The sequence below is a fragment of the Quercus robur genome, chromosome 9, assembly GCF_932294415.1.
Source record: "Quercus robur chromosome 9, dhQueRobu3.1, whole genome shotgun sequence".
Taxonomy (NCBI): Eukaryota; Viridiplantae; Streptophyta; class Magnoliopsida; order Fagales; family Fagaceae; genus Quercus; species Quercus robur.
The window spans coordinates 45,385,413-45,508,326 of NC_065542.1; the positions used below are offsets into that span (position 1 = coordinate 45,385,413).

General features: G+C 34.9%; 5 protein-coding genes and 1 pseudogene across 5 annotated transcripts; 5 read left to right on the forward strand and 1 right to left on the reverse strand.

Annotated features, from left to right (window-relative positions):
* Positions 1 to 260: 260 nt before the first annotated feature.
* Positions 261 to 6,846, forward strand: LOC126701092 (myrcene synthase, chloroplastic-like; annotated as a pseudogene).
* Positions 6,847 to 23,484: 16,638 nt separating this feature from the next.
* On the forward strand, positions 23,485 to 28,309 carry LOC126698647 (uncharacterized). The gene is made up of 2 exons (XM_050396024.1): positions 23,485 to 24,541; positions 28,137 to 28,309. The coding sequence occupies exons 1-2, from the start codon at positions 24,080 to 24,082 to the stop codon at positions 28,194 to 28,196; spliced, it is 522 nt and encodes a 173-aa protein (XP_050251981.1). The 5' UTR covers positions 23,485 to 24,079; the 3' UTR covers positions 28,197 to 28,309.
* A 10,985-nt stretch (positions 28,310 to 39,294) lies between these two features.
* On the forward strand, positions 39,295 to 54,954 carry LOC126701093 (receptor-like protein 6). Its single transcript, XM_050399231.1, has 2 exons — positions 39,295 to 41,842; positions 54,611 to 54,954. The coding sequence occupies exons 1-2, from the start codon at positions 39,295 to 39,297 to the stop codon at positions 54,808 to 54,810; spliced, it is 2,748 nt and encodes a 915-aa protein (XP_050255188.1). The 3' UTR covers positions 54,811 to 54,954.
* A 12,598-nt stretch (positions 54,955 to 67,552) lies between these two features.
* Positions 67,553 to 82,425, forward strand: LOC126698648 (receptor-like serine/threonine-protein kinase ALE2). The gene is made up of 9 exons (XM_050396025.1): positions 67,553 to 68,103; positions 72,180 to 72,263; positions 74,317 to 74,430; positions 74,512 to 74,607; positions 75,675 to 76,043; positions 76,167 to 76,427; positions 80,525 to 80,914; positions 81,008 to 81,248; positions 81,458 to 82,425. Exons 1-9 carry the CDS (start codon positions 68,046 to 68,048, stop codon positions 82,167 to 82,169), a joined length of 2,325 nt encoding a protein of 774 aa, XP_050251982.1. The 5' UTR covers positions 67,553 to 68,045; the 3' UTR covers positions 82,170 to 82,425.
* A 4,835-nt stretch (positions 82,426 to 87,260) lies between these two features.
* On the forward strand, positions 87,261 to 98,084 carry LOC126698649 (uncharacterized). Its single transcript, XM_050396026.1, has 13 exons — positions 87,261 to 87,522; positions 87,712 to 87,772; positions 87,875 to 87,964; positions 88,801 to 88,878; positions 89,018 to 89,092; positions 92,086 to 92,138; positions 92,855 to 93,005; positions 94,822 to 94,932; positions 95,544 to 95,670; positions 95,810 to 95,907; positions 96,549 to 96,687; positions 97,485 to 97,537; positions 97,645 to 98,084. Exons 1-13 carry the CDS (start codon positions 87,404 to 87,406, stop codon positions 97,759 to 97,761), a joined length of 1,272 nt encoding a protein of 423 aa, XP_050251983.1. The 5' UTR covers positions 87,261 to 87,403; the 3' UTR covers positions 97,762 to 98,084.
* A 2,854-nt stretch (positions 98,085 to 100,938) lies between these two features.
* On the reverse strand, positions 100,939 to 104,326 carry LOC126698650 (FT-interacting protein 3). Its single transcript, XM_050396027.1, has one exon. It carries the CDS (start codon positions 104,169 to 104,171, stop codon positions 101,130 to 101,132), a length of 3,042 nt encoding a protein of 1,013 aa, XP_050251984.1. The 5' UTR covers positions 104,172 to 104,326; the 3' UTR covers positions 100,939 to 101,129.
* Positions 104,327 to 122,914: the final 18,588 nt, after the last annotated feature.

Genomic DNA, 122,914 nt, shown 5'->3' on the forward strand with positions numbered 1-122,914 from the left:
AAGATAAGTTTCTCAGGCTGTGCTGATGACAGATTTTCTACTTTACTTGTGCTTAACAATCTTAATTCAGCAACTTTTATGATTCATCTTTTAGAGTAGAATTAGTTCTTTCACTCACGCTCTATAAATTCATTGTTTGGGCTTGTTGGGCTTAAACCCAATCTCATACTGGGTCTAATCCAAATACGATCCTTACAATTAGCGCCATCTGTGGGGAGAGCTTGATCTATTCAGAAAGAGATTTGGGTGCGTAGTCTAAGATGGAAGAAGCAGGTCCACAACAGGCAGCGACAGGTCCACACCAGGTGGATGCTAATTTATACCAGGCAAAATCAAGGGGATCCCAACATGGCAATCCGCGTAAGAGCCTCGAACGGAGAGGAGGTCATGAGGGAAGTGTGCACACAACTCATACCAGTAAAAATCAATCTCGAAGGAAGAGCCATGTTTCCCATGCAAAGGATAATAAAGACATGCAACGTGAAATCGATAAATTGAAGAGGGAATTGCGTCACACTTGGCAAAGACATTCGTCGCCCAGCTCCGAACCGTCCTCTAAGGAGACAGATGGTGCTAGTTATAGACGGAGATCCAGAACTCCGCCTAGCGAGACTTTCTCCTATGACGAGGAGTACCACCATAGACGTAGATACAAGAGCCCACCTCGTAAAGGCTTGGGGAACGATGCTATGAACAAGGCGCTAAGTCAAGTTTCTAAATCACCCTTCACATGAAACATAGAAGGTGCGAGTTTTCCTCGGCGATTCCAACAAGGCACGTTCACCATTTATAATGGTCGAACAGATCCAGTAGAACATATCAGCCATTTCAGTCAAAGGATGGCCGTTCACTCCAAAGATGAGGCCTTGATGTGTAAGGTCTTTCCATCTAGCTTGGTCCTAGTGGCAATGAGGTGGTTCAACGGTTTAAAGGCGAACTCTATTGACTTCTTTAAAAAACTCACTCGAGCCTTTAGTGCTTGCTTTATTACTTGTAGTAGGGTTCCTCGGCCTTAGGGATCCTTATTATCTATGTCCATGCGAGAGGGTAAGACTCTAAAGGCTTACTCAGATAGATACTGGAAAATGTTTAACGAAATAGAAGGAGAGTACGATGATGTGGCCATTAGCACTTTTAAGGCTGGTCTTCCAGTCGAGCATGATTTGAGGAAATTTCTAACTGGTAAACCTGTTACCAGCGTACATCAACTGATGGATCAAATTGACAAGTACAGAAGGGTAGAAGAAGACCAACTGCAGGGGAAAGGAAAGGCTAAAGTGATCCCTTAGGAGATGAGGGATTTTAGGTCGGACTGGTACAATAATAACTGACCTCGGAAAGACTTTGTTGGGCAGCCAGGATCTGCCAACACCCAGGTGGTTAATGTTGTGTTTCGAGAGTCAGTGCAGCAGGTGCTGGAGAAGATTAAGAATGAGCCGTTCTTTAAATGGCCAAACAAGATGGCAGGAGATCCTACGAGACGCAACCAGAGCCTTTATTGCCAATATCATCAGGATCATAGGCATACCACCGAAGATTGTAGAAACTTGTGGGACCATTTAGACCAGCTGATCTGAGAAGGGAAATTGAAGCAACTCTTGCATCATTCCAGTTGACGGGGAAGCCAAACGGGTTCAAAATTTCAGGGAGATGCTTCTTCAAGACTTCCTCTCGACACAATAAATGTCATATTTGTTGCCCCAGGGAGAACCGAATCTTGTCCCTCCAGGGTAATGTCGGTATCCCGTTACCCAGCCGAGGAGTCTAGTTCAATGTCGAAAAGAATCAAGATGGGCACCCCATTGGTGTTAGTTTTTTCAGATGAGGATAAACTTAGAACCATACAGCCACATGATGATGCTTTAGTGGTCTCACTTAAGATTGGTGGGTACGATGTGAAAAGAGTGATGATTGACCAAGGCAGCAGAGCTGAGATAATGTATCCCGACCTATATAAGGGGCTAAATCTGAAACCTGAAAACTTGACAGCCTACAGTTTTTCTTTGGTGAGTTTTGAAAGTAAAATAGTCGTTCCGAAAGGTCAGATCAGATTACCTGTGCAAACCGGTCCAGACGTGGTAGAGGTAGACTTCATTGTTATAGATGCTTTCTCTCCCTACACGGCCATTATGGGCAGACCCTGACTTCATACCCTGGAGGCCGTCTCCTCTACTCTTCACTAGAAGATGAAGTACCCATCCGGAGGTCAGGTTTTGGAGATAGTAGGAAATCAGTCTACAGCCAAACAATGCCTGGTAGCGGCCATCCAACATCGGCCTGAGGTTGAAATCTCGACCATTACTGATAATGGCTTATAGCAATCAAAAACTCCGGCATTGCCCATCAATGGACCAGCCGACGAAGCGAAATGTGAAGATCTAGAGAAGGTAGTTGTTGGCGACGATCTGGAGAAGTTCTTTCAGGTTGGAGCTTAACTGCCCATGCAAGAGAGGGATCAGCTGGTTGAATTCCTTAGGAAAAATGTTGATGTGTTCGCATGGAGTGCGTATGAAGCCCCGGGTGTAGATCCAAGTTTCATTTGTCATCATCTGAATGTTAACCCTTCTATTACCCCAAAGATACAGCCATCTCGACGTCCGTCAAAAGAGCACACTAAGGTTGTCAGAAATGAAGTAACCAAGCTCAAACAGGCAAGGGCTATCAAGGAAGTTTTCTATCCTCAATGGTTAGCTACACAGTGGTGGTGAAAAAGAAAACTGGGAAATGGCGTGTGTGTGTGGATTTCACGGATCTCAATAAGGCCTGTCTCAAAGATCCTTTCCCTATGCCTTGGATAGATCAGTTGGTGGATGCGACAGTAGATCATCCTCGAATGAGCTTTTTGGACGCCTTTCAAGGATATCACCAAATACCATTAGCGTTGAATGATCAGGAAAAGACAGTTTTTGTCACTCCCATTGGAAACTATCACTACAAAGTGATGCCCTTTAGTTTGAAAAATGCAGGGTCTACTTATCAGCGGATGATGACTAAAATGTTCGAACCACAGCTAGGTAGGAGCATCGAAGTCTATATCTATGATATGGTTGTAAAGAGCAAGGTAGCGTCAGGGCATGTGGAAGACCTCACAAATGTCTTTGAAGTTCTGAGGTAGCATAAGTTGCACCTAAATGCATCCAAGTGTTCGTTTGGTGTAGGTTTGGGAAAGTTTTTGGGTTACATGGTGACTCACAGAGGAATTGAAGTAAATCCAGATCAGATTAAGCCATTAATGGCTTATGAGCACCTTGGAATCCCAAGGAGGTCCAGAAATTGACCAGGATGACTGCTACTTTGAACCGATTTATATCCAGGTCAGCAGATAGGTGCAGACCATTTTTCCTTTTACTACATAAGTGGAGAGGATTTGAATGGACCGAGGAGTGTGCTCTAGCCTTTCAACAGCTTAAAGAGTACCTATCTCGGCCACCCATCATGTCCAGTCCCGAGGTGGACGAGGTTTTGTTTGCTTACCTGACGGTAGCCTTTCATGCGGTAAGTTTTGTTTTGATACGAGTAGAAGGTGGTATTCAAAGACCAGTCTATTACGTAAGTAAGTCGCTTCACGAAGCCAAGGTTCGGTATTTATCACTGGAGAAGGCCATTTTGGCAGTAGTGCATGCTACACGGAAACTCCCCCACTATTTTCAAGCGCACACCGTGGTTGTTCTAACTCAATTACCGCTCAAATCAATACTTCAGAGCACAGATTATACTGGAAGGATTGCTAAATAGGGCACGATTCTAGGAGCTTTTGACATCAAATACATGCCTCGTACCTCTGTAAAAGGATTGCTAAATAGGGCACGATTCCAATAACAAGTACACATTGTTTTGATCATGGTTTGCCAACATTACACATTAGAGTTCTAAATACATAAAATCCTAAACTTTGGAACCTAACATTATCACTTTGAGTGTGAAATGAAGAGAATGTTGGAAGTTCTATACAACAATGATCATGGTGATGAGTGGAAGATGGAGAATTTATATGCAATAGCTCTTAAATTTCGACTGCTTAGACAACATGGATATAGGGTGTCCGAAGGTAATTAAGAAAATATTTGATTTCACAAATGGATATTTATTATTGACCAATGTTTTTGAACTACAGGGCACTTTTTGCCTCCTTATTTTTTAGATTGTTTTCATTTTTACATTTTATGTCTCAAAATTTTCATTATTTTTTTTGTTTTTTTTAATATTTTATTTCGTTTTCATATTGGCCATATCTATTTCTGTTAGTAATATAATTGTTATTCTGTTAAGTTGTGATACCCCAAATTGTGCAAATATAATTGGATTGGATTATTTGAGTGTGTTATGCGGGCGTGTGCTGATTCTCACATTGAGAGTTTATTATGTGGATCTTGTATATATAACTAATTATGAGGAGTTTCAATTGCAACTTGACTAGTCATTTTAGAGTGTAATTAAGCATAGACGTGGTTAGCATTTTAATCAGGTTGCGATATAATGGTCAATGTAAAAATAAAAGCAGACACAAAAGGTGAAAATCAAAAGTGTATTTTAGTCATGTTTTTAATAGATACCCCAAAAGTGCACAAATTAAGGCAAATTTAATAATTATTTGTTAGGAACTAAGCAAAAAGTCAAAAACAATAACCTAGTCCTAAAGTTTTTAGGGTCAACTATAGATCCTCAACAAATTAGTTAAGGTCGACCACATATATTCTTTTTTGTCTATTTATTCTTTATGAAGCTATAGTTTATGTCACTTCTTTAATTGATAAATATATTTTTTATTATTTCTACTAATGACAAAAGTGCACAAATTACATAACTATAATTTTTTATGTAAAAAATAGAGTCCATTACAGATTATAATTATATATTCAATATTTGATTTGATAACATGCTTCTTGAGCCCCTAGAACACCCATTATAACTGCTGGGTTGCTAAGCGCAGAAGTTTTTGATAGTTTCATGGAGGAAGAGAGTTTCAAGGGATATCTTTGTGATGATACCAAGGGAATTCTATCCTTGTATGAATCCTCATTCCTTTCGTTAGAAGGTGAAAATATCTTAGAGGAAGCAAGAGAATTCTCAGAAAAACATCTCCAAGAATTTATCAACCAGAATAAAGATCAAAATCTTTCTATCATAGTGAGCCATGCCTTGGAGCTTCCACTACACTGGAGGATATCAAGGGTGGAAGGGAGGTGGTTCATTGATGTCTATAGAAGCAGAGAAGACATGAACTCTATCTTGCTTGAGCTTGCAAAACTGGATTTCAACATGGTGCAAGCAACCCACCAAGAAGATATCAAACAAGTGTCAAGGTCAAAAGCTTGTTAATTCTCATTCTATAAATTGAGCTACATTTGATATATAATTCCTGGTTGGTAACATATTTATTGACGACCCTTGGAACTTCCAAGTTAGAAGGACGACAATATAGAATTTAAAGCAAACACTAAAAAATACTAAAATTAAAATCAAATCTCATGGCAACATGAACAAATAATTAAATCAATTAATTTTAAACTTAAAGCTAGTGTTCAACTTAACTATTTTGAAAGGTAAGAAAATGCATTGATATAAAAATAAAATTGACATTCTCTTGTTTGGTTCAAATAAAGGTGGTGGAGGAGCATTGGCCTTGTAGAAAAGCTGAGCTTTGTGAGGAATAGGCTAACAGAGAGTTTCTTCTGGACAGTGGGGTGTACATTTCATCCTCGATTTAGCTATTCTCGAAGAATCTCAACAAAGGTCAATCTACTCATTACGGTAATAGATGATATCTATATATGATGTGTATGGCACTTCGGATGAACTTGAGCTCTTCACGAATGCTGTTTAGAGGTTAGTTTTAGCAGTAATATGCCTTAAATGCTTCAAAGCTATATTTGACATAATGACTTAAGTGCATTCTTTGTGATTTCAGTTGGAATATCAATGCAATGGATGGGCTCCCAGATTACACGAAGCTATATTTCCTTGCTCTACACAATTCAGTTAATGAAATGGCGCTTGATACACTTAAGGAACAAGGATTCCACATCATTCAATATTTTAAAAAAGCAGTATGACATTGACTTATAAATTCATCTATGTTAATCCTTTAGTATTTTCTTCTTGAACGCATGATTGACTACCTCTATTTCATTGTTCCATCATAAATTTTTCAGTGGGTAGATATATGTTGAGCTTATTTGTTGGAAGCAAAGTGGTACTATAATGGATATACACCGAGCCTTCAAGAGTACCTTGAGAATGCATGTTTTTCAATAGCAGCGCCAATTATACTATTGAATGCTTATTTTCCAGTCACAGATCCAATAACAAAGGAAGCCTTAGATTTCTTGGAAGAATGCCCCAACATAGTCCGTTACTCATCAATAATTGTACGACTTGCAGATGATCTTGGAACATCTACAGTATGTAGAACATACTATCCTATGATTTTCATCAACCAGAATTTCATATAGTCATTAAACCCTTATGATCATTTTTTTTTTTTTTTTGGTGGATCAGGATGAGTTAGAAAGAGGTGATGTCCCTAAATCAATCCAGTGTTACATGAATGAAACTGGTGCTAGTGAAGAAGATGCCCGTGAATACATTAGATATTTGATTAGTGAAACATGGAAGAAGATGAATGAAGAACGAGATGCAACTTCTCCCTTGGCTGAAACATTTATTGAAATTGTATTCAACCTTAGAAGGATGGCTCACTGCATGTACCAGTATGGACATGGTCATGGAGCTGGAAACCATGAAACTAAGGATCGATTATCATCATTATTTGTTCTGCCCATTCCAATATATAAAGATCAATATGATGAATTATTGACATATAAGGATGCAGATTTGAAGTTTTAACTCATCAATTGTATTACATTTTATTATGGAGATTTGTGAGTTAGTTTGTTTCTGTGGGAGTTTTGTTATGTTTGTGAGTTTTGGGAATGTTGTTTATGTGAGATTTGAGAGTTTGTGAGTACGTTTAGTTTGTCAAGTTTGATTGAGTGTGGTTGTAATCCATGTGGACCATGTCATTGATTGTGAACTTTGGTTGGCATTATACATGGACGTAGGCTTGGATTTGACCAAACCACGTTAAATATTTTTCATTTGTTTGATCACTTTATTTTCTTATTTGTGTGAAGGCACTTCCACTAGTCCTAAATCACAACAAATTAGTATCAAATCTCAAAGTCTGGTCTTGGTCAAGTTCAAGATAAGATTATGTTAGTGCATTTTCAGTAGCTTATTTGCATGGTATTTATCAAAATATACACTTGTTTGGTAATTTTTATGTTAAATATGTGACAAAAAGTTAAAAACTAGTTTATTTTCAAATAAACAAAAAGTTAGAGAATTTGTAAAAAGGTTGAGATAAAAGGCAAAAGGCAATTGTTTTTTTTTTTTTTTTTTTTTTTTGCTTTTTCACAAAGACTCTCTTAATTACACGCTAATTTCTTGAAACTTAGATAATATTATGGTTTTAATTGGAGTAAACTCTTGGTACTTACTGCTAGAATTTAACTCATCTTAATGTTATCAACAAAAATAAATCATCTTAATAATTAATGAGAGTGTAGACACTTATCACATAGAGAAAAAAGTCTCTTAACTCAACCATGTATTTTAAAGCCCAACGTTTCTTATATAGTAGTATAAGTATATAATATTGGACAAACAAATTATGCCACTAACTAGTATTTTCATTTTCTGAGATGATTTCACTCACTAATTTTTTGTGAGGTGATTTCTAAATCTTAATTCTTTGTAATCTCCATCAAAATTATTCTTTAAATAAATTTGAAACTGTCACCAAAGATTTTTATTGTTTTTTTATTTTTAAATCCTCAACAGTACTGTCATGAAAAACAATGAATATATTTCATAAGAAAAGTGAAGTAAAAGAAAAAGAATTACCAAAATCATTAAATTTAATAAGAAAATGTTTATGATTTTTTAAGCATTACCTTGTAGGAAATATGGAATAACAATTTTTTTTTTTTTGAGTTTATCTAAAAAATTGATAAAGCAAAAAAGAAAAGTTAAGCTATTTTTTCTGTCTAAAAAATTCTAGAATTTGGTGCAACCACCTGGGAATTAAATAGAATATCCACTTGGTACAACCACGATTTCTATAAGAGTCCACACCCCCAACACCCAAGCCTTCCCAAGAAAAAAAGGAAGAGGTTTTTGGCATAACATACATGAATGGGTGGAGTCATGTTGAGGTTCTATTGATTTACAATGGAGTTGCCACTTATTTTAGTTGAGAAAATAAGAAACTAAAAGAATTGAAAAGATACGTCACTTTTATTGATGAATTGAAATATGTACATCTTTTGATAATAACCACAAAATTACATGGTTTTGGTTCTAGATACAATATTCTAAGAAAGATACAAGACTTTGATTCCTAGTTAATTACAATCTAGAAATTGAAAAGTACAAGGAACGGGTTACTAGGGGGTTAGGGATAAGCCTCTAACCAATGTGGGACTTAGGAAAATTATGTTTTCTAAAGATAAAATATCGAGATAAAAGTCAAATTGAGTGAGGAGCAAGCCGGATCCAAAAAGGAAGGAAACCTAGGTGTTCTAATCTAAGTGATAATCAGCACTTGGTCCTAGACCCTCCCAAATCTTTTCCTTTTTTGTTTCACTAGTTTCTATTTCAGTTTTGATCTAATTAATTTCAAATTGTGACTTATTTTATGATTTTCTTTGTCTTGAAGCTTATAAAATTAATTCCAAATATGGTCAATTAATTAATTAATCAATTTTTACCAATATGTCAGGAATCATTAATGCGTTGTCTCCAGATTAAATCGGGTGTACGCAACCTTAGCATGAACTATATACTCAACTAATAGCATTATGAGAAATCATTAAATTTAAATTAGATTAAAAATAGACCAATTATAATTAAGAGATCATAATCACATATTGAAGGGACTTGATTCATGCAAATGCACTTTACTGTTAAAATTTGTTTCTTTGATATCTTTCAATTTGGTTGTCCAATTAAGGCTCATAAATTGTTGTTTTGATCGTTATGATTTCAAGATTTATATTATGGAATGAAATTACAAATCATGTGATCAAAATTACAGTTATTCCCGTGATGTGATATGCAATGGGATGCAAGGTGCAATGCAAGTGAAGTTAAACAAGAGTTAAAAAATGGGGTGTCTACAACTTCTAAATTCAACTTTTATTATATAGTATACGAAGCTTACAAAATAACATGATAGTAATTAATTATAATTGGTATCACATCAATCATATATTAAACAAATTTTGTAATTACCTTTTTTTTTCCTGATATGTTTTGAAAGGGTCGGATTTGTGCTAAAAACACACGAGCTTGTTTAGACCCCAAATTTTAAATTACGACTAGATTGTTTTTACTCTTACTTAATCAAAATGCGGAACAAGAGTAAATGTGCATAATGAAGCAATACTACTCTGGTACATAAACATGAACAATAAATAATAAATGTAAAGCACAAGAATAAGGGAAGAGAGATGCAAATACAAGATAACACTAAAACATGTTATTGAAGAGGAAACCGAAGAACTTGGCGAACAATCTCTCCGCAACCCTCAAGTCAAAATCGATCCGCTAGAGAATAAAGTTGAAGTACACGAATAACAAAAGACCCTCCAAGCCTAGTTTACCCCATGTACTTGAGCCTCCAAGCTCCTACTATCAATAGACTTCTCATAGTCATGTCTTCTCTAACTTTTTGGATCCCGCAATACGCCTGATTGCATCCGCCAAACCTCATCGGCTTCTTTTGTTTGGCAAATCCCCAAAGCTTCCCAAGTTCCAAAACACTTTCTACACTCTGAAAATGTGTGGGTTATGTTTAGATACAAATCTCCTCTTAAGGTATGACAATGGGAGAGGGAATGAGAAGAAACTACAATGATTTCTCACTAAGGATGAGTAACTCTTTCTCTAAAAGATAGGTGTGTTGTGTTGTAGAAAATCTATTTAGGGTTTTTCTCTTTGAATAGCCTCTAATACTTTTGTAAGTAATGAGAGTATATATAGTATGGGTGAAGGGTAAGAAAGTCACACTTAAAATCCTCTAGGCAAAATGTTTCATGGGTACCTCACGGGTTGGCCCTTCTCATGAGACACTCGCGAAATTGACAACTTGGCATGACTCTTTAGCTTCCAACATATGATCCTTACGTGCCCTTTTCGCGAAAAACTTGACTCACGAGCTTCTTGCGAATTAGTTGCGAAATTGCACTAATTCTTCATTTCATGCTCGATTTTTCACCAACTTAATATTAAATCCAATACAATAAAATCCCACAAAATACAAGGAACAAAATTAATGCAATTACAACACTTTTTGTCATGGAATAAAGTCAACATAAAATATAGTTGTAAATCACAACTTTACATGTTTAAAAATAAATATAAATTTATAAGACTAATAATATAATACAATTATTAGTTACCTTAGCAACACTCATATCCTACAAATGTGGAGAGACTAAGGAGAGAGGACAGGTGGACGTCTCTTAGGTCAACATCAGTGGATTTGGATTAGTTGGATTGTTTAGTAAGAGTTGGGTATAAGATTTGTTGAAGTCACTGTCAGGCAAATAGGACAATAAGTTTAAACTTTAAAGACACAATTAATTAATTAATTAATTATTTTATCTATAGAAGAATGCCAATTCTGTGTCAAGATGAAAGTAATATTACTTGAATAAAGTTAAAAGTTAACTGATGTGAAATCTATGAATAGTATTAAAAGGTGTAGTGGAATTTATGAATAATAGTAAAAATAAGCTAAATAGTAAAATAAACTAACCTTTTAATTTGAAGCCAAAAGCACACTTAGGGTCCGTTTGGATACAGCTTATTTTACTGTAAATTGAAAATTGAAAATTGAAAATTGAAAACTGAAAACACTATAGCAAAATGATTTTTAAATGTATGAATAGTGTCGTAGGACTCATTTTTAATGAAAAAGTTACTAAAAAATGAGCTTTGTGGATCTCGTAAACAGTGCACGAGACCCACTGGTGTGGACAAAAATGTCAAAAATCACAACTCAACCGTGCGTGAATAGTACATTTATTTATGAGTCATACTGTACTTTTTAGTACTATTCATAAGTTTCACTATACTATTTCAATTAACTTTTATATTTATTTACAATACTTTTACCAAATGTTTTCAGTTTCAGCAAAATAAGTGGATTCTAAAAAGATACTTAGAAAACTTTTTATTTTTTATTTTTTATTTTTTATTTTTTATTTTTTATTTATTTTTTAAGTTAGCCAACTCATCAGCTATTAAAATTCAAACCAAATACATTTCTGAACTTCCATAAAGACTAACCAATAACCATTACAAACTTCTTGAATAATATAGAGAAATTAGAATTTAACGACTGACCAACTGAATGTGGATTTTGATGGATTTCTTGTCATTTACATTTTCTGCTGCTGAGTCGTAGGCGTCATTAGGTGAGTGTAGCCCATGACAACAATATCTTAGAAAATGGTACAAAAATAATAGAAAAATATGGGCAAAAAGTCTTGTAACCCATTTTCATAAATAAAACCATTTCAAGAATAAGATAGGCTACTGTGTTTTTCCATGTCTGATGCCACAACTGTTATGGTCAATTCGTGCATGGGAGGAGAACTTGTTTCACCAATCAATGTATATTTGTGATTATATATATATTTATATATGACATTCTTTCTTGGTCTGCTCTCTCTTAAACAAGGAACAATAATGTATTTCACAACATTATTTGTTCGTAGGAAAATCAGCATGCTCATGAAAAAACTAGGTTCAAATCATTTCAAGAACTTGTACATTCGAATTGGCTCTACTAAAAGCCCCAAGACCCGTAAAGTTCCAAAAGGTTATATAGGTCTCTACGTGGGAGAAGAGAGGAAGAGATATGAAGTTCCAGTGAAGTATCTATCATTACCAGCATTCCAAGAATTGATTGTGCAGTCACAAGCAGATGAGCTTGAAGCAAAAATAGAAGGCCCCATCATGCTTGCATGCAAAACTGAGGAATTTGATCAGTTATTAAAGCTAGCTAAAGTATTATCTTATGGTAAACCCACAATCCTAGAACTCTCTTCTCATGCATGCATGTAGATTGTTGAGACTTGAGAATATATAATTTGGATTCGTCAGTTGCTTTCATGTATTAAAAAACAAAGTCCTTTAACTCATGAAAAGCTTAGCTTTCTTTTCTTTTTTTTCTTTTTTATGAACGGAAGAACTTTCTATTTTGTTTCTTGATTTATGTTTGCACTTTTTTTCTTTTTCTCTCTTCCTTTTTTTCTTTTCTGTTCATTATTAAACCATCTAATTAAGCATAGGACCCTACGATTATAACTATGCGTTTGGATAAATATATAGTCATCAACTTTTTTAACATATTTTATTTATAATACAAATAAAAGTGACGTAAAAGAAATATGATACTTTAAAGTTTATGCGTTCTCCCACGATCAAGTAAAAATAAGCTCATCAATACAAAGTTTTAGTCTCGTTCATGTGAGAGTATGATATTACAAAACTATATTTCAATCATATTTCTTTCTTACAACAAAGTGGGGATATGGAGGATTTCAAACCAAATTCTTCCATGAAAAAAGTTGAACAATTACAGTAAAGTATAGAAGACTCTTTTCATTTCAATTATATAATTGTTTTATTTAAGTCACATTAATTATATAATTGATTTTTTTTTTTCCATTTTCATTTGTAGATTTCCTTTATGCATATTATGGTTGGTATACTTCTTTTATAACATGACTATTGAACTATTATACTTGTATTACTTCAAACTCTATTGGGGGAAAAAATCTTTTGTATTTATCTTATTTAAGGTTCAAAATAAATAAATAAAACAAAGATAAGATAAGATAAAAAGAAAATACAAATGCAAGAGTAATACCAATTGTTAAGCACAAGTTGTTATTCTTGAACACACTTGTAATGAAGACTTAAATATATGTAAAGTGTGTTTTGACTCAAATATGCCAACATACAAAAACAAAACGAAAAAAAAGAAAGAAAGAACCCTTATAGGTTCATTATGTATTTATGACTACTATATTGTAGTAGTAATTTCTATAATTCCTTCAAAAAATTCATGACACACAAATTCGTGTTGGGTTGTTTGACTTGGCCAAAAAAAACCACATAAATGGCATGCGTCTCTTAAGATGTTCCTAATAATTCCTGTAAACTTACTCACAATCACAAGTTAATTCCTGTAAACTCATAGCGCATTGTCTTTCCTCCCTCAAATTCCATATCTTCTTGATGCGCAAAACCACCATTCTGTTTCTCTCTTTTAGATTTACTTTCTCTTTCTTCTTTCTTCGTTCCATACAACTTAAGACCAGCAGCCTGAATTTCAACTTCTTTAAACACCCAATAAATTTGACAGCTTGCAAAGTTATGTTTAAAGTCAAAAGCAACTTTCATATATCAATTTTTTTTCATTTTTTTATTATTCCCTAAAAACTGTCAAAAGTCCTCTCAAATGTCAGTTGTTCTATTATTTTTTTTTATTTTTTATTTAAAGCCCTCAGTTAGTTCATGTGTGAAAGGTAAGCTTAGTGTTTTAATATTTGTACTAATTTAATATAATTATTTATATTCTAAATAATTATTAAATTAATTATGACATCATCACTTTTCGATCTCGGTTCGACCTCAAAAACCTTGAACCTCTCCCTTTTACGGTTCAATGAACGGTCCGAGTTTCAAAACCATGCTCTTGATCAAATAAAAACAAGCTCATCCATACAAAGTTGAAAGAGAAATTAGCGGCCCCTCAAGTCTCAATTCTCACAAAAGGACTATTCAAGTCTATCTTAAGCTTTATCCAAGTCCATTTTTACAGGAAAAATTTCCTATATTGCCCTTACTTATTCTTTAACATGTGGATCATTTCCTAAGCAACAATTCTGAAGACATTTCCTAACCAACAATTCTGTAGCCCTACCTTCAAGTACAAATCATGATTGACATGGGTGAATAATATCATCCAAAAAAAAAAAAATTTAACCAGTTCCCAAGTAATTTAGGAAAAAAAAAAAAAAAAAAAACCTTTGTACAATGCATTGCAAAGGATGGTAGGTCAGAAATTGCGAAATAATTTCAAGGTTATTGACTTGGGTATTAGTACCATTTTAATCCTATTAAGATAAGAAGGAAGTCTACAAATCATGAAAAAGGTGTTGATGAATTTAACAACTAGATTACCACCCAGAACATGCCCAATGGTGGAGAAGGGAAACGAGCCTTTAAACTCCAACCTGTGAGAGAAAAGACAAAAACTCAACTAATGAAACAGGGCAATATGTCATGTCTAGCCCAACAATTTACGTAGATGGCATGAACTATAGTAAGACACGCTCATAATTAGGGGTGACAATTTTTTCCAAACTCATTAATCCATCCATGACCCACTTAATTTGGATAAGTCTTCCAATTAATTATTTGGGTTAAATGGGTAAATATCCATTGGGTAGTCAAGTTAAATGAGTGTTAATGGGTAAACCCACTAGTTAACCACGGTATGCATCTAACATCTAAATTTTAAAATCAGAACATTAAAAAAAAAAAAAAAAATCCAATGTTTTCTCAATAGCTAGAGAGAGAGAGAGAACCAAGATTCTGCTGGGAAGAGAGTAAGCTGATAAAGATGGAGAAGCAAGGAATTGACTGATTCAATCACCAAACCATTACCACCACCATCGACACCAGCGAAGACTTGTCGAAACCCTAACTGCTCTTCAACGCATCCCTTTACCTCCTAAAAAATCACCACTAGTTGCTCCCTATCATGGAAGCTATCTCCTGCAAAAAGAACACAAATTCATATTAGAACAATCAAATCCTTTAGATTTGAAAAATCAAATGCCTCAAATTTGAGCAAAAATTTTAAAGGGACCAAGGGTAATTTTTGGTCATTTAAAGTTGTGGGGCATTTTGGTAATTTTACATGTTTTTTACTCTTTTTAAGTATGTGTATGTGTATGTGTGTGTGTGTGTGTGTGTAATAATTCGTTAAATAGGTAAATTGGGTACCCATAAGATTAAATGGGTTTGGTGGGGTAATGAGTATTTACTTTACACACACACATATATATATATATTGAATGGATAATAAATAGGTTAATAGGTAAATAACCCATTTATGACTAAACCAAAAATTGCCCCAACTCACCCAATTGCCACCGCTCGCTTAAGGCTTGCTAATTAATGCCTAAAGACATTTCCGCATAACATTGCATAAGAAGATCTGTCTGACGATGTATAAAATCTTGGCTCAATCATTTCCAAGAGTTTTAAACATAAAAGTCACTATGAGGCTAGGATCATCTTCATGTTTTTGAGCTCACTTTTCCTATTCTCGCTTTTTTCATCTCACTGAACCCTTGTCTAAGTTGTCTTCTATTCGTCCATTTTGTCACAATGATGAGAGGTCTGCCATCTATTCGGCTATTTTTCATCTACTCCACCTGTGGAGGTCCTGATGATTATCCTAAGGTTGCATCTTGGATGCTTAAAGGCAAAAATAGCAGTTGTTGCTCATAGGATTGGCCTTGAGCTTAGCAGTTGTTCCATCAACTCTAGCAGTAGCCTTTCCCACCTTGTTCTCCTCTGAGTACTTGACCTCAGCTACAAATACAATCACTTCAATTACTGAACAAATACATAAAACGTTTGATGATTAAGAAGTGCATTTTCACATTAAGACAACAAAATATAATTAAATATGTTAAAATTTTCTTCTAAAAAAAAAGTTAAAATTTAAAAATAAAAATGAGAATCTTAAAAAAATAAAAAATAAAAATTCAAACATATAATATAACATAAAAGTTACTATTAAGCTATTAACAACACGCAACGCAAGTCACAAATTTTTTACCTTCTCCATCCGATGGTCACACTCACCCCAAAAAAAGGAGGTATTGTGCATAACAGATGTCTTCAACCATTCAAAATAGTAAGTTAGGCAACGTTTGAAATAATAAAGGAAAGTAGCATCTCGAGTTTTAGAAACTCGAGATCCATATTAGAACTCGAGTCTAAAAGACTCGTATTGTGAGTGTGAAAATGCCACATAGATCTCGAGTCTTTAAAACTCGAGTTTCATGCAAAAAAAATTTAACCTATAGTGGCGTTTTTAAGTCTTACAGTGACGTTTTAAATCCCTATAGCGGCGTTTTCCTGCAAAAATTTTATTAGTATAGGTTTAAGGAGTCCTATAGTGGCGTTTTTAATCCCTATAGTGACGTTTTATAGACCTATAGCAGCGTTTTTATACAATTTATGGAAATCGAGTCTTTGAAACTCGATTTTCAGCTTTATTTTTTTTACAAATCGAGACTTAAAAACTCGAGTTTTATCTTGAAACTCGAGTTTTAGACACTCGAGATACTAGTTTTTAACATTGTTTTGAAACGTGACAATTAACTAAATTTTTTAATATTTATTGTTATTTAGAAAAAAAATTCCAAAAAAAGCCCAAACCACAAGAAGAAGAATAAAAAAAACACCATTTAAGTCTTTGCCCAAATTTTCAATTCAGAGTTGGCTGCGTCTGATCCAATTCCCAATTCCCTATATCCTAATTCCCTTCACCGCCTTCATTTACATTACAGATTTACAGTTACTTCCATATTTCTCTCTCTGTATTTTTAAGTGTTTAATGTTAATGTTTTGTCATATAAGATTTGTGCTTTTCCAAAACCCAAACTGTATGTGTCTTTAATTAAAAAACCAATGACCGACCATACTCTCTCACATTGTTCTCGTCTGATAGGCTAGAGGAATTCAGAATTCAGACCCAATGAATCACCACCGCCTCTCTCTTTTGATTTTAGGCGGTTCTAATCACCCACCACTCCTAAAACCTTATATATACATTATTCTCTATTACTCTTACACTAATAAGAGTTTTGAAATCATTCTCAAAAAATAAATAAATAATAAGAGTTTGAAAAGCGACTCAGTAGTAGCTATTAAAGTGTTGGGTAACAATGGTGAGGGAAAGTAAGTGCTCTGCTAATAATAACACTAACACTAATGCAGCCGGGGCATCAAACTTTTTGGTTTGCTGGTAACGTCGAGAAGAACAATAATGTTCAACGCAACGATGTTAATCAGAAAAAGAAAGGTATATATTATGTCAAAAAATTGCTTTTCGTTTTAGTTTATAGAAAATAAAAAAATAAAAATTGTGTTTTCTTTTTTATGCAAGTAAAAACATTCTGTCACTATGTTGTTCGCTGAAAGGAAGTTAGCATTGGACATACGAATTGTTAATTAGCACTCTGTAAATTACTTAATTAATTTGTTGTTTGTTTCAGGGAAGCGATGGACTGAGGAAGAGCAAGTTTGTGACCACCAAAACCCCAGCCCAGATTGGTAATCATGCACAGAAATATTTCCTGAGACAGGCTGAAACTAATAAGATGAAACGTAGACTGAGTGTGTTTAACTTGAATCTGCAGAATGAAGCGGAAATCTCTCCATCTGCTCCTAGGGATTGCCAAGTTTCACAAACTAAGAAAAGTGACGCAGAAAAGTCATTAGAGGTATGTCCATCCGTGCTCTAGTTTCTTCAAATAAAGTGTAAAAATAGCATATTAAATATAGTTGTTAACTTGTTGTGGCTTGCTCTCCTATAGGCTAGCAGCTCTCAAGCTTTGGCGTTGGATATTCCACCAGTTGCTCAAATTTCAGCACCGAATTATTGTCAGATTCCTTCCATGGTAATTAAAAATTTGATTTTTGCCACTTCTTTTAATTGCTGTAATTGTAGGGATCTTCTATGTTGTAAACTTGTACTTTATTAGGAATAAATGTCAGGTGATTGGAAATTTGTAATCTTACTTTATGCTCCATAGGCTGGTGGTATCTGCGTTTTTAATAAATCGCTGCTAAATTGATTAAAATTGCATTACAGTTCTCTAAAGTTCCACAGATAGCATGTTGAATTATATATTTATATGGTGAACAGGACTATATATCCTTGATTCTAATCAAGATTGCAGCCTCAAATAGTCAGATGTTTTTAATAGCTGGCCATATATAGCTTGTTACAAAGTACCACATTTCTTTAAGCATGGAATTTCAATATGTTTCTTTTCATTCATCACTAAATGAAGATACTTCCATCTCCAAGGATAGACATAGTATGAATTTCCTTTTGTTTCCCTGATCTTTTAAATTCTCTCTTATGAATCTTTCTTCTAGCCAAAGCATCAAACCAGTTTTTTATGATGATTTTGTTTGTCTTAACAGGTGGGAATGCCTGGCCGTGCACTGCTCCTAGCAATAGTGAATTATGTGAGCCAAACTTGTCCATCCCGGTTGCTTGGAACCCAGCAGAATTTTGGCACTTGTGCTTCTGATATTACTCATCCATCTGGAATTCCCTCACGGCCTCACCACAGTGTTTCCCTCACAGTCTATCTCATTTCAGCCTTGGGCTTTCATCAATTGCAAGAGATGTTGTAGAGCTTACAATTGGACGTCTGAAGCAAACTTATCAACTCAGACGTCTGAAGCCATTAGAGTGAAATGAAAAATTTTGGTGAGTTGAAGCTTAGTTTTGGGTTTTGATTTAAAAAGAAGGCTAAAATTAGAACAATGTATAAGGCAATTTATTTTTTACGATTTAGGGTATGCTTAAAGATATATTACACTATCTAGCTTCACAGTACCTTTTTCCTTTTAACTAATCATTAAACCTATTACAAAACCACCAGTTTTTATCTATTGCTGATATATCCGTGTGCAAGGTCACTGCAAATATGTATTCTCTCTCTACTTTACCTTAAAGGCAGGAAAAAGATAAAATAAAAGGTTCAAATATATTTTATAAACTAGATTCATTTTAGATTTTCATTTGTATGGTTCATGGGCTTATGCTACTACCCACTAAATAGAGATGGAAGCTAAGAGTTACAAATCAAAACCAAAACCTGCAAAAATTATTATTGTTTCTTTCTTGATTTTTATTTTTAATAACATGAAATAGTGTATTTTGAAGAATTTTAAGAGAACGAATGGGAAGAAAAAAAAAACATAAGTAATGCTTTAATTTTTAAGTGAGATTTTTTTCTTATATCTAACTACTAGTAAATAATATTTAAACTAAAATCCATATTACACCCCTTAAGTTTAATTGAATTGTCATTTTTCTTCAAAAGTTTATGTTTTTTCATTTTTATGTTTTTTTTATTAATTTTATGTAGTCCTTAAAATTTCATATTTCTATTAAATTTGTTCATTTCATATATTTTGATCTATAAAATTAACATTAAGTTTAGTAAAACTCACGAGTTTAATAAAGAAATCAAATGTGGGTTTTAGTTAGCTTGTCTTGTAGAATTTGTTATTATCAAATAAGGACATGGATTAGAATCCAATTTATGCCAAATCCTAATTGAAATATTGACCTAATGGTAAAAACCAAGCATCATAAAATAAATGGTATAAGTTCAATCTTATGGTATTCTATAAGACTAACTAAATAAATAAAAGATATCCTATTTTCATTAAATATTAAGAGAGAGAGAGAGAGAGAGAGAGAGAGAGGGGGGGAGGAAAACTTCATTTTAAACATTTCATTTAAAGGGTATAACAAATTAAACTTTTTTTTAGAAACAATCACACACACACACAAGAAAGATGAAAAGAAGTTTTAATCCAAAAGCACACCACAAACTCCATTCAAAAGTCAAGATAACTTTTAAGAGAGGGTAGGGCAACAAATTAAATCGTAAGGTTTTAAAAATTAATAAATTAAACATTATAGTTTCAAGAAGTTACAATTTAAATTCTTAACACATATATATTCTGTAGGGACACAATTATTTAACAGCCCAAGAATGACGTTGGGCTCGTAAGTAAAGGGCCCTAACAATATGATTTGTAGAGAGTGGGCTTGAAAGGCAGGACCTTAGTCACGGGTTAGCGGTTTGATCGGGGTTTCTATGGAAGCTTATCTCTGGTTGGATTTGGCTTGACTAGCTAAGCCTTCCATTAGTGCGGGCTGCAGGATTTGGGTCCTCGGACAGAGTCCGAGGAGCATTGCATCCTTCCTTTTCTCCCTTTTGCGGGATTTTTCCTCCTCCTCGAGGGATCCCTTTCTCCTTCACTTTCTCTCCCTTTTATACTAGTGTTCATTTCCCTTTTTAGTATCCACGTGTAAGTTTTGCTTTCCGGGGTGCAGATCTGTCCTGTCAATCCATACTTAGAGTGGTTGGGGGTCGCTGGAAAAGTTAAATGGCATGGTTTGGGGCATGGGCTTGTCAGATGCAGGATTCTGTATTACGATATTGGCAGTTTTTTCCCTTGCCCTGCCCCCGTACTGAGTCTGCCCTTTTCTTCAGGCGTTTTGTGAGGTACTGAGCATAAGATCGTCCTCGGCCATGTCCTTGTGCCTTTCTTGGGCTTTCATTACGCGTCCTCGGCAATAGCTCTCCTCGGCTTAGGCCTTGGGCCCTAATGTAGAATGGGCCTGGGCCACGAATTCTCTGGCCCCACATATTCAATGATGAAACTTTTTCTCAAAAAAAAAAAAAAATCAATTATGAAACTACACCGAGACTAGGGGGCTATGCCCCCTAGACTTTTAATTTTAAAAAAAATATATGCATACATAAAAGTTTAAATTTCAAAACTCACTCTAAATTTCACTACTTTTTATTTCAGCTCTCTAAGTATGTGTTCTTTCATTTCAGTCTTCTAAGTTTCAAAACTTCTCAATTCAATCCTCCATTAACCTGTCATCCATGGCTGCCATTAAATCCCCAAAGCTCTTTTGCTCTTTATTTAATATTTAATATTTATTTTTTAATTTTTTTAAAAAATGTTAATTAAAAAATCCAAAAATTTGAAAAGTAAATCCTCAATCTAAACATAAAAAATAAAAATCCTCAAAAAAAGAACCCCACCCCCCAAAAACTACCTTGAAGCCTCTTAAATCAACAATGAATGAATTCATGGGCAACCAGGGACAAACCCAGGTGGGGACCTGGGCCTCCCTAGCCCAAATTTTTCTTTTTACTTATTATATATTTTATTTTTGTAATTGGACAATGAATGAATTCATGGGCAACCAGGGACAAACCCAGGTGGGGACCCGAGCCTCCCTAGCCCAAATTTTTCTTTTTACATATTATATATTTTATTTTTGTAATTGGACAATGAATGAATTCATGGGCAACCAAGGACAAACCTAGGTGGGGACCTGAGCCTCCCCGGCCCAAAATTTTTTTTTTTTTTTTACTTATTATATACTTTATTTTTGTAATTGGACCCTCCTTCCAAAACCTTAGGCCCCCCCTCTTCCCTAATCAGCCTAGCTATCCTAGCCCAATTAGCAACTATCCAACCCAAAAACTTAACAAAAAACAATAAAAACATTCACAACAATGATTGTATTTTAGCCAAAAAAAAAAAACCATGTGCTATTGGAGAAGCTAAAACTAATTTTTTTTGCAAATACAGTAAACTGGTATGCATACAAGTTAACTGTAGCAAGTTGTTAAAAATAAAATACAATATTTTCTTAAGATTGTCTCTCTTCCTTTAATTAAAAAACTCAAACTCTCTCTCTTCCTTTATTATTTTAATGAGTTGTTTATACTTTATAATATTTTAAATGAATTGGTAAAAAAAATAGAACATTTAATGTTGAGTGTATTGTAAAGTAGGGTGGTAAAATAGATAAAATAGCATTTTGAAGTGCTAAAAACTAAATTTTTTAGCACCACTACTGTGAATGCTCAACTGATAGTTGATTTGCCAAGCTCTATTTTACACATTAAATAGACGAAGTACTGATTTATCAATTTCAACCCATAGCTGTTGACTGTTGTATCGATATCATCATCTTTTTCATGTTAAGTTTTGCCTTTTCTGTTTCTATTTAATTTTCTTCTTTCTTTTCTTTCATAGAAGATTTTATCATTTTTTTTCTTTTTTAACGTAAATGAAGTGAAGTAATTAGAAAAATTAGAAACGGAAGAATGATCTCTCCTCGCTCTCACTCTAGGGATGAACAAGCAGAACTTGCACACAGCAAGAAAAAAGTGAAAGATGTAAACCATGTTGTGTTTTGTGAAGGGTAGACCTCGGGCCCTCCATCTCCAAACCATGGTGCTGGACCATGGAGTCTGAATATGTCTTTCAGAGATAAACTGGTTGGAGAGATCCCAGGTGCATACACGCAAGCTTTTAACTTTGGGGACTTTATGGAGGATGATGCTGAGTCAGATGAGGAAGTTGAGGTACTCTGGCAAGGCGTTGCTGTGGTTAAGTTCTCCAAGGAGTTTAAGTAGCACATTCAAAGTCCCTGGGCAAGAGGTCTTATTGTTAAGGTGTATGGTAAGTCAGTGGGATTTAATTTCCTACAACCGAAACTTTTGTCATTGTGGAAACCAGCTGGACGTCTGGACTGTGTGCCTCTTGGCCATGGATTTTTTCTTGCTCGGCTTTCATTGAAAGAAGATTTCAAAAATGTCTTGAAGAAAGGACCGTGGTTCATAGGTGAGCACTTCCTTTCCTTAAGGCCTTGGGAACCTAATTTCAAACCTGCAGCAGCCAATGTCACATCTGTGGGTTCGATTGAATGAGCTTCCTATTGAGTATTACCATGCAGAAGCCCTTCATCATATTGGTAGTTCCATTGGCAAATTTCTAAGAGTGGATACCTTTACAGCCACTAAGTCAAGTGGCAGATTTGCAAGACTTTGTATCTAGGTAGATGTGGAGAAGCCACTGATAACTACTGTTCTCATCGAGAAACTTAAGCAACCGATGGTGTACAATGGCATACATAAACTTTGCTTTCGGGTGTGGTAGAATGGGCCACTGTAAGGAAACATGTCCATACACTATATGCCAGGATACATCGACTGTGGAGGCAGGGAAGGAGGGGACAACGGAGACGGGTACGAACTCATACAATTTGCATGCATAGGATAGTCTAAGATTAGATGCGGGCCCCAAGAAGGACGTGCAAGTGGACATACAGGGAGACATGCATGGAGGGGCATATGGACCATGGGTAGTGGTGACTTGAAGGAAGAAGACGACAAAATCACAGAGAAGTGGTGGGGCCACTACAGGTCAGGTGAATTCTCACATTTCGAGGGGCAAGGGGGTAAATTGGCAAGAAGGTAAGGAGAGCAATTTGTCGAGTAGGGTTGGCTCTCCTAATGGGCCTACCTGAGAGGCCAAACGTAAGTTATCTCCCTTAAGAATTATGGACAGAGCCCAGGTTTCAAATGCCATACAGCCTTTTTGTGAAAAGCCCATTAGACGGGCCCAGCCCCCTTCAATCATACACCTAATCCTGAAGTTCCAACTCACAATGAGGTCTGGGCTGAGGAAGAACTTAGGCCTTTAAGGCAGAGTCTAAAGGCTTCGGTGAAGGGTAAAAAGGTCCTTGCGCGGCATAGGGCTCCTCAAGTTAATACTATGTGCGCCGTTGGTATATCTCAGTCAGAGTGTTTAAACTTGTCTCCACCAAATACTTCTGCCAAACCTTTGCTAGAAACTCCGAGCCTTAGTCATGGAGAGCCAAACCAGAGAGCTCCTTTTGAGCTTCAACACTCAACCCCCAATTGGCCAACGATGGGCTATCAATTTTGAGGGGGTAGTAACAGAGATCCCGAAAGTAGTCTTAGTAGAAATCCGAGCAAATCCAACGAGAGTTATGGGATGGTTCAACATGAACTTAAGGAAAGCGTGGAAGTTCATTTTTTTTCTGACCAAAGTGAGTGCAAAGGAAGGGTGGCTGCCGTTGACATATCCAGCATGGGGAGAAGCAAAGAATCCATGGTGGAAATTCCTAGCAGATGTACCAACTCCAATGGAGGATCACACTCTGGTGTGGGAAACACTACCACAAGTATCGCCAATTCTCTTACTTTGCAATGTGAACCCGAAAGAGTGTCTCTCGAAACGAAGATTGCTAAAGAGACAACTGATATGCACCATCATCACAAGAAGCAGGCCCATCACGAAACTGATTTAAGTCTTCCAACCCACGATGATTTTCAATATTCATGTATTGTTGAAGGAGCTAGAGATGGGAGTGCTTCAACACATTCTGATGATGTCACCCGAGGAAGGACAAACGATGGAGGTGCTCAAGAGGACCGAATGGAATTTGATGAAGGAGGCGAAGTTGATACCTCCTATTAATGAGTGCCCCACCCCTGATTTATTTTTTCTGACGAATGTCAGTGTGTGGAATTGTAGGGGGTCACTGAAGCACTCATTTCAGAATCATGTGAAGGAGTTGGTGCAGAATCACAATCCTACAGTTGTGATGGAGATGCGGATTGGGGGTGAGAGAGAAAGGGAGATAACTAATAGGCTGCCTTTTGATGGAGCAATACACACAAACACCATTGGTTATGCTGGTAGGCTTTGGGTACTTTGGGATTCAAATAGGGTGGCCCTATCACCTCTGGCCAAAACGGAGCAGGAGGTCCATCTTGAAGTGAAGGTACGAGCTTCTAATTCTAGCTGGTTATTTACTGCTGTCTATGCTAGTCCTAGGAATGCCGAAAGGCAAAATTTTATGGAACAATCTAATGAAAGTTGCAGATCTTCAAAATATGTCGTGGGTGATAGTTGGGGACTTCAATGAACCCCTTTTGGGGGAGGATAAATTTGGGGGAAGAGCAGTTAGTGTGAGTAGGTCACTGTTGTTCAAGGATTGTCTTAACAAATGTAATATGATTGATATTAGCTTTTCAGGGGCCCGCTTCACGTGGACAAACAGAAGGGAAGTGCAAGCATTGATTTAAGAGAAAATTGATAGATTTTTTGTCAACCCCAGTTGGTGCCTAATTTATCCGAATGCTAGAGTAGTTCATCTCACAAGGTGTCACTTGGATCATTGTCGAGTTCTCCTGGAGTTGCAACCGAGGAAAAGTATTAATGGGAAGAGGCCATTCAAATTTCAAAAACTGTGGCTCAAGCGTGGGGATCAAACTCCCGTCTCGAAGATGCCATTGGAAAGTTTGAAAAGGATGCTACTACTTGGAATAGGATGCAATTTGGTAACATTTTTGCTCGAAAGAAGAACATCATGGCGAGGCTTAATGGTATCCAACGAGCAGTCTCTATTAAACCCTCGGCCTTTCTTCTAAATTTAGAAAATGAGCTACTTAAGGATCTAAACATATTTTTGAATCAGGAGGAAAAGCTTTGGGCATTGAAATCTAGGGTTAATTGGATGGTTCAAGGAGATCGTAATACAGCCTTTTACCATCTCTTAACTCTAGTTAGAAGGAAGAGAAATCATATCCTGTCTATTAATGATTCTATTGGGGAGTGGATAGGTGAGGAAAATGCTATAAAGGATTTCTTTATGAAAGGTTTTAAGGCTATTTATACGACCTCATTATCTAGTGCCCGTTTCCCAAAGGCCACGGATTCCCAGTGGCAGCCAAGGCTAATGGAGGAGGAAAAAGATAGTATCAGTAGGGATGTGACTGAGGAGGAAATTAAAGCAACTTTATGGCCCCTAAAACCTTTTAAAGCGCTGGGTCCGGATGGTTTGCACACTGGATTCTTCCAAAGATTTTGGCTTACTGTGAGGAAGTCGGTGATGGAAGAAAGTAAAAAGATTTTTAGTGAAAGGAGAGTGCCTGAGTACTTAAATAAGACCCATTTTGCCCTTATTCCGAAGATACAAGGACAAGAGACTCTAGGCAATTATAGGCCCATCAGTTTATGTAATTTGGTGTACAAAGTGGTAACGAAGATTATTGTTGCTAGATTGCTTCCGTTTATAGAGAATCTGATTTCTCCACTCCAAATGGCGTTTGTTCCAGGAAGAAAGGGAGCGGATAATGCCATTATTGCTTAAGAGATTATCCATTCCCTAGGCAAAAAGAGAGGCAAAGTATGGTATATGGCCATGAAAATAGATTTGGAGAAGGCTTATGATAAGATTGAATGGAGCTTTATAAAGGAAATGATGGTGAGGATAAATCTTCCAACCAGTCTAATAGACATTATTATAAGCTATGTGTTTATTGTATCAATCTCTATTTTGATTAATGGGGAAACAACTGATCCGATTTTCCCTTCCAGAGAGACTCCCTTTCCCCTTATTTGTTTATTCTCTGTATGGAATACCTTAGTCAACTTATAGAGGAAAAATGCGAGGCAAAACATTGGCATCTAGTAAAGGCCTCACAAAATGGTCCAGCTTTTTCCCATCTTTTGTTTGCAGACGACCTTCTATTTTTTTCTTAAAGCTGACATTCAAAATAGCTTGGCAAAAAGAGAGGTGTTAGATGATTTTTGCAGTATTTCGGGGTAGTCCATCAGTGAAGCTAAGTCAAGAGTAGATTTCTCACCTAATGTGAGTAGAGAATTGAGGGAAGAATTAGGGGATATCATCAGGTTTGCCTCCACTCCTGCCATAGGAAAGTATTTGGGGTTTTCTTTGAAGCAAGGTGGCACATCTTCTCATGATTTCAACTTCATCCTTGATATAGTTAAACAGAAGCTTTCCGATTGGAAAGCAAATGTACTATCAATGGCTGGTCAGTCAGTTCTTATTCAAGCCTCCTTGACAGCAATTCCAGCTCATGTGATGCAATGTTCTTACCTGCCTAGCAAAATTCTGGAAGGGATTGATAGAGTTAATCGAAACTTCCTTTAGGGGTCCTCAGAGTCAACTAGGAAGATTCACTAGGTAGGATGGAAAAAAGTTGTCAAATCAAGGGAGGAAAGGGGTCTTGGTTTGCATTCTTCTAGGGAAAGGAATATAGCCCTCCTTGCCAAGTTGAATTGGCACTTTCACATTGAAGAAGGAGCATTATGGGCATGAGTTCTGAAAATGAAGTATTGTTTTGCAAGAAGAGTAAGGGCCATTAAACTGAATAAGCTTCCTTGTTACTCCATCTGGGCAGCAATGAAAAAAGGAAGGGATGTATTTCTGAAAGGCAGCAGATGGGTGGTTGGTAGAGACAGTGATTTAAGTTTGTGGTATAGCAATTGGTTGGAAAATGGCCCTCTCCGTAGCCTAGTTCAGGGTCCTCGAGAGTGAGAGGCAAGCAACATGAAAGTGAAGGAATTCATGCTTGATACAGGTTGGAATTGGGATGCTATCTCCTGTGAGCTTCTAGAAGATATCAGATTGATGATACGAGCTACGCCCCTTTCTATTACCAGTAGGGGCAGAGATGAACTAGTCTAGAATGGTACTCCCCAAGGTGTGTTTGATTTGAAAAGTGCTTACAAATTGTCATTGGACAGTGAAGAGAGCCAACCTTACTCGGACTCTTGGGTATGGAAAGCTGATACACTACCTAGAATCAAATATTTCTTGTGGATGTGTGGCCATAACAGCATTGGGGTCAAATTTGGTCTTGTAAAGAGAGGTGTGTTGGAAGATGATTGTTGCCCCCATTTTTCATGAGGAATCAGAGACAGTCTTGCACGTGCTTCGGGATTGCCTTTAGATGAAGCTTGTTTGGTCACAGTTAGGAATCTAGGTGGTAGATTAGAGGTTTTGGGGAAGTGATCTTCAAGATTGGCTTAACTGGAATGGCAGACAAAGTGGCAAGTCAACCATGGATAATCTTCCTTGGTGCACCCTTTTTTCCTTTTGTTGTCTGGAGTATATGGAAAAGAAGGAATTCAATTGTTTTTCGAAACAATTCATGTAATCCAAATCTGCCTAGGGAGATAGTTAATCAGGCAATAGAGTATATTCACTGTGCCTCAGTCCCAAGATTGTCGAAGCAACGGGTTGTCAAGAGAATTCGAAGGGAAAACCCTCCTGAAGGGTGGATGAAGTTGAATTTGGATGGCTCAGCCATAGTAAACCCGAGTCCAACTGGGTGCGGAGGTGTCATAAGGGATAACAATGGTCATTGGATAGCAGGTTTTACCAGATGAATCGAGGTTACTACTAGCTTCACAGCGGAATTGTGGGGCCTTAGAAATGGTCTTAATATGCCTTGAAGCCTTAATATCTCTTCACTTATTGTTGAACTTGATGCAAAATGTATTGTGGATGCTTTAGGAAATCTTGACTATATGAATAATGTTGTTTCTCCTATTTTGGATGATTGTAGGTTGCTGGTTACCCGCATCCCTCGGATCCTGTTCAAGCATTGCTATCACCAAGTGAATAGGTGTGCGGATAGTCTTGCAAGGATAAGCTGCTGCTTAGAAGCAGACTTTAGCTTTCTTAGTAGTCCACATGTGGACATTTTAAGTGTGTTTAAGGATGATTGTAATAGGGTGTTTGGTATGCTATCTCCCTGTTGTTCCTTCTTAGTTGTTTTTAATGAATCGTTTATTCATCAAAAAAAAAAAAACTTCAAAAGAAAAAAATCTTAGCCAGTCTAGTATTAAAAAAAAAAAAAAAAAAAAAAAAACCATTATTTTGTAGGTAAACTATGTTAATGGTCCTTATCCTTTACACCATATGTCAATTTGGTCCCCAACCTTTTAATTGTGTCAATTTGGTCCCCAACCTTTTAATTGTGTCAATTTGATCCCTACCATTATCCCTTAGATGGAAAAGTTTGATGTGTCAAACAGAATAATAAAAAATTAATTTATTTGTCACATCAACTGCCAAGTGTACCACTAAGTCATATTAAAATAAAATATAAAAAATTAAAATTTTGTTCTCACGTGATATTGGGATTGGGAAAAAATTAAAATCCCTCTCTCTCAGTCTCACGATCATCTCCATCCCTAATTGAAGCTTTCCCACAAAGAGATTCCCGAATTTCCATTTCTGAGTACAGGATTTCTAAAGTCTAAGAGCTGCAATAAAGGATTATTGGCTTGTATTTGTGTTCCTAACCCTGTGGACCAAACAATACTCTTATTGTTACTCATAAGCTCAAGACTGCTTTTGTTGTTTATCATTAACCAGCCAAAAGAGTCATTGATTGGGTTGAGTCTGTTTGCAACCCAAAAAATAGTTTTAACTGGGATATTCTTGTACCATATTCCCAAGTAGCGATTCTTGGATTAGGGATTAGGGATTAAGGACGAAGATGACTGTGAGATTGAGATTGAGGGATTTTAATTTTTTCCCTATCCCAATATCATGTGAGAACAACAATTTAGTTTTTTTTATGGACAAAATTTAGCAACAAAATTGGTTGTAGCCTATGGCTACAACCTTACTTAATATATTTTTATTAGATATGAATTCTAACAAATCTACCGTTAGATTACTTCTTCTTCTTATATCCTTCATGCTTGCAAAATTTCTAAAAAATTATTAAAAATCAATAGCTATGTCATCAATAAGTTGTTTAAATTACAAGTTTTGTGGTTTAAAATTATGCATAAAATATAAGGTTATAAATCATATAATAAATAATATTCGATTAACACAAAAGTTGACATGTGTACTAAGGATGTAAAGAACATGCAACTCAATTGTTATATTTTCAAAATATGCAGTAATGTTTATTTTATTGAGTAAGGTTTCAATCTTATGCTACAACCATTTTTGTAACTAAATTTTGTCCTTTTTTAATTTAATTTTACTATGATGTGGTTGTATAATTGGCAGTTGATGTGGCAAATAAATTAATTTTTAATTATTCCGTTTGAGATGTCAAACTTTCCCATCCAAGGGATAATGGCAATGATCAAAATGACATGACATTGAAAGGTTAGAGATCAAATTAACACAATTAAAAGGTTGTGAAGCAAATTGACATATGGTGTAAAGGATAGGGACCATTAATGTAGTTTACCCTTTTTCTTTTTTTTGGTAGATGATTGCATCTTACTATATTTAGAAACAACGATTTTGAGTATTTATAATTTATTAATACTATATGGATAACTATTTAAAGTTTTTTTTTTTCCTATACTCCGGCTTTCTCTAACTTGAAATCCTAAGCCCGTCCATATGGGCAACCATTCCATCAACACCATGACACCACGGAAAAGAATGGAGTAATGGTTCTGCAAAAAGGCAAAGGTAAAATACGGAAACAATAAAGAATACCAGGGCAATCATCACTAAGACTTTAGCTTCAAAGGGAGAAATAAGTATAAATAACTCAAAACCTCAAAGTTTTTTTTTTTTTTTTTAATTTAATTTTGCTGAATACTTAAAAACCTCATGGTTGGTTAGCCAGGAAAACCACATGTGAGTGCAATGTACAGGTCAAACTTCTTATTCAAGTGCAAACATGTACCCACAAGGAAAAACAATGAAGTCCATATTATTCTTCTTTTGTCTTCGTGTTTTTGGAGCCGCTGATAATCTCTCTCTCTCTCTCTCTCTCTCTCTCTCTCTCTCTCTCTCAGTTTTCGGGTTAGGTATGGATTTTGGGAGAAATTATAAGGTCCCCTTGTTGAACCACTAAAAAAAAAAAATCTCATGTTTTCTCAATCTATGACTTCCTCTTGCTATACTTAAAAGAAGAGTAATACTAGAGACACAAACAATTTTACAACTTTTTTTACAAAGCATTGATGTGGCATGGTCCACATTAGGTTTTAAAAACAACTAGTAAGTTACTGGTACAATGCATGGATAATGTTGTAACATTTTATATAAGATGGTTTTAGAGAATGTTGTATATGTATTATAGCATAATCTTTATAGAACTTTATTAGTAATGAGTTCATCATAAAATGCAACAATTATAAATTGAACATACATATCCATTATAATTATTTAAATAAAGTAATGAGAAATAATAAATAAATTAAATAAATAAATAAAACAACTTTGGAGGAATATTGTAGAATAAAAGTTGATATAGAATGTGTCTTTGTATTTGTCTTTCTCCTTAATTCTAAAACAAAATACGCATCTCAAACACCCACAGTCAATTACATCATTTACAAAACCCACAAATATACAACGTTTGACCTTAACATCAAAATCCTAATTGTCGTTGTTACTCAATATAAAAATGCAAGCCCCCTTCCTTGATTGTAGCCAACTCATTCAAGTTAGGATTAGATGAGATAATAATGTTAGAGCTAGATAGGTGTCGTCAAAATATTGAAGGTAAATGACATCGTTTTTGGTCTGTGTATTTGACATGGGATGGCATAAAGGGCTATGAGTAGGTATATGTAAAGGGGTAGAAGTGCAAGAGGTGAAAATGGTGAATTAAAATTCAAAGAGTTTTGTGTGTATGTGTGAGGGATGAAAAGTCTTACAACATTGAATCAAAGGATACAAAGAATACTTATTTTTTAATTAGAAAAGTTTTGAAACATTGAAACAAATGAAACAAAAATTCAATATTTAATTTGTTCTTATCTTTGATGTGACACTTGAGCATATTTCAATTTTCTTTATATAAAATGGGTCACTTAGCAAAACCTCATACTTTCTCACTTAAGGTCTCTGCTTATATATATATATATTGATTGATTATTAAAGGATATTTTTATTTTTATTTACCAAAATGATATTTTCATTTTTTTCAGTAGGCATGAAACATGCTTATCTATATCAGTCACAATATCATGCAATTTTCAAATTTGTAAACACATATAGTATGATCAAATAATACAGCACTCTTATTGTCTTTCTGATTTGTTTATAAAATAGAATGCTTAATATTACAATTTTTTAGAAGTAAAATCATTGAAATATTGGAGGAAACTAACAAAATTGACTACACATAATGCCAGAACTCAACTAGTTGTAATAATATTGAAAAACCTAAATGGTATGTGCTGGGTCCAGTTTTAATTGAAATCAAAAACCACAAATGACCGACCATACTCACATAGTCCTTGTCCAATAGGCAAGAGGAATTTAAACCCAATGAATCACCGCCTATCTCTTCTAATTTTAGGCAATACTACTTACTTTACTAGTCTGTTTGCTACTAGGAAATCAAAATCCTTATATATACAAGCGTCCCACTATGTACGCACATTTTCTATTACAACCACACATTGTCTATGCCTCTTACACTAAGAGACTGAAAGAGCGTTGCAATAGTTATTGTTTATTACTCATTACACTAAGAGAATGAAAGAGAGAGTTGTAGTAGTTATTAAAGGGTAGGCTTGTTCTTTGCAAGATAGAACAATGGTGAGGCAAGATAGAACAATGGTGAGGGAAAGTAAGTACCAATGTGGCCTCAGTAGCCACAACTTTAGTATTTGCAACAACTCTATTAATAGCAATACTGCCAATAATAACACTAATGCAGCAGGATGTATCAAAAATTTTGGTGTTTATTTACATAATAATGTTAATGAAGTTGTTGGCAACGTCAAGAACAACAATAATGTTCAACGCAACGCAGTTGATCAGAAAAAGAAAGGTATATATAATGTCAAAAAACTGCTTTTCGTTTTAGTTTATAGAAAGTAAAAAAACAAAAAAATGTTTGTGTTTTCTTTTTTATGCAACTAAAAACATTGTGTCAGTATGTTGTTTTCTGAAAAGAAGTTAGCATTGGTTATATGAATTATTAGAGCATTTGCAACAGTGGAGCTAAAAAGCTATAATGCTATTTTAGCTCCACCAATATACCAAAAAAGCCTTGCAGCAGTGGAGGCAAAGGTATAATTTTTAGCTGATTTGCTACAGTGTGCACTGTAGCAAACATCTAAAAAAAAAAAAAAATTTATTCAACTTCCGATTAAAATAATCCTTAACTTACTTTATTTTTTTTTCATTTATTTTATTCTATCTCACCGTGCTCTCTCTCATCATCTCCCTCAAACTCAGTTCTCTCATCAAACTCTCATCTCTCTCATCTCCCAACCCACGCCGTCACCGTTGCCGTCCCAGCCCACACCTTCTGTCAAGCTCTCATCTCTCTCATCTCTCAAGCCCCCGCCCAACGCCGACCCAAGCCTCGCCCAGCGCCGACAACCCAAGCCCCCTCCCAGTGCCGACCCAAGCCCCTGCCCAGCGCCGACGACCCAAGCCCCGCCCAGCGCCAACGACCCAAGCCCCTGCCCAGCGCAGACCCAAGCCCCTGCCCAGCGCCGAGTGATCTCTTCGTTCTCCGCCCCTATCTCTCTGCTATCTCTCTGATTGGGTTTTATGTTGATGGGTTCTATTTTTATTTTGATGAATGGGTTTTGATTTTGTTGATGGTTGATGAATGGGGTTTGTTGATGGTGGCTGGGTTTCTCTAGTTTCGTGGTGGCTTTTGGCTAATTTGATTGTTGATGATGGGTTCTATTTCTATTTGGATGAATGGGTTTTGATTTTGTTGATGGTTGATGAATGGTGACTAGGTTTCTCTGGTTGATGAATGGTGGTGGCGGTGGTGGTGGTGGAGTTGTGGTGGTGGTTGTGGGTGTGGTCGTGGCTATGGCTGATGGTAGAGGTGGTTGTGGTTGGTGCTGTGTATGTTTTTTGGGTAGTGGGTTATATTATTTTATTGTATAGGATATATTATTTTATTGTGAGGTTTATATTATTTTATTGTGTTGAAAGCTAAAATAGATCACCTGCTGCAGCATGTGTGCATGTAAAATAGATAAAGGAACTTTTGGTGGAGCTAAAAAGCTAAATTTTTAGCTCCACTGCTGTGAATGCTCTTAATTAGCTGTTTGTAATGTACAAATTATTTTTAATTGGTTTGAAGCAACTTGAAAAACACAATTGAAAAAGAAATTTTATAGAAATTTGTGCCTACCAAAACCTAGATTGGTAGTCATGCACAAAAGTATTTTCTGAGACAATGTGCAATTAATAAAATGTAACGTAGACCGAATATGTTTAACATGACTCTACAAAATGAAGCTTTTGTATTGGATATTCCACCACTTGCTCAAATTCCACCCACAGTGTGTGATGCTCTGAATTATTGTCAAAATTCCTTCCATTTGGTAATTGAAAATTTGATTACCATGGATTGAATCTAATATTTGTAGTTTATTTCTATTTGTTGACATTTATGGGTTGTGTTAGGGTCATATTTTTTATGTAATTGACTAATCCTTCAACAAAACGTACTTTACTTGTAATTGGGTAGGTCTAATAATACGTACTTTACTTGTAATTGGGTAGGTCTAAGTTGGGTTTAATGTATCAAAAAATATGTTATTCATACATATCAAGTGGTATCATTAAAGACATGAAATTTGATCCAAGAAACAAGTGAAGAAAAGTCATTTCATTAAAGCTCGACACAAGCTCGATCTGTCAAGAACTACGATTTCAGAATTCTTAAATTTGAAATTCGGCCCATGATGACTTAAATTATTAGGGTTTCTCTCTCTACAACCTTAGTCATATATAAAACTTATTTTAAAAGTCATATACTCTATGTGAAGCTACTACGTTTGTACTCCTTAGGGTTTTGTAACGAAGTGCTTCCTAATCTTCATTATTTATGAAGTGAAGAATTTTGTAGCCAACAACAATCATTCACATTGCTGGAGTTAGTCACGTACTAAGATCCGTGCAAAGGATTTAGTCACAGATTGGAGATTTGTGCAAAGCAAAGAAGTCTACTACAAGATCAAATTCCATTGGGTATTGAAGCGAAGGTTCAATTGTAGGTTAGTATTTTGGGATAATCCAGGGTAGTGGTAAGATTCCTCATACTTGTAAACGCTTGATTATTGATTAGTGGATTCTTGGGAGTGATGACCTTAAATTCACCCAGTAGAATTTTTGTCTTGCAAGAGATTTTCCCCATTCGTCAACAAATCACCGACTTATTTATTTTCCACTACATATTAGTTATTTGGTTATTTGTTGGTACCTCCACGATTTGCATGTAATCTAACCTAATTAATCAACTTGGATAATTGAGAGCTTATTACTTTGGAGCTTTTGACTTTTGCAAGATTCAAGATTGATAAGTTAATCATGCCTCTAAATTCATATTTTATAGATTTTGGTTGTGAAGTTTGTACTTGCTTGGAGTCAAACTTTTTCCTATTTTGAACTGTTATTTTTATAATATTTTGATCAATTATGCACTTTATTTTTAAGAGAATGTAAGATAACCGTATCATTCTCTAATATTTTAAGGCTCTGCTTCAATTATATTGTTCAATAAAGAGCTCTAAAAATTCAACATAGAAGGCAATGTGTCAATGACAATTACTATTCAAAGTCGAATGCACATAGAAGGTTGTTAATATTAGTTGCTTGTATTAGGCCATTTGTGTACTTACTTTCTATTTGTTGTGACAAGCTACTTAGAGATTTAAATCTACGTATTTGTGCTTGCTACTTCTAGTTTTCTTTCAATTATTTCTCTACTCTTTCTTAGAGATCATTTTCACATATCACAACTCAGAAAATTACCATGGTTTCGCTTCCATTGCAAGGTCATTATCCCGTCAACCTACACAGAAACTGCTTTCAATAGTTTCAATTTGTAAAGCAGCATTTCAATTTTTTATAAGTGCTGCACTATAGCGTAAAAGAGCCTACAAGATGAAACAGAGTCCTCTATTGAGGCTTTCTGAAAAATTATCTTAATCTCCTTTATTAATTAATAATTAATTATCTTAAACCGCCTAAATGATTACAATATAAATTAGTTAATCATAGCCATAATAAACAGAAATTTCAATAAACAAACACAAGAACCAGGTGAAAGTAAAAGTAAACGTTTTTCTTTAATCTTCTTGCGCTAACCAACAGCCAATTATTTCGTTGGATGACCATCTTCTTCTTTTTGCGTGAAGTTCCTACTTCCTAGTACCAATTGTTTTCTTTGTTTTTGTTAATTATTTTCAACTACAATATGACAATATTCTACAATATCACAGTGCACCATGCCACCCTGCATACTTGACGGAGACAGTTACCTGAAAAGTATAACCCAGAATTCTGAGTCAAAGGACTCTACAAAGAGGGCTACTTTGTCCACCACTCAATCTTGTGTATTCTTGTAAACTTTAGTATGCACCATGAGATGTCTTAGACTCATAGTTCGTCTGTTGGTGTGTTGCCATTGATGACATTTTTCAAAAAACTGGTCTCGTGCAGGCAACAACAATTTACTAGTCACCAATTTATTAGTATTTTATAGCGATTGGATACAGGATGTTATTTCAAAAAAAAAAAAAATTATCTCATTCTTAGTGTTCACTTAATGTTATACCACTTCTCAAAAAAAAAAAAAAAACTTAATGTTATACCAATTATATATATATATATATATATATATATGCAGACTAGTCGCAGATCCACGCAATGAGTAGAAAAAATTTGACTATTTGTTTTTTTGTTAATTGAAAAATGACAATAATAGATAAAACTTATAAATATTAGTCTCAAATCCTTCTAAAATGATGTGATTAGTTTTTAATAAATAATAATTGATATAATATATTAGATTTTTAAATTAAGTTATCTACATTTGTTATTTGAAAGTTTTTAAAATTTTGTAAGTTTTTTCTTTAAGGAAACATATATAATGCATTTTACTTTCAATTATTATATATACGACAAGATATTTTATCAATAATGTAATGTATACTTGAAATTTGTTTCTAGTGCTCCGTACAAATGATGCATCATCTATAAATGGCTTGAATAGAAAGCAAATATAAGTAAATACATCACTCATATTAGGGGAAAAAATACAAGACTTTAATAACATAAGAAAATGTAATTTTATTGAAAACCTACTAACATTATAATGAGAATGTGACATAATTGTTAATGAAGCAACTCCTCTTTCTACACAAATCTCTCCTCCCAAAACATCATCTAAGTGGACCAAATAGACCGAAATACTATATTGATGTGGCTCAATAGAAGCGTAGTAATAATAAATATTACATTTTAGCTTTTAGATATTATATTATATAAATATAAATGTGTTTGTGTGTTATTTTGACTAGAGATAGTAGCATATGTTGTGGAGCAATTTAAGCAGGGAAAAGTTCTTTGTTATCTGTAAGAGAAATTTCTTTGGGTATGTTTGAGGCTTGAACTTTGTGAAAGTGAATTTATATTACCAATGTAATCTCAATGTTTGTTGATGAATGTTCTCCCATCTCCGTGTTTGTATTCTCTATATTTGTTAGTTTTCTCATCATCACCGCCCATTAAAATAGATTAAATGTTGAACCACAAAAATTCTTAAGGGTCTGTTTGGTTGGTGGAGTGGAAAAGTTGGAAAATAGAAAATATTTAATTTTCTCTCATTTGTGTTTGGTTGGGAGGATAGAAGAGTGGAGAGATAAAAAACTTATTTGTTTGGTTAAGAAGAAAAATGAAAGGATAGAAAAGTGAAGTTGGTATAAATTTGCAATTATATTTCCAATAAATAAAACAAAAAGCAACACATTTTTTTAGAGAAAAAATGTGTATGTGCAAACAAAAAAATAACATATTTTTTTTAGCAAAAATAATTGTGTATGTGCAAGTGGGAAAAAAAAAAGAGAGAGAGGCAACTAGGCGTCTTTTTGGTGAGGCTTCAAAAATGTTTTCCTTCCTCCCCACCTCACCAAACACGCTTCAAAAATGTTTTCCCTCCCATTTTCACTCCAAAAATTTCCATCCTCCCTAAAATCTACTCTACCAAACACACCCTTAATGTCTCTCTTTGCGTGATTGTGACTATTTTTCTTTGTTCTTTTTTTTTTTTTCTTTTGGGGTAAACACTTTCCCAATTTTATAATAATTTTCACAACGATCTTGTGCAAGAGTGAAAGCCCTATCCCACAACAAAGGACAAAGTTTAGCTACAAAATTTATTGTAGTTTAAGGCTACAATCTTACTCTATCATTTTAATGGAGGTGAATTTTGACAAATCCACCATTAGATTACTTCTTCTTATATCTTTCATGCTTGTAAAATTTCTAAAAAATTAAAGATCAAAAGCTATGTAATCAATAAATTGTTTAAATTACAAATTTTTGTAGTTTAAAATTATACATAAAATATAAAAGTATAGATCTTATAGTAAATAATATCTGATTGACACAAAATTTGACATGTGTATTGAAAGCGTAAAAAACATACAATTCAACAGTCATATTTTAAAAATATGTAATAATGTTTATTTTATTGAGTAAAATTGTAGCCCTAAATTACACTGCTACAACTAATTTTATAGCTAAATTTTGTCCCACAACAAAATAGTTGTGTTGTGTCTCCACTGTTAGGTTCTAAGAAATTAGGAACTAATGTATTAGAACTTTAATTTGTATTATGTTGGCAAACCATGATCAAAACATAGAGTCTAGGTTTAGGCTTGCTCAAAGAATGTTTATTTGTGAAATTGGAATCGAGTGATTGCAGAATTTATTGGACTAAATCTGCAAGGTTCGATCGATCGAAAATTAGACTCAATCGATCGAACCACGTGCAGATTTATTTTTCTGCAGAGTTCCAGTTCAGCCCAAACTCTACTTAAACGTATTAGGGTTCAAGTAAAACTCTCCTATATATAAGGGAAACCCTAGAACGTTTTTTGGAGTTGTTTTTAGAGAGATTAGAGTGCCTCTTGTGCCTCTTTTTATTTTTAGGGTTTTGTACCCAAAGGCTCTCTAAAGATTGCTCATATTGCGGTTTGTGTAAATCTCTTGTAAGATCTAGAGGAGTTTTCCTTTACACAAACTTAGGGTTTTCAAGGAGGAGATATTCTCTACACCTTGATGATCAAAACAGTTGCTGCTATTAAAGCTTAAAGAATACACAAGCGGGGGTGCTTGTAGCTGGTGGGAATCCAAGAAAGAAGGAGTCCGTGGATTCGGAGCTTGCACGTGGTCGTGTCAGTAAGTTCTACTGGTTGGTAGCATTAGGAAGTCAAGCGGGGGTGCTTGTAAGTCCTTTTGTATGAACTTCGATTCTTTCTGATAGTGGATTCAAGTTTACCTTGAGGATAGCTAGGTCAAATCCTCTCCAGGTTTTTACCGGTTTGGTTTCCTGGGTGATCATATCGTGTGTTATTTAGTTTCCGTTGCTTTGCATGATTTGATCTTTATTATTGTGATAACCTAGACTTGTTTAATTGGACTAAGTAACAACTTGGCTAATTACCTAGGTTTAATCAATTGTTTAAGGGGTCTAAAAACTATCATCCGCTATAAAAGCACCACCATTCCATTTTCTTATTGCAAAACCTAAACATAAACAACCAAAACATTATGGGGCCAGCACTATATTCGTTCATGCTCTTGAGCTCACCTTTCCTACTCTTATTTTTTCATCTCACACACTCTTCAATGCAACTATGTCACTATGATGAGAGCTCTGCCTTGTTGCAGTTTAAGGAAAGCTTTATCATCAACAAGTCCGCCTCTATTAAGTCACCTTGTATTTATCCCAAGGTTGAATCATGGCAGCTCGAAACACAAAGCAGTTGTTGCTCATGGGCTGGCGTCAGTGTGACCATGATAGTGGTCATGTGATTGGCCTTGATCTTAGTACTAGTTGTCTTTATGGTTCCATCAACTCAAGCAGCAGCCTTTTTCGCCTTGTTCATCTTCGAATGCTAAACCTTGCCAACAATCATTTCAATTACTCTCAAATACCATCTAGAATAGGCAATCTTTCAAGTCTAATATATCTCAACCTCTCCAATTCTTTCTTCTCTGGTCAAATCCCATTTGAAATCTCACAACTATCCCAGTTGTCTTCCCTGGATCTGTCTAACAATTCTTATTCACCTTTTAAACAATTGTTGGAACTCAAAAAGCCCAACTTCAACAGCCTAGTACAACTTGATCTCACCATGGTAATCATATCTTCCCCACTTCCCAACGTTTTGGCAAATATGTCTTCCTTGACATTTCTAAGTCTCCCTTTTTGCGGGTTGCTTGGGAATTTTCCAACAGGTATATTCCAGCTACCAAACTTACAGCTTCTTAAATTATCATACAATCCGGATCTCATTGGTTATTTGCCAAACTTTTACTGGAGCAGTCCCCTTAAGTATTTTAGTGTCTTGAACACGGGATTTTTTGGAGAGATACCTACCTCAATAGGAAACCTTGAGTCCTTGGAATATTTGAATCTCAGAGATTGCAATTTCTCAGGTTTGATACCACCATCTCTAGGTAATCTTTCCAAGCTCACTATTCTAGATCTTTCGGACAATCCTTTTAGGGGACAATTACCATCTTCCTTTGCAAACCTCAACCATTTGACTACTCTTGGGCTTTCCTTCATCAATTTGAGTAGTGAAACCTTTCCTTGGCTCAATAAGAATTTAAAAATTACTCATTTGTATCTTCGAAGCAACAATTTAAGAGGAGAAATCCCACCTTCTTTGTCCAATTGGACCCAACTGTCCATTTTAGAGCTAAGCTCTAATCAATTGACTGGCTCAATCCCACTCTGGCTTATGAACCTCACCAAATTAACTCAATTGAGCCTTGCATCAAATAATTTGCAAGGTCCAATTCCAAACTCAATATCTGCACTCAAGAATCTTGAATTTCTTGATCTTTATTCAAATAATTTAAGTGGCACAGTGGAGATAAACACGTTATTTATGCTCAAAAATTTAACTGTGCTACGCTTGTCATTCAACAAATTATCAGCGTCAACAAAAACCAATTCCAGTGCTAGTCCACCAAAATCGATCTCTTTGTGGTTGGCTTCATGCAATCTAGGACAGTTCCCAAAATTCTTGCAGGGTCTAGATGGATTGATGTACTTGGATCTAGCCTTCAACAATATTCATGGACAGATACCCCAATGGTTTTGGAAAATAAGTACTCAAACACTACTGTATTTGGATCTTTCTCACAATTTTCTAACTGGTTTTGACCAACCTCCTAGCGTTCTTCCATGGTCTAGTTTACTCGCTTTAAACATGAGTTCCAACAGGCTCAGTGGATCACTTCCAGTTCCACCATTCTCTACTCTACTCTATACAATCTCAGATAATTCACTGAGTGGAGAAATCCCATCATTGATTTGCAATCTAAGCTTGCTTCAGGTTCTTGATTTGTCTGGGAACAATTTAGGTGGCATGATTCCAAGATGTTTGAGTAACTTCAGCAGCTCTTTGTCAATACTAAAGTTAGGAAGAAACAATTTTCATGGCACCATTCCTCAAACATGGACAAGTACAAGCAAATTAAGGATGATTGACTTGGGCCAAAATAAATTGCATGGTCAAGTGCCAAGATCGATGGCGAGGTGTGCACTACTAGAGAGTCTTGATCTTGGAAACAATCAAATCGTTGATGCTTTTCCCTCTTGGTTGGGAGCTCTTCCTGAATTGAAGATTCTCATTTTACGATCTAATAGATTTTATGGTGAAATCAGGAGTCCTAAATTCAATTTTACGTTCCCCAAGTTGCGCATTATTGACATGTCCTTCAATGGCTTTACAGGTAGTCTACCTTCAGAATTCTTCCAGAGATTGAATGCCATGAAAACTATTGAAACAGAACGCTTATTATACATGGAAGCGCAAATGAGTTATTATATTAGGGGATTCGAGTATATGGATAATTTTGAGTACTCAATGACCATGACAAACAAAGGCTTGAGAACACAATACACTAAGATCATAGAATTCTTCATAGCCATTGATTTGTCATGCAACAGATTCGAAGGAGAGATTCCAGACTCCCTTGGGACTCTAAAGGCTCTACATATGCTCAACCTTTCCAACAACATTCTCAACGGTCATATCCCGTTATCCATTGGAAACCTAACTGAGCTTGAATCTTTGGACCTTTCTCAAAACAAGCTCTCAGGAGAGATTCCACAGCAACTAGTACAACTCACTTTCCTTGAATTCTTGAATGTGTCTTATAACAACTTCACAGGATTTATACCGCAAGGAAATCAATTTGATACATTTCCAAGAAGTTCATTTGAAGGGAATCCAGGATTATGCGGAAACCAGTTGTCAAGAAAATGTAAAGGTCCTACAACCTCATTACCACTACCTACACCCTCTAACGATGATCAAAACTCTGCGTCTTCAATTGAATTTGGATGGAAAACTGTTGTAATGGGGTATGGATGTGGTACACTAATTGGAGTTGTTATTGGACACATTGTGTACACCAAGAAACATGATTGGTTTGTAAAGAATTTTGGCATGAGGCATCAAAGAGGGTAAAGCATAAAAGGAGTAGGGGACGCAAAGATTCAATCTTCATTTCACAATGTTCTTTTAGTAATATTAAATTTTATTTCCCCTTTTTTTGTATTTTCTTAAGGTTTTGTAAAAATTACATTTTTAAGGTTATGTTAGGAAAGGGGTACGAGGCATGTATAAGTACTGTATTAATTACTTTTTTTATTGAATTAAAATAGCTTGTATTTTATCATCAGTATATTCATTTGGTTTCATAGAAGATGCAAAAGAAGCAAGCACTCCATGGAAGCTATGCACTTATGCTGTTGTGCTGTGTCCATAGATTATTAATGACTAAGTCTAAGTCCTTCCTTTTGACATTCCACATGTTGGAAGGTGGCAATGTCGATCGTTGCTGTTGATTTAGGTCTTTGCACTAAGCCAAGTTTACTTTACTCTCGGGTCTCACACGCAACGCATTCAATGATCATTGGAAGATATTATCAGAAAAAAATTGTCGTGTGGGCTTTGCAAATCACCATTTTGTCAAAGATGTAATTGGTAATTCTTCTTGGGCGGTTACTTAAATTCTTGTCTAAAGTTAGGTATCTGCCCAAGCTCAGAAAATAGATCGCAGCAAAGGTGAAAATAAGCTGGACACAGAACACACGTTTTTTCTTATTAAAATTAAAAAAATTAAGAGTTTGGTTTTCCAAAGAAATAAAATGGCCCCCAAGGGCCCCAACAAAAATAAATAAATCTAAAAGAACTTTAAAAAATTGTAATATCTTGCAAAAAATAATTATAATGTTACAGATAAATAATTATACAAATTTTATAAAAGACTCTTGTTGATACTTGATGCCCACTTTTGCAACAAATTTCCTAAATGTCCAATTCAACCAAGCCCAGCTTCCTTGTAGGCCCGATTCATATATTTAAATCTATTTTATTTTTTTTCAAGCACAGCCCAAACTCATGCAACATAAGAGAAATTTGAGAGAGTGTAGTTTGAAGAGTATGAGTAGACTCTTTCTGAACCTAGCCCAAACCATGCATGTTGCAAAGTGGGTACGGGACACTTGCAACACCTAAGACTCATGGAAAAGGTTTATTACCCAAACAGAAAATAGTAATTTTCACTCATCTTTTTAAGCAAAGTAGAAATTGAATACAGAATTTCAAATGATCTTGTGTGTGATATATACTTGTGATTTGAGTTCATGTAATTTCATTTGTCCTAAGGTTGGTCCCTCACCCCCCAAACAAATTTAGAGGTCCGTCACCGCCCTAACTCCTAACTAGAAGTCATTATCTATTGACACATTACCTAATTACTAGAAGTCATTAGCTATTGACACATTACCTAATTACTAGAAGTCATTATCTATTGACACCTTATTAGATATGCATGAAGAAGAAAAATCAATTTGATAGACGACCACATTGAGGATTAAAGTAATGATTTTAATTTTGCTAAAGACCGAAAGCAATCAATTTAAACTTCAGTGATTAAAATTGTTTATGAGTTAAATTTTAGGAGCCAACAATATTTTCTTTTTCTTTTTATTTTTAATTAAATAAAAAATGGTAAGGAAAGACATCTAGTCATGACGTTCGTAACAAGGCATGACAATAATAGGCCTTTTACTTAATACAAATATTTTGTACCACTTTTTATGTTCCATTTTATACTCTACTAATTGTGATATACCATGTATTTAATTTCTATTTTAAACTTTAATTATTTTATAATAAAAGTAACAAAAATACATAGTAAGTTATAATTTGTAAAATATAAATTGGAACATAAAAAACGGTATAGGAGATCTGTAGTCGTTTTCGTGAGCAATCAATATCTAATGGACATGTATGGTGAACTGAGGAGGCCGTGAACAAATTGTAACTTTAAGCGACCGAAAGCAATATATAATACATGAGCTGAATCGATCAACATCATTAAGCTTCTTGCGCTATGCAACAAGCCAACAACCAATTTTTCCGTTGGATGACTAACGTCACTAACACATACCTACAGGCCGGCTACAGTGAAATCACTGAATTCTATTCCAGATCACCTATCTACCTACTAACAATAAACGTGAAAGTCTTTTGTTTTATTTGCTTTTGATTTGATCATTATTTTCAACTAGTAAGAGATACATAAAGATCACAATTTTCTATAGTGCCACATGGCACCATGACACCATGCATACTTGACAGAGTACAGTAGAGATATTTAGTATCAAATGATATTACGTCAGTGATATCAAAATTTAATAAATAAGGGAGAAAATTGGCCTCTGCCCTTTTTTTTAAAAAAGAAAATCTAGCATTTACTCCATTTCCAAAACTAATTAGGGAAATGTCCCTATTATAAATTGATTTTTCAAAACGTCACTATAGGGTCCTTAAAACGTTACTATAGGTATGGGGCAATTAAACTTAAAAAAAAAAATAAAAAAAAAAAAAAACACTTGCATGGAACTCGAATTCCAAAACGCCACTATAAGGTCTTAAAACGTCACTATAAGGCTCCTTAAAACGCTACTATAGGGCTCTAAATTTTTTTTTTTTTTTCAATTTGTTATAACTCGATTGTCCAAAAATCGAGTTTTAAACTAAAACTCAATTTTTAGAAAATTGAGTTTCAAAACGGACATTTCCCTAATTAGTTTGGAAAATTGGGCAAAATGCTGGTATGGGGACCAGTTAATTGGGAAGTATTGTTAAAACAGTATTAATTGGGCCTATGGCCCAATCCGAGGATATTAGACCATCCGAGGAGACCCAAATAAGGTCATAAGGGGAATGAAATGGGAGGAGTAGAGACAATATGAGATAGGGCCCAATAACCGTCCGAGGACAAAAACCTTCTCGGCAACATGCATCCGAGGTGAATCTGAATACCTTATCATCGCAAACTTACTTCAGGGTTACATCACAACTAAGGGTAGGACATTGGACTAGGGATAAGAATAAAAAGGTAGATAAATATCTTTAAAGGCTATTACCTCCGCATTAATTCCCTCTCAACCAACTCTCTGGCCATATTAATGTGGAAGTGATGCCTGAACAGTGATAAAGCAGCCTTACAGCTACTGGTTAATGGTTCAAGGAAGTGTTGGATGGGACAGGAAGGAATCCCCCGAATCTAACCTACACGTGTGTGGTAAGGATGACACCAAGATTGCAGTATATAACATGGAAGAATGCACTGAGAGAGGGGATTGGAAAACTCTTGTACAATTTTATTTTGAAGAAAACCATATGAAACAAACAATTTAAGCTATGGCAAAGATAGATTGCTGATGGTACTTGCGTCAAACCGTCTTGAAACGTTAAATCTAATCATTTTCCTTCTAGGATAGATCTAGTTCTTCTGCCAACTCTCTACAAATTTATTGTTTGAGCCGTTAGCATTTGAGCCCAACCCCGTTTTGGGACCAATACATTTTCAGTCCTTACAGCTGGATTTTTTAAAAAAAAAAAGGGCAAAAGCCCATTTTCTCCATAAATAAGAGATATGTTTACAAAAAAATAACTACCCCACTAACAAATAAAAGATGTGTTCGTGGGTAATTATATTTACACACGTTCAGGGACGAACCCAGGGAGCTTGACCCAACCCAAAAAAAATTGTTTTTATTGGTATATTTTGAGTTTTTTTAGTTGGGCCCCTCTTAAAATATTTAAGCCCCTTTCCCTAAGATATTAGCCTATATAGCCCAATCCAACCCAAAAAACCTAAAACACATTACCCATTTCAAGTTTATAACATACGGTTCAAAAAAAAAAATTGTGAGATGCATGTGAGCTGTGATTTGTGAATAAAGTTATAATATTGGCATATTGGGTAATAGGTAAGTGACAGAGATAAAGAGACAAAAAGATGGAGATAAAAAGATAAAGACAAATACATAATAAAATAAAAATATCACTTGCCCATGTTGCTAACTCATACTATAACTAACAATTTTAAATTAGATAAATTTATAATTGAAAACTAGTAAATTTATAAATTGAAAAATATTAAATTTATAATTAATACAATTAGTCTTTTTGCGAGTGATAATATATGTAATTCTTATTTGATTTGTAGATCTTGGGGAAATCAACTACTCTAGTAACCAGAATTTTTTCCGCTTATACTTCGGCCCCCTACTAGCGGCTCCACATGCAATCTAGGGTGGTCATAGGACCACCCTGACTTGCAAAAATATATATATATATATATATATATATACACTTGCCTAAAAATAATTATATGTTAAAATAACCTATTGTGACCACCCTAATAAAAATGTTAAATATCCTGACTTGAAAATTACAAAAATTTAGGTCAATAAAAATAAGAGTAATGTTACATTCACAACATTTTTCACAATAATTTCACAACAAATCCAATATAGTAAGCTGTTATTGATTTTAATTTAGTCCTAATATTGAAATTATTTTTTTATCCACCAATAATAGCTTTTTGCATAAGATTTATTGTAAAAATGTTGTGTACGTATCACTCCAAAATTAATTTCCCCCCCCCCCCCCAAAACATAATCCTTAATCCTTTTTTTAAAAGGCTTAAATTACAACAATAAATATTTGCCCAAATAACAACAAACATAAGCCAAATAAAAACAAGACAAGATCAAACAACAACAAGTGAACAAATTATTTAACAAAAAGCTTACTATAAAACAAAAATATAAAAATTGCTAATCATTTAAATTTGTAACTCATTTAACCTATTCAATAAAAATAGTTCATAATTTCATTTTTCCTTAAAAAAATGGTACAATGAAAAATATTGTGGTTGTGAGTTTCTCCTTAATGGCAATGACAGTTATACTTTTTTTGGCTTTGCAGTCGCAACAATTTTGCTCTCCTTACTCCTTAACAACTCAACTCATAGTTGTAGCTCTCTCTCTCTCTCTCTCTCTCTCTCTCTCTCTCTCTCTCTCTCTTATCATTATAGAATTTTTCACTTAATTTATTACTCTCACTTTAGCATTATCAGTAACCACTTTATCTATTATCAATCCTTTCTTTTTTCTTTTTCTCTTTGTTAGCAGAAAGAAATTTAATAGTCCGTGTATTTATGCGTTTTTTTTTTTTTTTTACGTTGATATATTCAAGTTATCATTTTATTATATTTTGTAGAATTGAAATTTCTTAGTGACCACTATAAAAGAAATTCTTAGAGCCGTCACTACGGCCCCTCTAACTTAAAATCCTAAATTCGTCCCTGCACAAATCTCTCATTTATTGGATTTTGAAGTAGAGTGACCTGGAAGGTATACCCCTGAATTTTGAGTCAAAGGACACAACAAAGATGGCTCATTAATTTGTCCACCATTCTTGCATGCATGTAAACTTAAGTATGCACAGTTCTATATTGGGTGCAAATTAAAAATATAGCCTGTCCCCATGTTTATTGGTTCTGCAGTTTTAAAAACAAAACTTTACCACCAAAAAAAAAAAAAGGTCATTGGTACTTTTTTGCCACAGCCCATGCGACCCTCTAATTCAAATTATGTAATTGGTACATTTTCTTCATTTCTCTTATATTCTTATCACTCTGTCAACGGTAATTTGGCACCACTGGCTTACTTCAAACAATTCAGATGTTGGGCCATGGCATAGTCTTTCAAGATGCAATGCTTAATATTAAAAATAAGATTTTTGTTCTTAGCTTAGTATCAAGATGCAATGCTTAATATTATAACTATGACTTTATTCTTAGCTTAGTACGCATTAATTGTATATTTGATGGAGAAGAAATTAAGGGATACAGAATAACATAACACTTACAGACTTCCCAGGAAGCTCAAAGACGGTTGAGATGCTGGTAAAGGTTTAAGTTATTGTTTCAACTTTTGTTGAAACAATCAAATTAGGCTTTGATGCATGTTCCATGTAAAAACTGAATTTGCTTTTTTTTTTTAATTAAATTAAATTAATTGAATTATGGAGTTTCTATATTTGCTTTTGATTTTAGTTATCCAATCTCTCATTCTCTCCTTGAGATATAGTTTGTAGTTGACTTGCCTAAGTAATTCACCAAACCAAAGTTCTCAGTCTCACTGAGTGTTTGGATCCGGATGAAATACACGTTTTGCGTTTTACATTCTTTTCTTTTTTTTTTTTTTCCTGCACGCATTTAGCACTGTTCATGCACTGTTTAATACTATTCATGCACTGTTTAGCACTGTTCACGGGTTAAAAAATATTAAAAATGGATCCCACGATACTATTTACACATTTAAAAATTATTTTGCTATAGTGTTTTCAGTTTTCAGTTTTCAATTTCAACAAAAATAAGTTGTATCCAAACGGTACCTCCAAACCTTTGAACCGCAACTGAAGAATGTTCTTAGGCAACTCCCTCCCAATATAATAAGAAAGGGTACTGCAAACAAAAGAAGCATATGTGGAAAATAAATGGCTATGCAAGCTCCTACATAAAAATCTCAATGAATATTCTGAAATTTAATGAAACCAGTATTTTACAAAGATATACGTACTTGCCTATAATGATGTGTATTTAAAAACCATAGTTATAAGTTGCAAGATAAATACTATGGAATGATTTCACTGTATTGGTGTATATCTTGGTTTTTGAATAGTGTTCATGATGTTAAGTACTTTTGTAGTATATTTCTTTTCTTTTGATCTATTTTATTTATGTTAACACGTATAGGCTTATGGGGCTTTAAGCCCATTTTCTTTGTCCCGCATAGCACACATACTTGTTTAGTTTAAGGGCTTTAATTTATTATTTTTTCTAACTAAGGAAGAGGTACTTTTGTAGTATATTTCTTTTCATTCAATCTGTCTTATTTATGTTAACATAGTTGTACAGCTTTAAAGGGCTTTAATTTATTATTTTTTCTAACTAACGAAAGGGGTAATCACCTGATCAATCAGGTAAGGTCTCATTTATTTATTTATTTTCAATATTGCAGATTGTATTTGATCTAAATGTATTTTTTTTTTTTTTCCTCCTTTAATTTAGTGAAAACCAAGGAGAGCTCCAAACAATTCCCTCCATGTATATTTTTTATTAGGTTTTAAGACTTTAGGAACTAAATGTATTAGAACTTCACTTTATATATGTTGGCAAACCATGATCAAAACAATGAGTCTAGGTTTTGGCTTGCTCAAAGTTTTTTTGTTATAGTTTGAATCTAGCTGAATGCAGAAACTTACTATGCAAAATAGCAAAGCTCGATCGATTGAAACTAAGACTTGATCGATCGAAAATCGTATCTGCAGAATTTGATTTAGGCCCAAACAGCAGTTCAAGCCCATTAAGAATTAGGGTTTCAGATCTACTTCTCCTAGTATATAAAGGAAACCCTAAGCACGTTTTTATAGAGAGTTTTTTAAAGAGATTAAAGTGCATCTTATGTCTCTTTTGTAGATCTAGGGTTTTCTATCAAAAAGCTCTCTAAGGTCTTTGGAGAGTTGTGTGTTGAATCTTTTGTGAGATCTAAAGGTGTTTATCTTCATACACACACTTAGTGTTGGGTTCTAAGACTTTAGTTTTAAATGTATTAGAACTTCAATTTGTAATGCTGACAAATCATGATCAAAACGTTTAGTCTTGTTTTAGACTTACTCAAAGTATGTGTTTATTGTAAAGTTGGAATCGAATATACTGCAAGATTTACTGTGTAAATCTACCTAACTCGATCGATCGAGAATTAGACTCAATCGATCGAAACTTGTGCAGATTGTTTTTTCTACAGAATTTTCGAACTCATCCCAAACCCGTTTGGCATGTAGAGTTTTATGTTTTTCCTTAAATATAAAAGGGGAAACCCTAGCCACGTTTTGAGGTTGCTCTTTATGCTGTGTGTGTGAATCTCTTGTGAGATCTAGAGGTGTTTGCTTTCATACACACTTAGGGTTTCCAATCTCAAGATTGATGTCGAGAGCTTGGTGATCAATTCAGTTGCTGATTCAGGAGCTTAAAGATATACAAGCAGGAGTGCTTATGCTTGCTGTGAATCCAAGAAAGAAGTAGTTCGTGGACTCAGAGCTGTCATGTAGTCGTGATAGTAAGTTTCCTACTTGAGGTAGTAATAGGATGTTAGTGATCTAAGTCGCTATTGTGTAAACTTCAATTCTTTCATAGTGGATTTGTTTTACCTTGAGGATAGTTGAGTTAAATCCTCCTCAAGTTTTTTACTAGTTTAGTTTTCCTGGATTATCATATCGTGTGTTCTTTATATTTTCGCTACTTTACATTATATGATTATTATTGTTTTAACCTAGATTTGAATGATAAACCTAAGTATTCACTTGGTTAATTAATTAGGTTAAACAATCTAGTTTACAGGGGTCTAAAAACGTACACTTAGGGTTATCAAGATCAAGATTTATGTCAAGAACTTGATGATCTCTTCAGTTGCTGCATAAGGAACTTTAAAAAAGATCTGAAACCTTTGAGTGGAGTCTCAAAGTCACAAGTAGGAGAACTTGTGGTTGCAGTAGATCAAAGAAAAAAGTAGTCCGTGGACTCGGAGCTGTCACGTGGTCATGGTAGTAAGTTTTCTACTCGAGGTAGCAATAGGATGTTAGTGGTCTAAGTTCTATTGTAAAAACTTCAATTCTTTCATAGTGGATCTGTTTTACCTTGAGGATAGCTAGGTTAAATCCTCCACAGGTTTTTTACTGGTTAGGTTTTCCTGGGTTATCATATCGTTGTATTCTTTATATTTCCGCATTATTTACATGATATGATTTTATTGTGTTAACCTAGAACTAAATAATTTATTTAAGTAATCACTTGGCTAAATAACTAGGTTAATTAACTTGTGTTAAGGGGTCTAAAAACGTACATTTTTTGTTTACTATCTTTTAATTCTCTTCTAATAAAGGAGGTCAAATGCATAGCAAATGTTGCAAGAATGACTTGAATTGTTAACACCTAATCGTTTTTTTAATAAATTACAATTTGTCTAAGTATCATTTCATTCATAAAAGATGGTTTTCTTTTGTTTTATATAATCAATTATAGTAAAAATGTAATTTTGTATCAAATGAGATTGAATAACTAATGCATTATATATTAATGATTTTCTTTATATATGTTACATCTATCAGGTATGTTTATGTCATGTACATACATACATATATATATTATGAAAGAGTTTTACTCACATGGCAAGAAATTTTTGGAATAAAACGTGTCAAGAATATTGGATTGAATTGTTCTTCTCAAAAAAAGAATATTGAATTGTATTTTATTTGGTGTAATTGATTTTTTTTATGTATTCATTAGAAAGAATATATGTGTTTGTGAATAATTACAATAACTCAATAAGGTCTTAAAAGTGGTGTAGAAAATTTTGAGTATAACTTTTTGTTTTTTGGTTGATGAATTTAGTTGAAAAAAAATTTAATGAATGCAGCCGTAGAAGTACACGCAGGCTAATGTAATACCTAGTATACTGGTAAAAAACAAACCGATAATATCGTGTTGACTAATCAGTTGTTGTTGCCTGCACGAAAACAGTTTTCATAAATGCCATTAATGGCCGCACCAACTAACTAACACATCTCCTGTTGTAGCCATCTTTGTATGCATGGCATGGTGGCACTATAGAATATTGTGATCTTTATTACCCTATCTCTCTAGTTCAAAATAATGATCAAATCAAAAACAAAGAAAACAAAAAGACTTTAATGTTTCTTAGTAGTAGCTGGCAAGGTGCCATGGAATAATTTTCACACAACAAAATGGTTCCACAAGAGTTGCGTCTCCTCTATGAAAGCTCCACCATTCCATTTTCTTTGTTATACACAGAGTGCTAAACATAGATAACTCGGACATTATGGGGCCAGCAGCACTATATTCCTTAATGTTCTTGAGCTCACCTTTCCTACTCTTATTTTTCCATCTCACTCACTCCTCTTCTATGCAACCATGTCACTATGATAAGAGCTCTGCCTTGTTGCAGTTCAAGGAAAGCTTTATCATCAACAAGTCCGCCTCTATTATATATCCTTGTATTTATCCTAAGACTGAATCATGGCAGCTCGAAGGACGAAGCAGTTGTTGCTCATGGGCTGGCGTAGAGTGTGACCATGATAGTGGTCATGTGATTGGCCTTGATCTTAGTACTAGTTGTCTTTATGGTTCCATCAACTCTAGCAGCAGCCTTTTTCGCCTTGTTCATCTTCGAATGCTAAACCTTGCCAACAATCATTTCAATTACTCTCAAATACCATCTAGAATAGGCAATCTTTCAAGTCTATTATATCTCAACCTCTCCAATTCTTTCTTCTCTGGTCAAATCCCATTTGAAATCTCAAAATTATCCCAGTTGTCTTCCCTTGATCTGTCTTACAATTCTTATTCACCTTTTAAACAATTGTTGGAACTCAAAAAGCCCAACTTCAACAGCCTAGTACAAAACTTAACCAACCTAATACAACTTGATCTCACCATGATAATCATATCTTCCCCATTTCCTAATGTTTTGGCAAATATGTCTTCCTTGACATTTCTCAGGCTTTCTTGTTGTGGGTTGCTTGGAAATTTTCCAACAGGTATGTTCCAGCTACCAAAATTACAGCTTCTTGAATTATCATACAATCCGGATCTCATTGGTTATTTGCCAAACTTTTACTGGAGCGGTCCCATTAAGCATTTTGGAGTCTTGAACACAGGATTTTTTGGAGAAATTCCTACCTCAATAGGAAACCTTGAGTCCTTGGAATATTTGAATCTCAGAGATTGCAATTTCTCAGGTTTGATACCACCATCTCTGGGTAATCTTTCCGAGCTTACTACTCTAGATCTTTCAGATAATTCTCTTATTAAGGGACAGTTACCATCTTCTTTTGCAAACCTCACCCAACTGACTAGGCTAGCACTTTCCTTCATCAATTTGAGTAGTGAGACCTTTCCTTGTCTCAATAAGAATTCAAAAATTACTCATTTGTATCTTAGAAGCAATAATTTAAGGGGAGAAATCCCTCCTTCTTTGGCCAATTGGACCCAACTGTCTGCCTTAGAGCTAAGCTCTAATCAATTGACTGGTTCAATCCCACTCTGGCTTATGAACCTCTCCAAATTAACTCAATTGGGCCTAGCATCAAATAAGTTGCAAGGTCCAATTCCAAGCTCAATATCAAAACTCAAGAATCTTCAATATCTTGATCTTTATTCAAATAATTTGAGTGGCAAAGTGGATCTAAACACGTTATTTATGCTCAAAAATTTAATCTATCTACGCTTGTCATTCAACAAATTATCAGTGTTAACAAAAACCAATTCCAGTACTAGTCCACCAAAATTGATCTCTTTGTGGTTGGCTTCATGCAATCTTGGACAGTTCCCAAAATTCTTGCAGGATCAAGATGCATTGATGTACTTGGATCTAGCCTTCAACAATATTCATGGACAGATACCCCAGTGGTTTTGGAAAGTAAGTACTCAAACACTACTGTATTTGGATCTTGCTCACAATTTTCTAACTGGTTTTGACCAACCTCCTAGCATTCTTCCTTGGTCTAGTTTACTCGCTTTAAACATGAGTTCCAACAGGCTCAGTGGATCACTTCCAGTTCCACCATTCTCTACTCTTCTCTATACAATCTCAGATAATTCACTGAGTGGAGTAATCCCATCATTGATTTGCAATCTAAGTTTGCTTCAGGTTCTTGATTTGTCTGGGAACAATTTAGGTGGCATGATTCCAAGATGTTTGAGTAACTTCAGCAGCTCTTTGTCAATACTAAAGTTAGGAAGAAACAATTTTCATGGCACCATTCCTCAAACATGGACAAGTGCAAGCAAATTAAGGATGATTGACTTGGGCCAAAATAAATTGCATGGTCAACTGCCAAGATCGATGGCAAGGTGTGCACTACTAGAGAGTCTTGATCTTGGAAACAATCAAATCGTTGATACGTTTCCCTCTTGGTTGGGAGCCCTTCCTGAATTGAAAATTCTCATTTTACGATCAAATAGATTCTATGGTGCAATCAGGAATCCTAAATTCAATTTTATGTTCCCCAAGTTGCGCATTATTGACATGTCCTTCAATGGCTTTACAGGCAGTCTACCTTCAGAATTCTTCCAGAGATTGAATGCAATGAAAATTGTTGAAACAGAACGCTTATTATACATGGAAGCGCACGAGTTATTATTTGAGGGGATTCGAGTACATGGATAATTTTGAGTACTCAATGACCATGACAAACAAAGGCTTGAGAACACAATACACTAAGATCATAGAATTCTTCATAGCCATTGATTTGTCGTGCAACACATTCGAAGGAGAGATTCCGGACTCCATTGGGACTCTAAAGGCTCTTCATATGCTCAACCTTTCCAACAACAGTCTTACCAGTCATATCCCATTATCCATTGGAAACCTAACTGAGCTTGAATCTTTGGACCTTTCTCAAAACAAGCTCTCAGAAGAGATTCCACAGCAATTAGCACAACTCACTTTCCTTGCATTCTTTAATGTGTCTTATAATAACTTCACGGGATCAATACCACAAGGAAACCAATTTGAAACATTTCTAAGAAGTTCATTTGAAGGAAATCCAGGATTGTGCGGAAACCAGTTGTCAAGAAAATGTAAAGGTCCTACAACCTCATTACCACTACCTGCACCCTCTAACGATGATCAAAACTCTGCATCTTTAATTGAATTTGGATGGAAAACTGTTGTAATGGGGTATGGATGTGGTACACTAATTGGAGTTGTTATTGGACACATTGTGTACACCAAGAAACATGATTGGTTTGTAAAGAATTTTGGCATGAGGCAACAGAGAAGGTAAAGCATAAAAGGAGCATTAGTACATTTTCTTTCCCCTTTTGTGTATTTTCTTTCCACTTTTTATATAGAAGGTTTTGTAAAATTTACATTTTTAAGGTTTATGTTGGGAAAGGGGTACGAGGCATATAAGTATTCCACTAATTAATTTTTTAAGAATTAAAATACTGTGTGTTTGTCATCGGTATATTCATTTGGTTTCATAGAAGATGCAAAAGAAGCAAGAATTCCATGAAAGCTATGCACTAATGCTGTGTTCATAGATTATTAATTACAAAGTAGCTTGCATGCAGCAAGGAGAAAATAAGCTGGACACTTCTGTTTTTTCAGTTCTTATCAAAATTTAAGAGTTTGGTCTCCCAAAGAAATAAAATGGCCCCCTAAAAAATATCTAAAGGAACTTTAAATATTTTTAATATCTTGCAAAAGAAAATAATAAGATTACAAATAGATTATAGAAATTTTATAAAAGGCTCTCAATCTCAAATGAGTCAAATTGTTTATTGATAAGAAAATAATACATGATAATTCTTTAGTGCTTCTAATATAAATTCTATATAAGTAATGTGGCTAAAGAAAATTAATTATCAAATCCAAAATTAAATACCTATTTAGGAGTTTTAGACTTTAGTTCTTGTCAAAGTTTCAAGAATGCACTTTTCAAATTATAGGTTCAATATTCTTAATTTTCATACCTACTTTTAGAGTTTTAATTTGTTGATCTAGGAGACAAAGTAGTGCCTGGTCAAATGATATGTCCATTTAAAAGAAAATCAATTTAAGAGATCAATTGGAATGATACTTTTTTTTAAATGATTCTTAAGAATACATTAGGTTAATAAAATTATTTTTTTTGAAATACAAATTTAAATATTAAGAGGTTAAAAGTTTCAATAAAGTTAAAATTATCTCATGGCATATGAATAAGCTACAAAAAAATCGGATATTATAAAAGGGCAAAACTTAGGTACAGTACTTAGATGTTGTTCCGTAGGTTCCCCTCTTAAGATTTTGCCATGTGAATTTTTTCTTATGGATGGAAGTATATTTTTTTAGTTAAGTAGCCACATGGCTGGATCTTAAGATGAGAATTTAAATAACAGCACCTAAAATAATGTACCTAAGTTTTGTCCATTATAGAAATACTTAATCTAACTTAATCATTTATATTATATAAAACTTATAGATATTCAATTATTCAATAACTTATAATTTATTCATATTTATATGAAAGATAGTATCTAAACAAAATTTATGATGTTAAAAAAAAAAATTAGATAAATCATATTAGGAAATTTTCCGCAATTTTAGTTTAGTTATTTATTTCCAACAAAATATAAAAACTACAGCTCACTTTTTCAAGTAAAATAGCAAATAAATACATAACTACATATACGGTTCGTTGGACAAGAGAATATGTTTGATAAGGAAAGATTATAAAGTCACTAATGCCATTGCCAACGTTCAAATCATAATTGATATCAGAAAGAATATTGAATTTGAATTTCTTTTTTCTTTTTTCTTTTTGATATCTTGTTGGGGATTTTCTTTTAAGCAATTGGAAATCTACCAAATAGTTCAACACCCATGTAGATATATTTGGAGGAATAGATTCACTTTCATTGACCACCCATTGCTGCTTTCCCATACTATTCGAGCTGTCAGGCATTTCCAAATAGCATGGTCTAAATTTTATTTTTCCTTATTGCAGCGAGCACTCACCTCATCTATCAAAGTCCCACAACGATGAAGATCGAGTGGGGATTGTATTTGTTACAGCTCTCCACAGAAAATGCTTAACTTTAGCTAGCTGGGACATAAATTTATCTTCCACATGATCTTCCAAATTGCATTAGACGCATTCCGGTTGGAACTACTGGACTGACAAGAGTCTGTTTGCATCAACCTCCATACTTGCTTGGCCAATAGAACCTCATTAATTTCCTAAGATCTCCAAAACCCGTTCGACCACAGCTACAGTGCAATCCACGTCCAGCGTTTCACGCTTTTTTTTTTTTTTTTTTTTCCATTAAGAAGCTCATTTCTGTGCTTTCTAGTGGGTCTCATGCACTGTTTATGAGACCCACAAATCTCTCTTTTCAACAAAATTTTTATTAAAAATGGGTCTCACGGCACTATTCACACATTTAAAAATTATTTTGCTACAATGTTTTCAGTTTTCAACAAAATAAACGGTATTCAAACGGACCTTTATATTCCTAAGATATTTTTCTTAAAAAAATTATATCTAATATAGATTTTCTTTTGAACTTATAATGTTTCTTCAATTCTTTGCCATCAATAACTATTTAAAAAAAAAAATTCTTAATGAAAACCTTTTTGAAAATTAAAGTTTCCTTATGAGTTATGTCTTCCTCAATTAATCTTTAATTCCAAATTTGAATCCCATTTTGAATATAGTCATCCATGACAAATTAGGAATTTTGCTAAACTAGATTACCAACATGCAAGTCAAACCTTTTTTTTTTTTTTTTGAAATTAAAAAAATAGTTTTTTGAAGAAAAAAAATAGAAAATACTAAAATATGTTGTTACTAGGATTTGAATACTAATGCTAACTATGTGGGTTCCAGTTATCTCAACTGGTAAAATTTCTGATAGTTGAATAAAATATCTAGGGTTCAATCCCCACCTACACCAAATACCGATTGATGTTTTGGTCTGATGATAAGAGCGGACGTCATAGGTTGAATCTCTTTCTCAAAAAAAAAAAAAAAAAAAAAAAAAAAAAAAAAAAAAAACCCTCTAATGCTAACTCATTAAATGAGACAGATTCATTAAATTAAATACGTATTTTCATTGACTTTTGAAAATTATAAACTAAAAACAGCCTTTTGCATGTTTTCAGTTTCCTTCACAAATTGAGTTTTGAGAACGGTTTTTATTTTCTATTCATTTTGGGTTGCCAAACAAATCTTTTAGTCTCAAAAATAGAAAATTGTTTTGAAAACAGAAAATGTGGGGAAAAAACAGTTATCAAACATACCCTAAGTATTTTAACACACACACACGGGGAGAGGGGAGAATGTTTTTTAAAGAAACTTACAGTGGTGTATATCCAAAAGAGCCTCATGCAAGTCAAACCTAAATTCATTACTTGATGAGAAAATTAAGCAATCTAAATATATTATAAGAATTTAAACTTATCCTAAACAAAGATGTAATTGTATATATTTATTTTATTTTTTAAATAGAAATTGAAGCTTTAATTAGTTCAATTGCTTTTTTTGGATAACTTTAACTCTTTAGCAAAATGAATTGGTGATAATATAAATTATTTTAAAATCTCATCCATAATCTTGCAGTATACTTAAATGTTTTGAAATTTCAATATTTCATAGTGTACTTTTTCAATTAAGGCTAATTCCACCTCACATGGATTTGCAAATTCAAAGAGGCAAAGTCTAATTAAAATGTGCTAAATTAGGAAGTTAACAAAATGTGAGAGGAGAAAACATCATTCTTCGTACTTCAGGAATATCTAAGAATTTTCCCAATTGAGGGTCTTTGAATTTGAAATTTGATTGCTAATTTGGAGGAAAATATATTAAGAAGATAATAAATTTTCCTAATGCAAATTTTAGTGCATCCTTAAGGCAATAGTGGGCTGCCAACTTGCCCTATTTGGAAGAGAGAGAAAAAAAATAATGACATCATGGGTGACATCTACAATGAGGTCAGCCTAGAGAGTAAGAATATATGCATATGGCACAACTTGAGAGTGCCACTTGGCATAATTTGGACTTGCTACATAGCTTAACAGAGTCCAATAATTTACCTTGTGAACGGATTAAAACATGAAGTACAATGCACTTAAAATTATAGGCTAGAATTAAAATCATCAATTAAGTCGATACCTTTCTAAAAAAAAGTTTAATTTGGCACATTCTCTAATTAAGTGAATTAACTAGACTTCCAAATAAATTATGTGTATAATTTGATAAAAATAATGGGACTAGTATAATAAACCATGAAAGTATTATGACAATTGGGCCCAATAAAAACAGTGACATATAATTTATGAAAAATAAAATTAATTCCCCAATTAATAGCATTAATTTTTAAAATTTTAAGGGCCATCAATGTTTATTTGAAACTTCAAAGATTAATAGTATTTGTTTCTATAAAAAATATTTAAAAAAAAAGACTACTAGTGTTTCCTTTTGAAACTCTAGGGAGCAAAAACACTATTAGGTAATCAACGTATATTTTCATAAAATCATAAAAATTAATATAAAAAAAGTACTTTAAAAACAAAGTAAATTATTATTATATTATTTCAATTTTCTATCTCCAATATATTTGAATTTTCAATATTGCAATAACGGCAGGAAAAATGGCCCTACGATTGTCATCTCGGCAGCCCGTTAAATCCACACGCCAAGAGCACGCGTGCAACGGACAACCATCATCAATTGTCCTTCCAAAAAGCATATTACACTGGACCAAAACACCGATACAAGCAACGTATATGTTTCTACCCAAAAAAAAAGAAAAAAAAAATCTAAACGCAATTCCAATTCCATTTTTCTAAGGTTTCTCCTGGCAGTGAGAGTTCTTCTCTGAAAACCTCTCCCTGCCTCGTAGCACTACCGTTTCCTTCTTAGAGGAGTTACCGTCCCTGCAAATAACACTGTTATTCACAGGCTAGCTGGGTTTTTTTTACTAGGATTACAGGGAAACACTTTTTTCTCCTCCCCTAACACTTTCAATCTTATTACGAACTCATTATGGAAGATCTGTCGAACCGGTGGAAATCTCTCTCCCTATCGGAGAAGGAAGGCCCTGGTTTGGCTCTGAAACCTGACCAAGCCACCACAAAAGTTTCGATGGTGGCACGATTCCTAACAAAGCGCCCTCTTAACCTGGACGCCATCGCACATACTTTCAACCCCTTGTGGAGAACAAAGACGGGGTTTAGAATGAAATTTATTGGTGACCACCTTATTCTATTTTCTTTTGACTCTAAGGAAGATGTAAACAGGATCCTGGCAGCAGCGCCATGGAGCTTTGATAAGCATATCATGGTTGTATCGAGATATGAGAATATGACAGTTGTTAGCAGCACGGACATGACCACTGTGCCGTTTTGGGTTCAGGTACACGATATTCCATTACGATTCAGAAACAGAGAAGTGGCTGAACAGATATGTGAGGCTATGGGTATTGTGATAAAGCCGGAAAACCCAAACTACTGCGACGGAGGTAGTTTTATTCGTGTTCGAGTGGCCTTAAACATCACCCTCCCACTGTGTCGTGGTAGGCTCCTCACCCTTGAAAACGACGAGGCTCATTGGGTCTCCTTCAGGTTTGAACGCCTCCCCAACGTGTGTTACTGGTGTGGGTGTCTCACCCACCCTGACAAAGACTGTGAAAAATGGATCGAAAGTGAGGGATCACTCAGAAAGGAGGACCAACATTTCGGCCCTTGGTTAAGAGCTGCACCTTTCACGGCCTCTAGAAAGGGATTTCTATCGGTCCTAGGCTTTTATGCCCACAAGAAAGCTGAAAAATTCAATCCGAACCAAACCAGAGCACAGCACCAAGGTCGGAGTACTCCATCAGCAATGGCGTGTGAACCTCCACAAAATTTGCCGCCAAAACTCATGGAGGAAAACGCAAACCACGCCTCTGACAAATCTGGAGAAGTGACAGCTCCAAATCTGATCTTTTCTGAGACCTCCTTTTTGGTTTCCCCACTGCAACCTACCCAACCTACTTCTTTTGAACAAGTGATTGCTGAAATTGACAGAGATATCTACTGTTTTGACAGGGTGGCTCCTGAGCAAGTTGCTTCTCATGGCTTTCCAACCACGGAAAATCCGGATCAGTGTCAACATGGTGGTACTGCTTTGGTTGCCCCTCAGACTAACTACGGTGATATCAAGAAAGGTGACGGCAAAAAGCATGGAGGCTTTACAGAGGTGTTAGAGAGGTCAAATCAAGTTCCTTTATGTGGTAGTGCTCAAACTAAAAAAGGAGAGGGGGTTTGGGAAATGGACCGGGCAAGGAAAATCCTGTTGGGCTGAATGCTGTTGGGCCCAAATTAACCACTAACAATTCTCCTTGTGCTGGTTTAGAAGTGAAGAGGCCCAGATCGCCCCTTAAGGACTTAACCAACGGAACTGGGCCGATACAAACTCAACAGAGCAGCCTAGGGAGCAAGTGGACTAGGCTGATTCGCCCAACCAATGAGCCAAAACTCAAGGAAGCTATTTATGATAAGTTAAGAGAACGTCCAGCGGTTGACCCCTCAGACTCCCATGCACTAAAACGCAGAGCAGTGAGTATTAATGAAGTCGATCAACTCTCGTTGGTGGTGGCTGTCTCCCAGCCCCACCGTCAGCCATGAATTGCTTAAGCTGGAACTGCCGGGGGCTTGGGAACCACCGGCGAGTTCGCGAGCTTTCAAAATTAGTGAAGGCGAAAGGTCCCAGGGTGATCTTCTTGATGGAAACCAAGAAGAAAAAGTCATATTTGGAGAGGTTGAGATGTCGATTGAAGTACGATAATATGTTCATCGTCCCAAGGAGGAATTTGGGGGGTGGGCTGGCTTTGCTATGGAACAATGATCTTAACTTGCATATTAGGACGTTCTCGCCGCAACATATCGATGATGTGGTAAATCCAGGAATTGATGACGCCTGGCGCTTCACAAGGTTCTACAGAGCTCCTGAAGCGGCCAACCGGGAAGATTCTTGGTCAGTGTTGCGACACCTCGGATCCCAGTTTGTCTTGCCTTGGGTGTGTATCGGGGATTTTAATGAAATCACAAGAGTGGATGAGAAATTGAGAGGGGCTATCCGTCCAGAGAAATAAATGCAAGACTTCAGAGATTGTTTGGATGTTTGTGGTTTTAAGGACCTAGGTTTTTCGGGCCTGCCTTTTACTTGGTGTAATAGAAGATATAATGAAGCTTTAGTTTGGGTTCGCCTAGATAGAGCGGTGGCTATGGCAGATTGGATTCTCAAATTCCCCATGGCTCGTCTTCATCATTTGCCAGGTTCGTCCTCGGATCACAAGCCTTTATGGCTGGTTTCAGATGACCTCCAAACCCGGTTTAACCGAGCTCAAAAACCGTTTAGGTTTGAGGCCATGTGGCTCAAAGACGAGCGTTGCGAGGGTGTGGTCCACTCAGTTTGGGATAGGAATACAGGCGGAGACCCAGTGAGTAAGGTAATGAGTAAGGTTGGCGAGTGTCAAGCCCAACTTAAACTTTGGGACAAAAACGTTTTTGGGAATGTTCGCAAGGCTTTGGCTAGAAATAGAAAGCTTCTGGTTATAGCAGAAGGTGATTCCATGGCTGGCAAGAATCATGCTCGGGTAAAACTCCTCTCTGAGGAAATATCTAGGCTAATGGACTGCGAAGAATGAATGTGGAGCCAGAGGTCTAAAACAGAGTGGCTAAGATACGAAGACCAAAATACAAAGTATTTCCACTGTCGAGCAACTGAGAGAAATAAAAAGAATTTTATCTCAAGGCTGGAAAACACTCATGGGGAGTGGATTGAGGGGGAGGAGCAGATTGGGGAGATGTTGACTAGATACTACTCAAATCTTTTTTCCACAGTTAACCCAACTGAGTTGGATTCAGTGCTCAGAGGAGTGCAACCAAGGGTGTCCGAAGCGATGAATTCGGAACTGCTCAAACCTTTCAGAATGGAGGAGGTTCACATTGCTCTCAAGCAAATGAAACCGGATACTGCCCCTGGTCCAGATGGTCTCCCGCCTTTATTCTATAAGAATTTCTGGGAGAAGGTGGGAGCAGAGGTGTCGGAAGCAGTCCTTTCAGTGCTAAATTCTAGTACCCTTCCTCCTCATCTAAACCACACTTTCATTTCTTTGATCCCAAAAATCAAAAGCCCCAGGAAAGTTACTAAATTCCAGCCGATCAGCTTGTGTAATGTGTTATATAAATTGATTGCAAAAGTTTTGGCAAACCGGTTAAAACCCATGCTGCCTATTCTGATCTCTGAGTCTTAAAGCGCCTTTATGTCCGAGAGGCTTATTACGGACAATATTCTCATAGCACATGAGACACTGCATTACTTGAAGACTAAAAGAACAGGTAAGATGGGTTATATGTCCATGAAGCTTGACATGTCCAAAGCTTACGACCGAGTTGAATGGGTCTATTTAGAAAAGATCATGGAGAAAATGGGATTTAACTGCAAATGGATCAACCTAATTGCTATGTGTATCCGGTCAATGACGTACTCAATTATGCTTAACAGTTAACCCCACGGCTTGATTACTCCAACCAGGGGGCTGCGTCAAGGCGATCCATTATCGCCTTACCTTTTCCTGCTGGTGATGGAAGGATTACATGCTCTGTTTGAAGAAGCAAAGGATAGTGGAGAAATTAGGGGAGTCTCTCTATGCCCAACGGGTCCGCGTATTTCTCATCTACTGTTTACGGACGATAGTTTAGTCTTTTGTAGAGCCACAGTTGCAGAAAGTGTAAAGGTTCAATCCATTCTCTACAGATATGAGCATGCTTCTGGACAGAGCATTAACAGAGGCAAGACAAATCTTTTTTTCAGTTCAAATACACACCCGGAGGTTCAAGTAGCCATAAAAGCTTTTCTGGGTTTACAGGTAACTTCGAGGTATGAACAATATTTGGGATTGCCGTCCTTGGTGGGTAGAGCAAAGAAGAAGTCTTTTAGTCTCATCAAAGAAAGGATTTGGAAGAAGTTGAAGGGGTGGAAAGAGAGGCTCTTATCACAGGCTGGCCGCGAAATTCTTATCAAGGCCGTCATCCAAGCGATCCCTACTTTCACTATGTCTTGTTTTAAGCTGCCAAAAGGTCTGATCAAAGAAATTGAGACCCTAATAAGAAAATTCTGGTGGGGTTATAGAGGGGACCAAAAGAAGATACATTGGATTAGTTGGGAAAAATTATGTCAACCCAAAAAGGAGGGAGGGATGGGGTTCAAAGAGTTAATCAAGTTCAATGATTCTATGCTTGCAAAATAGATTTGGAGACTCGGGAATAATGAGGGGTGTCTTTTCCATAGAGTGTTCAAGGCCAAGTTTTTTCCCAATTGTTCGGTCTATGACTGTGAGGCTTCTACGAAGGGTTCATACGCTTGGAAAAGCATTATATAGGCTATGCACGTTATGGATTTGGGCTCGGTTTGGAGGATAGGAGATGGGCAATCAGTTAAGATTAGGGGAGATAGGTGGCTCCCCCAAAATACAGCCCCAAAAATAGTGTCCCCAACCTCGGTCTTGCCTCCTGAGTCAATGGTTTGTGACCTCATTAATCAGGACGAGCATCAGTGGAAATCTGAATTGTTCGCACGATAATTTTTACCCCATGAAGCCAACATAATAAAAGGTATCCCTCTAAGTGACCGAAATATCCCAGATAAACAGGTGTGGCATGCCTCAACACATGGAGTCTATACAACTCGGTCTGCTTACAAGTTGCTGGCTTTGGTAGAGAGGAATAATATCCCAACATGCTCTACAAACAGAAGATCCAGTAAAATTTGGCAGGACATATGGAGTTTGTAGGTACCGTACAAGGTTCGACACTTAATTTGGCGGGCAGCAAATGAAGCACTTCCAACCTTGTACAATCTGCAGAGAAGGAGGGTGGTTCAAACCGCTTACTGCCAAAATTGTAAGGCTGCTTGTGAGGATACAGTACATGCATTATGGGGCTGTCACAGGCTAGTGGTTGTTTGGGAGAAGGATGTGGAGCTAATGAAGTGTTCAAGATATAAGTTCTCTGTTTTTGCTGATTTGCTGGAGTCGTTATTCTCTCTAAGGGACCGAACTGATGCCAACTGCTTGCACTAGTGCAGTTAGGTGGAGGCCCCCCAACCCCCACTCTTCAAAATTAATTTTGATGGAGCGCTTTTCAGTGATCTCCGGGCTGCTGGCTTAGGCGTGGTGATTCGTGACTCGCGCGGGCTGGTGGTAGGAGCATTGGCTGAACGCATCCCAATTCCAATGTTTGCTGCTACGGTGGAAGCTCTTACGTGTCGCCGTGCCCTTCACTTTGCAAAAGAGTTCTGTATTAGTGAGTTCGTTTGTGAAGGTGACGCGGAAGTTATCATTAGAGCTTTACTAACTAAGAAGGTGGTTCATCCTGAATATGGACATGTGTTGCAGGACGCTCTTGTATTAGCAGATAGTTTTCGAGCTTGTAATTTTTCTCACATTAAACGTGTAGGTAACTCGGTTGCCCATTTTCTTGCTAGACATGCTAAGTTTGGCAATGAGCTACAGGTTTGGCGTGAGGCCATTCCTGAGGATATAGCTCCCCTTGTAACAAGAGACTCTTTGTAATTTCCTGTTTTTTCCTTTTTTCTTTCTTAATATATTTTGGCCTTCGGGTCTGGTTTCTCAAAAAAAAAAGAAAAAAAAAAAAGCAATGTATGCAAAAATATTATTGAAATGAGAGTTGGTTTGTGGTCTTAGTAAAATGGGTATAAAAGTTTTTTTTTTTTTTTTTTTTTTTTTTTTTTGAAACTAGACGAAAATTTCATTCATGAAAACAATGAGTTATGATACAAGGCTTTCATTGTTGGAAGGGGAGATTCCTCCGATCAAATGATATTCTAAGGCTGCGTTTGTTTCGCTTGAAAATGATTTCAAGAAATTATTTTACACCAATCTATGTGTTTGGTACCTACAGAAAATTGGGTTAAACGGAAATTATTTTCCCCGTTGATCGTAAAATATGCCCTCTCACCCGTAAAACCATTTCAGGTTTTATTTTACCTTCAAATGATTTCCACCCTAGGAAAATAGAAAGGAGAGAGAGAAATAGCAAGAAGAGATTGCACCAAAAGCAACCCTAGATCGCACCAGCGCCCCCAACCCTAGATCACATCGGTCTCGTCGCACCCCAAGACCAGCAAGATCGCATCGCCTGAAGCACCGCAGAGATTGCGCTGCCTGTAGCACCACCGAGATCGCACCCCAGCACCAACGAGATCGCACCTATGACCCACCCATGCCCGATCTCTCTCTTTCTCGATCTACCTCTCCCTTTCCCTCAATTGTCGATCACTCTCTCTTCCTCCCTTTCTCCATTTGACCGAATTTTTGAGTTATCACGAATGTTTTGTTTTGATTTTTGTTTCTTTTAAGTTTATATATTGAAATTTTCTGTTATAAAATTTATTTAGGAGCTGAAAAAAATGGTTGAGAAAATGTGAAAATTTTGTAAGAAAATAGCACTTTCAGAATGTTACCAAAAACCAGAAATTATTTTTTGGACTATTTTCCATTGTAGAACCAAACACCCGGATTTCATTTTCTTTATGGGAATTCACTTTCCCCTACATTCATTTTACACTTGGAATTTGACTTACATTGAACCAAATGCAGCCTAAGATACATTCTTTCTCTTTGCATGATGAGCTAAGATGTAGGTCATAAAATCTGCATTCCGTTTAACATAACTAACATTTGTCTATTTTAAACCATAAATAAGATATTAGACATCCAAATGGGGATAAGAGATTTGAAACTTAGATCTCGTAATAAAGAGACTAGACTATGCCATTTAATTATAAATTTCCTAACTAAAACTTTCTTTTATATTAGTATGTAGCTCCGTGCATATACACGAGTACAATTAAAAATAATCATTATTATAAGGTTCAAATTATAAATTTTTTGTAGAAGAGGTTCAAATTATACATGGCATTAAGTTACATTTTTATAAATTTTGCACTCAATAATTCACTTGCCACAAAAATTAAAAACTTAGATGGACATGTGACGAAAAATTGGACTTCAATTGCAATCTAATTTAAAATTTAATTGGATTTAGGCTCTTCAATTTTTACAACCAATAATTTACTTGGAACAAAATTAAAAATTAAATGAGATACGTGTCGCAAAATTAAAAATTTAATTAAAATCTAATTGAATTTTCTCTAAGTTTTGCCTATTAAGATATATATATATATAGATAATGATCTATTTGGAAATAATGCTTTGCTTGTTGTCCTTGATGATGATGATGATGATGATGATGATGATGATGATGATGATAATAATAATAATAATAATACTACTACTACTACTACTACGTATTCTATTCGAAACTTAGTTTTCTTTAATAAAATTCCATTTATTAATTTCTAAATTGCTAAAAGTATGGATTAGCTTTTGTTGAAATTTTATTTACGTAATTGCTAAAAGTCATAAAAGTATAATTATTATAAGAAAATTGAAGTTTAGAAAAGTAATCCTTGTATTAATAAGTTTCTTTAAAAAAAAAAAAAAAAAAAGGAAAATTACAAAACTTCGAAATGTCATATCGATTTGAATTTCATGATTGAGATGTGGGGAGATATCTCATATCCACATTAAATAACTTATAACATATATAACATGTCTAACAAAGTTATGAGTTACATTATTATCCTAAAGTCTCTTGCGCAAAAAAAAAGGGTGAAAGAATTATTATCATCCACAAGAGAGTTTATAAAAAATCATTATCATTCACAAGAATCATTGTCTCCATGGTTTTTAGAGTCGACCTTAACATGACACGTATTTTATAAAATATATAAGTATTTTCATAAAATTAACAAAATTAAAAAATTAAAAAAAAAAAACACATTTTTCAATCAATTTTAAAAAAGAAGTAACGGCAAGACCACGCGACAAGCCACGCGCGAAGCAGACAGCCATCATCATCAATTGACAAAAAAGCAGTGTTGTATACACACTGAAGCAAAGCAACACACTGTTACAAGCAATAAATTCTCTCTCTCTCTCTCTCTCTCTCTCTCTCGCTCTGCTACACCATCCAACTCTTCCAACTTCTTCTTCTTCTTGAAGATCTCTCTCTCTGTTTTGTTTGGCCCTTCACTTTCTCTCTCTCTAGGTCTGTATACTTACATACAAAGCGTAAGTCTAGGTGGGGTTGTGTTTGTACATGGCTCTATGCTAGATCTTCAACCGCATTTGGTGGATCTACATCCACTACAACCCCTCCCACCCACATTGTCTTCTTCTCTCTCCTAGGGTTTTTTCTTCTTTCTCTTCATTCTTCTCTGTTAAAAAAAAAAAAAAAGCTTTAGCTTTTAGAGCAAAAAAGCGATGCACTCTTTCATGGCCGCACAGCTTCGCCGCCGGCGAGTTCTTCACCGGAAACCTTGCAACTCTTCGAGACTCTCCGGCGAGGCTACTGGGCTTGGTTACTGACCATGGTTTTTGTGGAGTTTTGGTTCCGCCAGAGAAAATGCCAGCTCTGATTCTGATTCTGCTTCCTCTACTCCACTTCGTTTTCTCTTGCTCAGGTTTTTTACCATTATTGTTTTTTTTTTTTTTTTTAAAGTTTGCTTCTTCTTCTTCTTTTTTATAATCTTTTTGGGTTTTTTTCGGTGTATTGTCACTGTTTGGTTGCTCAGAAAAGATAGAGAAAAGTTGTGGATACTACTTTTGTTGTGTTGTTTGGTTTTTTTCAATTATTAATAGTGACTAGTGAGTAAGCTCAAGTAAGTCAAAATTGTCTTTATTAGGGTCTACTTAGTGGACTACTTTCTTTTTGTTTTTTTTGTACATTTTCTTTTCTGGGTTGATCTGCTTTGCCCAATTATGAATAGGATATGGTAAAAAAGTAGTATCTTTTAACGATTTTGTGGGATGCTTTTGTTGATTTTAATAGAAAAACTTGCACTTGGTAAAGCTGTTAAAACAAACATGTGGCCCTTAAAAGTATACAAGGGTTACATCATATGGTGTTGTCTCTTTTGGGTAGTATTTTTTGAAAGGGTCATATTTGGGGCTGTTGATGTTGAACAAATTGAGAAGGAGCTGGAATGGTAGCTCTGTTTGGCTTACATGAGAACAATTTCCTTCTTGTAGTGTTTACTTTTTAGCTCAAAAGATACCCATATGCTCTGGAAGTGGAAATTTTCATTTCGAATGCAAGGTGTTTGTTACATGTGTCATTGTGGTCTTTGAAGTTTTCAATCCTTATCCAGGTTGATTCTAGCATTTAGGAAGTAGTTGCCTCATAATGTGCTTCTTGCTTTAAGTCTTAAAGTCCAAGTTTGTTTCTTATCCCTATTTTCCGGTTGACACGTTGACATGATCCTTGTTTTTTGCATGTGAATTTGGAAGAATTTGTATAAATAAAGAAAGAAGCTCAATAAAAAGAAAGACATCATTTACTTGATTGATCTTTAACACCTTGGTGTTTGGAGGCCGGATTCCCTCAAAGAAATCCATCAGTAAATAAATGTTTCCTTCTAAAGATGCCCTCATTAAACCATTCCAAAATGAATAAAACTACTACCTTGTTAATATCAAGTAGTATCAGCGCTTGGGAATGGACCAGCAAGTGGAGCAGTTGGAGCAAAAAGTTATGTCCCTCATCTCGGGTTAGCAACAAATCATGGAAAAAATCACTGAGCTATTCAAAATGCTAAGCATGTCTCCATCGTATTGTCATACAGAGAAGAAGGAAAGCTTGCAAGCTTATGGGCCAACCATGAAAAGCACAGTGGCAATGGAGGGTCACAAAATGCTGACACTCATTGATCATATGGTTCTAAATTGATTTGAGTTGGATTTTTCCGTTCTAATGGCATGGAAGACACTACCCGTTGTTGTGTAGGGCTGATATTTTTTCCAAACTTCATGAAATGACCATGTAGCCTTGGCATTGTTTTATCTTGAGGGAGACACATCCTCCCACTGATCAAGTTTCCAAAAATTGGAATGTGCAGCTGTCTTTAGAATGGTTTGTTGATGTATTTGCAGAGCACAAGGGTCTACCACCTCCTTAGGAACATGATCATAAAATTCCACTTATACCAGGAAATAATCCTGTGTATGTGAAGCTGTATCGATATACTTATTATCAAAATAGTAACTAAAATGCTATCTTCATATGTAATACATCCAACCAACATCCCGTACTTATCTTTGTTCATCTTGGTCAAGAAGCTACTTTGGAGGACTTGGAACAAATGCAACGATAAATCCTGTAGTAGACCCTTGAGGACAAGGATTGACTTCAAGGCAGAAGGAATGTTGTTTTTCATTCTTGTCTTTGAAGTTGTCAGTCCTTATTTGGCTTTGTTCTAGTTTTTAAGAAGTAGTTGCCTCGTACGAAGTCTCTTGTTTAAGTCTTTGAGTCCAAGTTTGTTACTTATCCATATTTTCTTGTTGACACATTGAAGTGGTCCTTGTTTTAAGCATGTGTATGTTGCAAGCATGTGTATAAATAAAGAAGGAAATTCAATATAAAAGGCATGATTTCCTTGATTGATCTTTTAACACCTTGGTGTTTGGAGGTTGGGTTCCCTCAAATATATCCATCAATTTATATATATATATATATATATATATATATCTTTCCTTCTAAAAATGCTCTCATTAACCCATTCTAAAATAGATAAGGATGCTACTGTGTACATATCAAGTGGTATCAATGCCTGGGCATGGACCATTGAGTGGAGCAGTCAGAGTAAAAAGTTACCTCTCATCTCTGGTTAGCCGAAAATTATGGAAAGAATCATTGAGCTGTTCAACAAGCTCAACAGGTCTCCATCATATTGTCATACGGAGAAGAAAGAGTTTGCAAAGCTTATGCAAGGGCTAACAATGAAAGGCATGGTGGCAATGGATGGTCACAAAATTACTAACACTCATCCATCATACGCTTCTAAATTTGCTGAGTTGGATTTTCCTTTTTTAATGGCAAGGAAGACCCTACCTATTGAATGTGTAGTGCTGAAAATTTTTTCCAACTCCATGAAGCACCCATGGAAGACTATGTACCCTTGGCATCGCTCCATCTTGATAAAGACACTCTCCTTCCAACTGCTACTAAAGTTTCAACAAACTGGAGCACACAGCAGCCCTTGGAACAATTTTGATGACATATTTGGAAAGCCTAAGGGTCTAGCACATCCTCAAGCACATGGTCACAACTTTCCATATCAGGAAATGGTCTTGTGTATGTGAAGCCGTATTGATATCCTCATTATAAAAAATAAAAAAAAAAAAACACACACAGCCTGAACGTTTAGTGACTACAAATCTTCATATGTAGTCCATCCAACCAAAAACCCATACTTATCTTCAATCATCTTGGTCAAGAAGCTACTTGGAAGGAATTGAAGCAAATGAAATGTAGTGAGCATACACTCGAGGACAAGGGCCAACTTTAAGAGGGGAGGAATGTTACATGTGTTATTGTTGTCTTTTGAAGTTGTCTATCCTTATCCAAGTCATCTATCCTAGTTTCTACGAAGTAGTTGCTAACCTCAAGGGATTGGCCTAGTGGTTCCTTAGGCCTCTTGAGATCCTAAGTCCAAAACCTGTAGCCAACACCTTGGGCCACCCATATGGTTTTCTCCCTATAATTATACACCTGGGACAATGGTTAAGTGCTTGAAAAGGACACGCTTGTTGAAGTGGTCCTTGTTTTTAGCATGTGAACATTGCAAACATTTGTATACATTAAGGAAGGAAACCCAATAAAAAGGGCATGATTTCCTTGATTGATCTTTAACTCCTTGGTGTTTAAAGGACGGATTCCCGCAATATATATATATATATATATATATATATCCATCAATTCACATTTTTTTCCCTCTAAAGCTGCTCTCATTAAACCATTCCAAAATAAATAAAGATATACCTTGTACGTATTGGTTTAAGTGAACTGACTTAGTTGCTGATATGAAAAAACATATTTAGGTGTAATTTGTAAATGTAGTTGTTTACTTTAACTGAACCAGTAAATGATCTTTGATAGGAGAAACTTGTTAAACATTAATATCCACTATCACATTAGAGCATGAGACTTTCCATAATTATCGTTATCTGATATGTGTAGAATAATTTTCACTTAACATGTGATACTGTTCTGAAACAAAATTTTTATTTAAATAATAAACCTATGTCATGTATCAAAGTTTAAAACTAAATTGGATCTCAGCCTAGATTGATACATGTAGAGTGATATGTGTAGGTACAGGCTTATAAATGGATCAAAATATTTAGGTGAGGCATTTGGAATACAATGTTTTGTTCCAAGTAAGAATTATTAGTTATCTATTCACTAGACCTTTGCCTGGAAATGAGTCATCCAGAACATATTTTGACCGACCACTTGAATAATCTACAAACTATGCTTAGATACATTTATGATGTGATAAAATTCCTTTTATGAAATGAAAAGAAATTTAAAATAATCTATTTTCTAGCAAATGTCAATAAAAGTTTTGTTGTTTATAGATGCTTGACAAGATAAATTTATGATGTGTGAATACAATTTATATGAATTGACTTTCAAGTATGAAAAGCAATAAATTATGGTTCTTGAATAGAAGATTAACACATTTGTTTTATATTTCAGGCCATCCTTTGTTGCACATATTTTTGTCTCCTTCTCTTCTACCAACCCGGCCGTTCTCTATGAAAGAAATCTTAGTGGAACATGGTAAGGGTGCAAATTTTTATAAGTCAATGCAGATAATTTTTTTTCCTTAATCCAAGCCAAGTAACTTGTATGTGAAGTGAATTCTGGATATGATTATGAACCCTTGATAAGCATATTGACATCTATTTGAGGCTTTTGATATTTGATCCTGATAAAACCTGTAACAGTATGTTATTATGGCAGCACTAGTGTCAAATATATTTTGAAATTAGAAAAAAAATTGCCAATTTATCCTGTGCTTTCTGCATCTAATATCAGTATCTCCAATGTGTTATTTTTAAAAGAGAACCATAGCCAGTGTAGTGAAAGGCAAAAGGCAATCTTAAGGCACCAGGGTCTTGTATCGCCTTAGGCAAGGCATGAGGCACCAAAAAAGTGCTTGCCTGTGTGAAACAAGACACTAAATTCTAAAATTCTTATTATACATATAGAACTAAAATCATTGTATCTAGTTCATTGGAATATTATAATGAAGCTTTCATAAATAAAATGAATCAAAATTCAAAAGAGACAAAATAAATCTACCAAATGTGTGGTGCATGAAGAAATTAGGCCCTAATTAAAGAGGACTTATGTTATTTATCCCAAAAAAAAATGAAAAGAAGATAAAACAGAAAACAAATACCTAAGTTTAAAAGATTATGTGATTGAATTTCTTATGGTCTATTTCTAAATTGATGAGGAAGGAAAGAGAGAGAGAGGGAGCACTTTGTTTGTGCTGATGCATTGAATAAGATGTTTATGGTGATACAAGAAAGAGAGCTGAGATTTTATGAAAAAGAATAAAAAGAAAGGGAAAGAGGGCTGCCCAAGGGGTGAGACAATGAACGAAAAATTAGAGAGAGCTGAATTTTTTTTTTTTTAAATGAATAAGTGACTTTACAACATTCTTATCCCAAGAAAAAGGAGAGCAACTGTCAAAAATAAAATATTATTTGATTAAAAAAAAAAAAAAGATACAGGAAAGTGAGAGAGCTGCCGAAGAGGTGAGACAGAGAAGGGGAGGAAATAAGAGAGCTGAAATTAGGTGGTGGGGGGGGGGAACAGAGAGAGCTTAGAGTGGGAAATAATAATAATAATAATAATAATAATAAGAAAGAAAGAAAGAAAGAGAAAGGGAGCTGCCCAAGAGTTGACAAAGAGAAAGAAAAAACGAGTGCTGCCTGAGAAGTGAGAGAATTATAGAATAATGAGAGGGGGGAAAAAAACCCCACATGCCTGACTTGTAGATGTGTTCCCCCCCCCCCCCCCCCCCCCTCTCTCTCACCTGTTTTGTCTTTAATATGTTTGTGGTGGCTAGCTCAACCCCCACTTTAATAAAATTAAAATAAAGACTGCTGCTTTTGCCAAATTGCAGAATATTTATATATGTGTGTGTGCGTGTAGAATTGTTTTTAGGCGTCGCCTCATGCGCCTTAAACATTGCTTGAGGCACTCGCCCAGGCACTAAAGGTGCGTAGGTATATGTGTGTGTGTGTATTTGGAATTTGTTTTAGGAATTGCCTCATGCGCCTTAAAGGGCACCTAGGTGCTTAGGCATTAGGTGAACATCTCACTAAAGATGCCTTGCATAGACTCTGAAGGTGAGCACCTCACTAAAGCCTCCTAGCTTCAGAGCTTTTGGAGGTGACCTTAGTGGCAGCTCATCTCACCCGAGCACATAGCTTACTTTGGACCACACTGACTTTAGCTATCAAATCAAGTTATATTGCCCAAGGCCAACATAATACACCAATTAGAAGACATTTCTTGCTCAGTTGCTTATCCTGATACAAAGAAACACTTTATAAGCATTTTTTTTTTCATCTGCTTATCAGCTGTATGCCTTACATATCTCCTTTTGTTAACATATTTTGAGAACATATAATTCAAATTTGTTTACCCTCTTTCTTTCCTTGAGTGCCTCACTAGTGCATTCAATGTAAAATTTATGTGGCCACTTAATGCAATGCATCATTTAGTAATAGTTTAGATCCATTCCAGCTTTTATTGATAACTGTCTATGAATATCTTCATATGTGCTCAACATATGATGTTCCTTTACTTCTTGCAGAAAGGTCAATTTCGATGGGTGTGTCATTTGCCGCATCAAAACCACCCAAAACATGGGTGGTTAAGCCTTCTTTGGGACCGTCCACTGCCCCTGCACCTTCTCCACATTACCAAGGTATTACTGTGCTAATAATTTTAACAGCTTGAGATTACGTTGTTGTTAATAGTTTCCTCTATCTTTACTTATATATGTCAGGTTCTAGCAGTAATCCCTCACCAATACGCAGTCATCATCGTCATCATCAGCATGTTAAACCTGATGCAATTGCTCCATCTCCTTCAAAAAACCATGGTAATATCCATCTGTCAAATTGAATTTGTCTACTTGAGAGTCTCTGTTGCTCACATGCACATTTTTATTATAAAAAAAAAGATACTGAGAAATCTACAATGAAATAGGGCCATACCATTGTTTATAGTGCTTCACAACTTTACAAGTGAGAATGCATACCTAATTTAAGAATCAAGACATTTCAATTTTGGACATGATATGTTCAGTGGTAACTAGGAGAAGTAGATGATTTTTTATACTGATCAATAGTATTAACTTGTGGTATGTGTGACTCTTTTGTGTGCCCAAATGTCTGTAAAGAACCCTTATGCAAAAAGCATAAGTATCAAGATATCAAGAACACTTAAAATATGTATGACATATATTTGACAAGTAATCCGTGAATAACCTTGTTTTTAATTTCTTAGTGTCTGCTGTCAAAATTTTTGCTTGTTGGTGAGGCAAATATCAATTTTTTTGCCTTGAAATTTGCTAGATTAAAAAGTTACCATCCTAAAAGTTTAAGCAGGCACTCATGCCCTTTCTATTTTTTTTCAGATGTTATAATAGGTTTTTTTTTTTTTTAATTTATAAATTCAAATAAAGCCAGTGCATATTAGGAAAGTCAATCAGTGGCCTTTATCTTTTAAAGAGGAGCATATTTTGGGTGGAATACAGGATCAACAAAATGTTAGAGAAAAAAGTCTTTAAATGTTGAAGTCAAAGTGTTCTTATGATAAAATAGAAACTATCACTTAACAAAATTTGTAATTGTACCATCACTCTCTCTCTCTCTCTCTCTCTCTCTCTTAATACCTTAAGTGTGTGCTTATGCTAGGGAAAATGGTTTGATTTTTTTTTTTTTTGCTTGGTAAAGTGACTCACATACCCTATGGAATAGAAATCGTGTAACATTAATGCCTTAAGGCTAAATAAAGTTGGTAGTTTGAAATTTTGAACATTAGTTGAAAGATCGATCATAATATCTTGTTCATCTCAATAACTACAGTGAAAGTTAAAGGTCTTTTCCTGTTGCTTATTTTGAGTTTTTTAACCACTCATGTACTTGTTAATGGGTTTTTTGGCAGCTTGTGATCAAATTTGTATAGAGCCACTCACTGCAACTCCCATTGGTTCACCTTGTGGTTGTGTGTTTCCCATGAAAGTCAGACTTCTTCTGGATGTAGCCACTTTATCTGTTTTTCCAGTAATGAGGGAGCTAGAGATTGAGATCGCGGAAGGCACCTATTTAGAGCAAAGCCAAGTTAAAATTATGGGTGTTATTGCTGATAGTCAAAATCGGGAAAGCACAGTTGTGGATATTAACTTGGTTCCACTGGGAGAGAAGTTTGATAATACTACTGCAGTACTGACATCTGACAGATTTTGGCATAAGAAAGTGCCTCTAAATACAACTCTTTTCGGTAACTATGAAGTGGTATACATTAGTTATCCAGGTACCTACCCCGATTACCTTTAAATTTCTAGCGGAAGGGGAAAAAGAACAAAAAGGAGTCCTTTAAGTATCCTTCTTTGTTGTTTTATTATCATGTTTTGGTCACTGAAACAGTTTTCATCAGGGATTCCTTCTTCACCACCTTATGGGAGTTACATTGGCAATGGACCAACAGGAAGTGTTGGAGACCTCCCAATCACAGCAAATTTTATCAACAAGAACCAGCGGATGAACCTCAAAACTATTGCCATAATATCTTTGTCTGCATTTGTGCTCCTATTAGTTTTCATTGGAGCAGTCTCTATCTTTTTGAAGTGGAGGAAGGTTAGAAGACCATCAAATGCTGTTGGTCCAGCATTTACACCCTCTGCAAACAAAAGATCTGGTAAGTTTATGAATTATTATGTAGATGCTTCTACTCAAATGCAATGTCGTCAAATGTTTTTAAACTTTTTATGTTGAACAATGCTCCATCATGACTGTATATGTGTTGGTCCTCCCTAGCTTGAAAAGTTTTGTCCTTTGCAGCCACCATTTATTTTATATTACTGCCTAGTGCCTAATTATTATATATAAATAAAATATCATGAATGTTCTGTCATAATTCGTCACTTTTGGTTGCGCAAAATCTAGTCATGCCTGGTGAATTATTACTCAAAAGTATGGATGTTGGTCTTGTGGCTTGTGGTCATGATTTAATTCCACATTTGCATCATATTTCCTAGATATTCCATTTGTTTTGAGTCATCCTTCTGCTAAAAAATTTGATAATAATGTTCTTTTTTTTTTTTTTTTTTGTTAATAATATCTGAAGTAAAGAGCAAAACTCTTTCAAACACTAATAATTTACCAGATCAGTAATATGAACTTTGATGTGGTGAGGAGAACTTAGGTCTAGTGTAGTAGAAGGATTTAAGAAGAAAATCCAATAAGAACAAGGCAAAGAAAAAGGATAATAGGATTGAGGTTGGATCTGAATTGCTTTTTCTAAGTAAAGAAATCGTTGCAAAAAATAAAATAAAAAACGAAGCAAAGGGCAGCAACCCAAGTATTGGAGCAAAGAACAAAAATGGGAGGGGTAAAAAAAGTCTTCAAAAGCCTGCTATAGAAGAGATAGGAGATGTCAAAGTCCATTCATATAAGGTCTTCAAATGCAAAGCATAATCTCAAGGGAGTTCATGCACTTTGGCACTTTGGCCCCTCAAAGTAACATGCATTCCTTTTTCTCAAAAGACACCACATTAGACACGGAGGAACCACTTTCCAAATCCTCCCATTACTTCTCTTGCCAACGAGCCTCGTACAACATGATAAACCCCCCATCGCATAATAAAGCATTACCTAGGAGACACCAAAGAAGCATAATATCATAAACAACTCCCAAGTCACCGCAAAATGTGGGAAGAGATCAAATCTGAAGTTTCTTGAAGGCTATACAAAAAGTATGCCCACGATTTGAAAAATTCTATGTATAATAGCCTTTAGCAACTCTAGAATTCTAATATTTCATCTTGTATATAACAATTAAATCTCTTCTTCTTCACTCTCTTCTGGATTGGAGTGCTGCTTCTAACTCTTTTCCCTGTTCTAATTTATTAGATATGTTAGAGCTTTGTAATTTGAGTGTTTGATGTACTGCTGCTCAAATACACCACCAGTGTACCTGGGTTTTCTTTTCTTTTTTTAGTCAATAAAGTTTTGTTACTTATCAATGAATAAATAAATCTTAACCTACCAACTTCATTAAAAGTCACATGCTAGTCAAATGACCTTTTAAATACTTGAGAGACGTAATAATAAATGAAACGTGAAATATAGAAATAAAAGACAATGGACTGATGGGCCTTTCTTGGGGGGGCTTAAATTTTCCTACATCAGTTCTCCTTGGGTTGGAGAAAATTCGTCCACAGTTGGGCTTCAATTCTCCACAATTTATCGGAGTCCCAAATAATATTTTCTATCTTTTCATTCTTTGTCTTCTTAAATGCATCAAGAAATAGTACTTATCAAAAAAAAAAAAAACAAAAGCATCAAGAAATAGCTACTTAGCCTTAATATGCCAATAAGAACTTCTGCATAACAAGGTTTGGGACATTTCTTCAATTTGTAACATGAACAAGTCACATAGAACAAAGTACCATCATCTGACACCATACAACTTTGTTCTAAAATTGGCTTAACCCCATCCGTGTATCTCTTGGAGCTTGTTGAATTGTGTTTAGCAGCTCTTGCTCCATAAATTCTTCCTAAATACAATCAAATCTTGTATCTTTAGCTTTTGGCTTTTTTCAGTGGCTCTCTGTTTGACTGGTCTAGGGCTTGGGGACTCACCTCTAGTGATTCTCTCCCTATGTTCCTTAGCTCTCTCCTGCGTATTTAGTATCTTTTCCTTTCTTTTCCCTTTGTATTTTTCTCTCTGCCTTATGTTTTTCTGCATAAGGTAGTTTTCTTCAATATATATCTTTTTATTTATCAAAAAAAAAAAAAAAAAAAAAGATTATCATGATTCAGCATTATGCCAATAGAAAAATTATTAAACATCACATCATTCCAAGTAAAAGTATCCATCTTCACTAAAATTTTTCAATTTTGAATTCCATGAAGCAGTACTAGGTTTTTCAAATCATGTGTATGCAAATCTTCCGTGTCCAAAAGAACACTCTTAGGACTTGCATAGAACTCTTGATGTTCATTACTTTAATAAAGTAATTTCTTGAATTTGTATTAAGTACTCACCCCTAAACCATCATATAGAGAATCCCAGTTTGTGGCGCAAATTCTTTCAAAATTTTCATTCTTCAATTCAACTACACGCACCAACTGATCTTCCAACCTACCTCATGCCACATGCTCTACCTGGTATCATGAAAGGAGTTTTCGTCTTCTATATCATCATTCTGATCCTCATGACCACTTTCCAATATGTCCAAGGGGTTGTAGTTTCCTTCCACAATCTTCATGTGAGTCTCCCACTGGTTCCCATTGCTGAAAAGAACAGCTAGCAATAAATCTTCAATAATACGCCTCATCTCATTATTTTTTTTCTACTAGCCTTGATTTCCTCTACCCTCATGATCTCTACCACGGCCAGCCATAGTTACTACTTTTGACTCGGATATGAATTTTTGGGCTTAGAATTAGGATCTTTTGCACTAATACAACTTGATGTGGTGAGGACTTACGTTTAGTGCAGAAAAAGAAATTCCAGCAATAAGATTAAAAAAAGAGAAGAAAAATAGAGAGAATAAGATTGAAATTGGAACAATTAGATATTAATTTCTAGGCTAGAAGCTCAAGAAATATTCAAATATGAAATTTCATAAAATGGTTAAGAAAAGGTTACCCGCAACAATTCAAAAAAAATGCTATTTATAATTAGTGACTCGCCAAGAGCCTTGCAGCTCAACTAGCACCATCTAGTGTTTCCAACGGAGATGTTTAGGGTTCAAATCCCTCCATCCCCCCAGTTATCGATTTATTAGGAAAAAAAAAAGCATTTGGTGACTCTAGAAATCTCACTCTTCATCTTACATATAATTAATTAAATCCTAGTGATCCAACTTCATTAAAAGTCACATGATCTATTAAAATACAGACTAGTGGGCCTTTTTTTTTCTTTGGGCTTAAAATTTCCTACATGAGACTTTCACCACTGATGGATCCCATGAAAAGCACACATACCATGCTTTGATTCTGAAAACTTATTTTTAATCTTTTTTTTTCACACATACAATGTTGAAAATATTCATTTCTTTGCAAACTGCCCAGTAATTGACAAAAGGGAAGAAATTATGAGTCTCTTTCTTATGGCCCAAAAAAATGGAAATTGTGCTATCAAAGAGGCAATTTTGTGAAAGGGGGAAGCTAGTCCCATTTGTTTTATTTTATTGTACCTTTTTAAATAATTTGTGCATTATAAGAAAATGCTCTTTCAAACCCTAGTAATGTATCACCACTACCCAGTTGGGGAAATTGGTACCTCCCCAAGGGGTGTGGGTTCAAGCTGATGGGGTCATGGCATCTATATTATGCGAGTGTTTCTAACCTTTTAAAAAAAAAAAAAAAAAAAATCTAGTAATGTATGACATCAGTAAATAGTTCTGGACATTCACTGCTGATGGATGATGAATATCCTGTAAGGTCTAAGTTGTGCCGTGTCAAATGCTAGCAAGAGAACCATGTTACAAAATTTAGTGAAATAAATAAATATTTAATATCAATCACAATACCTTTAATAACTTTGTCATTAAGTCTTGCAGAGTTATCTTTTAAAACTGATACTGCATCTTCTTAATCCATGCTGGCCAGTCTTTTAAAGCTGGGTTATTAACTTTTGATGTATCACCACACTGGCCAATCATGGAAGATTCCTCTTGCATGAACAATTGAATAATAAGCTGATCAATTTGAGTGTTACCTAATGAGCTGCATCAACACACTTTATTCTTAGTCAAAATAATTAGTCATCCGCATTTAACGCAGGCATAGGGTCTGTATTATCAAGTAGTATTGCAAGCTCAACATCAGTATCCCTCATGTCCACCATGGCTACCTGTGTTCTCTCTGCTAAAACATTTACACTTGCTGAGCTTGAGAAGGCAACAGATAGGTTCAGTTCAAAGAGGATTTTGGGTGAAGGAGGATTTGGACGTGTTTACTGTGGGATTATGGAAGATGAAACTGAAGTTGCAGTTAAATTGCTTACAAGGGATAATCAAAATGGGGACCGTGAATTTATTGCAGAAGTTGAGATGCTAAGTCGATTGCATCACCGTAATCTTGTGAAACTGATTGGTATATGCATTGAAGGGCGGACACGGTGCTTGGTGTATGAGCTTGTTCGCAATGGCAGTGTTGAGTCCCATTTACATGGTATATTTTCTGCATTGCCTTTTATTTTGTTTATAATTATTTAATGGAATATAAGTTGCAAACTTCCACATTGCCCCTGTATTGGTGTTTTAGGTGTTGACAAGAACAAGGGCCCTCTAGACTGGGATGCACGGATGAAGATTGCCCTTGGAGCAGCAAGAGGATTGGCCTATCTTCATGAAGATTCTAATCCTCGTGTAATACACCGTGATTTCAAGGCTAGTAATATTTTACTAGAAGAGGACTTCACCCCCAAGGTTTCAGATTTTGGGTTGGCCAGGGAAGCAACCGAAGGAAGTCATCATATTTCTACTCGGGTCATGGGAACTTTTGGGTAATCATACTATTTTAAAGTCATAGTCTTACAATTCTAAAAATTCAAGTAGGTTCTTGATTGGACATGCTCTCTCTCTCTCTCTCTCTCTCTCTCTCTCTCTCTGTGACATACTTTGGATTAAGATGAATTCATTTGTATATATACTACCATATTTCCAGTTAGCAATTCCAAATATTGAAGAACTTTGAATATAATGGGTTTTGCAGTTATGTTGCCCCAGAATATGCAATGACAGGGCATCTACTTGTCAAGAGTGATGTCTACAGTTATGGGGTTGTGCTCCTTGAGCTTCTCACTGGAAGAAAACCTGTGGACATGTGCCAATCTCCAGGACAGGAGAATCTGGTAACTTGGGCACGGCCACTACTGACCAGTAGAGAAGGTTTGGAGCAGTTGGTTGATCCTTCTTTGGCTGGAAGTTATGACTTCGATGACATGGCTAAGGTAGCAGCCATTGCTTCCATGTGTGTTCACCCGGAGGTGACTCACAGACCTTTTATGGGTGAAGTTGTGCAAGCTCTGAAACTAATATACAATGACACAGATGAGACTTGTGGAGATTGCTGTAGTCGAAAGGAGTCTTCTGCTCAAGAATCTGACTTTAAAGGAGACTTTGCCCCTTCTGATAGCAGTTGGTGGAATGCAGGTGGGATCACCCCTCGGTTAACTTATGGGCATGCCTCTTCCTTCATCACAATGGAGAACAGTTCTGGTCCACTTGAAGAGATGGAAAACAGACCGTTTTCAGCTTCAAGTTTGTTTGGGGATGAGATGTCTTTACCGATTAGGCATGGGAACAGATCAGGTCCCTTGAGAACAGTCCGAAGCAAGGCGGCCTTGTATAGATTTACAGGAAGTAGGAGTGAGCATGGGGGCCTCCTTCCAAGGCGTGCTTGGAATGATGGGTATTGGGTATAAGATTTATTTCTTGTGTTTCAAATTGTACAGTTCCAAAGAATCAGAGCTTTTATTGAGAGGATGATTGTAGTTTAGGTATCTGGGATTTGTGCAGTTACCGAGTTTGGAGAGAGAGAGATTGATTGACTTCTAATTTTGGAAATCTTTCATTCGTTAACAAATTAAAAGTTGGAGATACAAGTTGAACACTCCCTGTATCATATATGTTATAATATATTTTTGTGGTTCAATCTTCTATTGAATCTTTTGCCATTTATCTCCCATTTGTTAAGCTGGAAATGATCTCCACTGGCAGTTAATGCTTTTCAAATATATTTTTTTTACTGAGATCATGTTTCTGCGTTTATCTACTTCAGATTTTTCCAAATTTGAAGATCTTTTTTTCATTGAGACTGAAGTGGAGGATATTTGTTTGTGTTATGCTTGTATTATCTTGAAATTTTCAAGTTGTCTTGATTAGTTAAATGTCTAATACATAAAGTAAGAATTCAAATCTTTTGTCTCTCTCTTTTCTACTTTGTGCTCCACCAATCAAAATTTACCATATGTCAGCTATTTAATTTATTCATCCTTTAATGCCTTTTCATTGTCACTAACCTAAAATAACAATAAAAAATTTCCACGCATCTCAGCACCACCACTGACTTCTACCAGCAATAGTCACTACACTACCAATGCCAATCACTGCCGTACCGCTGCGCCACCAACCTCTTCACCAGCCCCACAACCTCAAAATGACCCGCCCAAGTCATTTTTCAAACTTATATTTTGAGCTAAAATGTTGTTGAAAGAAATGGGTTTTGTTTTAATTTGAGAATGTCCGAATGAGTTATGACTTGGATAAACTTATATTTTTTTGTTAAATCTCCCGATCATGTACCTGTACTATACTGATATGAGTGCTTATGCCCAAAATGCCACAGCAAGCTCTACTAGAGAGGCCAAACTAGATCTAGATCTCTCTCTCTCTCGCTCTCTCTCTCTCTCTCTCTCTCCTAGTTTATCTTTGTTTAATTTACTTGGATTTGTTCGTTCCAATTCCATCATAGCTTAGGGAATTTTTAAATAAAAAAACGATTTCTTAAAATGACTGGTGTTAGTTTTTCAAGGTTGTGGGGTGGTGACCAAATTTGTGGCAGCCGCGTTGTTGGTGCCAGTACTGGTGCTGGTGGAGGTCAGTGGTGGTACTGGGATGTGTGGAATTTTTATTTTTATTTTAGGTAAGTGAAATATGATAAAGGCATTAAACAAGGAATAATTTAAGTAAGTGAACAAATGGCAGATTTTAATTAGTGGAGTATAAAGTGATGTAAAGACAATAAGAGAGAAGATTTGGACTCATAAATATGGACTATATTTACCGTATCGTCACCTAAACCGGTACAAAAATAGGACTGAAACATATTGCTTTGGATACCAAATGTACATACTGATACCTAGATTGGTACAAAAATAGGACTAAAACATATTGCTTTGGATACTAGACTCTACTGGATCATTTCAGCCATATTTTGAATTTTGGCTAGTAATTCAAAACCAAGTTAGTACAAAACTGAGGGTAATAACACAAGTGTCATGTGTTCTATTTTGTATCCTGGTCCTCATTGTTCTTGACTTGGCCATGTGTTCTATTTGCCATGATGTCAATTCTGTGGCTCATGCTTTAGCCCGTTATGTTAAATATATTTCTTCTTATATTTTTTGAATAGAGGACTCTCCTCCCTCTCTATTATGGAGACTTTGTATGTCAATTTGGCTCATTTACGGTTATAAATGATAATTTGGTTAGGTTTCAGGGGAAAAAAAAAAAAAAAAAACCAATTCAGTACAAAACTGAGATTGCTAAATGCGGAGAGTAACTTTTTCTTCTTGCACAGCACCAGCAACTCATGAACCCATTTATTTTCTTTCTTTTTTTATTGTATTTGTCTTTTCCTCTTCTCTCAGTTTGACCCCAAGTGTAGTTTACTCTTTTTACCCTTGTCCTAATCCTACCTAACATTACTCCCCCAATTCTTATCTCACCGTCTATCCTTCCACATGGGCACGGACTTGACAAATTGAAATGAAAATGGGCTGACAACTGATGACAAACGGGCTTTAATGTGTATATATATATATATATATATATTTGTGTGTATGTTTTTTTTGGGGGGGGGGGGGGGGGGGGGGGGGGGGGGGTTGTTTGACACATGCAAAGTTAAACCAAATTTTGAATTTTATCACGTGAGAAAGTATATATAAGAATAACAAAATCTTACGATATTTTCACAATATCATTTGTTTTAAGTTGGGGTGAGTTTCGTATTATTATTTTATTTTAACTTATAGTGAGCTAACACTTTAATTTGTTTTGAAAATATTGTGAGATTTTGTTCTGGATATAAAAGAACTCTTAGTAAAATGTAGTTGTATAAGATGTCTAGTCATATAAGGTGTCTAGCATGTAGTGTTGTTCTAGGGTTGATACGTTGTTTTTTTTTTTTTTTCTTACCAACTATTAAAAAATTTAAATATAATAGGGGTAAGAGAAGAAAGTAAATTTTTACAAAATACATTTTTTATCTTCTCATTTTTTATTCTCAACTAAACAAAAAGGGCTTCCCTTCTCTCCACTTTTCTATCATTTTCAAAAAAGAAAAGAAAAAGAATCAACGTGGAACAGAGGAGGTGGGCAAATCAACAAACTCTCATCTAAGCTCCTCTTTCTCCCTTATTTTCTCTCCATATCGAGGGAGACTCCTAAATCACCCCTAATGGTGGGCCCAAGGAGAAAACTCGTGAGCAACCACCGAAATTTCTATCATTTTCCCCCTCAACCAAACACCCTCTTTTATTATTTTCTCCTCACTTTTCTTTCCCTCATTTTCCATCCCCGAATTTTTGCCCCAACCAAGCACACTCTAGACTAGGTCAATTAAACTATCACCCTATGAGAGAAAGGCACCAAAATTTTAGTGAGATAGTTAATTTTATTTATTAAAAAAAAAAAAATTATAGATAGATGGTTTGTTCAATTTCTCACCACAATAAAGTTCTCAATTTTTTACCTTAATAAAAATGTCTAATTGAAATTCTAACATGTTCTAGAAAAATTGTTGTGTCAAATCATCATTGATGATTAATTTTTCATAACAATTTAAGGCTTCAATTTTTTTTTTTTTTTTTTTTGGTAAACAAATCTTATAGACAGTAGATTATCAATTTTAGTCATCCATGATATGATGATATTGGAAAATGTTTGCTGTCCAAGTCAAGTCAAGTCAAAAAAATAGCTGGAGAGTGTGAAAAGGAAGGATTTGAAACTTTGAATCTAAGTATTGAACAACCTTGTCCCCAATAAATCAGAGTGTGAAAAGGAAACATTTTAGAAAAGTCATCCTTCAAACAAACAAGAAAAGGGGGTTCCTTTTCCAAAAAGTGTATTGTGCCCTTTGAAATTCAAGACAATTTAGTTATTTTTGGGTTCCACTAGTTCTTTTGTCATTAATAGATAAGAACATAAAGGAGAAAAACCCCATTACAAAGGGATCATGAGAGAATCTAAGTAAAAATCACTGTACACTCAAGAACTCTGAGAGAAATATATAAGAACAAATCATCCTCGGACTTGACCGAGGAGAGCTTTTCTTGCTTAAATTGTTTGTTGTATTCTTTCCAACCATAACTAACCTTTTGTGACTACTATCCACTTATCTCATTGAAAGTTCATCTTTAAGCCCATTCTCTAACAAATTTATTGTTTTAGGCTCTTTGAGCCGTTGACCCTTCATTTGGGTTTTAGGAGTAAATCGCGCCCTTACATATATATATATATATATATATATATATATATATATATGCTAGTTCTTTTCTCATTAATAGAAGACTATTAGTTGTTGGCTCATTCCTCTGCTAATAATACTAGAATCACAATTTTTTCACTATACAATTGTGGAAAAATTGTGATTCTAGTATTTTTAATATTAGATCAATGTAAAAATAATAATAAACTATTTACAATCTGCCACGTCAAAGTTGTGTCAAAAAAAAATTATGTTCCTAAAATGGTTAATAGTGATAGGTTGGTTATACTTATATGAGACCTATATATAATAGTATAAATCTTACATGGTAAGGGAGAGAAAAGGATAATGCTTTTTGAGATACAGACATCATCCGTAATCTTCTTTTGACTCTACTTTTATATTTATGTTTTTTTTTTTTTTGGGTCATAATTACTGAGGAAAAAATAATAATGAATCTTTGTGAAAGTGGTATTAAAGTTGGGAGGAAATTTCGATTAAACAAGTTGTGTGGTCAAAAGAAGTAAAGAATATACTTGTATTGGAGAACAGGGAATCGGACTCCTCATCTCAAACACATACATACATTTTTCATATAACCATAAACAGGGCTGGCCCTAGGCCTAGGCCACTTAGGCCATCGCCTAGGCCCCCTACTAGAGAAAGGCCCCTAATTTTGGGGTAAAAATTAATATATATTTTTGGAGATATAGATTTTTTTTTTTTTTTGTACTTTTAAGAAGTCTCAAATAATTAAGTAATGCTAGAGATAATACAACTTTAAATACATGAGTCCTATAAATATATATGTCATTAATCACAAGAAATAATTTAGATAGGAAAATGAAAGAAATATATACTATAAGTTTTACTTCAAATACCTTTACAAATTGATTTGACAATTAATATGATTTGTGAACGTTAACAACTTATTAAATGCATTTTTGAAATACTTTTTGTGATTTGTGATACATCTTTGTAAGCCTCATATTGTAAAATTTATAATATGTTTATTATCTTCTTGAAGTGTCACTAATCATATTCATTACTATATCGTTTCTAAGTATTTTTTTAGTAAAATTTGTTATACCTTTAGCATTTTTTCAAAAAAATAAAAAGCATATTACAAAATAAAAAGAATATAGTTTTGTTATAAAAAAAAATAATAATGATGTTAAACATTAGTTTTTTTTTTTTTTTTTGACAGAGATGTTAAACATTAGTTAAATATTATTTAAGTGATAACAAAAAAGTCTTATTTAAATATCTCACCTAATGCCTCCGAATTTGTTGTGTCACCCTTGACCATATACTACTTCATCTTCTTCTTGTTGCTCCTGTTTCACACCCAACTAACCAAACCGAGCTTTTTGTCTTCGGGTCCTAATAAAATTCAAATCTTTCTGTCTCTTCATTTACACGCGCCTAGGCCTCTCAACTTTTGCAAAGATGCTGGGATTCTTTTCACTCTCCACATTTCCCAATAATGCTATAAAGGTAGTGAACTCTCAGAGCTTTGTATCAACATCAGCCACAGCAACAAAGCCCACCACCATCAGCTTCACCAGGTCTCGTATTCTTTTCTGTCTCTTACTATTTTCACTCTCATGTAAACGCTTGCCAGTTGCCACCTCTTTTCTTTCACCTTTTCCTTTCTTTCTTTTCAATGACTATTGAATGAATTATCGCAATATTTCTCATTTTTTTCTCTCTATATATGTAACATACACACCTGTTGTGTGTATGTATCATTGCAGAAATTTGAGGGTGAAAATGTCGTCTGATACTCTTCCTCCTCCTCCTGAAAAGGGCATTGTTGTAAGCTCTCTCTCTCTCTCTCTCTCTCTCTCTCTCTCTCTCTATATGTATATATAATGAAATGGAGATTGTTTTTTATTAATGTGAATGTGAGAGGTGCAGGTGGGGTGTGGTGGGGCGTCCGTGGATTTCTTGGCGGCAGTAGCAACCTATCCTAAGCCTGATGACAAGATCAGAAGCACCAGCTTGAAGGTTCTCTTCTTCTTCTACTACTTTTTATTCTAGTATGTTATATGACTGATGAAATGTTCAACGTTATTTGATAGATTATCAATTGTCCCAGAAGTTTAAGCAGTTAGGAAATTGCGAATTAATAATTTAACCAACGTTTTAACACTCTCTCTTAATAAGTGGAACCCAATTACCCAACACAGTACATTTTTAACTTTAAGTGAAGGTTTAAGCAGGGACAAGGTTCAAACTCATGATCACCTTGTTTGTTACTATGATAAATTATCGATTTTTAAAAAGATTGAATGGTTTGAAAATAGTAAATTTAATAATTTAATCAATATTTCAACATAATTATTAATGTTTTTAACTGTGCCTAGATCCTTTTCAGTTCCTTTTTTTTTTTTTCTGTAAATTATCTTTATTAGTGCCTTGCTTTGTTACCCACTATTGTTATTGACTTCTGCTCACTCGTAAATAACTCAATTTACTACTCCAGATTAACTCACTTGTGTGAATGAACTTGATTGATATCACTTCAACAACTAATAAATACTTATCTAACTTACCTTTCTATGATAATTGACATCAGTTTGTAAGACATATTGTTGAAATAGAGATCTTAATAAACTCATTAAATGGCAGCAGAATATGTTATTTTATTATATTGTTCAATGAACACTAGAATCAATTTTGATGACACACCAGATTGGGTATCCAATTAAAGAATGCCCATCTATGATCAGTATCAGTAGCATAGTTAATATCAAGTATTAGCAAATGATAGATAGATACCATGGCAACAATATTGCAATATAAAGGTGTTATAATTATGTTTGGATGCATTGATTCGTTAGGTTCAAGGAGGTGGAAATGCAGGGAATGCTCTAACCTGTGCTGCTCGTTTGGGCTTAAAGCCCAGGCTAATTTCCAAGGTATCACCCTTGCATGTCTCTTGTTCCACATGTCCATTTTCCAAACTTGTGGGGAGATTGAGAAAGTTCAAAATTATTTTATGACTGATTATTTAAAGTAATAATTTTTTTAACATGTTTGTCATTTTATAACCACTAGATTGCAGATGACACTCAAGGCAGGGATATATTGGATGAGTTCGTTGCTGATGGTGTGGATACTTCTTTTCTTGTGGTAAGCTTCAGATGATAAACCTACTTCTTAATCATTTTTCCGTTTTAATGATTTTCAATGCTGAAATTTCTCTGCATTAAGTATTGATGCATTATGTTGATTTCTTTACATAAAAAAGTTATCTGTAAATATTTTTATGAAGCTTTGTGATTCGAATAATCACACTTATGGTTAATACCAAATATATATATATATATATATATATATATATCAAGACTTAGCCCCAAAATTTTGGGGTCAACCACCAGATTCTCAACAAACTAATTGGGGTTGGCCAAATATATTCTTTTCAGTCATTATATTCCATCTGAAGTTGTGCTTTATGTTGCATCCCTAATTGACTTGTCATTTTTTTTACTACCATTAATGTTATTTTTTGGTCTTCCTCTTATCTTTTTTTCGTTCGCTTTACTTAAATCAACTCACTTAGCCCCAAAATTTTGTGGTCAACCACCAGATTTTCAACAAACTAGTTAGGGTTGGCCAAATATATTCTTTGCAGTCATTATATTCTATTTGAAGTTGTGCTCTATGTTGCATCCTTAATTGACGTGTCATTTTTTTTAACTACTATTAATGTTATTTTTTGGTCTTCCTCTTATCTTTTTTTTTCATTCACCTTACTTAAATTAACTCACACTTTCTATCTAGTTAATTAATTACTCTTCTCTAAACACAACCTGACCATCCCAAGTGACTTTCCGTAATCTTTTCATCAATAAGGGTCACCCCTATCTTGAAGTGAATTTCCTCATTTTGGATCCAATCTTTCTCTGTATTTCTACTTATAAATATCTTGCTTCTTTAACAATTCAATATTCAATACCATAGAGCATAGCTAATTTTATAGCAATCTTCTAATATTTGCCCTTTAACTTAATAGGTATTCTACAATCACACAATACTCCTAATGCGATTCTCCACTTTATCCACCATGTTCTTATCTTATGATTCACATCCTTTTCAGTATCTCCATTCTTATAAATTATTGATCAAAGATATTGAAAGTTCACACTCTTTAGTATCTCCTGACCATCAAGTCTTACAACCCCTTACTTTGTTTCTACTTTTACTAAATGTATATTCTATGTAAGTCCTACTTAACTGAAAACCTTTAGATTCTAAAGTGTCTCACCAAATTTCTAACTTGACATTCACTTCTAATTTCACCTACCAAAACTATACCATTTGCATAAAGTATACACCAAGGGACATCCTCTTGAATCAATTTAGCGAGCACATCCATCACTTGTGCAAACAGATATGGACTAAATGTTGATCCTTGAAGCAAACTTATAGTGATAAAGTTTTCATTGCACTTGTGTGCTTGTTTATGGATAGTGAGGTAGTGTAGTTTTATGCTTTTGTGCCATCAAGACTCAAACTAAGGTTTCTAGTGCTGTTAGCATCTTTACATGATACAAACCCTTTATGCAGGGCCCAAATTGAAATGAAAAGGATGCAATTAGTTGCATGAGGTTCAGAAATCAATGAACACTAAAAACTAGTCACCACTAGATTTTAAGTAGTGACCAAAGGGGTGAAGAAATTGAAATATATGTTGTTCATAGAATCATTAAACTATCTTTTACAAAATGGATATGAGAGCAATAATAATTAAGAACAGCAACAAGGGATGAATTCATTCGTGAGAAGTTAGATGTAGCAGTGATTGAGGGCAGGATAAAATGTGATGTTCGTCAGACACATTTTTCTCTAAATCATAATTGAAGAATCATTAGTTAAAGTGAAACTCAATCATACTTTTGCCATGAGATATTAAAATTAGAGTAGCTGCAATCTGCATACTTAAAAGTCCACATAACGCAAAAGAGATCTGGTTCATGGTGAAAGTGCTACAAGGACAAGGAAGAAGACAAACAGAACTTAAATTGATTTTAATAATGAATATGATATGTGTGTCTTAACAGAAAACCTTAGGGGCTCAAGTCAAACTTTAATGGCAGACAATTTTATACGTCTGGGAGTGAGTTGATTTGACTTTGGCAACGGATTAATGCAACAACAAGATGCATTGTCTGGTTGTTATGGGGTCACATTGACTTGACAAAATTTTCTTCTCAGCAGTAAAACATTTCTAAATATTATGTTTGTTTTCCTTCAGTACTCCATTATATTAACTTCTCTGTGTAGTTTTGCACTTCTAGTTTTATTCTCCTTTTCTTTTTGCATTGATAGTAAAAGGCAGGGAATGAAGAAGTCGTCACATTTTCAAGGTCATAATTATTTAAAGGAATTGATACAGGATTCAAACATTCAGTATTGTAATCTGTGGGAGATTAATGCTATTCTTGGTCATTGCTCACTCTCTCTCTCTTCTTTGCATGCTTAAATATCTGTACAATTTAGGGAGTTCAATTGGATTTGAATGTGTTTAGAGTTAAATGTACCCTTCCCAAACCAGATGAATGTCGCATGGAAAAGTGGAGTTTAGCATATTTGAAGTCTAATTGTCCATACTTGTGTTAAGATTGAAGATACAAAATATTAAATAACAATCTAACACAAATTTTGATGCTGAAACAACCAAGAATAATCAAAAAATAAAAAAGTAAAAAATTTAAATCATTAGAGGTAGGTTGCATTCACATGCTTTCAAATACTGATAACTCAGCTTCCACCTGCATAGTTTCTTCTAAATGTAGATTCTCAACCTGTCAGCCTCTGATTGGTAATTTTACAAATCTATCCCAGTTTTTTCATTGCAGAATTTCATGCTTGTATCTTATAGGTACACTCAATATTCAAGTACAATATACACGTACAATATATATATATATATATATATAAAATAAAAAAGGAATTAAGAAAACTTATTTCCATTTTCACTCTAGTATTTGCCAAAAGTGTTGCTCCTGTAGCTATATTGCAATTCTATGGATTTTTTTGTTGGAATTTGGCTTTGACAACTAAGGTTGAACTGCTATGTGATCTTGCATATTTATGTTATGCTCAATTTGCCTTTTTTCCAGGTTTCAGAACAGGGCAATTCACCATTTACCTATGTCATTGTTGACAACCAAACGTGAGGGCCTTTTCTTTTACTCCCTCCTCTCTCTCTCTCTCTCTCTCTCACAGCACAATTGACCTCCTTTCTTTGTTAACAATATGAAGAAGGGGGAATCTTTAATGCCTTTTTTTTTAAGGTTCAAGGATGGCCTGAAGAAAATTTCTTGTTTACAACATGATCTTGGTGTTTATCTTTCATCTTTAAGTGCTTTAAATTTGATGTAATGTGAACAGATTTGACAATAACATCTGCGCAAGTTTCTTTGTAGGGATTAATTTAAGAAAAAAAAATTTATGGTTGTACTTGTTTTGAGAGATGTCCACCCTACCTCTTCTCTCTATTCCCTGACTTTCACCCTATTCAAGGCATTCTCCATTGGGGAAGAATCCTGCTAAAGACCTTATTGTGTTAGTACATTTACTGTTTATGAGAAGATTCTTTTAGTAAATCATGTTTATGAAACATGACTCTCTTTCTCTTCTAGTTAGGTGACCACTTCACACACCACTGTTACAGTGAAGACTTTGGGAATGCCAAACAGTACAATTTTTCCATTGGCAGCACTACATCAAAACACATTTGTTATCTTATAAATGATTTGCTCTTCATTGGCTGAAATCATATATCATGATAAAAAATTTATGCTTTGAATCAATATAAATAGTGAACATTTAGAGTCTGTTGGGATTTTTTTTAATTTCCAGTTAATTAATCTTAAATGATATATTCAGGAAAACCCGTACTTGTATTCACACCGCAGGAAATCCTCCCATGGTACCAGATGACCTTTCTCGAGAAAATTTATTGTCTGCATTAGATGGTGCAAGAATTGCCTATTTTGATGGAAGATTGCCTGAAACTGCTTTAGTTATTGCACAAGAGGTGATTTTCATTTGTATTTCTTCTAGTTTCCTTGATACTTCTAGTATTGAGCCAATATTGATTCTGCCGTTTGAATTAGTATGACTAAGAAAGCAATTCCACATTGTAAGTTATAAAATCTTTTTTTTTTTTTACTATCTCACCTTGATGATCTAAATGTTTCTTAATAATGTGTCCTTTTGGTTATCCTCCAATTTGGCTAAAGGCATCCATAGATTTCTGTGTGTTCTGCTTTAGAAACTCTATTGATAACATTGATTGCTAATTTCTTCCTCTTCTACTAACTATATTTTGCAATTAATGAAGATTCTGAGTATGAAATTCAAAATTACTTCAAGTCAGGCATACTGAATCATTCTCCAATATTTTTTTAAGTCTTCATCTAGGGATTCACCCCCCCCCCCCCCAAAACCCCTTCTATTCACTGCAAAATTAGCTTGGGTGACCATTATTTGACATCTTGAAATCTTAAATAATTTTGTAAGTCAAATACTAACACCACATGTAATAACTGGAATTCCTTATCTGAGTTGTAAACTTTTGTTTTGATTTGATCTGAAAACTCAATAGCTCCAAGAACACCAACAGACCATGGGTACACTGGCAGCAGAGGGAGTGGAGTAAAAAGGAGGGAGGTGGCGGTTTGCACTAGATTTCATTGGAAAACTGACAATCACCAATTAAAGATATCATAGCATTCTATCCTTGAATTCTAACACATATTTCCCATAACCAACATCAAGTTGAAATATAATAACCTGGATTATATGGTTTGTGTGTGGATTTGAATTGTGAAGGTGTTGAGCTGGTATGTGACATTGAGCATTTATAAGGATCCCCAATTGTGACTAAATTTTAAGGTATAGTGTAGATGTGACTTACACTTTTCTCAGATCATGATAAATGGTATTGGAGCCAACCTAGTAATTCCACGTGGCTTGAGTGCAATGAAGGGCAATGCAAGCCTTGACAAAATTTCAGGAATTTAAGTGAAGGAGATTGTGATATCCTAGATTATATGAATTGTGTGGTTTTGTTTTTTTTTTTTTCTTTTTTTTCTTTTTGATAAATTGATTGTGTGGATTTAGATTGTGAAAGTGTTGCTTGTGCATACGTTGAGTCCTACATCAAGAAATTTCTAGGTCGATCTTGGGGCTATATAAACAATTACAAAGGGTCTCTTTTGTGACTAATCTTTTTAAGATATAGTGCAGGTGTAACTAACACTTTTCTTCGATCATGACCCAAACTTACACTTCTCACATTCCTTATATCAATCGAAGCATTTAACTCAAAAAAGGGAGAAAAGAAAAAGACATTTCTTTCTCAAATCTTAATAATTAGTAATTCCCAAAGCTCGATCATTGAGGCTCACATTCGCACCACAAGTCATCAACATCAACAAGCTTGGATATGAGGTTGACTGTAGATGTGGTCAAGGTTGATCAGGTTGACAAGCTCATGATTGAGAGAGGCCAAGCAGCACTAGAGCCCAAATTGGACGGAGGTTTGAAGCTTTGAGATGTAGGATTCAACCTAATGGGTAGAGGAAGAGGGAGGGTCGAACCAGAGAAGACGGGCATCAAATACAACCTGAATACATTTCCTACTATGTTGTTGCTGTTATTTTTTATTTTTCTCTCTTTGACAGCTCTTGGCATTAAGTAATGCAGTGTGCTTCTCTTCACATATCATTTCATGAATTAGATGTGCATAAATATTAGAAATACAATTTTTCATCATGCAAATACTCCCACTGTTTATAATATTAACTAACAAAGAAGTAATCAATATTTATTGGATCTTTCCAGTACAGGCAGTGCACAAAAGTATACCTATTTTAATTGATGCAGAAAGAAAGAGGGAAGGGTTGGATGATCTCCTGAAATTAGCTGATTATCTCATATGCTCAGCAAAATTTCCAAAGGCAAGTTGACTATTCTTCAGAATTATCATTGATCGGAGGAACTTATGAATGGGGAGTCTTTTCATCGGCCAATTCATTGGCGTGCACAGATTTTAAGTTATACTAGCATTGCATCTTTGTTCCATTTACTGTTTTCTCAAATTTGAAAATCCACTCAGTTTCATGGCCACAGATTTTCGAATAACAATTAAAGTCAACACAGATTTCTTGCCACATACTTACCTTCTTTTTTTATATACACATACATACTTACACTCTATTTACAAAACATCCCCAATTATGGATCTGTTTTATTTTTTAAATTGTACCTAATGCATTTTTCTGTAACTTCTAATACCATATGTATGTATTATCAAATCTATCCATCTGTGGGGAAATATTTTTTGTTCAAGTTTCATCTTGATGTGATTATTATAATTTTGTTACATTTGATCAAATTCAACATGTTTGTTCATCATATCAGATTTAGACATTATCAGATCCTTTGGCCCATAAGGATGAACTGTTTTGTTTAAGAGGCATAATACACACACACACACACACACACTAATTGCTGCTCTAGTATCCTTGGTAAAATATATGGAACAACATTGAGGCTGCTTGTGTGACAGGCATGGACAGAGGCACCATCTCTTCCAAGTGCACTTGTTTCCATTCTGTTGAGATTGCCAAACATCAATTTTGTGATTGTGACCTTGGGTGAAGATGGATGCATGATGCTTGAGAGAAGCGTAAATGGTGAGTATGCAATTGCACATTTTTCTTGTCAAGGAGAATGAAAAGCAAGCAGAGTCAGATGCTGTGTCTTAAAAATTCAAACCCTTTTTCTGTTTGATTTGCTTTATATATGCTTTTCGTTGAAGTATTTCTATGGCAGAGAGTTCTGGGACAGAAGAGATTGACGTAGATGTCTTATTGGAATCATTAAAGCAGCAGCAAAAGGATGAAAGCACCAGCCCAACATGTATTTCATCGGTAAAATATTTTCTATTGAACCTCAAAACTTTATTTTTCTCTTATTATTAAGGCCTTGTTTATTGTTTACCTCTATGTCTTAGCCATAGTTCATTGTAAGAGAGAGGTACAGTTGTGCAGCGTGAACTTTAACCAATTAATTTTTGTTTTGGTTTTGAAAAACTAATCCAGTATATGGAAGCCTTTGCTCAATTTAAAAAATGCTTGCGCATGTTGTTGAGCAAGCAATGATATGGACTGAGGGCTTTCACCAGCCCTTTCTTGTTGTCCACCATGCCACCAGCAAACTCAATCAAAGTGCCATAGCTGTTACTTTCAGCCTATTGAGACCATAGAACTATAAAGTTCTATGAATGATACTGTAATCTGGACTTGAAGGATCTACCTGTAGTAAGTCTGTAATGTACCCATTGGATGCGTGTGTAACTCACCAAGAAAATAGAAGTAAAAAATAATAATAATAATAAAAGCATGGTTATAATTATATATGTGATTTCTTATTTAATCACCTTCAGAAATTCTGATAGTATTGAATATAGAGAAGCATTAGTCAGATAGAATTCTAGCAGGGTATAGTGGAGGTAATGTGTATACTTATGATACATCTTTACTGTTACATATTTTTCCTTTCAATTTTCCAGTCAGTGACAAGATTGAGAGCAAAAGGGATAGGGACACTATGTGGGAGGTTATTTCTGGGAACGGCTGAGAAGATACCGCCATCAGAACTTATCGACACAACTGGTGCTGGGGATGCATTTATTGGAGCTGTTATTTATGGTATGTGTAACCATTCAATCCATATGTTTTTTCGCTGTAGCCTGTCTCTGTATCCATACATTTGTTTGTATGCATGCTCTGTAATTTTTCCTGTAATTTCTCTTGCTTTTCAAGATGGATTTTCCCAGATCATTTGTCCTGAAGGTTATTATCATTTTACATTCAATATCATCCAACAAGTCACATTTGCCATGTCAAATCTGCTATCTTTTCAGATTTAAGACCACATATCTTAGAGTAAACTATACTAGGACTACTCCATATAGGCAGCATCAATTTGATTTAGTTTACAGTCGCACCAGGATAAGAGCAAGACTTAGTTGATGATTATGATTACAAGTGTAGAAAGAATTTTTATGCCAATGTGGGTTAACTTCTGTTCCATGGGATAAGGTGTCCATCTCCTGGACTTTTAGCCGTCAACTCTGCTGACAATTCAGGCTACATTTTACCTTACTCAAAATAACTAGTCCTGACTTGTTTGGCTGAATAAAAATTATTAGTTGATGCCTCAGCACTATTCAATGGTAAATATAAAAATAAATAAATAAAAAAGAGAAGCAGGATTCGATGTTTTCTTGACATCTCACCACTTAAGGACTATAGGCCTGCAATTTTCTAGCAACTTTGCCATAGTATCTCAATTACTAGATTAGTTTATTCACCTAATAATAAGTCATCACTTTACAAAATTCGTTGCCAGTTTGTCTTGCAAAGCTTCATGCCTGCTGTCTTTCGCATATTTTTTTGTTGGAGGAAACATTGATGAGATTCGTAATTATTCAATTTCCTTGTAGCTATATGTGCTGACATGCCACCAGAACAAATGTTGCCATTTGCAGCTCACGTGGTAAGTGGACCTTTTTCCAAGGGCCAAATTAGCTTAACTGTGTTTATCTAGATGAAATGTGAAATTGAAAGAAAATTTGTTTGTGAATTTTGATGTGGTGATTGCAGGCAGCAGCAAACTGTAGAGCTTTGGGAGCTCGAACTGGTCTCCCATACCGCACAGATCCACGCCTGGCTTCTTTTTTACAACAAAGTTCCCAAGTGATCACATCTTTGGCAAAGTAAATAAGAAGCATGAGAATGAGCATGCAAGATGGGCTCTTTCATCCCAGCTGCTAAAAGGGCTTTGATGCGGGAGCAAGAAGATTTTTATTTAGTATTATTTATGTTTGCAAGTCAATTGTATTTTTTATGTTTTAGGTCCTAAAAGTTTATTAGGCTATTAATATTTTAATTTGGAAATAAAGTTATTTTCGTAATAAGACAATTAAGGTTTCCTAGCCAATTAGAACTAGGATTTAGTAATCCTTTATAAGCAACTTATTGTACTCCTTGAGGAGATAGTTGATATTTTGATGAATGAAAAAATGATCATTTGGTTTTTCTTTGGTTTGGTGCTCAGTCTACTCTAGGTGTTGACTCCTAGTGGTTTCCTCGCTTGGTGCTGACTCCAAGGAAGGCCTAGGTGCTGACTCCTAGGTCATATCTTTTATTTTTCCATTATTTCAGTTTTGTTCTGATTGTCCTGCGTCAGTTTTGGTATCAGAGCAAACACTGATCTATTACAAGTATTATCATAGTCACGAACCAAAAGAGTATTTAAAAAATAAAAAATAAAATAAAAAATCACCAGCCGCGTCCCCATCACACTGGCAACTTCCAATTTTGTTGTCCAACGCCACCACGACGATGATCCAGCCTTCAAACCGCCATCTACTCACCTGCTCCAATCGACGCCAGACCATCTCCGTCGACCCGCAAGCCCGATCCTGATCCTTGTCAGTGTTGCACTGCCAGAAGCCCTTCATCTCATGCGCCATTGCCGACTCCGCTGGTTCTGAAGCTCTCCATATTGCCTGGTGTTGTTGTCAAACCACTGCACTTACTGGGACTGAAGCTTCGTTTTGTTGTTACCCATCCACACGGTGTATCTGGCTTTTTGGTCATTCAAAGAAAAATTTTGGGGGGGGGGGGGGGGGTGTTCAAGTCCTTTGGCCCGTGCACTAGAGAAGTTCCAAGTCCGTGAACAACCAACTCCACATAAGGCCCAATACACTTAACCGCCATCACAAGGGTTAGATTCTCTTACTATCTTTAGTGGACTCAACTTTTCATTTAAGATTCTTCTTTAGTTTCTTTACATGCATACCAAAAAAAAAAAAAAAAAAAAGAGCACAAAATCCAAACCTGTCAACAAGCCCAATCCCAACAACTGTTTGGGAGAACAATCTTAGAAGCCCATTCCAACGCAACTATTTGTTAAGGCACTATTTTAGAGAATCATGGTAATATTAGAAGCACCTTATTTTGATGGTTGTGAAACTTATCCACGAGATTTTGTCAACTAGATGAATGGGATAGAGCAATTTTTTAAGCAAGAAAATTTTGCAGATAACAAAAAGGTTAGGTATGCCAAGTTGAAGTTAAGAGGTAAAGCACAAAGGTTTTGAGAGAATCTTGAATATTTCCGCTATATAAAGTATGAACTTGCCATTAGTGTGTGGGAAGATATGAAAGAAAAGTTTTGTGATGAGTATTTGTCACCATACTATCGAGCTAAGTATCTACCCCAATCTTAGTGTGGTACTTTTCAAGTTGAAGCAAATACGATGAATCCTCATTCTCATCCCATTTCATGTCCTCAGCGCACTTTTGAACAATCTACCAAGGAATTAAAGGAATTATCTGTAAAGCTCATGAAAGATGTTCAAGACAGGATTGCTCAAATGAAGCAAACGAAGACTCAAACCGATTCAATTGGGAAACCAAGGATACTTGATCACAATGAACTTATTGCTGCCCCAACATAAGACAACATTAATGATGATATCTTGGTCATGGAGAATCCTCCAGCAATACCAAAGCCTAATGTTAACATAGACGTACATGCCTCGACAAGTGTTGCTTTAACATGCGTGTAAGGAAATGAATCTATTGAAGAGCAGCAAGGTGAAAAGATGGTGCCTAAAGAGAGTATTATGTTAGAGAGTGCAAATGATGTGAAAGTTGAAGTTGTTGAACGTACTTCTGATCAACCCTCCACAGTCCTTGAAGATCAACATCTTGGTGAAGTTGAAGAGGTTAAAACCACAGTACTTCCTATGGTTTATAAGGTTCAAGACGAGATTATACTGATTCCACACATTGATTTTGTTATTCCAACTGAGTTTGATGTGGTGGAATTCAAGGTTTTTCTTTTCCCTGTGCTCCCTAAGGTGATTCCAAACTTGAAGCAAGTGTTACTTGTCGGCATCATAATCCTTCAATGCTTTAAAACTCAAGGTCGAGTTTTCTCCAACCAAAGGAGAATGATGTTAGAGACGCAATAAGATTTTTATTTAGTATTATTTATGTTTGCAAGTCAATTGTATTTTTTATGTTTTAGGTCCTAGTAGTTTATTAGGCTATTAATATTTTAATTTGGAAGCAAGGTTATTTTCGTAATAAGACAATTAGGTTTCCTAACCAATTAGAATTAGGGTTTAGTAATCCTTTATAAGCAACCTATTGCACTCTTTGAGGAGATAGTTGATATTTCAATGAATGAAAAAATGACTGTTTGATTTTTCTTTGGTCTGGTACTAACTCCAGGTCTACCCTAGGTGCTGACTCCTAGTGATGGTGTTGACTCCAAGCAAGGCCTATGTACTGACTCCTAGATCATATCTTTTATTTTTCCGTTATTTAAATTTTGTTCTGATTGTCCTACGTCAGGCTTCTATACGGTCCCTTGTTCAATATAGATACATCTTATAAAGTGATAAGTCACAACAAATTTTACAACTATTTGAAGTGACAACTTTATTTGAAGTGACAACTTTTGTGTCTATAACCATACTCTTTATAGAGTAGTGAGGAAGTGCCACTTTTAGTTAGAGAGCAGCAGATTTGATTAATTGATTGCTTGTCACTGTGTTTGTTGATATTTAGTGATTACCTGCACTTTCTTAGTAATGATGACTCAATTACGGTCTTAAGAAGTGAAGTCCCGAAATTCATCTGTTTTTAGGTCTCGTGTTTAGGATATATTGGTAGGGTACTTTGGATTTAAAATGGGTAATAGAGCTGGAGTCATAAAAATTTTGTTAGGAACATACAACCCTACTGGTTGTCTAGGCCTCATAAGGTCTTGGGTTTGGAACTCCTAGCCAACCCTTAGCTATAATCTATTGTCTGATATGGTAAGCTGAATTTTCGTTTAGGCAAGTACCAAAATAACCATGTTAATGAACACATGGGTAGTAGTCAATAAGCATGATTACTTGCACATTACACAAATTTGCTTCTTGAATGGGCAGAGAGGCACCTTACACGCAAGATTACTAAACACAAAAGGAAGGCTACCCAAAATACAAAAGAAAAGGCCTTCCACTATGATCACATGTCCATTCCAAATAAACCTAAACAAGAACTTATGCATCAATTCCTACAGCCTACAACAAACTATCAGCCCTTGTGGGCAGCCTCCTGAAGAAACTCAAAGCTGGAGAAGGCATCTTGCTCCTAAACCTTGGAGGCCTAAGGACATAGAGCCCCCACAAAGCCACCACAACCCGAATTGGTACTGCATAGAATCCAGCAGCAGCAATCAAGCAAGAGATCACAAATAAGAATGTTGCCCTTGGGTCTCGCCAACTTAGCAAGTGTTGAAGACGTTCACCTTGTGTTGCCATATCACCAACAACGGTTTGAATCCTTCCTGCCACACTTCTTAGCCTATCATACCTCAACCGAACAACCTCAGCGCTTCGACTCGTTGGGAATGAATCGAATTCCTCATCCAATTCATCAGGAAAAACACTCTCAGCATGAGAGAGCCTAGTATCCATGTGGGGTGGGTGACGAGGTCGGGACCTATATCGCCAAAGTCCCAAAAAGGCCATGTAGAGCAATACGCTAGGGATAATAAGCTCCGGGAACATGACAAGCAGTAGAAACAACACCAGAAACAGGGTTGAGTACACAGGCCTGTGCCAATTGCGCATTGCCTCCACCCAACGGCCCATGGCAACAATGCCAGACACAACATTCATCAGCCTGAAAAAGTTAGCCTTGCTCCTCCTCATGCTCCACATGTGGGAGTCATGATCAAGCATATACTCTACCACCTCTCGTCCCAGTGGTGGCTCTGACCGGCTAAGCCGGGATGACACTACATTCATAGCCTGGTACCTCAAACTCTCCAATTGATTCACACCCAGTGGCTGCACATAATGCATCTTTGGCAGCAATGGCATTGTGTACATGTGCAGCATATTGGCCGTGTTAGCACACGAAAATCTCACTGCCAAATGCAGTTCCCCCATTTTCTTGACACCAGAAGGGTGCAGCATCAGGAGAGGGTACGAATGAGTGTAAACTCTATCCGATTCTAGTGTTGACAATCGAATTCTAACTTTCCCAATACGGTTATCACGAATTCCAGCAATGTTGCTTGTGTTCTTGTCGACCCGGGAATTATCAAACACCCCAATTGTGATCACGGTGCAAGGATCAAACACTTCCCATGTGTACTGCTCATTCCATTTGGGTGACAAGCTATCAACCACAGTGCGTGTCCTCACCCATTTCTGCCCATACTTTGCAACACAGTAAGAATCCGTAGATCCTCCTTTCCCTTCCTTGATTTTGGTTGGCATAAGTCCAGTTGCACCCAAAATTCCTATTTCAAGCACACCAATGTGAGGCTTCCAAAGCTGCTTAGCCGTAGGCTTAACATCACTACTATACAATGTGGCCTCATCTAGCACATGGTAACCCCCATCAAGCGAAACCCGAAGATGAATCCTAGACCCAAATCTAGTCACCATCTTAGACTCCCCTGCATTACCAAGGTGGCTATCAAGATTAAACCACCTTGAAGTCACAAGCTTTTCATCATTTCTCCTTTCAATCGCCATTACAGGAAAAAGAACTCTGCCAACAACCTCATCCCGCCCCGGCGCAACACGATCCTCTACTGAAACCAACAAGTAATCCTCAAAAGGCTCAGCCACCACAAATATCATCTCATCATTCCAGTAAGGATTTGACAAGCTCCTATTTGGGCTAGCAGCCGCGATCCTAGTCCTCAAAACCTGATTTCCCACTTGGACTTTGGAAGAAAGCTCAGGAAACCTCATCACTGAAGACCCTTTCTCCCCTAAAACAATGTCTTGTGCTTCAATAACTGATACCCTCAAATACCAAAGCTTTGGGGAGAGATAAACCTTGGATTTAATAGAACACAAGCCATCAAGATGCACATTGGCTGCCTTAGAGTGCCACGCCTCTGCAAAAGCCTCATCTGCCTGAGTCCCAAACCATATTGAAAGCATGACCTCTCCAGCCTTAGCCTTTTCACCTTTCTTGTCTTCCATTCTATACCACTGTGGAGCCAATGGACTATCTGGTGGAACCCGCCGAGGAACCTCATTCAAATCAAACCAAACACGGCCCAAGTAGTCATCTTTATTGCTCTCCTTCACTAAAATCTCTGCCATTGATGACTGAATACTATCTTTGGAAAAAGCAAACACTTGGTCCCATTCAACATTATTCAAACTCACCCTCTTCGTGATTCCTCTATAGTTTCCAAGCTTCACTTCAGCCACCAACTCAGCCCCACCAAAAGGCACTGAAATTTCTCTGCCTTTCACTACTCTCACATACAGATACTGCACCTGCTCAACAAGATCATAGGTAGAGCTGGTTTTGTCTTTTTGTAAAGACTCACCTCCAAGTTGTGGCCGAGTCTCCTTGAGAGAAAACTCGCTTAACCCATTTGAGAATAGACTCACTCCACCACTGGAAACACTAGGAATTGTTGGACCAGGCCCTGTAGTGACCACCACAGGTTTCATCTCAGGGTTTTGCTCCAATGACTTTGAATGTTGTGTCTGACTCTGCTGCGTTGGCTTGTACTCTTGAACCTGACCAAGTTGTTGCTGTGCCGCCATGGCTGAACCTGAACTCAGTCCCTGAAGTTTCTTAGCTTTCTTTGAAAACCCAGAAGAAGTAGCAGAAGAAGCCGTAACATTTTCTACTATTCCATTAGTAGCACCTAAATCTTTAACCTCTTCTTTGACAGAAAGATAAAGTTTCAAGCTTATTTCACCTCTGATATGTGAAAACAAGCTTCTTTTGTCAAGGGTATAGAGTTGTGCAACCTCTTCACCTTGTTTGGAAATGCTGGAGCCAGAGACTCTGACTTTCCCAAGAAAATTTCTGCTGTTGCTGGAGCTTCTCTCGTTGAAGACATTGATCTCTACAGTTCTGTAAGGAAGGTCAGCTACATCTTTGACATGAAACACAAGCTTTTCGTTCCAAATGGGATTTAAGTCTTTGTATTTGACTTGGGTTCGGAGCCTTTGGTTTTCAAACTCAACCTCTACAAATGGGGATGATGAACCTTCCCCATCTTTTGGCATTAGGTTGTGAGCTGCTACTACTTCAACTACTAGCTTTTCTTTGCTGTAGTGGGTGCTGTTATTCATGGCTGTTTTGGCAACAAGAATCTGAGAAATACAGAGAGAGAGAGAGAGAGAGTGGACAGAGTGAGAGGCTCAAGGAGGGAAAGCTTCAAAAGACAGTGAAAACAGAGAAGCGTGTAGCAGAGTTTTATTGTACAGAGAAAGTTTTATAAGAGAGGATGTGAGTGAGAGAGTAGACAGTCAAACAATCTCAATTCTCGAGAATATGTGTGAAGAGCTTGGTGTGCAGTGCACGCACCAATAACTACGTGAGAAATCTCTTTCACTGTTTGGATATGCTGGGACCCACAACATTCTTTAACGTTAACTTACCTTGTAAAAACCAGGTTTAAAATTAACTAATTTGGTTGTAGATTGGTTCAAGAAGAGGGGTCAACTCAGATTGCTTGACTTATTCTTTTTTTTTTTCCTTAATGTCCGTTTATGTCACATTCTCAATGATATATCACACACAATAAAGTATAGATTAGAAACCAAACAATTATGGTGTACAGTTAAAAAATGGTACTGGGAATTCTATTTCATTCTCTCTCTTTCTCTTCAATTCATTCATTGTTGATGACGATAGAGTTGTTTGAGTGCACAGTTTTACTGCTGCTTCTTCTTGCGACTCTCATTGTCCTCTTATACTATTAAGTATTAATTACTGTGCTGCCACCGTTATTATTAGTTACTCTTTCACAAAAATGTCCAACTTCTTCATTTGTCTGTGCTCAACTTCAGCATACTTACTTACAACCAATAAATATATACATACGACTGCATTAATTAAAAGATGGCTTCCATAACTGTTTGGGAGTACTTTTTTTTCTCAACGCCTGTGATTGTCAATACTTATTTATCTAATCGGGAGAAGGACAGTAATATTCAAGTTATTCATTATTAAAATTATTAAAAAAAAAAAAAAAAAAAACACCCAAAAAAAAAATTATTCAAAAAAAAAAAAGTTATTCATTATTAAATTGAATTCCTTTTTTATATTTTATATGTTTCTCCCAACTTTAAATTTAAATGTAATGGCCTCTCTTGCTCATACCGTTGCACCTGTTATGCAGCCCATTGAGATTGAAGTAGTAGTAGCTGCTCGGGCTCTAGAGTTTGGAGAGGAAATAGGCATAACAGAGGCTGTACTTGAAGGTGACTCAGAGTTGATTATTAACTCACTTAAAGGAGGAGGACACTCAATAGCTTCAGTGGAGCCTTTACTTCATGATGCCATGGTTTTCTCTAGTTGTTAAGCAAAATTGCTATACTCTTATTGTAGTAGAGATGGCAATAGATTAGCACATAGTCTAGCAAGATATTCGATTAATGTCTCAAGCTATGTAGTTTGGATGGAGGGAGTCCCCGATCCATTATTCACAGTTGTTCAACAAGATGTAGCCAATTTGGCAAGCTAATTTCAATAAAGTATCAATCTGTTTTCTCAAAAAAAAAAAAAATTAAATGTAATGAATTACCATAAATATGTACTTTTAGTCATATAACTTAACGAATTATTTAATTTATTTAAATAATATACATAAATAATTGTATACATTACTATGTAATGTTTACAAGATAATATTGCTAGACAAGATTTACAAGATTCCTGATAACACAATCAAGATGGTTAAGAATATAACTATAAAGTGAGTCTTTAGAAATTATTAAAAAATTCATATGTTTTTATTTAGATTAACAATCGTAATAAAAGTAATGGTTGTTGTCTTACTCGTGACCCCAGACCAGAAAACAAACAAAAAAGAAGCTAGCTAGTGTTGTTGCCACACAACTACTATACATATAGCTTACAAGATAGTGTTGCCATGGTCTGTCTACTTCATGACATCTCTATCTTTGTGCTTACTATAATGTTTGAGGTTTTTTTTTTTTTTTTAATGAAACTATAATGTTTGAGGTCGATCTCTAATAACATTATCTAATAAAAAAATAGTATTATAATGATGATCATAAAATTAAGTTATAATGTAATATTATCACCCAATTTCTTCATTGCTTGTTCACTTGGTTTTTTGAAGGAGGTTACTAACAAAGGTATGTTTGGATTTTTTTTTTTTATTATTATGAATGGTTAACAAATTTCTATATTTTTTTGTAATAATACATATTACTAAAAATGAAATCCCCAAGAAAATTATAGAGGAATGAATCCACTTAAGAAAGTTTGAAGCCAAAATTAGGGATGGAGAAGATTAGGATGTTTTACTCTTATTACACAAAAGGACCCATTTAATAATATTGCATACAGAAAAATTAGTTTTTTCTATCATTATGAATATCAAACCACTCAATTAATTAGTTTAAAACTTTGTTTAGTACTTTAGTCTTAGCAATTAACTCTTCAATAGTCTACCACTGCATACTTTTAATACGTTGGTCATTCTACAAGTATAAATACTTGTGAGATGTGGGGGACAAGAATTGGGGTTTAAGTCTCCAAGATGAAACTTCACACATATATACACTTAGTTTAAATTATAGTAGAATTTCTATCTTGTATAAAAATAAAAAAATTAAAAAAAAAAACTCTTCAATAGCCGGTGCAAGGAGGTTGAGGGTCTCTAAAGTTGTGATATCATACTTAGTGTCACAATCACAAATTACAAATTTATTTTAAGTTGTTAAGAAAGTTTGATTATGAATAATTATATGTTTGTGGCCTTCAACCCCTATTTATGAAGGTTTAAATTTGAATTCCCTAAATTTTCATTTTCACTCGAGGAAGAGAGAGATGTACTAAAGGAATCATGTTTGGATAGCAATTGTTTAGAAGAGCTTATTTACATTAAAATATGGGTTAAAAAATAAGCTAAATAAAAATAGAACTATACCTAAAAAATTACACATAAACCATAATTGAAATAATCTCTCACAGGTCATACTCACACCCTATAGCAAGCTTCACTGAAGACTGAAGTGATGTATTTGAAGTATTTCAATGGAGAGACAGTACTCGTTGAAAAGAAGGTGAAAAGATGGTAAATAAATAAAGGAATGAGCAGTAAAATAAATCATAAATGTAAGCAGAATTTCAGTTCTTTTTGGTTGCTCCAGTTCTTCTGGGAGCTTGTGACTGATTAGTTGGTGATGCGATGGGTCTTGTGCCTCTTCTCTTCTTCCATTGTATTTTGGAAAATCGAGGTGATGCAATACAAAGATATTTCCAACTAGTTGGACTAGAGGGAACTAGTAGATAAAAGGGGAAAAAAAAAGAGTTTGCAAGGAAAGTTTGACACATGGGAAAGAATTTAAAAATAAAATAAAAAAGTAAAATGTTGGTTTTTTTAGATAAGTAAAAGTGGTTTTAAGTAAAAAATGTATGGCTTTAATGTTTATACTGCTCTCAGCACTCCTATTTAGTTTTAGTGTTTCTTTCAAAAATCAAGTCGCTAATTATAAAGGAAAATACTAATGAATGTTCTTAAGGCACTGATTAAGAATTCAATTAAAGAAATTTTTTATGGAAAAAAAAATAATTAATATTTTGACAGTTTTTTTCATCTTTCATAAAAGCGATGTCAAAACTTTCTTTAACTAGATTCTTAATCAGTACCATAAGGACACTCGTTAGTATGGTCTAATTATAAATCAAAACAAACTCCAAGTCCATAAAAATCAATGATTTTAGGAACACACAATCTTTTATAACTTTTATCACAACTTGTGGAAAAATAGTTGATTGTATGATGAACAATCACTTCATATATATCCATTACTTTTTCTTTACAATTCATAATCAATTACGTCATAATTGTAACAAAAGTTGTAAACCTATTTTTTCTCCCTAATTAATGACACTGGGCATGACAAAGATAATCATTAACTCATAAGCCAAAAAAAAAAACCTTCATAAGTTCATCTGAGCGATCAATAAATCTTTAGGTTACTTTAACAAGCATTGAATTGGACATTTAAGGAGAGTCATGTAATATCTCCCCCTAGTCCCAATAGAGTTTTTTTTTTTTCCTTGATAAATTTAAACTTTTAAGAGTTTGACCTTCTACAAAAGTGAATTGGACTGCTTAAAAAGTATTTTAAATGAATTTTTAAAAAATGTAATATCTCCTGAAAATAAATAAGCTTATAAATAGAATTTAAAAAGTTTATAAAAGCCCTACTCAAGTTCGTTAATTTTATGAAAATACTACATGACAATCTTTAGTGGTTTTAACACAATTCTATTTAAGGCATGTGATAAAGAAAATAGCAAAATAAAAAACCTGTTTAGCATGAATAATAAAATATTATCTAAGGAATTGTAGGTTTTGTCAACCCAATTTCAACAATGCACTCTCAGATTATGCGGTTAATATCTTTAGTTTTCATAATTTTCTTTGAGTAATCATTTTTTTCTCTAATATAGTGCCCTCTTTTTTAATATTTAATATGTTGATCTTTTACTCAGTAAATAATGCAAAGTCACATAAAATGTCAACTAAAAACGATATCGAGGTTTTCTGAGAGATTGATGGAAATGATAGGTTTTTGAAATATTATTGATTGGTGTATTGGTTGTTGCTTTATTATTATGGGTCAAATAGCTGTTATATGTGCTAGGCATTTAGTGTATTCCACAAGTATGCAGTATTATGAGTGATATATAAATTAAAATATCTTTTAATATAAAATTTGTAATATATGACTTACTTAATCACTGAATAATATATGAATTATTTAATTTTATAAGAAAATGGTACCTAAACAAAATCTGTGATGTTAAAAATATTTTAAGAATAATAATAAATTAAGTTTTTTTTTTTTAATTTTAGTTTAGTTATCTCTAACAAAATACAAATTGGGGGGGGGGGAAGTATATTTAAAAAAATAAATAAAAAAAATTAAAAAAAAAACCTATTGTTTTACTCCTATGACATATTAAACCCCCCCAAATTCTAATTTTTTAAATGGAACAACTTAAACGTTAAGCCCATATTTCACTAATATACCTAAAAAAAGCCTGAATATGGAGTTTAAAGTGGCTTACTTATGAAAATGTTGGGTTTGAAGTGTCCCATTAAAAATGTGGGCACGTACTAAGTATTTTAGGATTTTTGTCATGCTTTCTCCAAAATTTTCGTTCGCCTTATTGAGAGTAATGTTAGTACCATTGAAATTGACACAATTTTATATTATAACTCGCTATATGACAAGTTGTAATTAGTGAAAATATATTTATATGACAAATTGTGACATAAAATTGTGTCAATTTTGATGGTAATTACATAATTTTAAAAAAAGGCACAAAATTTTAATAAATTTTTTTTATTTTCTCATAATTAAAAAAATAGTTGATACAAACTTTAATTACTTTTTTCATTATTAAAAAAAAAAAAAAAAATCACAATGGTTGGATGATTTGGGTCACAAGGCGCGTGATGGACACGCATTGTTACTCAAACCCCAAACATGAGGCAATAGCAACAGGTCAGTAAGAGCATGCCACAGAATCTACAGAAGAATCCGAATTTTTTTTCTTTGATCTGTTAAGAAGAGAGAGAATAGAACCACAACCTCGAAGTCCGAGGTTTTTCGGAACGACTTTTTATTTTATTCTGTTCTATTCTATTTTATTATAGTTTTTTTTTCTGTTTTTAAGAATGTTTTGTCGTTGCCATATCGAGGTGCGTGTAACACGGTACCCGTAATAGTGTAACTGTGTAATCGGCATGGCTGTCATGTGGGACCCACTCTCGCTGTAACTTGAAATTTGCACCTATCAATTTTGACGTTAGGGTCCCACTAGATTTTTTCTCGACTCCCCCAGCCTTTTACACTACTTCACACGCGTGCACAAATATTGTTACATGTTGCTTTTTTCTTGTTGCTACAAAAAAGGAAGAGCAGTCTGTAAAGGTTTGATTCGTTTGAATGAATATAGTGCCAAGGATTGGTGGCTTAGAGCATTTGCAGCAGTGGAGCTAAAAAGCTATAATGCTATTTTAGCTTCACCAATATAGCAAAATAAGCCCACAGCAGTGGAGCTAAAGCCATAAAATTTGGCTGATTTGCTACAGTGTACATCTAAAGATAGATGTGCACTGTAGCGCTGATCTAAAAAAAAAAAAAAATTTTTAATCCTCAGCCGATTAAAATAATCACCGTCTCCTTTTATTTTTCATTCTTTTATTTTATATCTCACCGTCTCCTTCTCCCTCACTCTCCAGATCACTCATCACCGTCCCTCACTCTCAACTCCCAGATCACTCATCACCGTCGCCGCCACAGACCACCCAGCCCACGCCGTCCCTCGCCGTCCCAGCCCAGCCCAGCCACGCCGTCCCAGCCGCATCTCCCTCACTCATCACCGTCGCCGCCACAGACCAGCCCAGCCCACGCCGTCCCTCGCCGTCCCAGCCCAACCCAGCCCACGCCGTCGCCGCATCTCCCTCACTCATCTCCCTCGCTCATCGCCGTCGCCGTCCGTTGCCGTCGCAAGCTCGGTTCTCACTCATCAAGCTCTCCACGCCGTCGCCGTCCCAGCCCAGCCCACGCCGTCGCCGTCCCAGCCGATCCACTTCAGGTCAGTGCTCTCTCTTTTCTTTTGTAGTGAATTTTTTCTGTTATTTGGTCTCTGTGCACATGATTTTTTCTGTTTTTTCTGTTCTGGGTTTAGTGTGATTTTGTGGTTGGAAATTTTGTGTGGATTATGTGTGGATTATGCAGGAATTGGTTGTGTGGATTATGTGTCTCTGTATTGGAAATTTTGTGTTTGGAAATTTTGTGTTATTTTGTTGAGTGGATTCTGTGCACTCTGTATTGGGAATTTTCTGTTTGCAGGAATTGGTTGTTTGGATTATGTGGTCTCTTTGTGTGAATTTGTGGTCTGTGTCCTTGGAATTGGTTGTGTGAATTTGTGCGGGAAAGCTATGTTTTGTTGTTAGTGTAAATTGTGTGCACAAAACCACGTTCCTGTGTTGCATAAAACCAAAATTGACTCATGGCTCATATAAATGTCTCTGTAATATAACCTATCAAAAAATATAAATCTATGGACTACATTATAAAGTTCCTTCATTTCATAGTTCACATTATTTCAAGGTTGCTTCCGGATAATTGAGACGATAATACGTTATCATGATAATTGAAAAATTGTTTTACTAAGAAAAAAATGTATTAGTATAATTTGGGGTTAAAAAAAAATATAACACTAGACGATTATTTGCTATCACGCGGCGGCGGCGGCGGCGGAAAAAGAGTCGTCGGTGGCGGTGGCGGCGGCGACGGCGACGGCGACGACAGCGGTGGAAAAAAAGTCGTCGGCGATGGCGGCGGCGGCGGCGGCGGCGGCGATGGTGGTGGCAGCGGTGGCGTTGGCGGTTGAAGGTGGTTGTGGTTGTTGTTTATTGTATAAGATATATTATTTTATTGTAGTGGATATATTATTTTATTGTAATGGATATATTATTTTATTGTGATGTTTATATTATTTTATTGTGTTAAAAGCTAAAATAGATCCACTGCTGCAGCATGTATGTAGGTAAAATAGATAAAGTAACTTTTGGTGGAGCTAAAAAGCTAAATTTTTAGCTCCACTGCTGTGGATGCTCTTAGTGGTAAAGTAAAGAACTAGATTTTGGTTCAAAAAACATGTAGGGTGTTATTTGCTGTTAACAGTATGAAAGAAAATAATTTCAGTATTAGAGTCAAATTAAAAACTTGTAACAACTTGTGAATATGTTATAGATATAATACTTTTCTTTTAGTTGTGAGTTGGACTTATGCATTAACAATTTGTAAAAAAGATTGATTCGAATGAATAATGAAATGGAAGCCCAAGAAGTATTTGAATCTTATAGCTAGAATTCATTATGCAACATGTCACATGGAGAATGCCTAAGGACCTTGATTTGGAGTAAGTGATTAGTGTGCATGTGTGTGTGTGTTTTATTTTAATGGAAAAGTGATTAGTGTGTTATTAACACCTACCTCCTATTAATACAGCAAAAGATCTATCTCCGATTATTATGTAGCTCCTGTGTCATGTGTACTGGGGAAAGGCAAAAGGAACTTTGATCCTTAGATATAGGACTAGGATTAGGAATATGTATGAATTATTATGTACTATAAAGAATATATATAAAGATACCACCGATCGTTGTCCTCTCTAATTGATTTGAGTAAGGTTACATTACTTTGCACTACCAGCCCCACCTGAGGTTGTCGTCTTGTGTTTTGGACGGTCCTAACCTAACTTGGTCCCGGTTGGACATTACTGATTACTTCGCAGCTTTGTGCGCATGTATAATTTTGCTTCAATTTTGCTGGACAATAAAATAATTTTGAGTTTTGTAACTCAATTCCTAACTTTTAATGTCTTCCCATGGTCATCTTGTTGCTGAGTCGAAACTCTATTTTGTTTTCTTTCATTATCTTAGACTTTCTCATATTTGCAGATAAGGTAATTCCTTCACTCATAAGTCATAACCTTATTTGACATATTAGACATGTTAGCAATTTTTTTGTGTGGATAAAGGATGTTCCTTCATACTTAAATTTTGTTCTCTTAGCTGATTTTGCCATTTTGGCTAAAAGTTTTTTTTATAAAATTCATGATATTATTTCTCAAACAAAAAAAAAAAAAAAAAAATTCCTCTATAAAAATAACCTCATGCAAAGGAAGTTGGAAAGTCTCATCCGAAATGGTTCGATTAACTAGGATTTTAATAATTTTCGAGATGAAAACAACCTAATAACACACCATATATACAAACCTTAGTAATATGAAGAAATAAATAAATAAAATACACAAATAAACCTAGGAGATAGTGAGTGCCGGCTATAGGCTTAGGAACTAAACCTCCACTTGTCCCAAAAATTTATAAAGGGTCCCCAAGCCCTATAATTATAATATAAACAAAAAATCTCCCAAAATTGTACCAAAAAAGAGTTTTGTAAAATGGTAATCAATTTTTTTAAAGGAACCTAATCTATTTCACTCCCCAAAAAAAAAAAAATTTAAAAGTGTGCCGAATAATCATTAACAATCAATTTTCTTAATAACTTTGTCAAATATATGTTAATATATAAATACAAAAACTAGATTAGCAATTTGCATCTCAAAAAACAAGAAGACTGAGTTAAAAGAGAAAAATAAAATACTATAGAAAGTTGAATAATTAATACTTATTGGATAATTAAAATATGGGTAAAATACAATCGGCGCCCCTAAGATTTGGGCTAATGCCAAGCAGGTCCAAGATATTTAAAAAATAACTAATTTGGTCCCTAAATCATGTGCTTTTGGAAATTAAATTATTGTATTTCTAAAATACAATAATCGATTTGATCCTTGAAAGGACCAAATTGATTAATTTTGAAATGTCTTGGAACTACTTAGGGTATGTTTGGTAACTGTTTTTTCCCCTTATTTTATGTTTCCAAAAACAATTTTCTATTTTTGAGATTAAAAAACTTGTTTGGCAACCTAAAATTGATAGAAAATAAAAACTATTCTCAAAACTCAATTTGTGAAGGAAATTGAAAATATGCAAAAAAACTGTTGTGGGAACACTTCCCGCATTAAGCAGTTTTTGTCCGCTTTGGGGAGCCAGTCCCTCACGGTTTTGTCATGAAGGGATGGGAGCTAAGGATTTTTGCCCTAAGGTGAGTGGGAGGGTTACTTAGGCGATGTGGGACTCGGGTGAGCCTAGGTGTCAATCACTTTAGGGCAAAAATCCTTAGCTCCCACCCCTTCGTGACAAAACCGTGAGGGACTAGCTCCCCAAAGCGGACAAAAACTGCGTGCTTAGTAGTGGTACACTCATGGTCGCTCCATAAGCTTATAAACCATGAGTGGGAGGGTTACTTAGGCGATGTGGGACTCGGGTGAGCCTAGGTGTCAATTACCTTAGGGCAAAAATCCTTAGCTCCCACCCCTTCGTGACAAAACCGTGAGGGACTGGCTCCCCAAAGCGGACAAAAACTGCTTAATGTAGGAAGTGTTCCCACAATTGTTTTCAGTTTCTAATTTTTAAAAGCCAATAAAAAAAAAACACATTTAATTAATGAATCTATCTCATTTAATGAGTTCGCATTAGAGTTCAAATCCTAGTAACAACATATTTTAGAATTTTCTATTTAAAAAAAAAAAAAAAAAACTATCTTTTTAATTTCAACTAATTAACCAAACATTTTTTTATTTCAAAAATATAAGAAAATTGTTTTTTCTTTATATTTCAAAAAATAAGTTTTTGAAAATAGAAAACAAAAACTGTTACAAAAAATAATCTTAGTATTAGCTCAAAACTCAAGGATGCTAACTATATTAAGAAAAACCAAAAAGTATTGAGTAGGCCTAGGAGATAGATTCTTGTGTAACAATTATATGTAACTAAGGTTTCACAATGTGAGACCTACATACGTGTGGTCTCCACTAATTATGAGACATTGATTACATGTAACCAATATATAAGATAATTCTCAATTATGTTGGATTTATGTTGGCTCAATATTTTGGGGGCTTTCTTGAGGGAGAGGGGGGATGCCTAAATATATACCCAATTTGGTTTGCATCTTTAAAAAAACTCTTTAGTTTTTAAATGTAAAACATTGTTTTTAAGATAGACAATTTCATTATGCTGTAAATCCTTTTTTTTTTTTTTTTTTTTGAAAAAAATAGCTCAAAATCCGAATAAAATGAGAAACATCTTGTTGATGATGCCAGGTTCTAGATTGTTTTCCTTGTGAGGTCTCGAGTTTGGAAGGGTAAATAAAGTTAGCACCATCATACGATTTTCTAGATGTTATCAACAGTCAACATCCAATATTATTAATTGCTTTAAGGGTGAGGTTTCTTAGCCTAAATTAGACAATAAAATATGGGTAAACTACATATTTGGTCCATATTTTTTATACCATAATTTAATTTAATCCCTAACTTTTTAATTGTGTCAATTTGGTCTATAACATTTCAGTGTCGTGTCAATTTAGTCCTTACCGTTATATATTAGATGAAAATTGTCGACATGGCAAACGATCAAAATAAAATTTTAGTTTATTCTCACATCAGCAAAAGCTAATTTTTTATTTTGGTCATTAGACACGTCATCAATTTTCATCCAAAAGATAACGGCATGGACTAAATTGACACAGTACCGAAAGGCTAAGAACCAAATTAACACAATTGAAAGATTAATGATCAAATTGAAATATGGTATATAGGATAGGGACCAAAAACATAGTTTACCCATAAAATATCTATGAATTATTGAACAAGGTTTTTGTAGTTTTTTTTTTTTTTTTTTTTTTTTTTTTTTTTTTTTTTTTTTTTTTTTTATGAGTGGTGCTAGGCACCCTCACAATATTGTTTGAGACAATAAAATATGAGTGGTGCTAAACCACAATCAAGGACAACTCAATATAGTTTGAGACACAAGGTGATAAATTTAAGTAGAGATTTTAGATTTAAATTTTAATTAAATTTATTTATTTAATACTATATAAACCAAGGTTAATTTGATGAATTAAACACATAATTAGATGAATTAATACAAACAAACTTTTTCTCAAAAAAAAAAATACTAACCAAACTAATAAGGTTAATTTCATATAGTGAATCAAATAATATGGTTCAAGCATAAAATTTTAAAAAAATAAATGAAATTTTATTATTTTGTTAAGATTAAATTGCAAATTATACCCCTAAATTTTGGGATAATTTTAATTTGTCCCTTCAAAATTCAAAATTTTAATAGACACATTAGCACTAACATGGAGCCAATCCCTCCATGTCAGTGCTAATGTGTCTATTAAGTGTTAGTTAAGGCTATCGAATGTGCTAGTTGGCTCAATGAAATCATGCCATATAAATTTAATTATTCCTTGTAATTAAATAAAATAAAAACTTTTAAAAATTAAAATAAATCCTAAATTATAATAAAATAAAATGAATTACTTTATTTTCCACATTCCATTATCAATCTACCAAATTGTTCTAAAAATTGGCACCCAAAAATAGAAATTGAAAACTTATACAAAAAATTAGATCAGTAGTTAGAAAAAAAAAAATTAACATAACAAAGTTTCACCAATCAATTCCCCTCTCAAACATTTTTCCAAATCAATCCTTATGCAAAGCCTTCACCAAAATCCTATATCTAAAACTCTAACACCAACCCACTTTTGTTCAAATAATAATAATAATAATAATAATAATAATGTGAGAGGTTCGAGGACCGAGGAGGATTAAACCACGGAGTATCTTGCATAATCCAACTCAAAGAGGTAAATAGGCTCTGAGGACTTTGCCGACCCGAGTATGGAAGTGAAAACAGGACAGTTAGTATCTTATAAAAGCCCAAGGAGAAGAGAAAGGCATAATAGGGACAAAGATGGTGGGAGGAAGCTTCCTGAAAGGTACACTTCCCCCCTCTGCATAAATGCCCTACACCAACTTTATCAGCTGTATTAATGAAGAAATAACATATGAACAGTAACTTTACAACTAGCAACCCCTTTTACCACCTTCAGTAGAACTTTGATGGGACAAGTATCCTGAGAAATGCCTTAAGGCATACAGGTGGAGGGATAGAATGCAAGTAGGAGGGATATAAAAGGGGGAGAACCTCCCATAAAAAAGGGATGATGAATACTTCCTCTAAAAAACAATGAAGTGAACAATGTATAATCTGGTATAAAACTTGGACCGATCTTATATAAGAAACTAATTCTCGGACCTGCCTGAGGAGAGCACTATTCTCAATTACTACTTGAATTACACCTCTCTATTACTCTGGGCTCTTTGGCCTTAGACTTGAACCTAACTTAGAATTGCACTTGAAGTATTTTCCCACTCTTTAAAGAAATTCTATTGTTTGGGCTTGATTTGAAGGACAAGGTACCACTATTCTTAGTGGGCTTGGGCCTTTATTTTCTGAGTAAATAATAATAATGATGATGATGATGATGATGATGTATTCAACTCCATTGATTTTTCATACCCAAACTTCATTCTACCAAAATTTTCATTCCAATTTTCATAACCAACCCAAAATTTTTCATACCTAACGCAACTCAATGCTAGGCTTGCAGTTGGAGCAACTAGATCTGAGAGATTCAAAGCCTGTGGTGATCCTTGCTTTCATCATCATCATCGCCATAGTCCTCATTCTCAATTGCCATAAATTGTTGACTGGAATCATCATCTTCCCCATCACCCAAAGCCTTGTAGTCTAACCACCAAAAAACTCGCAAAGTACTATCACCCAACCTCCACACACTGCCAAATGCAAGGGCCTCACCAAGCTAAAGGCTTGGTCAACTATGTGTCATTTGCAAATTTTTTTTTTTTTTTTTTTAAGGTTTACCTTATCTTGCATAAGGTGATTCATAATAAAATAAAGTTGTAATATAATTTTCAATCTGATTTCGTGTTAAAAAAGAGATAGTGATTGATTTGTGTGTTGCCATATGGGAGACTAGGTAGCTAATGTTGACTCGTATAAGGTGTTGGTTTATATAAATTTAATCAAAAAGTCATTAGGGAAAATTAATTAATCTCCATAGACAAATCGACACATTTATAAATTTGTTTTCAAACAAGTTAGGATCTCCATTGGGTTGAGTTTCCATTGACCTAATATTTTGGAGGTGAAAAAAATGGTGCACAACCCTTTTGTAATTTTCAACTACTTATTATCATAAAATTTTTGGGTATTTTATGATAGGTTTGACCTTTTTTAAAGGGGTAAGACCTTTTCAGAATATGGGCCTTAGGTCTCAAGAGTCTCAACCAAATTACATAGATGAAATGTATATCAAGGAAAAAAACAAAATACTAGGGACAATTTTACCGTTTATATTTTTTTTTGATGAACAATTTTCCGTATATATAAGTTAACTATTAATATCACCTTTTATTATTATGTACCAACTATAACAAACATGCTAATATTTATGAAAATTATATGAAAAATTGTATATATTTTGACTTATTAATTATAAAAAAAAAAAAAAAGAAAGGCCCATGCAACTTGGGGTGAGAGTGCAACGGGCGAACAGTCCCTCACCGGTAAGTTCAAACAAGTCCTTTCCCTTCTTTTGGACTGGCATTTGCTGCCCTTTTCTGTACCATTGGCTGTACGTGCAAATTCTGACAGTGTGATAGGTCCAAGAGAGAGATAGACATCAGAGAATGGTTTTGCAGCAAGAAACATACTCCTTTTAACTACTTACTTTACTGATACACTGTAACATTCACATCCATCCTATCCAGACAAATACCATTCGAACCTACTCTACCCTATAGCTTTACTCTCACTCTATTCTTTTTTTTTTTTGAGAAAAAACTCACTCTATTCTATTATGTGAAATTTAGGGCACGTCTCACTCTGTTATATTATGTGTAATTGAGGGCCGTTCGATTACGTTGTTTCAATAATATTGTTTGTATTTTTTAAAAATATATATAAATAAAAAAAATGTGTAATATCATTTATACACCAAAAATTACTGTTTAAAAAATACGCTCAAACATCCCCTTATATACTGTCTATATATATCCACTGAGATGTGAGATCCATATCATCAAAAACGGTCCCTGCTAGCTGGTGTTTCAGGGTGGACCACCCGCTTCTTCTGGTGTTGGCAATGGCATCACGACAACATTCACCAATAGTTCTCCACCACTGAACTAGTGAAATAGTTCATCTCAGACTCAGAAATGAGAGAAGAGATTTGATTCCAACTCTATCATTCCATTGATCAATAGGGCATTGATGAGTATAATCAAAATAAATTAGTTGGACAAGATTTAGACCATGTCTCTTAGATGCACATATTTCTTACTTATCAAAAAAAAATTGGGTTACACCTAGTGTAATTCTAAGCAATATTACACCACCCAATAACTTGTTATTGAATTAATATTTTGAAAATCCAACCATTGAATTATATGTTCTATATGTTCTTAACATGAATGCCAATTTTCATATCAATTGGATGCTATTTACCATTTGAGTTATAAACACATATTTTATGCATTATTTTAAACTACAAAAATTTGAATTTTAACAATTGATTGATAACATGGATATTAATTTTTGATTACCTTGAAATTTTGCAAGTATAAATAATATACAAAGATAATGTAATCCAACGGTAGATTTGTCAATATTCGCATTTAATTAAAAAATATTAAGTGGTGTAACATTGCTTAGAGTTACACCAGGTGTAACTTGAACCCAACGAAAAAAATGCACATTTTTTTTTATTATACAAGATAGAAACTCTACTCTAACCTAATATAAGTGTATATGTGTGTGGAGTTCTTTCTTGAAGACTTGAACCCTGATCCTTTCCCCTCCCACCTCACAAACACTTATACTTGTGGAGTGACCATCACACCAAGAGTATGCAATAGTTACATTACATATTTCTTAGATGACCACATGTGGATCCAGCAGGATCCTATCCAATGCATTATGCAAAGGTACACTTGATGAAAGTTTCACTCAACTAGTTTGATAAAAAAAATAGAATTTATTATTTATTTATTTTACTTTGTAAATTAAATATATAAAATTAAATTAGAAATAACTCTAATGGATTCCGGTTTGGTCAATTAGTAAAATTTTTGTCCTTCAATAAGGAAAAAGAGCACTGGTAGCCTTTTAGCTCAATTGGTTAGCACTTCTTGGTGTTTTCAATATAGACATTCAAGATTCAAATCCACTCTTTCCCACCTACTAAACTACAAAAGAAATAATAATAATAATAAGAAATTGTCACATCACCTACTAACTAAATAAAACATGAAAATTAAAATTTACTACCACCTGCAACTACGTATTTAAAACAAAAAGGAGACCTCCAATTAAAAAATGTATTAGAGGTAAGCCAAATCCTTAAATAATTGCATATACAAATAAAAGCATAATAATTACCCATTCATAACTATCATAATCATCAAATTCTAAATGGGGGGGGGGGGGGGGTGTGGGGGAGTAATTCTAAAGTCCTTAACCCTTATACTAAAAAAAAATAAAGTCACTTTTCATTTTATTTTTTTTAGACTATGTTTTTAGGGATGGCAATTTAAACCCACACCTGCTAGTACCCGCCTCACCCGCCCTTAATGGATGGATTTACCTACTCCGAATAACAAATGGGGCGGGGATGGGGGTTAACATTTTCCCCCGCACCTGCCCCGTTTATATTTAAATAACTAAAAAAGATTTTTATAGGCTTTTTATAAGGCATACATACGTGTTTTTAGCCTTTTAACTTTAAATTTATGATTTTTTTAAATTGTATTATTAAATTTATACTTTTATATTTTAATATTTACGTTATTTATATTTTTTAATTGTTTTATTGCTATGTTTGAATTGTTTTTGTATTTCTTATTACTTGAATTGGTGTATTGTTACGCTTTGAGAGAAGGTTTTGTAATGTTAATGTTTTATGAGTTTTAATTCAATGCGTTCAAAATAGACTTTTAATAAATTATATAAATATATATATATAATTATAATTTGGATATAGTGGGTTGGGTACCCACGGGTGCTAGAACAGGGCGGGAAAAAAAATTGCCCTGAAGCAAAAGTGGGCGAGGATGGGGAATAGGAAACTCGCCCCATACCCCTCCCCCTATTGCCATTCCTATATATTTTCAATAGGTTGATATGAGTTGTGTCATGGCAACCTGCTTAAAAAAAAAATGTTGTGTTACAATTGAGAGGTTTTGACACGATTATTAATTGGACTAGGTTAAAGTTGAGCTATGTATTGGAATTTGGAATACTTATCTCGACACGAGTGAAAATGAATTGTCACCCATAATATGACTAACAGTTCTTGATATTCTATTTTAGCTTGGGGATATAGCGGTTTCTTGGATGCACTTTTTACAAATTAACCTAAAGAATCAAAGCTAAGTTTTCTTTGTATTCAAAGAACAAAAAAAACCTAAAGTTTTCTTTGTATTGTGGATGATAGTTCATAAAAATGGTTGAAGTTTTTTATTTTTATTTTTTACATTTATTGAACTATCTTTTGGAACGTGTATAATTTCTTTTAATTTTTTTTTTTGAATTTGGATGTATTTTTTTAAATCATTTTAAATTTATTTATACTTTTAATTAAATTAAAATTAATTATGAATATTTATACGTAGAAGTAAGGTTTTAGGGATAACTTTGGCTAGTCTCTAAACCGTAACATCTAGTACATTTAGAAATATCATTGTCTAGGAATAAAATGATACTGTAATGCTAAAGTATTAGGGTAATAAAACTATAAAAAGAGAATGCAAGCAAATATACGTGAAAAACCCTGAGAAAATGATAGAAAAACCACGGTAAGGACTAAAAATTCTTACTCCGGAGAAGATTTATTTGATGAATACTACAAAGAATACAAGGTACTGCCTTTTGTCTCTAAAAACACTACTGCTATTATTGCTTAGCACTTTTCCGCTTTTCCTTGTCTAACTAGTTCTATCAAATATCAACTTCCCTTTCTTTTATGGTATAAGGCAATTGTTCAGCAAAAAAAATGGTATAAGGCAATTGGATTCATTTCAAAAAAGAAAAAAAAAGAAAAGAAAAGGGCAACTGGATTACATGCAGATGTCATCACCTCATTGGAACATGAATGTGCAAAGGCTGGTACAACCATGCACTCATACCACTGCTGCTCCTGCAGAGAGAGAGAGAGAGAGAGAGTTGGGCAAGGTTGTGGCCTGCCCTTGCTCTTCAGATGTAAAGACCATTAATATCTGAGGATACGTAAAAAAATATCTATTTTATATCTTTATAATCTATTTTTAAGGCCGAGAGGAATCAGGTGTATTATCCATTTTAGAGCATCTCTAATAGCTTTTCTATATTTTTGTATTGTTTGGACAATGAACAATAATATTTACCTTTTACCTATCTATTTTTTTCAAATATATCTTACAACAAATTCTCTATAATTTCTTTATCTTATTTAAATATTATTTTTTCATTCATTGTTTATTCATTTTTTAACACACATATTTCCATACCCCCATCCCCACTCTTTTCTTTACTAATTTTTTATTTAGTTTTATTTTTTTGCTAATATACAGTAGCCCATCAGATTTGATGAGCTATTGTTCATAAGCCAAAAAAAACCATGATTTAGAAAATCCATTGGAGACCATTTTTTGGATCTTATTCTCTATTATAGAGATTATTTTGCCTTTACCTAAGTTTTTGGAGATGCTCTTAAAAGATACTAATACCCTGACCTCAACCCTAGTGACAATACAATATTTTTTTAAAGTTTTATTTAAAAAAGTGATTTATTTTTACAATTAATTTGTCACATGCCATTTTCATGAATGATCAAAATTTATGATTTCTAATATAGCATAATACAAAATTGAAAGCAAAGAGTATGTTTGAATTTGACCTAAACCTTATGGATCATTTTACAAATTGACTTTTTAAAAATGAACATAGTAAATCAGCTCATTTTTTACCGATGAAAATTTTGGTGATTTTTTAGGTGCCACTAACAAGGTTCTTCTAAAAATGGAAAATACTAAAAACATATATATTATTTCACAGATTTTTTCACACCATGCACTTTTATCTTTGTGTTGTGGTGGGGGCCCAAGTGTGATAAGTACGTGAAAGTATATGATTTTAATTTATAAGTGCTTGTAGAGTATGGAGGTTAGGGTTAGAATTCAAGTCTCTAAGAGGAAGTTTTACGTACATATACATTTAAATTATATTAGAGTATAATTTCTATCTTGTATAAAATAAAATAAAATA

What these genes read in the sequence shown, in the direction of transcription:
- LOC126701093 (XM_050399231.1), top strand. Translation starts at nt 39,295, where the DNA reads ATGGCAGCTCGAAACACAAAGCAGTTGTTGCTCATGGGCTGGCGTCAG. An exon ending in GTTGTCAAGAAAATGTAAAG is followed by an intron (nt 41,843 to 54,610) that starts GTCCTACAACCT and finishes GAAAATGTAAAG; the next exon opens with GTCCTACAACCTCATTACCA.
- LOC126698648 (XM_050396025.1), top strand. Translation starts at nt 68,046, where the DNA reads ATGCCAGCTCTGATTCTGATTCTGCTTCCTCTACTCCACTTCGTTTTC. An exon ending in ACCTTCTCCACATTACCAAG is followed by an intron (nt 74,431 to 74,511) that starts GTATTACTGTGC and finishes TATATATGTCAG; the next exon opens with GTTCTAGCAGTAATCCCTCA. An exon ending in GGTATACATTAGTTATCCAG is followed by an intron (nt 76,044 to 76,166) that starts GTACCTACCCCG and finishes AGTTTTCATCAG; the next exon opens with GGATTCCTTCTTCACCACCT.
- LOC126698647 (XM_050396024.1), top strand. Translation starts at nt 24,080, where the DNA reads ATGATTTTCAATATTCATGTATTGTTGAAGGAGCTAGAGATGGGAGTG. An exon ending in AGGTCCATCTTGAAGTGAAG is followed by an intron (nt 24,542 to 28,136) that starts GTACGAGCTTCT and finishes GGATGATTGTAG; the next exon opens with GTTGCTGGTTACCCGCATCC.
- LOC126698649 (XM_050396026.1), top strand. Translation starts at nt 87,404, where the DNA reads ATGCTGGGATTCTTTTCACTCTCCACATTTCCCAATAATGCTATAAAG. An exon ending in CTCCTGAAAAGGGCATTGTT is followed by an intron (nt 87,773 to 87,874) that starts GTAAGCTCTCTC and finishes TGAGAGGTGCAG; the next exon opens with GTGGGGTGTGGTGGGGCGTC. An exon ending in AGCCCAGGCTAATTTCCAAG is followed by an intron (nt 88,879 to 89,017) that starts GTATCACCCTTG and finishes TATAACCACTAG; the next exon opens with ATTGCAGATGACACTCAAGG.
- LOC126698650 (XM_050396027.1), bottom strand. Translation starts at nt 104,171, where the DNA reads ATGAATAACAGCACCCACTACAGCAAAGAAAAGCTAGTAGTTGAAGTA.